Source organism: Tasmannia lanceolata, unplaced genomic scaffold (genome assembly GCF_043159265.1).
Source record: "Tasmannia lanceolata isolate RefF3 unplaced genomic scaffold, GAP_Taslan_0.1 ptg000018l, whole genome shotgun sequence".
In the NCBI taxonomy this organism is placed as follows: domain Eukaryota; kingdom Viridiplantae; phylum Streptophyta; class Magnoliopsida; order Canellales; family Winteraceae; genus Tasmannia; species Tasmannia lanceolata.
Genome location: NW_027518695.1, coordinates 20,186,552 through 20,330,730, shown reverse-complemented (window position 1 = coordinate 20,330,730; position 144,179 = coordinate 20,186,552). Strand labels below are relative to the sequence as shown.

Here is a 144,179-nt window from a genome sequence, read left to right as displayed (position 1 = left end):
ATATATAGAGAGAGAGAGAGAGAGAGAGAGAGAGGGAAGGGTTCCTACGCTCGAGCGCAGATAGCTTATCTGCGCTCGAGTGCTGGAAACAGGGGGGAGGGGGCATTGGGGGGGTGATCCAAACCATTCATTTGGACGGCCCCATCATGGATGGGGGGCTTACCAAAAATCAGATCCATTGGATCACCATAGGGTATCCATTTGTGGGGCCAAAAATGGACAGATACTGTTTGTCAACAAATCTGTCCATTTTTGGCCCCACAAATGGACACCCTAAGGTGATCCAATGGAGCTGATTTTTGGTGGACACCCTATGCATGAAAGGGCCCATCAAATGAATGCTTTGGATCCCATAAAAAATGTGGCCCCACCCTGTTTCTGTGCTCGAGCGCAGAAACCATTTCCTCTTATATATATATATATATATATAGGGAAAAGTGAGCGTACCCGGTCGAGTAGATGAGCTTATCTACTCGGTCGGCTAAAAACAGTGGGGGCCACATTTTTTTGGTGATCCAAACCATTCATTTGAAAGGTCCTTACCTAGATAGGGTGTCAACAAAAAATCAACCCCATAGGATCATCCTAACCCATCCAACAGTGGAGGGAAAAATGGGCAGATTTGTGGACAAACTGTGTTTGTCCATTTTTCCCTCCGCATTTGGATGGGTTTGGATGATCCTATGGATCTGATTTTTTGTGGACACCCTATCTAGGTAAGGGCCTTTCAAATGAATGGTTTGGATCACCCAAACAATGTGCGCCCCCACTGTTTTTAGCTTGACCGAGTAGATAAGCTTATCTACTCGACCGAGTACAGTCACTTTTCCTCTGTATATATATAAGAGAGAGAGGAAACTGTTATATATATATATATATATATATCGGAAACTGTTGGTGAGCTAGCTTGCCCAATCACATGGGGGCACACTTTGTGTGTCTGTCCATTTTTGTCCTCCACAAATGGAGGGGTTAGGATGATCCTATGGAGCTGATTTTTGGTACACCCCCCATCTATGTAAGGGACTTTCAAATGAATGGTTTGGATCATCCTAACAAAGTGGGCCCCCATGTGATTGGGGAAGCTAGCTCACCATAAGTTTGGTGAGCTATATATATATATATATATATATATATATATATATATATAGAGAGAGAGAGAGAGAGAGAGAGAATAGAGTTCCTAAGGTGTCACCTCATATAGCTTATATGAGGTGGCGCTTAAAAACATAAGGGGCCCACTTTGTTTGGATGATCCAAAGCATTCATTTGATAGGCCCTCACATAGATAGGGTGTGCCCAAAAAATCAACTTCATAGGATCATCCTAACCCTTCCATTTGTGAAGGTTGAAATGGATGGGTATAAACCTCCATAAATCTGCCCATTTTTAACCTCCATAAATGGAAGGGTTAGGATGATCCTATGGACCTGATTTTTTGTAGGCACCATATCCATATAAGGGCCTTTCAAATGAGTGGTTTGAATCGCCCCAAAAATGTGGGCCCCTTATGTTTTGTGAGCGCCACCTCATATAAGCTATATGAGGTGACACCTTAGGAACTCTATTCTCATATATATATATATATATATATATATATATATATATATATATATATATATATATATATATATATATATATATATATATATATATGTGTGTGTGTGTGTGTGTGTGTGTGTGTGTGTGGAAAGTAGTTAAAACAGAAGCTCATTAATTCAGTTTTAAAAGGCAATTGACTAAAACGGATCCATACCTCCCCACATATTTTATGCATGCTAGGAGCTTCATATGCAAATGAGCCTATAGCTTCCGACTTATTATGATATAACTAATTTGTGCAACATAAAGTTGTGAACTACAAGTCAAACAAAGCATAAATAAAATATGTACACAACTGATGTTTAGAAGACAAAGTCAAAGAGGTTTGAAATTCCTTTCTTCAAAGAAATGGAACAGTTTGCATATCTGTTCATGAGCAATGAAGAATTCTACCACAAGGAATACAGTTTGTCTTTCATATTGATAAAAGTGACATAGCGACTTGTTTATCGCCATATTATAGTGCATTCATCTAGCCCTCAGAATTGAAAATAACATAAGAAATCATGGATAATAAAGTGAACTCAGAGAGGTAACAAAAGCAGTGACTAAGGTTTCTCATACAAAAAATGGAATCTCTGCTTCAACATTACTCTTCTTCAGAATCTCCCCCACGAACATTAGTCTTCTTCAGCTGGAGTGGATCTTGTCTTCACATCTAGTGGGCAACATTAGATTAGCAAGTGTTGTGTCTAGTGGAAGCAGAGCAGATTATGTTTATGCATGCTGGTGAACCATTTCTTGTGTTTATCCTTATTTTATTGGTGATGCCCTACAGTATTGTTGGTGAGACTGTCGGGAGCCGGGTAGAACTCACCCTTAAAAGCTAGCCGTTAAGGGGAGGATGCCCATTCCCTTACAAGTGCATCCACATCATTTCACTTCAACAGAGACTTTTATCCCTATAGCGTCCTTATGCTTGGTAAATACTTACCAAGCTCACACTTTTAACCATAGTTTCAAAACTCCCTTGTCTCATCGTTGACTCACCTAGTCGACTCCCTTTTGCCTTGGACTCGTTCCGCATTTTGCCTTACAAAATCAATAAAAACTCCTTTGATCCTCTCAAGTTATGACTGCATTAACTGAGTACTCAGCCGCGTCAACTGAGTACTCGACCGCATCGTGCCGAGTTGACTAGGATTTTCTTCGGCCGCATTTTTTACCCGCAGCCGCGTTTTGAAACACTGCTTTTAACTATCAACAATACATTCTCTATGAAGCAAACAACAACAGAAATAATTCTATTTTGTGTGAAGCAAATTTCAGCTAACAAATGACGATCAAGTTCAGACAGTGATCCCTACAAATCTTGTAAATTTTCAGAATCTGAACAAGATTCATCGCAACAAGGAATTAATCAGCTCCTTGACAGAACTACCACTTGCCAAGTTCTGAACCTCCTTCTACAAACCAAACAAAAAAGTACAAAGAAAAAAAAAGGAATAGAGAAAAGATCTCTAATGATACAAAGCCTAATCACAGCAATATTCAGATTAAATAGCTAAAATTACACTACAGCCTAATCACAGCAATATTCAGATTAAATTGCCAAAATTAAACTACATAGTATATACATCAAAGAATTCTTAAAAAATCAGAACCTACAACATTTTTTTACAACTTCGAAGCTTAAAAAATAATTTCCTCAAAAATTTAACCTTTTCTTTCAAATCAACATTCCTAACCTTATAGGCACACATCAAAACCAAATACTTCTCCTAAACAGCTAAAATCGAACTACATACATCAGAAATTCCTTCAAAATCAGAATCCAAACACTTTTTAGTTTTTACCTTCAAACTCTGAACAAAAATTTCTAACAGTTTCTTTCAAATCAGCATTCCTCACCTTATAATCACATAGCAATGAAAAACTACAAAAAAGGAAAAATAAAACATAAAATCAGACTAAAAAAGAACAGAGAGAGAGTACCTGATAAAGTTAGCCATGAGCTTCGAGCTTTGGATCTCTGAGAGGAGGCGAGAGATGAATGGAGGAGTAAGATGAGGAGTAAGAATTTTAAGCTCGGCATTGATGGAAAAGGCGGCCGGAGGAGTAAGAATTCCGGCGAGTTTCCGGCGAGATTTTTCTGAGGGTTTTTGGGAAATGGCAGTTTGAGGACATCAAGAAAATGATTGTTCTTAGGACAAAAGAAGTAATAGATTTCTTTTGGGTGATACCCACCACCCCCCCTCCCCCCCCCCCCCCGCACCCCCCTCTGATGGCTATTTCGCCCTCCCCAGGCCCCCACCCCCTTTAACAGTTTTCGTTAACTTTTATGAAGGGTGGAGAAGCAACCGTCAACTCCAAAAGCCTAAAAGTTAACGATTTCTGTTAAAGGGGGGGGGAATATCCATATAGCGGGGGAAAATATCACTGCCCTTTCTTTCTTTTTTTTCTGCTGTTCTGCTGCTGCTACGTTGAGTCCTTTTTTCTCCCAGATTGGTCTCTAGTGTATTTAAAGGTTATAAATAGGGTACTGATATTCATACCACCATGTTTTCACAATTGCACTAAGTCACTTTGTCTTTTATTGTTTATCCACCTGTCAAAAGTTTAATACAATTCCCAATGGGAAATGATATCACCACCACTACCGTATTTTGATGATGGCAGCCCTCACTTTATTAAAAAGTACGGTACGGCTTCCCTCTATAGATCAAAGGCTTAGGATCAACCGATGTAAATGATTTTTGGGCACACCCTATTTAGGCTGGGCCCCATCTAATGGACGGTTTGGATCATCCTACTTCCTCTATAGATCAAAGGATCAATCTATGTAAATGATTTTTGAGGCACACCCTATTTAGGCTAGGACACATCTAATGGACAGTTTAGATCATCCTATGGTGCGGGCCATACTGTACTTTTTAATAAAGTAGGGAGTGCCATCATCAAAATACGGTAGTGGTGATATAATTTCCCTTCAGAAGCTCTCAGAAGCCATTAAAACAGAAAAGACAAGACGATTTAGTGCAGTTATCAAAACATGGTAGTGCCAGGATCAGTATAGATACAGGCAGCCACACTATTTTGATGATGTAGTGTCGTTATCAAAATATATAGGAAAGAGATGAGGCGAGTGTGTGCGATTTGGCTTTGGAAGCCGATAGGGGTGCAAGGAATTAAAAAGAGGGGGGCATTTTCGTTGTTTTTTAGTTGATTTCAGTTTGTAGATTTTTGTCGTTATTTAGTGGACCGTTTTGGACTAGAGTCACATGGATCGTCTTCTTCTTCGGAAGTTTTTGTTAACCTTATCTGTACACGTGGCATGTGTGACATGTGGCAATACGTGGCATGAGCATGTGAATGACATCTTAAACGTCATTTCTTCATCTTGGTGGGCCCGATCACTTGCTCAATTGAGATCTAGCTCGATCTCGATTGATCATGACCGTTGATGGTCCCCAAATCACTTTCCATAAAAACACCAGGCATTTTTTTAGATTCTTATTTTGAAATCAGCTGTAGGGTTTTTCTAAAATTATAAGCAACTATTTATTGCAAACTTATTAATCGATGGTATATGGACTCCATTGTTTTCATAATGACAACTCTCACTTTATTAAGCCTGTTTTTATTGCCTCTTTTAGTTCTTTGGAAATTGTAACAACTTTTATTAATGCCACTTCTCACTTTCTTAAGCATTTTTTATTGCCTCTAGTAGTTCTTTGGAAATTATAACAACTTTTATTAATGCCACTTCTCTCTCTCTCTCTCATTGTTTAGGAGATTCAAAGGTTTTTTACTTGAAATGCACAAAATTGGACACATCGGCCTTCTGCCTCATCAAATCTTTCTCAAAAAGAGTTTCGAGATCTCTCCCTCTCCTTCTCGACGCAAAAACAGGTATTCGAAGCGAAAACAGGTTATTCGAAGCCAAAAATTACTTGGTCGAAGCTAAAAATGTGCTTCCAGTAACATTCGCCGTTGTGTTTTTCACTTCGACTAACATGTTTTTGGCTGCGATTAAAACTTTTGAATTCTAGTAACATTCGGAACTTTTTTCGTCTTTGACTAATATATTTTTAGCTTCAAGAAATATTTGTTGGCTTCGACTAACTTTTTTTCCGCTTTGACTAACACGTTTTGGCTTCGACTAAAATTTTTTAGCTTCGATAAATATTTTTTGGCTTCGACTGCCACGTGTTTGGCTTCGACTAACTTTTTTTTTGCTTCAATTAACTTTTTCTGGCTTTGAGTAATTTGTTTTTCGGCATCAACTAGTTTTTTTGGCTTAAGTAAATTTTTTTGGCTTCGAGTCAGTTTTTTTGGCTTCAACTATCATTTTTTGGTTCAAATAACTTATATTTTGCTTCGAGTACCTTGTTTTGCCTTCGACTACCAATTTTCACTTCTTATTTCGGCTTTGAGTGACTCACTTTGGATTCAGATAACATGTTTTTGGCTTCGAGTTCGTCTTTTATCATCTACTAATCACTTTTTGGGTTTGAGTAATCGATTTTGGATTCAAGTTACATGTTTTTGGCTTCGAGTTCGTCATTTGGCTTCAACTAATCAGTTTTTGGGTTTGAGTAATCGATTTTGGATTCGAGTTACATTTTTTTAGCTTCAAGAACATTTTTTTTTCTTCGAATAACCCATGTGAGTACCATTTTGGCTTCCACTACCCTTTTGGCTAGTGACAGTTCTTTGGGTAACTGATTTTGGCTACGGCCACCTATTTTGGCTTCGACTAACTTTTTTTGGATTCGAGTAATATAGATTTTTGCTTCGACTCACTATTTTGGATTTGAGTGACATAAGTTGCATTTGATTAAACTATTTTGGCCCTAAGCTAGGAAATTTGGAATTCAACTAATCTATATTGTAATGGATTAAAAACTATTTTCTCTTTCCAGTAAGTAAATTTGCCTTCGAGTAACCTAAGTGTAAATTTGTTACAGGTTTGATCGGTGTGGAAAATGGTAAATTGCTTCTTTTATATTGCACTATGATGGGAATTTGAAGGATAATATTTCGTATAACTTTGTCGGTGGGGAGAGAAAGTTATTAACCGTGAATTGCCCAATTAATTTACAAGAATTTCAATCTCTAATTCACCGTAAGATCAATACAGAGGAAAGTGAGGATTCGTTAGCAATAAAAGGCTGATATGTTGTTGATCAATTTTTATACCATTTTGTATGATGTTGTAGACACCCCATTTTGACCTGACCCCATTATTCCAAAAAAAAAAAAAAAAAAATCAAATAAATCCTGAAATCGATCTCTGAAATCGAATTCAAAATTCCCCAAACTCAATTTTCAAGTCCCTCAAACCGATTCCCGAAATTCTAGAACTTGAGGTCCAATTGCAGAAGAGCCTGAAAATCCGAAAATGCTCGCTTGAAGATCATTTCTGGGAATATTCTGAAAGCCTGAGTGATCCCGAGGCCCCATCGATATCCTCTGTTCAATTACCCCGACCTTCCCTTTTATTTCTGCAAAAATTAAGCAACCTGCAGCGTGCCCCAGAATTTTGGTATTGGCACTCCTCTGTTTGGATCCCCCGGGCTCCAATCTATATCAGCGCAACCCTTTAAACACTAAATGACAAGATGATTTGCAAAGGTATCAGATGGTGCTAATATCATTTTCAAAGATAAAAGGGATAAAAGAAGTGGATTCAAACACCAGGGAGGAGGTGTGCGGATATCAGTGCCCTCTAGAGAAAATGATCAAGGGCTGACAGCAACCAAGAAAAGAAGATGCCACATAGATGGTTAGGATCAGACTTAGGGATTTAACCCTAAGTATAAAGCCAAGAGAGTCTTGCGTGAGAAAGGGGGGAGGGAGGCTCATTGTCGTTTGAAAAAACAGAGAGGGAGAGAAAGAGAGAGCATCACCTCCATCTCCACATCCCCAACCCACCTTCTTCTCCGACAGGCCTCCGGAACCCGACAACCGCCACCACCCACACCACCATTGCTAGCCATCTCCTCCATCATTAAAACCCATTTCAAAAAAAAAAAACCATATCCACCGAACCTACCTTCCTCTCTGGCAAGCTTGCCGGAATCCGGCAAGCCTATTCAACCCCCGCCACTCTGCAAACCCCATCCACCACCTCTGCCTTTTATTTTATTTTATTCAACCCCCACCACTCTGCAAAACGCATCTCCATCTTCCCCGGCCAGCCGTCTCCGACCGACCGCCACCTTCACCCCCACAATCCATTTCCACCATCACGGATTCGGACCACCATCTCTACCCCCCTTCTTCTTCCCTCCACCCAAATCGGCCACCTCCCAAACCCAAAACCCGTTTTCGAAAAACCCCCCACCACCTCTGCGATTTTTCTTCAAAACCCACCTCCATTAAAACCACCCATCATCATCTCTTCCCAACCTCCCAAACCACCACCTCTGCAACTCCTCCACCCCCCCAAAGCCCATTTTCGAGCTCAAACCCTTTTCGAAAAACCCGAAAACCCATTCGGTTTCCACCGAACCCCATCCAAACCCTCTCCACCCTTTCCACCTCCCGAAACCCACTTCGATTTTGATCTTCTCTGCCATTAAAACCCCCTATTCATATCAAACCCATTTGATGCTCCCCCATGTTCTCCGACCATTAAATCTCCTTCACCGCCACGTGCCATCCATCACCCTCCCTTGCCAACACCCACTCCCTCTGCAAATCACCACCATTCGCTCGAACTCCACCACCATCCGACCGTCCCCGGCCACCATTCCTTCCTCTCAACCCCAAACCCACTTGGATTCTCCCTATTGACAGCCGTCGAAACCCCACCTCCTCTGCAGATCAAACCCATTTCCATCGATCATCTCAAACCCCATGAAAACCCTCTTCTCATTTCAACAAAAAGGGGGATCTTCCAATTTCTAGAAAAAGCAGAGAGAGGGCTTGAGCGAGGAGGGTTGGATCCTTTTTATTCATCTTCTCCAGCCTCATTTTCGGTCGGAATCCGGCCGGGTCTGTCATCCCCACTTTCCTTCTACCCCTTTCTTCTGCTGCATCTCCCATTCCTTTATTTCAAAACATTTTCACCATCCACCACTTCTTAAAATCCAGATTCCATCTTAGTTTCGAGCAAAAACCTATTCCATATCCTTCGATCTCATTTCAAAACCCGAACCCCCATTGCCCCATATACCACCCCCTCTGTAATTTCACCCAAGTCACCGTCAGATCCAACAATTTACAGCGATATCCCATGATTTTGTACATTTCCAGTGACCCTCTTCTCTATAATTCTGGCAATCCACATCGGTAACCCCATCGCTCTTGGTATATAATCCGAAAGAAGAAGAGGGGGAGATTGGGGCTGGTACGCCGATGATCTGAGCATTGTTCGAACCTCGCAATCGCCGCCGGTATATCTCGCGCGAACTCCATTCCACTTTAACACCATCGTTTGACCCTATCTTGAGGAGCAGACACAGGTAACATTTCCATTTATTTCTAATGCTGATCGCACTAGATGTTTATCCTTGCTTCGTTTCTTTTGATTGAATGGTGTCTATTGCATGATTTGGTTTCAATAGGAGGATCTATTTGGGCCCTGAGCATTGGGTAATGTTGTGATCGTCGGTCCTCTTTAGTTGTGGCTTTGATATATATATTTGAATGTCCTGAAATTGCAGATAGATTGGGCTATGATTGGGGTTTGCAAATAAACTTCAGTTGTAATACACTTTGATTACAAACTAATTTGGAACTGCTCGGTCCTCACAAGTTGATCTTGGTTTTTTTAATGCACTCTGCAATTCTAACTTGTTTTTGGATACCTCTGTGCTTACAAATTGAATTTAGATGTAATACTCTGTGATTATCCTTGCCACCTGTTAATGATAGCAGGCTTATGATTCCCAATAGATTCGACCATCCAGTTGGCCTATGGGGTATTCTTCCCTTCAGATGCTCTTGACCAATATTGATATATTCACTCAGGGCATCGGTAATTCTTGGTCATTTTGTTTGACTAGCCGGTTGTGTGGTGACACCCTCAGACCATTTTTCTTCTCCATGCTAATTGGGCTTTCTTTGTGTACTTCTAATTGAATCGTAGGAATCTCGGAGCCTGCCCTTCCTTTTTCACTCATTCTTTTGGAGTTTGTGTTGATGCTTGGGTTTCGTTTTCTAGAGTTTCCTTTTGTTTTTGGAGTCTTCGGTGGAGTTCGAGATTGTCATTAGCATTCGATACCTTCGTCGATTTTCGAAAAAAACTTCCCCGGCGGAGGCTATGACGGAATGTATCTTGAGCCAACCCTTTCCCTCCCTGCCTTAGAGTCTTCACAGGGTAAGGGATTTCTTCCTCTATAGAGTCAGTCGTAGAGAGTTTAGGGGTCTGTCCTACCGCCCTAGGGTTTGGGAGTCTGTCCTACCCTTGTAGAGTTTAGGATTCTGTCCTATCCCTTCATAAAGTTTGGGATTCCGTCTTTCCATCTTTCAGAGTCCGTCTTCAGCATAGGAGTCAGTCCTTCAGTCTTTCAGGAGTCTGTCCTATCATCATAGGGGTTAGGATTCTGTCCACCCTCTCATCAAATCGTGTGTTTTTTTATCCACTCCTGCAAGGTATAGGATGCTGTCCAACCCTTGCAGAGTTGTTATTCTGTTTATTCCCCCGCAAAGCATGGGATGCTGTCCAACCTTTGCGGGATATCAGGACTCTGTCGTACCCTTATGATGATAGGGTTCTGTCCTCTTGTGTCAAAAATTCAAAAACATCAAAAACATCTGAAAAACTAAAAATCTCAAAAATCAAGAGTCATTAGGAGTAGTTAGGAAATTCTAGTCCGAACTACGGATGGCTTGATCCCTAGCTGAGGGGTACGTAGGCAGCTCAGGCGTGCAGCTGGCATCCTGAGTCCAGTCACCCTTTCACCCTTTCACCTTTTTTTTTACACCATTTTTACATCACCATTTTACAAATATTTCTCACCTTTTCGTCCGAACTACGTTGGCTTGATCCCTCTCTACAGGGTACGTAGGTAGCTTGGGTCCACCCAAGTTCAGTCAAACATTTCAAAACAAAAGCAAAAATGGGCAAGGATGGTGATTGCCAGGTCACTCGGAGCCCTCTTTTCATTCCATTTCCGGTTTTCATCGTGATTTTCCGGTTTCCATCGATTTTCTGACGTTTTATCAGGTTTTGGGACGGGCGATGACGTAGCGTGGCCCCTTTACAGGGATTGTCCTCGCTGAGCCCAACGATAGGTCATGACGATCACGAGACTTGTCCGATCTTCAGAAGATTAGGATCGCTGGGCTTGATTCCTTTTGAATCGCCCTCTGAGCCTATCGTGTGTTCCATCTTCTTTCCTCTGGCATTATTGGTTCTCACATGCCGTTGATTTTTCAATTTCTTTCTTCTCTTACACCTTTTAGCTTGCTGTGTGCTTATCTTAGATTTATCATGCATTCTAGTTTGTTTGTTCTTCTAGCGTGCGATCGATTGCCATTTTCTTAGTCTTATCTCTTGCATAGGCTCGCATGCTAGTGTGTTTACTTTATTGCTTTGATTGCTTAGCTATAGCGTTTATCCATTCATCTTAGCTTGATTATCTGTCTAAGCTTAGATATTTGCTTTCCTTATCTCATTATATCTATCATTATCTGCTTAGCTGTAGCTATGCATGCGATTGTTTATTGCTTTCTTAGATGTGATGAGTTAGGATTAGATGCGATGAGTTAGGATTTGGATGTTCATTTTCTTTGCCCATCCCCGGGTCATGCATGCTTAGATAGACAGACGTTTTCTCGGGGATGATTGTTCCCATTTCACATGATTTTTGCCCAAAACTCTTCAAAGTTAATAATAAATGGCATAAGAGACCAGGTGCTTGCACTTGGGCGAATTGGGGGCGCCTAACTCCTTCCCCATTCGTCATCAGGCACGGACCTTTTATATCTCTGGTTATTTGTTGCGACAGAGCACAGCATGGGATCCAGGGCCTACTTCCTTGGATGGCGACTCTTTCTTTGTTTAAGGTACGCCTCGAATCCGGGCTAGTCCCCGAATCGAGAGGTATCTCACTTTACATCGCCGCTCATGCTGTGAGGGGCACTCTTTCGAGAGTTCCTTGGCGGAGCTCTCCTTCACGTGGATAATCCTGAGACTCGCGTGGGGACCCGTCCCCCCGCCTCTCTCGGATCGGAGTCCACAGATGTTGCAGACGAAGATGACCTCCAATCAATATTTAGGCTTTTAAATAATAGTAGACGTTTCAATTCTTTAAGCATATACATAAGTAAGTCCAGTAGAGATGAAGGCTCTAATTCCCTGAATGTAAATTCATCTATATTGCCCTTGAACGAAGTTCGTGTAAGTGCACTCTCTTCTCCCCCAAATATGCCTTCTACTTCCATGCCACATCAGATAATGGTTCCGCGACACTAATGAAATGTTGATTTTCTCCCATTTATGAAGTCGACCTAAGGAAGGATCATGAAGAATCATTTTGTGGGAAGCACGTCATGAATGAGGTCGACGTTAACATTAGAGAAGATGATTCAGCCCAACAAATGAACAATGGCCGGTACTGTATTTCTTAGCTGACTGTTTTGCAACTTCTACATTTGAAATTTGAAATATCAGTTAAAGTGCACTAACTTTGAGAAGTCACAACTATGCATGTGTCAATTGGACCTAAATAATGCTACTGAAGATGACTTTTATGTGAGCCATGTCAGAGAAGAGATCGATGGGAATATTATGCAACACCAATCATCCCAACCCATGAACAGTTTCCTGTACTTATTAATAGATTGTTTTGCAACTTCTTCATTTGTAAACTGAAATATTCATTCCATCTTGCTAACTTTCATGACTCTGAACTAAACAGGTATGATATGGACTCAAACAATGACATTGGAGATGATTTTCATACGGTGAAGCTCCATTTTTCTTGTAAGTGCATTCGAGCAGTTATAGAAATTCTGGAAAAGCTTCCTCTTGGATTCGACTACCCCCATTCTGGAAAGCTTCATTTTGAACTAGCAACACAATGAGGCGTTGTGGCTGCAAGAAGTGCGCTGGCTAGGCCCATCAATTGCCATAAACATTTGCCATTTTTTTGTTTTAAATGTTTATGTAAAACCTCTTAAGTTTTTCTGTGTGGATTTTGCTCCAGATTTTACCATTGAAGAGAGTAGTTGATAATGTATAAGTAGTTGTATGCCGCCTTATTTAATGGCTTCCAAATTGCATTTGCAAAAGAAATTTTTTGGTGTTTTTTTGCTTGAAATGCACAAAATTGGACGCCTTCTTTCTTCTCAAATCTTTCTCAAGAAGGGTTTCGAGATCTCTCCCTCTCCTTCTCGATGCAAAAACATGTACTTGAAGCAAAAACAGGTTATTCGAAGTAAAAAAATACTTGGTTGAACCCAAAAATTGCTTGGTCGAAGCTAGAAATGTGTTTCCAGTAATATTCTCAGTTGTGTTTTTCGCTTCGACTAAATTTTTTAGGCTTCGAATAATTTTTTTCTCCTTCTCGACGCAAAAACATGTACTCGAAAACATGGTCGAAGCAAAAAAAATACATGGTTGAAGCCAAAAATTGCTTGGTCGAAGCCAAAAATGTGTTTCCAGTAACATTCGCAGTTGTGTTTTTCGCTTCGACTAAATTTTTTAGGCTCTGAATAACTGTTTTTCTCCTTCTCGACTCAAAAACAGGTACTCGAAGTGAAATAAGGTTTTATTCGAAGGCAAAAACTACTTGGTCGAAGTAAAAAATGGCTTGGTCGAAGCGAAAAATGTGTTTCCAATAACATTCATTGTTGAGTTTTTCGCTTCGACTAAATTGTTTAGGCTTCGAATAACTGTTTTTTCTCCTTCTCGACTCAAAAAAAGTACTTGAAGCGAAAAAGGTTATTCGAAGCCAAAAACTACTTGGTCGAAGCCAAAAATTGCTTGGTCGAAGCACAAAATGTGTATCCAGTAACATTCTCGTTGTTGTGTTTTAGGCTTCGAAATAACTGTTTTTTTGCTTCGACTAACATGTTTTTCCCTGTGACTAAATTTTTTGAATTCCAGTAACATTCGGAACTTCTTTTTTTTTGGCTTCGACCAAGCAATTTTTAGCTTCGACAAATTTTTTTGGCTTCGACTACCAAGTGATTGGCTTCAACTAACTTTTTTTTGGCTTTGACTAAGACTTTTTGGCTTCGATTAAAATTTTTAATTCCAATAACATTCCAGTAACATTTGGAACTCTTTTTGCCTTCGGTCAAGTGGACCTCGTTCAAATATCAGACGGTGGTAAACATCACCTACCTTGGACCGACCACTCTTGCAATCGAAACATGGTAGTTCTACAAATTCTAGCATAAAGATTTTGTCCTCTCTGAAAATAACTAATCATTTGATGTCCATTGGATAGCACAAAAATGATAAACATATGACTTTGCCATAGCATCTCTTTTAGAAGTTTAGAAGTTAAGAGAGGTAGTGGAGTTTTCCATTAGCCACAGTAACACAATAAAAAATTATCAAATGGGGTTTCTCAACATGTCCATAATCCAATTTCTCCTTCTCATCTTCCCATTCTATTTTCTTCCTCTACTCACATGACGATATAAACACTGATAGATCGGTTCTCTTGGCTTTCATGAAAGGCATAGTTGTTGATCCTCAGAATCCCTCACAGCTTTTTCTGTGTGGCTCTTGCATAAATAGAAATGTGGAATGGAATGGAAATTAAAGATACAAGAGACTCATGACATCTAAAAATTAAATGTTGCATAATCATTCTTGGCTGAAAAAAATTACCCGTCTCTCTTTTTATCATTCTTTTTCCTTTTTTTTATCAAATGATTATGAGCCCAAAATTGATTATTGGACTCAAAATTACATTCATTTGAGTCAAATAATTAGTTTTGGACTCAAAATTACATTCCTTAGTTGTTTTCTATCATTAAAAAAAAAAATTAGATAAAGGTTAGCTTTGTCTATAATGTCAGAATGTCTTTCGGAATGGAGAAGATTGTAAACCCTAGAAAAATATTACAAACTCTAGACTGAGAGAGGCAAAAATATGTCCATTCAAAAATCAAAGTTATAGGATTACAAAACAGAAAAGGGGAAATACTTACAAAGATAATGAGATTTTGGATATTTGGAGGAGCAAAAAGAGAATGAGAAAGGGGCGTCTCTAGAGAACTCCTTCTACCGTCTCAGGACAAATGAGCATCTGCTGCAGGAGAAATGAAGATGTTTCGTCGGAGAAGAAGGCTTCTATCGTCGGAAAATGAGGCAGTTTCACACAAAATGTGTCGGAGTAAAACCTAGAAATGAAAGAGTGTAAAACCTGGAAGTAAAAGAGTAAATATGTAAACGGCCGATGTGTCCAATTTTGTGCATTTCAAGCAAAAAACCTTTGAAAACCCTAAAAAATGAGAGAGAGAGAGAGAGAGAGAGAGAGAGAGAGATAGAAGGAGATGATGTTAGAGGGAGTTTTGAATAAAAAAATAGAAATATATAGAGAGAGGGAGAATGAGATTTCAGGCTTACCTTCTTACGTATTGCCGGAGAAGAAGAAGCACTTCGACTAGGTTAAACATAGGCTTCGAACAAAATGGGTAAAGTAAAACTATAAAAGAGGAAGGGAAGAAGAATAAAGGTACTGAGGGGCATTTTGGTCCTAGAATTTTGATTTTTTTAATAAATCAGCAGATTTTTTTTATAAATCAGCATTTATTCATTTTTTTCTCAACAAGCGACATATTCATGTCATTTCTTCAACTCTCGGACACGTAGCAGCAATTTACCCTAGATAAAATGTTAAATAGTAGGAGAAGGGTCGTTACTAGGGCTGCAACAGGGTCGGGTTGGCTCGGGTTTTTCAAAACCCTAGCCCAACCCTAGATCCTAATTTTTTGGCCCTGACCCGCCCTGGCCCTGATCAGGGCCTAAGAATCCTCAACTCAATGCCCGCCCTGCAGGGCTCGGCGTAGCCCTGACCCGCCCTGATTGGCCCTGATTAACCCTAGTGCAAATACCCTCTTTTGGAAAAACAAGGGACTACATCCCACACCATAGGATGATCCAAACCGTCCATTTGATGGTTGTGCCCCAAACAGTAATGGGCATACAATTCTTTTTAAAAAAATACTGGACTACACAGCATATAAAATATCAATTATTCTTAATCCCACCTAAGAGCTGGACAGATACCACGTCCCAAAATCTTATATTATATAATATGGTGTAGTTATATGGTGCATGATCTTATTCTCACTATAATAATTCTCTAAGGAAAAAATTTTGAGGAGCAGTGCTGCAGTAGTACAAGTGGCTATCAATGAGTATTCATTTGAATTAAATACTATCAATGGATCGATGGAACATTTTATGCCCATTTCTTTTAGTGTTATTTTATTCATCTTGCATCCTTCATCTAGTTGTATCTTTGAGCTCATGTACAGTACAGGTTTGGGAGTTTCAATTTGATGTCTTTGTTCTATCATAAAATGCAGTGGCTTTGCAAGGTCAAGCTTTTTTCCCTCAAAGTGATTCATCATGTTTTTCTCATAGCTGTGTTCAATATTCATTTCCCAGATCATCAAATATTCATTTCCAGGTCAGGGGTAAAGTGTACAACAGACTCAGGGCTGGGTCGTGTCAGGGCGGGTCAGGGGCAAAGTGTAAACAAGGCCGGGTCGATCAGGGTGGGCCAGGGGTAAAGTGTAAAAGGGGTCGGGTCGGGTTGGCCCGGGGTATCAACCCTGAGCCCGACCCGATCCTGAGTCAGGGCCTAAAATATGCACCCAAACCCGCCCTCAGGGTCGGATTTTCCAACCCTGACCCTGTTCGGGCTCATCAGGGCGGGTCAAGGTTCACAGGGCCAAAAGGAAATATCATTTCCGTACATTACCAAAAGGAAATATCCGAATAATAGATATTAGGAAATTTGTTGCGGTACGTAAGAAGATATATATATTCGGGAAATGATATAATTAGCCCCTTTTTCTTACTTTGGACAGCCCCCTCTGATATCTGAGAACATGACCAGACAATTTGATGGCCAACAGAGTGGGGCCCGTACCATGTTCATACACTGAACTTTCTACGTAAGAATCAGAGAGTGGGGCCATACCATCTTCCATTGTCGCAAACACTGAACTTTCGGTGTTAGAATCACCATTACCCTGTGACCTTCATCTAACATTTGTAAAATATATGCATGCTCATAGGTTGAAAAATCTATTTAAACCGACTGCATTTACAGCATTTTAAAATGGAGACATAGTGGACCCCACGTGACACAACCGTTCGATCGGGATTGGATGGTGATTAAGCTCCATACGCTAAAAACTCGGTGTAAATGATTACTACCTATATACATCACATAGAAATAGACCTGGCAAACGGGCGGGCCGGGCCGGATTTGACCCGGCCCGTACGGGTCCGGGTCAAACGGGCCGGGTCAAAGTGACCCGGAAAATTCTACGGGTCATTGACATTGGACCCGCACCCGGCCCGTACGGGCCGGGTCGACCCGCGGGTCACCCGGATTTTTGACTTATTTTTTAAAAGTTTTTTTTTTATTTAGGGATTTGCTAGCCACCTTCTCCTGCGCTATTTTTCGGCTTGTAGCCCCTTCTTTGCTGCAAAGATTGGGTGAAGCACGGTCGGGGGGCAAAGGTGGCTCGCAATAAAGAGAATAAAGAGAAGTAATCATTACGGATTTTTGAAAGATTCCTAAGTTTGAAATGAAAAATTACCGCAAAAAGGACAAAAGTTAAAACATTACCTATAAAATATGACAATTACCGAGAAAACTACGGAAAAAAGTAACACAATTACTTTTCTACGGGCACCCGCGGGCACCCGCGGGTCCACCCGACCCGGCCCACTTTTAACGGGCCGGGTGGACCCGCGGGTCAATTTCAAACGGGTCACCAATAGGTGACCCGGACCCGTAAATTTACGTGCGGGCCGGGTGGACCCGCGGGTCCGGGTCACTTTTTGCCAGGTCTACATAGAAAACCAGCTGTATGGGAAAAGGGTCATATAAAAAGATACCACATAACTTTCCTACTTAAAAGGTTCTAACTTACAGCAACGAAAAGGAATCCCTTTCTTTGGTGGACCCATTTGGGACTTTATAAAAGAGAAAACAAAAGGGGGAAAAAATGATACTCCCACACCCTTAATTCAATAAGAACACTCAAAACTCTTTGGGGCCGTTTGGATACGTGGATTTTAGAATCCGGGATTTCTTCAAAATTGTAGCTAAGAGACAAGAGAAGAAGCGGACCAGCAGCCGTTTTTTACTTCTCGCCCTTCTTTCTGTCAGCAAGAGAGTAGTAGATCCTCCCATATTTTCAGGTTTTAGAAATCTCAGGATGCATGAAAGATTTTCAAAACCTGAATTTCTCACTTAAAATCCAAGAAACGCTGTCAGGACAGCATACAGCTCTTTTACACTGTTTTCAAACTAAAAACCTAGATTCTAAAATCCGCGTATCCAAACAGACCCTTAAGGATGCCCATGAAAAAAGTCAACTGCAAGGGCACCGCATTTGGGTGAAGTCACTAACGCGGATCTAGTGAGGCTCTTGTAGCTGGCAATTTGCAATCGTACCCTTCAATTTAGCAATCCCCTTGTAAAGATCAGAGTGTCATTATCAAAACAAGGGAGTGAGGATATTATCAGCTCATTCACATACATATTCTATGGGAAGTGTTGTATTTGTCCCTTTTTCTTACTTGGGGCAGCCCTCTCTAGTGTATTTATGATGTCTATTTTACACTAGAGGGGGGTTTTCCCAAGTAAGAGAAAGGGGCCTGTGAATATAACATTTCCCATATTGTATATATATGTAGTGGTGGGCCCCACCATCATAGTACATGATATTGAATACAGTGATGTCCCCATTAACTGATCGTTTGGCTATACATCTATGATCCATTGTATTGCAAAAAGATACTTTATCTTGATAATCCGTTGATTCCAACTTATTTAAATATCACTAACTTGCAGATAGAGGAAGAAGAAGAAGAACTTAATTAGTTTTCTTTGTTGATAAAACAATTCTCAAAGAAGAAGAAGAAATAACGAAATACACTGTACCCATCTCGGGGCTTCCTTGGATGAGACAATCTCCATGTTCTAAAGTATAAACAAATACAGGGTAAGGAAACCCGAGTCAAGCGCTAATACAAATTTCAAGGATATTGTCTTCTTATTCCTCTTTAAAATATTACATGCTAAATCTTACAAGATTCATGCGCCTATATATGGGCGAGTTTTTATATGGTGTCCGCTCATAGTTCTGCATGTATATATTTTTTAAGTGTTTTTATATGATGGCCGACCGGGCTATTTTGACGGTCAGGCATCGTATAAATTCTCATTTTTAAAAACAAATAGTGGGGCCCATCTTATTCGAAGATTACTTGTCACCGTAACATAAATAGATTATGCCCCAAAAATCATCTGCATTGGAAGATCCTAGGTGCAACTTGGGCAGGTTCAACCCGGGAAAAAGTCAGGTTGGGTTTTCTCAACCTAGGTTGAGTTCGGGCCGGGTTCGGGTTGAGGGCTTGGGCAACCCGACCCGAGTGAACCCGACTTTTTTAATAAATTTTTTAATTTTTTAAGCTAAAAATCTCGGGTTGAAGTTGGGTTGGGTCGAGTTCGGGTTGGCAAAAAGGGTTCCTCGGGTCGGGTCGGGTCGAACCTTGTCGGGTTGGAACTTCGGTCGGGACAGGTTCGGGTTGACCAAATGGTTGCTGAGGTTGGGTTTGGGTTGGCCTCAACCCGACCCGAATTGCACCCCTAATCCTAACACATAGACCTGTAGAGGTTTCTATTTAGTGTTGTCCTTCTACAAATCAGAGGATTATGATCATCCTATGGAGAGGATTATGATCATCCTATGGAGATGATTGGGATGGGATGCAGTGAATAAATGGTTTGGATCTTCGAATAAGGTGCCCCCCACAGCTACATGTAGACCTGGCAAACGGGTAACCCGGGCGGGTACGGGTACAACCCGTGCGGGTACGGGTAAGAAATACCGGCGCGGGTACGGGTACCTTTCATGAACTCGGAACCCACCCGGGCGGGTAACCCGGCAAATTTAAAGAATAAATTATATATATATATATTTACGACAAGAAATTATATGATGAATGGGTGTATGAACACATAAGAGTAGTACGATGGATGTACAAGCCTTGATATTTAATCCAACAGCAACTTCTTAACAAGTCAGCTGCTGTTGGATCAAATATCAAGGATGGGATGATGAGTACATGTTTATACCCCCATTCATCATACAATTTTTCATTTACTTTAACAAATGTTTGTTTTGGTACAACCAAAGATACCAGTCACATGCTCTGATTGCTTTGACTTGTTTTGTTGGCCCACCCACATAGTCTATTTTATAGTGTTTAGTGTTTAGGCCTTAAGAATAAAAAGTTGAAAACCGAATGGCGGGTAACCCGGGGGCACCCGCGGGCACCAACGCCCGACCTAGACCCACCCGCGGGTCACGGGTACAGGTTGGGTGCGGGTATTTTTTTCGCGGGTATTGAAATTGGTACCCGTACCCCTGCGGGCCGGGTGTACCCACGGGTACGGGTCCCATTTTGCCAGGTCTAGGTACATGGATATATCTATCCCAAGGAAAGTCATGGCCGAACCATCTTAATTAGTAGTTTGCCCTAAATGGGATCATTTGGTGGGCCATTGGATGTGAATTATTGGTCATTTCTCTTTAAACTTCGAATTTAGATTAGTAGTTAATTTCAGTTCCTTTCTCGATCAAAAATTTTCAATTTTTTGTCATCTGATCCGTGGTGGATGAAGGGCTTAAAATGGTTGGGGGCCAGCAATTTTGATATTCCTAGGGCTACTAAACGAGGCCTCATTTTTTTATGCATTATTTCCATGGTATTTAGCCATTTAGAAAGACATGATTGAATGTGAAGGTTTCCACCAATTTCCACTGTGGCAAAGTGTCATGGTCTGGTCAAGCAAGAGCAAGATATTGGCTAAGTGGCATCTACGTCAGCAGGAATCAGTTAACGGGAATAGTTAAAGAACAGATTTGTGTGAGCCCGGGCAGCAATTGGGACCATGTTTTAGTGACTAAGTTGGCGCGCACTTACATGGACAGGTTAGAATGGGGTGAGTGCTCAGTGCTCACTTGAATTAATGAAAGAGTTGTTTTCAGTATTTTTTGTGTTGTGAAAGAGACATGGGGATCCTTCTCTTGTCAATATGACTAGCTTTATTCTATTTTAGAGGTTGCAATAGACACACTTAACATCAGGCATGGCACCTGTGTTAGTTTGTCTTGTCTGTGGAGGGTCCAACAAATTCAAATAAAATTCCATGCAAATTGCCTAAATTTAACGAGGGAAATGATATTCACCACCATTTCTTTCCTGGGCCACCCCTTTTGGTGTAACGAGAGTAATCATAAATACACTAAAGAGGGTGGCCCAGTGAAGAAAAAGGGCGAATATATTGTTTAGATTTGAACTGAGATGAATCATACCTTGAGTCGTTGGAGCCCGGTGGACAAACGGATGGATCGAGGATCTCGAGAAGATGAATCGCCAGCTTGAAGAAAGTGAAGTGCTGACAACTTTTGTTCCACTTCCTGTACAATCGTGAGTTCGATGGTGCTCTCTTCCAATCTCTAAAAAATTATACGTTATGAACTGTTGCCGGGGAGTGGGATCTCATGGCTTTTATAGGCTTTCCTAAAACCTAAACCTAGGGTTAGGACTTCCTGGTAAAGTCCCAATTTTTTAGGGGCAAATTGGTCATCCCAACACCAGCCATATATAATTACGAATGTAACCATCATTAATCAGTAATTACAAAAAAAAAAAGCCAAAGTATGCACAACCCTCAAATAGTTTCCCATTCAATTACATATATCTATTAAAACCCCACTTTGAATCGAGTCTAAAAATGTGATTTTTCTGTTTTTTCAATTATCAGTATATTACCAAATTTTCTCAATTCAAAGTGTTCTCAACTTGATAAGCAAAAATGTAATTGTTTTACAAATTCCCGCGACATAATTACTTGAAAAGTAATAATTTTACAAAAATTATGTTGCTAATTTTCTTCAAAAATATTCCGATGAAAATTCCAATTTGTTCTGAGCGATCGTCAAGTATATTTAGGGTAATTATATTCAATTATCATGTTTCTGTTGAGGCCTCTAAACATACTCAAATTAAATTTAATTAAATATAAGGTAATCTGAATCCGGCAACTAATTCCTCAACTTCGATTGGCACATTGTAATGGGTTCCAGCATGGGCATTCGTCACTATGTCTTGTGTGATGCCCTATGTCCCATACCAAGAGTACACCACAACGGCATCTCTAGTTAAATGTGATGTGTACACACCATTGTAATACAATGCACGTAATCCAACGTATTTTGGAAAAATGTACATTGGCCCAATTCTGTCGAATATGACCCCTCGCACATGTGTATATTTTCACATGTGGTGAATGGGTCTTTCATGTGTGAGAAACCAACACACGATCCACCTATTTCCTCAAACACATAGGGCCACCAATCGTCACGAGCCGATCTCTTCAGACAAATCTTAGCGGAACATTTCAAGTACCACGTTCAAGGGCTTAATTCCCTCGGCAAGTCCCATGGTCCTATCATCACTGGCAAGTCCCATGGTCCTATCATCACTGGCAAGTCCCATGGTCCTATCATCACTGCCCAATGTATTCCGTGGTCTTGTCTCGGCACCGATTAGGTCAGACATTTCTGACACCATGTTCACTATAGAAATATAGGACCAAATCGGCTAAGAAGATTTTCCAAGATTCTATCAATTATATGATATACATTTGAGTACAACAAAAAGAAATTAGATTTGTGCCAATGAAAGGGTCTTGCAAGGCGACACAAAATGTCATAAATCCCAACATATATCACTTCCCTTTATTGTGTATATCCCCCCGCCTCCCAAAAGCCTTTCGTGCTTTCAACTATTGAGCACAAGCTATTTGTGTTGCCACAATCAACACAAAAACCATTAATTAGTCCACCACCCACAAAATGCCATGTTTGATCGATCACACTATCAGACTTTATTCTGTCATGCTAAATTGGAATGCATGCAATTGTTGTCCTATCCCCTAATTGGTTGAATACATCATGCAAAGGGCCATCATATACATGACCAAGAGAAGCGTGGCTCGCCCATTATAGATGATATAACCTAAAATCAGTAGCTTTGTACAATATGCCCGTTTGATAATTGAACTTGAATGTTGAAAGCTACTAATTTTTGTATCCATAACTTTGCAAGTCATTGAGCGGACGCGGACAGTGGTACGATTGGCTTGTACAACTTCCTAGTATTGTCATCTCCATAATAGCTTAGCAAATGATGGGTTTAGATTACCCTAATGCCTTTTGGCAATGTAGTGATATCTTTTGGCACCTCTCATAGTCTTGGTTAATTAAGCCATTTTAAGTTTGTTTCATAAGATGGTATATGGTAACAATGTTAGTTTCTATATCTAACAAACAGTCTCCTCAGGTCATGATGTTGGATCTTTTTTTTAGAGTTAAGTAAATAAAAGATTCACAAAAAATGAGTGAATAGAGAGAAGAAAGGAGAGGTTCATGGGCCTATTGTCATCTGATCTTTCAGCTTGAAAAGCTTCTCTGGTTGAAATAACTCGTTGTGTTCTAGTTATTTTACCTTTTTCATTGTGCTTTTGATATACCTAATCATGTCTCAATCCTAAGATTACGCTGCACTTGGTTATATAGAATAACACAATATGTTTATCAACTAAATACCACTAAAGTATAGTATTTAATAAAATAAACAAATCCTAAGAATAAATTGCCACAAAGGCCACAACATCATATAATCTAATTATTACAAGTATTATATAATTGTACACTCTATGTTGTCTATTATCTATTTGGAAAGCTATGAATGTTATTGATGTGTATTAGTAAGTGAGTCGCGTCCTACAACAGTAGGCTCCAAATCATTTCTACCCATGTTTCCAGCTAATGAAAGACCGTGGATATCCTATAGCCTTGTTTGATTTCTCTTCTAGTCCACTTCATGATCAAGATCATAATGTATTTGAGCCCATCTTTAATGAGGTTCATCAAATATATTCAAAGGCAAGATGGAAATAGACATGATGTGATGAATTTATACCCTACGTAGTGACATGAAAGGAATTCAAATACAAGATGTGATAAATGTTACTTTTGGTTATGCCTCATCCTTGATGAAGCCAATCAGTTGTTTTTTTACACTTATAATCGGCTGTTACAACTTAGAAATGCCAACAGCTAATTGAAAAACTGGGAAAAGAAAAACTCTTCTATAAATTGAGCTTTATTTTCCTATTTTAAGCCACCTAACACCATCTCCTCACTTGCGTACCTCTCAAATCTCTACCTCTCCCACTCTTTCTTCCCATTCTTACCACTTTGCTAATTTAATGGTTGCCAAACATAGCCTTAAGATATGAAAAATGAGAAATGATCCAACATAATCGACCCAATCTGGCGTCAGGGCGACTTATAAAGAAATGAACCAATCAGATCAAATAGCCATGAGTTTCTTAATTGTTTAATGGTTGGATTTTCACGTAGATTAGTTATTTAATTAGTGGTGGTGCCCATTTTCACATAGATTAGTTATTTAATTAGTGGTGGTACTCTTTTTAATCACTTAGCACACTACCCACATGCCAGCCAGGTCATTTTTTTTATAATGACATCCAGGTCAGTTGCTACTTGGCAATGTCAACTTAAACTACATGCTAGTGAAAAAATTTCAATAATTTTCTTAAAGCATCAATGGAAATGAAGCTAAAACAAGAGAAGGAAATTTCCCTCTATATTATAATGTTAGGATGGGCCCTATTAGTAGAAAATACAATTAAATCAAGGTGGGGCCCCAGGAGTTGCATCATATTTCATTTTATTGCATGGGAACGGCATCTATATGTAGATGGAAGTTCTTTGTAACTCATGATTTTCATTTGCACCATTTCCATATAAGACGACATTAAAACTAGACCAATACGTTTCCAATTCACATTTACTCAAAATAACACAATTTCTTTCACACTTTTTGCCGTTTCAATTCCATATTACATGAAGCCTTCTTCATAAATTTAATCATCCGTCTCATCTCTCTGATTCTTCTCTTCTACCTATTCGTATCCTCTTTTTTTGAAGATTTCTTGGGATGTTTTCTCATGATTTGAATTTTTTTTGTCTGAAAAGGGGTCAGAATAAAGGGGAAATTAAAGGAGGGCTTGGTACTTTCTCTCGATTGCTCTTTTTTTTTTTGTGTGCTTTGTTATTTTTTTCTTGACGAATATGGGTTTCACACGGTGGGTTTTATTTATTTGTTTTCCTCTTTTGTACTTTGTGGTTGTAGGATTTTGAGAATATGAGATGATGGGGTATGAAAAGCAGCAACCAATTAGCTGTCGACACGTGGTCCTCAAAGGGCCCACCACAAATTCAGCACCTACCTAAGGGTAGTTTGGCAATCTGCCAAGAGCAGGTAAACCTAAACCCACAAATGGGCCGACACTTGTCCTAGGGTAGGTAATTCAACCACCCCAGGGCTCTCTCTATAAAAGGCCCCCTAAGGCTCAAAGAGAAGGGTAATAACTTCTGAACTACCACTTTTAAAGTTCTTGCTCTTCTGCTCATACTGACTTGAGTGTCGAAGGGTCAATCCAGAGCAACGACTCCGGGTTGGTCTTCTGACCTCGTGCGCTCTTGTGCAGGGCTTAGTTCCTTCAGCTCAGCCCCTTGGGCCCGCCAGATCAGCTCTTTCATCACTGCCGTATCTGTTACCAATTTAAGGCATAACATGAGATGCAGCAGGAGGTCAACAATTCATACTGCTCAGGAGGTTATCTATCTTTGTTTTTTGTGATTGGAAGTGGTGTCATTTTCTCTCATGTTCCTTCCCTTAAATTTTGTTAAAATGTTAGACAAACACATTTTATTTCTTTTAAGCCTTATTTTCAAAGTGTGAGGAAAATGATGGAATAGGGGACAATAAGTATCATTTCCCATATCTAATATGACAAAGACGACGCTACTTGAAAATGAGTAGCTGCTCATTTTATTTCATCTAAGTACTGATTGTCTTCACACAAATTCTTTGTTTAGATATTACATTACGATCATCCACACACAAATTCTTTGTTTAGATTTTTTTTTTTTTTTGGGAATTTCCTTTATGAATTGAAACCAAAACGAATTATTACGGGTTCTGTTAGAACTGAGAATATTTTAAACGGGAATCATCTTTTCTTTATGAAATCTAGGGTTTTTCGTTCTTCATTTTACCCTTAATCTTATGTTATTTTTGTTTAATCAGCTACTGGCTGATTGCGCATAATGCTGAAGTTAACTGATTGTCAATTCAATTCATTTTATTTTTAAATTTTAGGATTCATATCAATTCGATGAGCTAACTGTAGGAAGAAGACAATGTTACATTCTTACTGATTTTTTGAATCATTCCATTGTAGAGGAATGTGTCAGAAAGAGGGAGGGTATTCTTCCTCTTTTATTGTACTTCCTGTTTCCCAATTCTATCTTATGTCTCGAGGTTTCAAAATTCTATTGACATTGATTGAAATTGTATTGCATAGTGCTTGTTTCATACCGGTTTGAATGTAAACCCTCCCAATTGTACCTCATATCTTTAACAGATTTGGTGATTATATTCATCATGCAACATTCTTTTGTCGTTGAAAATTTTATTGTTTCCCCTGTAACATTCTTAGTTTTCCACCACATTACTTAAAAATCCTAAAATTGGTCTAGAAGAGTATGCTTTAGCCAGTGTGGACAATTTTTATGAGCTCAAAGTCCTTTTGAGGAATGTTGTTTTGTTTTGTTTTTTTGGAAGACACACTCTTTTCTTCAAGATTTACAATAGAAAAGTTCATTCTTCATGTCTTCCTAATAGAAATACCACATTTTGTTGTAATATATGTAAAATATTTCAAGATCATACTTACATTCAAACTAGTTTGATTGTAAATTAGCAATATATCTCATTATTTACACCATTTATTCTCAAAATTGCCCCAACGCCCTGCCTTCAAGCACATTAGTCTGCAAATTTGTAAATAAAATTTACACCTTTTCTATCATGTTCATCCCATGTGACTCACTTTAACACACACACACACACAAAGAGAGAGAGAGAGAGAGAGAGAGAGAGAGAGAGAGAGAGAGAGAGAATTAAAAATATAAACTTAGTTTATTACCATCCATCCCTAGGCATAACAGATTTTATCTCACATGCAACACACCAAATTCACTAACCCCTCTGAATCAACACCCCCATACCACAATCCACATGGCTTAGCCATCCTCCCATGCAAAGAAAGCAAAGAGAATGTCCTTCTCCTCTTCCCTGCAAATAAATTTCTGCCAAGTGGCATCATGGCTTGGTGGGTCCAAGTGGGTCAATCCTATTTCTAGCATCAAAAACCCCTCCCCACCTCACATCCTAAATAACTTATTAAACATAGAAATTAAACTAGACAGGCAACCTTAATACACTTTACTACCACAAACCATAGATAACCTTCACACCATCTATTCTTCAACCTTCTCAACTGGCACTTCCTTGCTAACTTCTTCTTCCTCAGTTGGTTTCTTTTCTTCTTCTGTTACCTTCTCTACCAGAATTTCCTCCGGCACCTCGCCAGAACCCTTAGTTTCCGGCGTCTCCTCGACAGTTGGCTCAGGGGTCTCCTTTTCTTTCACTTCTTCAGTCTTTTCTACTACTGGTTCTTCTATCTCTGGTTTTACCTCTTCTACCACCTCCTTGTTCTCAGTCTCAACAGGAGCTTCAACTTCTGCCGCAGGGGGCTGTTCCTCAGTGGTCAATTCCTTTGGTGATTCTGTCTCTGTCTCCGCCACGGGTGCCTCCACTTCCTCCTCTACTGATGTTGTCTTCTGAATCTCATTCAATTCTTCGGTAGGGGTCGTCTCGGGTAATGCTGTTGTTGCAGATTGAACCTACAAAACTCCATGGTTGAATCATAATATGGAGAACAACTTCATGAATAAAACCAAGTTTTGCTATACAATTAACTCAATTAATTCAAGATCATTTGTCCCTCATAATGGGTAATTCAACCAAATTGCAACTGGTAAAGCTTGTAGATGAATGCAAAGAGAGCACAATTAAACAAACAGCATGACGATAATTTGATACTAAATCAAACACAAATCACTAGAAACCAAGCTAATTTCTCTTGGGTTTACTTCAGAAGTGGCCATTGGAATGAAAAAACAAGTTTTCTAGACAATTAACTCAATTAATCCAAGACCATTTGTCACTCGTATAGGGTAATTCAACCCAATTGAAACTGGGAAAGCTTGTAGATGAATGCAAAGCAAACACCAACAAAGAAACAGCAAGACGATAATTTGATGCTTAATCAAACACAAATCACAAGAAACCAAACTAATTTGACTTGGGTTTACCTCGGAAGTGGCCATTGGAATGGAAAACCAATTTCTGCTATACAACTAACTCAATGAATCCAAGTTCATTTGTCAATCATATTGGGTAATTCAACCCAATTGAAACGGGGAAAGCTTGTAGATGAATGCAAAGCAAACAGCATCAAACAAGCAACAGGACGATAATTGGATGCATAATCAAAGATAAATCACTAGAAAACAAGCTAATTTGACTTGGGTTTACCTCAGAAGTGGCCCTTGGAATGAAAAACAAGGTTTTGCTAGATAATTTACTCAATTAATCCAAGATCATTTGTTAGTGTTATTGGGTAATTCAACCCAATTGAAACTGGTAAAGCTTGTAGATGAATGCAAAGCAAGCCGAATCAAACAAACAGTGAGGTGATAATTTTATGCTTAATCAAACATAAATCACTAGAAACCAAGCTAATTTGAGTTGGGTTTATCTCAACACTGGCCATTAGAATGAAAAACCAAATTTTACTAGAGAAATAACTCAATTAATCCAAGATCATTTGTGGCTGATATTGGTTAATATTCAACCCAAGTGAATCTAGGAAAGCTTGTAGATGGATGCAAAGCAAACACCATCAAATCTGATGCTCAATCAGATAAAAATACTAGAAAAGCAAGATAAATTGAGACTTGAGAGTTGGGTTTACCCCAACAGTGGCCATTGTAATTAAAAATGAGAAGAAAGAGAGAAAATGAGTCTAGATGAACTTTGTAGTAGTGGATTGAATGATTGATTCTAGGAAAGCTTGTAGATGTATATGAAGCAAACTCGATCAAACAAATAACAAGAAGATAATCTGATGCTTAATCAGACATAAATCACTAGAAACCAAACTAGTATTAGTTGGGTTTACCTCAACAGTGGCCATTGGAATGATAAATTTGAAAGAAAAGGGACAGGAAGACTAGATGAACTGTGTAGTAGTGGATTGAATGAATGAGGCTAAGGTGAATGAGAATGTGGGGAAAGTAGGGAGGTATATATAGAGGGTTTAGAGGTGTTGAAGGGGGAGAAAGGTGTGGTGAGAGGGGAGTAGTGGGCCAGTGGAAGAATCTGGCAATGTGACATTTCATATCACTGGGCCCTCAAAAGCATGTTGGCATGTTGCCCAAAATACTCAAGAATGAATTGGATGGTGTTTTTTTATTGCTCAACTTTGTCTTGGAAAAGCCAAATGGTGGGTGGGCGGGGGGGTGGATTTCACATCAGCCATCACCTCTTTGAGATGTGTAATTCTGTGTTTTGTGCAGTATGGCATGTAGGTGACAAGCAATTATGCTAAAAAGTTCAATGGTTGAAATTTTTTTATTGAGGGCATCTACAAATATTAACCCCAGTGAAATGACCAAAATACCCTCAATTGTCTAGAGCCTAATGACCTTGATAATGGAAAATAAAACATTTCATGAAAATAGTGTAGGGTCTGGATTGATTCTAATTTTGTTTTTATTACCAAAAACCCAATACGACCCGATCCAATGCACCCTTAATTAGAACGTTTATTATGGTTAGACCCTTGATAGAATCATAAATTCTCCATAGAAAATCTACTTCATCCATAGATCGAAATCAACCAATTGGACGGTGAGGATGCACAATTGGATGGACCCTACTTTAATACCCAATTAGCTATGTTCTATGGGTATTTTCGTCATTGGAAAAATATGAATCTAGAATGGGCCCCACTTTTGTTAGAAATTCAGAAGTAATTTCGTCATTTTAGGCAATTGGGGTGCTTTCTGCGGTACTTTTTCTCTTTTTGACCGTACGATATTGATATAAAAACAAACTTCTACAGGAATAGGGCGGTGGGGCTGGGTCCCACCGCCACCAAATGCGATCATAACCGTCCAGAAAGGAAAAGAAGTGCTGACGTGGCGTTCTTTTTTAGTGTTAAATTTCAATTTTCACGTCTCGTCCTGAGAGCCGCCCAAAAAAATAATGCTGGATGGGTCCCACATGGGTGTGCTCGACAGGTAGGATGCACGTGACGCGGGGCCCATTTTTGTGCGTCGGATCTGCCACGTTGGATCCGAATCAGACCCGGAACGTGACGGATAATCCTGCCACGTCAGCCGAGCCGTCTTCACGTCCATCATCGTGAATCCACGAAACCATTAAACCAATCTGCCCGGCCCGATCTTTAATTCGAAGGACAGAAATACCCTTCACCAAAAGAGCAAATGACGAGCATACCCTTCGATTACAGTTTGGACGAATATTATTGGGGAATTTCGCTAGGCAATTTCGCATAAAGTCATCTCACGGCTCACTTTTTGTCATATTATGTCTTTTTCATTTAATTCATCTTAGGTGGCTGTTCACTCTTTCAGCCAAAATACCTAGCAAATCCTATATTATAGATAGCTGCTAGTAGACCTGGCAAAGGGGTGGGCCGGGCCGGGTTTCACCCAACCCGTACGGGTCCGGGTCATACGGGCCGGGTCATTTCCGATATTTTATGTGTCACAATTTGGTGAACCCAGACCCCACCCAACCGTACGGGCCAGGTGGACCCGCGGGTCACCCGGTTTTTTCTTATTTTTTACTATTTTTATTCCCACACTAAAATAGGATGATCCAAACCGTCCATGTGATAGGGCCATAACGTAAATAGGTTGTGCCCAAAAAATCATTTCCATAGATGATCCTAGCCCTCCGATCTACAGAGGTTTCCATAAATAATATGCAGTTCATCCGTAGATAAGAGGGTTAGGATCATCCTGTGGAAATGACTTTTGGTGCACAACCTATTTAAGTTGTGTTCCATCACATGGACAGTTTAGATCATCCTATGATGTGGTTCGTACATTACTTTCTGAAAAATACGGGACCATAAGGGCCCACACCATATAAAATCTAAATCATTTGGCTTCTCATAGGCACCGGCAAGTTCACCCGGTCCGCCCCAGTTTTGATGTGACCCGTACGGGGTCGGGCCAGGTGGACCCGCGGGCCCGGGTCAATTTTTGCCAGGTTTAGCTGCTAGGGAGATCCATAGGCTCAACTCAACTCAGCTAAGCCTTTTTCCTAAACTAGTTGGGGTCGACTACTGAATCTGGCTCTGTTTGGTTGCTGGGTTTTTTTTGTTCCTCGGAGTTTTGTGGGAGAGTAAGTTAAATTTTGGTCCTATCCCATGTTTGGTTGCCTTTTAGCACTAGGTTTATTTTAATCCCACTCTTGTAATGATTACTTGTGGGCTGAATTTTTTAATCCCACTTTTGTAATGATTGCCTTTTCATCCCATCCCATGATAACCCCAGGAGCAAAAATAAACTCAGGAACCAAAAATAAGCTTGAGAAGATTTTTTTTCTACCCAACAGTTCAAGCAACCAAACAAAGGTTTTTTTTTTTCCCACCATAATCCGGTGAAGCAAACATGGGATTTTTATTTTACCAGGATACTTCCAGGACTTTTTTTTTCCCACCTATCTCCCAGGGTTTTTTTTCTCCCACATAACTCCCGGGAACAAAAAAAACCCGGCAACCATACAGATACATGAAGAAGGGAGCTCCACAGGAATTTTAAAAAATAATAAATACAAAATGCATACCTATTAAGCCATCAAATTTCATTATGGAATATTATTGTCTTTAAAAACAATTTTTTTCCATGATTTCAATCCCCGCCCCGCAAGATCCAGACATTCCTAAGAATCCTCGAAAGAGGTTTTTGAAGAGATGATGGGTAGTTTCGTCATTTCAGTATGTGCAATAGAAGGACGGTTTTGTGATTTTGTATTGCCACTGATGAATTGAAAGTGAGCTGGATAACGGCGTGGAAAACATCGTACGTCGCCGTCACTTATTAAATAGGCAGGTGGAAGGCTCAGAACATGGGGCCCAACACTTATTAAATTCTGCCGTTTTATTGACGAATAAGAGACTGACACGCTGGAGGATAATGACGTGGCCTCCTGTCAGCTGTAATTTATGTCCACATCGGTTCCACGTATGCATGCAGTGAGTACACGTACTTCTCACGGAAGGAATCTAAATTGTAAAGTTCAATTGCCGTCGGAGATCCTTTATATTACAGACAGAAGCATGGCAATATGGCATGGGCTAGTCCGGAATGTATTGCCAATTCCGAATCAAGACTTCAAGAATGGGATTGAACAAATAGCCTTTTGTTTTCCTTAAAATGCAAACACTAAAACTACCCCTCCATTGGGGATTTGTTAGTTCCACTCCCGATTTCCCTACCAGCACTCTGTTTGGATGCGCAGAATAGGCTCGGAGAGTAGTATAATAAGCAGTCAATGAAGAGGATCCAAGCAATGGATTTGTCTGGATTTACCATGGAGAACAGTGATAAGTAGTGTTTGGTTGCGTGGCGTAGACTCAGAGAGTGGCGGAATAATTAGGGAGTATCTTTACTAATGTGGAGAGAAGGGAGACGGGGAAAGAGAGAAAAGAGGGGGAAAGCACAATTTCCAAGGTTTCTCAAGCCAAATTCGATCATTTTAATAGAATTTGATTTGAAAGTTACACTGAAGGGACACGAATTCCACTTCAACGGACATGCAATATTTACCCATGATAGATCCCATGACTTGATGGAAAGTTCTATGTGATACTCGCAACCAAACGAGGAATGGCATCCCAAATTCAAACAAAATTCCAATGATTGCCGGGATTTTGGGCAACCAAACAGAGAAGAATATTGATATGGTTATTTTTAAAATTAAAAACCCCACCACTATATCTTGCATATTACCTTAGGTATTAGGGTCTGAGGTCATATTTGAAAAAATCAGTAAAATTCATAATGTATCTTTGAGAGTTAGAAATGCCTTCCGAGATGGTCCCTAGCAAATCCCAAAATTATATATAATCTATATATGAGGAATGATAGATATAAGGGAGCCCTTGCATAAAGAGCCGTGGAAGGGCTCTTGATTTGACCCACTTCATCAAATGTGACTGATTTTACTTCCCGATTTTATTTTAAAATATAATTGAAAATGATGTGGATCCAATCAAGAGCCCTTCTGCGGCTCTTTATGCAAGAGTTCCCTTGTACCTATCATTGCTCCTATGTATAAATGTATAATAACCACATTTCTTTTCACTGTTATTAGTTTTCTTTCCAAGAAATTTTTTTAATGAAAAACTTTTAACGTCCAGAAATTCTGTAACTTCTATTCCCTCTCTTGCATTCATTTCCCGTTTTTTAATGGCATACAACTGAGCATGTGGTGGGGCCCACTATTTCAAACCTAATTCTATGATGGGTGTAGCCCAGCAATTTTTTACCATGCCTAGCATGGGTAGGGCCCACCATTTACAACTCATGTTTTTATGGGGTTGGGACTACTATTTTACTCAAGTTTTGAAGGGGTGAGGTCCACAATCTCTACCAAACTCACGCATAGGGTGGACCCGTGAAAAGGCATTCCATGAAACTGCCTGGGAAATCCCTATATATATAAAGACATTGGTAAAAGGGAAATATTATCAGCACTACTGTATTTTTATGATGGCACTCCTCATTTTATTAAAAGTATGGTATGGCCCGCACCATAGGAGATCCAAACCATCCATTAGATGGGCCACAACCTAAATAGGTTGTGCCCCAAAAGTTATTTCCATAGGTTGATCGTAGCCTTCCGATCTGTAGAGGGACTGTTTGATCCTAACCCTCTACAGATCGGAGGGTTAGGATCAACCTATGGAAATAATTTTTGGGGCACAACTATTTAAGCTGTGGCCCATCTAATGGACGGTTTGGATCATCCTGTGGGGCGGGCCATATCGTACTTATAATAAAGTGAAGAGTGCGATCATCAAAATATAGTAGTGCTATAACATTTCCCTTGGTAAAAATATGAAAAATTAAGGAAAATGTTGGGAAAGTGACCTTATTTCCCAGATTCGGTGGGAAGGCAAAAGGAAACTCAAGGTTTCCCTAATCAAGTGCAGAGCCTGGGGCAAGGCCCCCTCATGCTATATGTGCCTATGCTCCTGTCCCTAATATTATTAGGAGAGAGTAAGAGAGTGTTAGAGTATGAGAAATCTCACCGTTGGAATGCTTGGGTGATATATTTGGTAGTTGGTTAGTTTAGGCAAGTTACTTGATTAGGATTATCTTCCCAAAACCTCTCAAATCTCTTTCTATGTTTATCTTCCCAAATCTAGTATTTTCTATGTTTATCTTCTTGAGTGTTCTATATAAACACTCATTTGGCTTGATTGTAATTTGTAATGTATCCAAGAATACTAGAAATCTCCTAATTTTGTCAGAGAGGAAACGTGAGATATAGGTTTCCTCCCTTGGTAGAGCATATACTATACATGAAGGCTTGGGGCTTGAGTCTGCACAAAGGAGGATAGAGAGAGAGAGAGGAAAGAGAAGAAGGGAGAGAGATGGACAGAGAAAGAGAGAAAGGGAGAAAGAAGTGAGCTTCTCCTTGGGTTTATTTCACTTAGAATTTTCTCAATTTCCTCTTGGGCCTTCTTCTTGGGGATTTTCTCACGGGTTACCCTCGGTATAAGGTCCTGAGTGAGAGGGCAAGGAAAGGGTTGCGGGTTTATGTGTTTTGGATTAATACATTGTAATCCACTAATCCTTGTATATTATTTTTCTAATAGTGAAGATCGTGTTTCTCCCCCGTGGATGTAGGCTAGGCCGAACCACGTAAATTTTGGTGTTCATCTTGTGGCTTGTATTTTTACTTTTCTCTCTCCGTTAATTTGTTCACAATTAGATCGAATTTACCCAACAGATTTTCTCAACAGTAATTGTAACAAATATACTGTGGGCATACTCATGGTCTGCTGCACTTGTTGAAAAACTGTAAAATAATTATTAAAAAAAAAAAACTATGACAAGCCCATCACACTTCTGAAATAAAATCTTGGTAGACCAATCTGATTTGGATTGCTTTGAAAGAGTTAAATAAATCGGTGGCTATTAGATAGGAATGCAATTTGGGTCTGGTTAAGTTGAGCTTTTTCTGAAAAATGAATTAGAATCAGCCCAACCCGACCAAATTTTATGGTATAGGCTCAACCCGAATCCCAAAAAATTTCCATTTGCACCCATACCATTAGAATGGCAGCAACGAGGTCGTGGGGTTAAAAGGAGGGTGAAATGAAATGTAGTAGATAAAGTAAAATTGTTGCAGATGGGCTCTATGTTCCTACTTGATTTGGATGGCATTTGGGTCTCACCCCAACTCACCTACTTAAAACTAATCTAATAAATTATGGGTGCCTATCCCTGTTGTAAATCAAAACCGAATCCCTTGTGTGCAGGCATTACCATTCGAAACTTCCTCTGAAGGGGTGACCTAACTGGGCAAAAGGACCAATCTCAAGAAGAAAGAGCAGCCACCCTGGCTAAAGGTCCAAGACTCGTGTTTGACCCCCTTTAGGATACAATGCATATGTCCCAGAGAAGTTTGTTCTATGATTACATGATTAAAAGGTTTTAGGCACCAATTTTTATCGGATAGATCTTTGTGAATCCATCGAAAAATTATGAATCCATTGGTAGACAGTTCAATAAATGCCTCAACACGTTTTGTATGACTTAGTGTAAATTATAAGTCTTAAAATTAACGAAAAAGAATTCCAAACAGAACCAAGTTCAGAAAATAAAGACAAAAGTGGAATTGACGAATGATTTGATCATTTCCATGGTGTTTTTTGCATTTCACGGGCATTCGAGCTCACTTCCTTGTCTTCCTGTGCATGTATACTGGAATTGACAAATGATTTGATCATTTCCATGGTGTTTTTTGCATTTCACGGGCATTCGAGCTCACTTCCTTGTCTCCTTGTGGATGTATCACAAGTCACAACATAGTGTTTCATCTTTGTTTTCCAAATGAAATCCCGTTTTGCTAGCATCTCTTTTATTAATATTAATAGAGGATTGCTAGGGTCATGCGTCAAGCAAACCTACGCAGGATGCTATTGGCCGCAATCACCAGTGCCAATGCTCTCCATTAATTGCTTTTAATCTAAACCTTCCATACAAATGGCTCACCCTCTACTTGTTACATCTTTAAACCCAATGGTACCATGTATTCTTTACTTCCTCTCACTAGGGCCTTCTTGTTGCCATTGACACTATTGCTGAACCAGAACCTATTGTTTCAGTACTCAAGGTTCTCCGTTGGAAGGTTGCGATGGATGCAGAAATTGTTGCCTTACATCTAAGTGACACTTGATCATTAGTCCATGATGAATAACATACATGTCAATAGATCTAAAGGGGTATTCATGACCAAATTACACTCTAATATAATTGTAGAGCGATTTTTCGGATTCAAACAGACGCCTCGAGCCAGACTACCCCATATAAAATGATTCGCTAGAAGTGTAATGTTCAACCAAATCATTAGCAGTTCTAGGAATAAGAGAGAAAGAGCAAAAACCAAACAATGACATATCTTTTATTTTATCCATTAGATTAGTTAGTCCCCATGGAACGTCGCTAATAGCCCACAAGATTGTTAGAGGATTCATTTTTAACTTCCAATTTGTACGATGAAAATTGTCAATCCTTGATGAAGTTCACCAACCTCAACTTCTGTGGAGGTCTAACTTGGTTGAAAATTACTATGTCTAGCAGTTACTTGAAGATCCAAGTCTTGCCGGTAGCTATAGGGTCATTACAGTATTTAACATTGTCTTTAGTGTTAATCTAGTTTATTATCACCTCAAATCTCTCACTGTTGGGTATCTCCAGTATTCCATCAAGTGTATCCTCTGTTATATCAAGGGAACCATCTCTATCATGGGTTAGCCAAAATTAGTCATATTTTTTCCTGAAATTTGCTATGGGCATGTTTCCATTGGGTCAGACCAATCAACTCGACCTTGTTTTTAAAACATTTTCGGTTTAAAATAAAAAAGGGTTGCAAATACCAAAAGAAAGGGGTGTAATATATCAGCTCTCAATCAGATAATTTTGATTCAACCACACATGGTGACAGGCATAAAAAACTTCCTACTTTAGTGGTTTGTCCCAAATTCTATGATTAAGCTTAAAAGATGGCATGGGGTCTTTGGCTCCATTAGAAGAAGCCAAACAAGATTTCAAATTTAGAAAATGACAGTCATCTTATTAGGATTAAATGGTTTGGATATTTTTTAGTTATCAACTTGGTAAAAATTCTAAGTGTGTTGAATATAAAAACAAGAGGGGTTGAGATCAAAATGAAAAAAAAAATTGGAGATCCATTTCAGATCCGAAACACCAAGGTCTCGGTCACGATCTGTTCGGATTCATTATCGGTTGGATAGAGGGAAGAAACTTCATAGAGAGAGGAGCATCGTCAATCAAAATGAAAGTTGGTTTGTTATTTAGGGTATAATTTTTAAATATCATAAATTTACGCCTCATGAATAGACAAAAGTTAACGAAAAAAATAAATACAAGGTATTTTCATACATTGGCTCCGTTCATTCCGATTTAGGACGCTCCATCAGATTTTGTGGCTGTGTCTAGGTCACGATCCAAAATAATTTCGAACCTTAAGATATGGTTTCAATGGAAAAGGTTCGGGTCAAATTGTTACTCCAAATCCTGCCCATTAATGTTCGAATCCTTTGGATCCATCGGACTGTCTGGGTCCATTGACACCCCTAAAAACCCCCTCTAGAAGGTATTTTGTATGCCTTTTATTCCCAAAATGCCCATTTTATTAAGATTTCCAATATGCAAACTATTAATAGGGCATCTTATGACATGTTATGTAATAAAACATGTCTTCCATTAGTATGCTTTATAAAGAATCCACCATACAATGTACTCATAAGCACTTTTAGCATATGTTCATTCATGGAAATAGACTTCAAATTTTAAGACCTTCCTTCCTTTAACAACTCACTCCCTTCTTTGCTAATGGCACTCCTCTTTTTTTTTTTGCTTTTTTAATTAGCTAAAAAGGCTATTACAATTCCCTAGATATCACCAACATCCAATGGGAAATGATATATTCGCCCCATTTTTTATTTTGTTTTACTTTGGACAATCCCCTCCAGTGTAAAAGTGTAGTCATAAACATGGTTTTAAATTTCAACCGAAATCCGAAATTCTCTAGTGTAAAAGTGCAGTCATAAACATGGTTTTAAATTTCGACCGAAATTTCGGATTTCGGTGGGGTCCGAAACTGAAATTTCGGAACCGTCCCAAATATCGAAGCTTAATACGAAATTTCGGATTTCAGTGGGGTACGAAATAGGTACCGAAACCGAAATTTAAAACCTCGGTCATAAATACATTGAAGAAAACTGTTCCAACTTCCAAGTACAGAAAAAGGGGAAGACCCCATAAAAAAATGTTTAACAAAGTAGGGTGCCACCATATTTAAGGCAAAAATGAGAAAATATACCTACCAGCGCAATTTAGCATAGAGCGATGAGGCTTCATTGCCTCAGTGAGAACTCCATCGGACTAAAACATTCTTTGTCTCCTAGAGTTTAAACAAGTCCTCCCGGCGTATAATAGCAGTTGATGATGATAATGGCAACCCTTCTTAGTGATGAATACTCTCTCAGTTGATGATGATAATGGCAACCCTTCTTAGTGATGAATACTCTCTCATAGTTATTGTATCTTTTTGGGAAATGATATCAACACTCCAATTGTTTTGATCTCACGCTCCACTAGCTTGTCTTTTAGTATCTAAAATGCTGTCAAACAGGTCATTACAATTCCCAAAAAGCTCTCACAAAGTCACAAGCCAACGAAAGACTAAAAGACAAGCAAGGAGATCGTGGATATCAAAACATTGAAGTGTTCTTATCATTTCCCATCCTTTTTTGTCTTTTCCTAAAAAACCATATTACCGACCAAAAGAAAGGGAAATAATAAATTCGCCCCCTTTCTTTACATGGGACACCCAACTCCTGTGGCAATCAGGCTTATAGATACACCAAAAGGAACAGCAGGGCCCACATAAATGGATCATCTGAACCATTTATCTCCGACATTGACAAAAATGTGAATGGTCTGGATCATTCACATTCACTCATGTGGCCAGATAGAGAGAGCGTGCATCCCTGTGTTCACAAGATCTCTGCTACAAATCCCACCCGTGCCTGTTTTAGGAAGATCTCAGCCACATATCATCATTACATAAGATCTATTGATTTAACGGCCTATGGTCAAACTTGGGCACGGAAGGAGTATAAGGAAAGTTTTCACAGTGGAGTAGTGTTCACTCCCAGCGTATTCTAGCAAGAGCGAGATATTAGTAGTGTTCTCAAAAGCAGAGATTAGAGTGTTCGCCCACAGCTTATTCTAGCAAGAGTGAGATATTAGTAGTGTTCTTGTTAACTTACCAACTTCTCCAAAAGCTTTCCCACAGCCAAACATGTTAGGCCGACCATTGCATTTGAATTTTTGCTATCAGGAGGTTTGAACTCGTGGCTCTGATACCATGTTAACTTACCAACTTCTCCAAAAACTTAAGCTGCTGGAGAAAGGCGTTATTTATCTTTTATACTATAACAATTCCCTCCCGGCGTATGTTTCAAGAGCGAGAGATCATAGTGTTCACTCAGCAGCACATTTCAGCAAGAGCGAGAGATTGTAGCGCTCACAGCATTTTAACAGAGCGAGAGATTACAGTGTTCACTTACAGGGTATTTTAGCAAGCGTGAGAGATAGTAGTGCACTAGTGCTTACTCCCACCATAATTTTGCAAGAGAGGAACATAATAGTCAAGGTTTTAAATTTCGGTTTCGATACCGGTTTCGGACCCCACCAAAAATGAAATTTCGGCCGAAATCCGGGGAAACAAGAAAAAACAGTATTTTATTTGATATAAAATTTCGGTTGAAATTTCAGTAAAATATTAAAATAATTTTTAAAAAAACAGGTTTTTTGGGTGAAATTTCAGGGAAATTCCGAAATTTTGGAATTTCGGCTGAAATAAAATACCATTTCAGGTAAGTGTGATTTCGGTTTCGGTCTCCACCGAAATCGGAAATTTAAAAGTTAAAACCATGATTAATAGTAGTGTTCACTCAGAGCGTACTTTAGCAAGAGCGAGAGATAGTAGTACTCACTCACAGCGTAATTTAGCAAGAGAGGAAGATAATAGTGCTCACTCAAAAGCGTACTTTAGCAAAAGCGACAGATTGTAGACTTGTAGTGCCAACTCACAGCGCATTTTAGCAATAGCGAGAGATTATAATGCCCACTCACAGCGTATTTTAGCAATATCTATCGCAAAAGTCCAAAAATAGTCGGTGGATCTCCATGGTCCCATGCTTCGTTCAGAGAGAGAGAGAGAGAGACCTACTTTTCATTCTGTTTTTTTTTTTTTCTGCTTGTAAGAATCGATGACGGAATCTCACAGTAACACTTCACTCGATTCATCAGACATCAAAGACAAATCAGATCTCGTGAAGTAGAAATTCACCTTTCCACATTCTCATTACACGCCCCTTACTTTTCACCATTCTACAATTTCCACCTTCATATACCCTAATCTCTCCGATCCTCTTCAGAATCCTGTGAAATATTGAGTTTTTCTTCATTTATGTGAAATTCTGATGCAACTAGTTGCGTGAGAATTTTTAAGAATCTTCTTAGGGCTTCGTATAGCTTAATCGATCCGATCTGGTCAAATATCGGGATTTTCTCATCGGACGCTGAGTTTCTCTGTGTTTTTGTGAAATTCTGATGAAACTAGATGCGTGAGAGGTTACACGAATCTTTTTAGGTTTTTCTCGAGGCGATTCGAGAGATGAATAAAGATCGGCCACCGGAGCCTTTAGATTTCTTCATCTGGACTGTCGAGGTATGGCTATTTGAATTTTTTTTTGTCTTATTTGATTTGTTTCGATTTTCTGGTATTTATTTCAGCAGATCTGTTTTGAAGTTTAAATAACAGTAATAAAATCAGCTGATATTGATGTAATTTGAGGAAAGTTAGTTTAGGTTAGTGTGATCTGAAATTACAGAATCTTATATAATTTCATGCTTTGATTTACAGTATAAAATGCGGATATTCTGTTGTGAGTTTTGATTTTTCTTAATTGTTTATGAGGAAAATTAGTTTAGGTTAGTGTGATCTGAAAATACCGAATCACTTGTAATTTAATGCTTTGATTTACACTTTAAAATGCGGATATTCGGATGTGAGTTTGATTTTTCTTATTTGTTTATGAGGAAAATTAGTTTAGGTTAGTGTGATCTGAAATTACCGAATCTCTTATAATGTAATGCTATGATTTATACTTTAAAATGCGGATATTCTGATGTGAGTTTTGATTTTTCTTAATTGTTTATGAGGGGAATTAGTTTAGGTTAGTGTGATCTGAAAATACTGAATCACGTATAATTTAATGCTTTGACTTAAACTGTAAAATTGCGGAGATTCGGATGCGAGTTTTGATTTTCTTTGTTGTGTATGAATCCGTTTGGAAGAAACAACGTACAGTTATTTTGACAATAGATCCCTAGAACGGAAAATTCATGTAGATTTGCATGTTGTGGAAGTCATCAATGTTCTTAGGTTATATGTGTTTTCAAGTGTTATATGCTGGGGTAGTGTGGACCCCGATCCGAGGACGGTGAGGGAACGAGTCCCTAACACCCACTCTGGATCATCCACGTGTGAAGGAGAGCTCTACCAAGGAACTCTCGAAACGGATGCCACTCTCATAGCATAGCACGAGTGGCGATATAAAAAGAAAGAGATATGTCTTGATCCGGAGCCAGGGCTCGAAACCGAGACATACCTAAAATAAACTCAGAGTCGCAATCCATGGATATGCCATGGAACCCTAAAATCAAATCCTCTGTGTAATGGATAACCAGAAATATATATGGGTTCGTGCCTGGTTACGAATGGAGAAGGTCTGAAGAGCACCCCCAATTCGTCCAAGTGCAAGCACTTGGTCTCTTTATGCCATTTTCATTAACTCCAAAGAAGTTTGGGTAAAAATCATGTGAAATAGGAACAATCCTCGGGAGTCGTCTACCTAAGCATGCATTTCCTGAGGATAAAGATAATAAACACAAATAAAATAAAATGAAAGATGTGTCACCCAAGCATAGCTAGGTTATGAGTGACATGCCTAATGGGTGTCTAAGTTCTGATGTGCAAACACATGCAAGCTATAGTTAAAGGTATAGGATCAGTACAAGAAAGTAAGAAAACACATCAAAAAATATAATAACCACATAACAAATCCTAAGACTCTAAATGATTAGCCCGAGTCTTCAGATGATCTGGTATTCATCCAAAGAAGCCTACGTATCCCCGCCTCCGCAAGAATCAGAGCCACGTAGTTCTTCGCGCCTATTCTAAACTATGATGCCTAAGACACCTAGACCTCTATCCTAGAATCGATCTAAAAGACCGGACCAGTTATTAAAGTTTCTTGTACGATTATTTAAATTCCAATGAATGGTGGATTTTAGGACACCCTATTTGCCCTAGCTAAATGCAGATTAGCCCTAAGCTAATGCAGGTGGTTCCTACAACCTATGTGTAACTAGGCTGGGTTTCCTAAGGAAAACAAAGGGTTGACTAACGTATCCTACTCTAGTCATCACTCGGCGATGTGGATCGCCGACTGACCGGACGGAGGCGCTCCTATAACTCTAGGACAGACCCATAACTCTAAAACAAGCGCACAACAAACGAATAAACAAACAACCTATCAAAAGAAACTCGTAACTCTAAAACTCTCTATCTAGGAGAAACTCCTAAATCTAGAGGAAGATCTTTTGAAAACAAGGTTTTAAAGGTTACTTATTCAAAAAGGTTTAAAATGTTATTTAAAAAAGTTTGACTGGACTTTGGATATAAATCCCAAGCTGCACTACGTACCTCGTGGGAGAGGATCAAGCCAACGTAGTTCGAAATGAATTCTCCTAATTACTATATCTAAAACACTCAACACTTTAGGCTTTTTTAAAGTTTTTCAAATGTTTTTGATGTTTTAAATTTCTAATATTTTTGAGTTTTAAAATATTTAATGTTTTTTGGATTTTAAAACTTTTTCCAATGTTTTGATTTTCGAATTTCTGATGTTTTTGGATTTTAAAATATTCCAATGCTTTTGGATTCTTAAATGTTTTCACCCTTCAAGGAGACACGCAAACATAACCACAAACTAGGGCAAAGCCCTAAATCAAAAGGAGAAACCCCGAACAAACAACAAGCGTCTCAAAGAGACGAACCACAACACGTAAAAAAACGCCCCAAGAATAGAGAAAATGAATCTAAGATCTCAAACAAGTAAAGCTCTAATAAGACTGAGTTAGTCTCTAATCAAAGTGGAATAATGACAACTCTAAAGGAGAAACTCCTAACTAATAACACTAAAGAGGGATGCAAATGAGTCAGGGACTCTTTAATAACCCCACGAAAAGATGAATGAGTCAAAGACTCTCCGATGATACTGCTAAGCAAGATAACCGAGTCAAAGACTCCCTACCAAGGACAAATGAGTCAGAGACTCTCTAATAACCACCTAAAGACAACTGAGTCAAAGACTCTCTAACAACACTACCTGAAGGACGAGGGAGTCAACGACTTTCTAACAATGCTATCCAAAGGACGAGTGAGTCAACGACTCTCTAATAAAAACCACTAACGAAGACAAATGAGCCAAAGGCTCTCTAATACTACAACTTAAAGGAGGAATGAGTCAAAGACTCTCTAAAAGGAGTTGCTCTAATATAAGGCTGGGTAAGCCTTCTAAAAATGGAAATCCTCTAAATGAGACAAGGTTTGTCTCCAAATAGGGGCTCTATAAATGAGGCAAGGCATGCCTCCTATGGGTATACTCCCTACGAAACTAAAACGACCTCCCTAAGGGTAGGTCCAAAATGAGGCTTGTCTCCAAAAGAGAACCACCTCAATGAGACAGAGTGTGTCTCCTAGCACGGAACTCGCTAATAAGACCACAATGGTCTCCTAAATGAGGAAGAGAAACTACCACTTAAAGGTTTCTAAAAGACTAGAGAAGTTTCTAAATAAAGAGGGGAACACTACTTGGACTACGCAAGTCTCCTGAGGCTGGGCTTGCTCTATAGAGACACAAATTGTCTCTCTAAAGGGGAGGCTCTGACTATCGTCATCATTGCCCTTGCAATGAGGGGACCTAACGTCTAAAGGTCTCTAAAAGACAAGACAAATCTACTATATAAAGGAAGGGAGAGCTACCTGGACTGAGCAAGTCCCCTAAAGATGATGGGCTTGGGCTAGCGCCTTCATCGCCCATGCAATTGATTGCAAGCCACTAGTTCTTAAGTGAGCTAGGAGTAGTTCAAGACTATAAACACAACAACAAATAATGAAATCCCACTTTGATACTTCCCTTCAAGAGATGAAATTAAGGTAAACAATTCAGCTTTTAACAAGGAGCACCTCTACTGCACAATGAACGATATTTCCAATAGAGTGTTTCCAAAACAGGATCCCTTCCAATCTTTCAAAGGAAAAATAATTTACTAGCAATAAAAAACAAAAAAAAAACTCAACACTCAATGCCAATATCCATCCAACATTACTGATAAAATCATGATTTCCAAATGACAGTGAGTCACAATCCCATAAAAGAAATGTAGGCTAAAAGTCACCATAACAGAAAAATATAATGCGGACTAAAATGTGGACAAGAAGGATTTCCCAAATGAAAAAAAAAACATTTTGAAAATGAATTTATATGTCCCTGAATTTAACACAGAACAAGAAGTATCCTATTGTCTCACATATTTGACCTACACAGTTCATTCACATCAACATATAACTATAACTTCGCACAAGAATAGATATCATGTATTCCCATGCTCGAGAGATATTATACCCATAAACCTAGCTGTACATGAATTTTCTTTTGAGAAATAAATGCTTAAAAACTGAGACTACATGGAGAACAACATGAAAACTCAATTTATTGAACCAACAACCAACAAATCTAACAAGAATCAAATTAAAGCTTATGGATCTATCAGTTTTCACATCAAGATCTAAACATTGACCAAGCACAATACATTTTAGAAGGGATTACTAGAGGAAATTATAAAGAGATCAGATCAATTTTACCTTAGCACTTTACCTTTTCTTTAAGAAGATTACGCTGAGAGGCACATGCATGGTATGTGTCTTCCCACTACTGGTAACACCATAGGCAAAAACTGTCCCATTGACACCTTCCATTGCAGCCTTGACAACAGGTCGAGCAGCCACATCATATACCACCTTAGAAGTTGTGGCTGGTCCAAAAACTCTATCAAATGCATATCCCGTAGCCGGATTATACTCGCTCTTGACAAGTTTTTCCCCATCCGGATACCACGCGATCTCATCTCCTCTCTGGAATTCCCGCTCACTCAGCGGCCTAAACCAAACAGTGACAAAAATGCTATCTCCAGCACTCGGCCGATCAATCACCTCTCCGACCATCATTTCTGGCAAACTCCGGCCACCGGAAACCCTCGCCACCGGATACGAACCTAAATCACTCCAACCACGGCTCGGCGTGATAGATCTGGCAGTAAATCCAGATCCGTAAAATGAAGAAGAAACAGAGGAAACAAGAACGAGGAATAATCCTTGATGAAGAAGAAGAAGATGATGAATAAGAAGTCGAAGGTTTTCGAAATCCGAACAGAGAACTACTCCTCCCTCTTGAAGAAGAAGCCGCCATGGATCTGAAAGGAAATCAAGGTTTCAATGGAGTGGAGCGGCTCTAATGGAGATAAGGGATTGAAAGTAATGGTGATAATGGCGGCAAAAGATGGTGGCCGGCCGGAGTTGAGACGGATCACCGGAGAAGATAATCGGCTTCTTTACACTTCTCTCCCTCTCTCTCTCTCTCTCTCTCTCTCTCTCTCTCTCTCTCTCTGTTTCTGTTTCCACGAGAATGAGCTCCTCTCTCTTTTTTCTTTCGATTTTTTTTTATATATCCAAATGTAGGTTGGGATATTGGCACACCACAGATTGATGGGCGCACAAAATTGATAAGCGCAGAAACCAGCTGCGACATAAACGGGCTATTTCAACCCCCTTTTATATACAAATGATATATATACCTCCTTTTTCCCGCGGACAACCCTCTTTTCAGATGAATCACCCCCCTTTTGGTCTGTACTGCGCACATTCCCTCGGCTCGTTCACTGAGCAAACGCGCTCGGATCTCGACGAAATTTTATGGAGACCTATGGGAGACCTTAAGCTACCCTAGGGTTCAATTTGGGGTCCTAATTCACGGATTTGACGAGGTTTTGCTCGGGCAACGCGAACTTGGGTCTGGTCAAAATGGGGTGTCTACAGGTAGCCATCAATGTTCTGAGCTTATATGTTCTTAGTCATCAATGTTCTATATTATCTTGAATTCCAGCATATTTGGATGTCTACCCAAAACAACGACACCCTGTCATAGGTAGTCCAAGAATAACAACTCGCTAGAATTTTAGAAACAGAAATTCCATTGATTTAATCCGTCTTAAACCTGATTTGAATTTCCCCTAATCTAGAAACAGAAATTGTAACATTCCTAAACCTATTTAAACCTCTTATAATTCAGAAGGCTTTCTTCCTAAACCTGTTGATTCTTATTAGAAGAAATTTGATATTATTTATCTCACAAGTGATGTTCTTCATTGGTCAGATGTCTCATGAACTCCTCAAAGCTAACTACATCCTACTCCAACAGGGATTACAACCGTGTGAGCTATTTGATAATTGATGAAATAACAATAAATAAAAAAACATGCCCTCTCTACTATCATTTACAGATAGTAAAATCATGAGTGCACTAATTAGATTTGAAATAGTTTATAGGGAAAACTAACCTCTCAAATGCATCAAACAAAAATATTAATATAATTGAGATCTTACTCTCATGGGCATTTAAGAGATAGAAAACCGTTGATAACAAGATATCTCAGCAATGCCCCTCCAGGACATGAAAAATTAGATTGTCTGAAGATTAGGAAGTGAAAAAAAATCAAAGAACCTTATAAAACAAAGATAAAACGAGGAGATTGAAAAGTGCTTGAAAAACTAAATTATCTGATGTCGAGGAAGTAAATAATCACAAAACCTTATAAGATGAAAATAAACGAGGGGATTGAAACAGAAACGTCTTAAAATCAGGGTGGATGTGTTGGATTGTTGAAATAAAAACCCTTAACCTTCAATTTTCTTGTCCAAACACCTTCAGCTTGTGTTTTAAATCATTTTCACAATCTGTTCAGTTGAAAATATAGCTCCGGCTACCATACGATCTTGAACATCTCCTAAATTAGGCTCGGGTACATCGGCCATGGGGATGGGGATGGGGCAACAATAGCATGCCAGAGACGGTCGATGGACAAAGCAGGGGTGGTATTATCTTCCACAGTGTAGAGAAGCAGAAAACCCGCACGATCTTGGATTTTTGGAGAGAAAAATGTAGCCGCACTTGAACTCCATGTCGATGAAGGAGGCATTTGAGTTGACCCACCAAACCTACTTGGCCTCCGGGAGAGCGATCATCGTGGCTTGGACAGCAAGGGTTTTTGCCCAAAAATTCTTCATCTTGTGATGAAACAGGTGTTGTTTTAGAAGACGAAGAAGAGAACCAGAGAATAACAGAAAAAAGTAGCAAGAGAGAGAGAGAGAGAGAGAGAGAGAGAGTGAAGATAGGGATGATACGTTACGCAACTCGACTTTTCCCTTCCTATATTTTATTAAAATATTACAATAAAAACGAAAAAGATACGGGTAAATAATGCGGGTCGGGTTTTTCCCCTTTAAACCTGACCCGACCCGAGAATCAACCGGGTTTTTATAATCTAAACCCAACCCAGCCCAAAACCCAACCATTTTGACCCCGACCATGGCTTTTTTGGGTCGGGTTGATGCGGGTAGCGTAAAACCCGACCCAAGTTGCAACTGTAGTCACCAGCATACATTGTCACTACTGATATAGTATGCTAATAACTCAGTGTAACATCAACCTTGTGTTCGCATGGGATGTGCAAAACAGTTTTTTTTTTTCTTACAAAGAGACCTTTGATATGAGTGCTAATATAAACATAGTTTTGTATATGACATTTAAGAAAAAAGGCTTCACACTTCCCTTTGGACATGTTTTCAGGATGTCGGATTGTGGCTGGAAGAGATAAATCTTGGTAGCTACCGCCAGATTTTCGAAGAAAATGGTGTCAATGGAGAGTACTTGGAGAGCCTATCCATGTTCACCACTGAACAGATTTTGCGGTTTATTAGGCGTTGCCACATGAAATGGGGAGACTTCATTACACTATGCAAGGAGCTCAGACGCATCAAAGGTTTTCTTTTTTTCTCAGCCCTACATACACATTATGCATGTATATATCTGTGTGTGCACGCTCTCTTGTGCCGCCAATTGTTCTCCGTTTCACCTAGGATATTTATATCTTATAGAGTATATACACAGAACAATCCTAAGTGGCATATGGTTCATAGACGTGCATCTTTCTTGTGATTTCACAAAAGAACGATCAAGCTTCACTAGGATTAGTAGCAGTCCAAATGATATAATTTTTTGAAAAGTTTACAAGTGAAGCATCAAGACACGTGTATATAATTTTTTGAAAAGTTTACAAGTAAAGCATCCATGAGATAGATCACGTGTATCGAAAACCATCCGATGCAATATGAAATGAGCAAGGGCTCTTCCACTGATAAATTAGCCTCCTTTTCTTAGTATTTCTGTCTCAATGGTAGTATGATACTAAAAAGGATAAAGCCATCCATCCTTTTGTAAAAACCATGGAGACAACAACTCTTCCTTGCCATTTGTAGAGAAACATGAGAATGTACTTTTCCTTTGTATCATTAAAACTTTATATTGTTGTCTGTGCTGTGAGGATTGTTTTAAAATTTGACTGAGTTCTCAGAAAAGTTGCTGGATCGACTTCCTTCTTCCAAGAGCTGGCTCGAGTTCAAGGTTTGAGTTTTTTTCTAGAACTTGTAGCATGTTGATTAGAACTACACATCAGAGTCTTTCGATAGCCAATTGAATAGTTGAAAAATTGATCCAGTACTTAAATGCCATATTCAAGCATTCAACGAGATAGAACAAATAGGGTATGATTAAGCTTAGCAAACTTGAAAAACTCAATTTATTACTCTGACCAACTTACTCGACCTTGATTCAATCCCTCATAAAGTTTGTCTTGTTTTGAGTTCTTAAAAACATTGGTCATGAGATATCTGTATGTGGGAAGGAGAAGCAAAACCAAAAACCACTAAATTCAGTACATTCGGCACATACCCATGACACCACGACTTACTACTCTAATCAGCAATAAAGACCAAGGCCCTGTTCGTTTGGGATTATGATAACCAATGGTGACTTGGTGAGCCCTCAAACTGATTATTGGACTCAAAATGAATGTAATTTCAGTCCAAAAATCGGGATGGGGGCTCACCATCGGTTGTCATAATCCCAAACAAACAGGGCCTAAAAGGCGATTCTGTCAATGTTAAATGGATTCTTCTGCATGGGCTAGGATTCACTGTGACACTTCTATATCTCTTTTGTTTATATTTTTCTAAATACCACCATAACAAATTTAAAATTATCTCGTGTTTTGAATTTTATCTATTTTAATAGTAAGTTTTTATATATATATATAAAACATTATAGTTACTTAGCCGACTAAAATTCCCAATATATATATATATATATATAGAGAGAGAGAGAGAGAGAGAGAGAGAGAAAACTGTTGGTGAGCTTAAGCGCACCAAACCTATGGTGCGCTTAAGCTCCCCAATCACATGGGGGCCCACTTTGTTAGGTGATCCAAAGCATTCATTTTAAAGGCCTTATGATAGATAGGGGGTGTACCAAAAATCAGCTCCATAGGATCATCCTAACCCCTTCATTTGTGGAGGACAAAAATGGGCAGATTTGTGTCTGTCCATTTTTGTCCTCCACAAATGGAGGGGTTAGGATGATCCTATGGAGCTGATTTTTGGTACACCCCCTATCCATGTAAGGGACTTTAAAATGAATGCTTTGGATCACCTAACAAAGTGGGCCCCCATGTGATTGGGGCGCTTAAGCTCACCATAAGTTTGGTGAGCTTAAGCGCACCAACAGTTTCCTCATATATATATATATATATATATATATATATATATATTTAAATGGTAACAAGTTTCATTAAAGAAAAGGGGAAGACTGAGGAAGTCCACCCAGAAGGTACAAAAAAAAAAGCAAAAAATCAAAACAAAACACCCCTCAAAGCCAGAAAGGCCTCTCACGGGGGCAAGAGATCAAACAACTCTAAATTCTGCTTATGAACTCCATCCCTAGCAAGCTTGTCAGCAATCCCATTTTTAAATCTCCGCACATGAACAAAAATGATGGGAGAGCCTGCTGATTTGTCTTTTATCTCGTCAAAGAAATGAGCAAATATCCAAGATGCGACCAAGGAACCTTTGAGCCACCTAATGACATTAAGAGAGTCTCCTTCTACAATAGTTTGGTTCATTCTTTCCTTGTTCAAAAGCATAAGGCCCCGATGCAGCGCCCTCACCTCAGCTTCACTAGCATCAGCTGATCCAATAGGACCAAAGAAGGCCCATAAAACCTCCCCTGATGAATCCCTCAATACACCCCCAATTCCAGTGGGCCCTGGATTGCCAAAGCTAGAACCATCGAAATTTAACTTCAGAAGTCCAGCGGGAGGAGGTTGCCAATGTTGTACAACCAAAGGGCGGATGTCCTTGCTATTACAAATCACTCTCCACCCCTCCCACAACTCAAAAGCCAAGACAAAACGGAATAGAGTGAGTGAATTTTCCGGAGCAATAGTTAGCACTAATACTTTAATGAATAGACAATAGGGAGATTTGGCTACTACTTCAAAAACTCCGTCATTTCTTTCTTTCCATAATACCCACATGGTAGCGAACAAAGATAACGACCACATCACCCTTCCCTTTTTCCTCCATGGAACCAACGACCAACCTTCGAATAAATCTTGAAGGCTAGAAGGGGAGACCCAATCAATACCAAACCTGGACAATATACCACCTCATACCTCCCTGGCGAATCTGCAATGAATAAATATATGGTCAACAGATATTAAAAATTATGTTAATTGACTGACACTGGTTTTATCTACAGTTGCTTGCTTGAAAGGAGAGCAAGAAGTCCGTCGACCATGGTGGGCCCCTCCATGCCTATCGGCAGTCTTTGTGAAGGTGGCAAAGCGCAACAGGCAATCACGAGTTGTTTCGCTGAAGCTGGAACCGTGATGCCACCCTGTGTGACACTGCGTATGTATGTATGTATGCTTTCATACAATTTTCTATTTTCTTGTTACACCTTTTGAAAAATATATAGCCTGAAACAAGCTGCTTCCTATTTTCCAAATCTTTATGTTTATTTATTGTTTCTGTTATTCAGAGTTGTTTATGTTTGCTTCTTTAGGGATATTATTACTGTGAGGTTGAAATTAAGGGTAATAGTGATGTTATAGTCTTATCCTTTGATTTTGAAGAATTGCCGCTAAAACATTTAAGGCCATGTTTGCCAATCATGAATTTCTTTTCCAGTGACTATTAGTTTTCTCAATCGTGAGTAGGAGAAGGAGAGGAAAGGTTGAAAACAAGGAAAAAGAAAACTCTACTCAAAATATGATTGATTTTTCCCTGGTTTTTAAGCTTTTCTCACCCCTACTCACTCATGCCCTCTCAAGACTCTCCTTCTCCCACCCTCCTTACGCCTCTCTCACTACATTATAAACTAATATTCCCTGGAAAAAAATGGTTCCAAACATGTCCTTATTTGCGATGCTCGGATTTTTAATATTTTTGTAGAAATGACTTTGAAATCTCCTCCTGCACTTTCAGACAATATTTGAAATGTGGGATTTGCTAGGGAAGAAGGCATTTCGCGGGCGGGCTGTTGCATGAGTGAGCAGCCAGGCTCAGATTGTCTTTTTCATTCAATTCATCTGAGATGGCTGCACTCTCATGCCACCCGTGAAATGTCTTCTACGATGGTCCCTAGCAAATCCCTTGAAATGTTTTAGGATGCCATTTTGATTAGTTGGAATTTATCAGCTGTAATTATTCCTAATAAGCTTAACATTTTCTAAAAATTCTAAACTAGTAATAGTGAAAATTCAGGGATAATTGGATGATCCTAATTGTTTTTTTTATTTTTTTTTGAAAATGTTGGATGATCTTGTTCAGAGTAATTGTTGGGTTCTTGAATGTGTTATTACATCGATTCTTATGAGGAATGCTTCAGATCTCACCAGTGATTGATCCATGACCGTCCATTTGATATATCTTGCTCTGGATTTCTTAAATCACTGCAACCTTTCGATAATGTGTGCTGTTTGCTGTCGAACATGAACTATTGCCTGTATGTAGTTTTTAATTGACAGAAAACACACATCATTGAATGTTAGGATTTTCATTTATTTTTTGTCATAGGAGAACCAATTCAAGGCCTATCCTATGAAGTGATCGGTTGGGTTCAATCAAAGATGGGACTCACATTGGTTGAGTCAATCATCGAGTTGACTCTGTTTTACCTTGCTCAAATTCCCATCTCTACCAAGTCAATCAAAAACTCATTTGGCTCACTAGAGTTAATGAAAAATTGAGTGCATCATTCTTTGAATCTATCGAGTTCTTTTTTACTTTGGCCGTTGGAGTCTGAGTTATTGACCCTTCTCTTTAAAAATCCTTTCCCGGTAAAATAAAATTCCCATGTTTGGTTGACCGGACTATGGTGAGGAAATGCTTGAACTGTTGGGAAGAAATAAAATAAAATTCCCATGTTTGGTTGACCGGACTATGGTGGGAAAATGCTTGAACTGTTGGGAAGAAAAAAAATTCTTCTGCAAGCTTATATTTGGTTCTTGGGAGTATTTTTTTTTTTTCCAGGGTAGAGTTTCGTGTGGGGTTGTTTTGGTTCTTGGGGTTATTTTGGGCCCAGCAACCAAACGTGGGTTTCCTGCGGAAATTCCACAAAAGTCCCAAGAACCAAAAAAGTTCCGGCAACCAAACGGACCGTACCGTTCTCCACCAAGGTTTCAGACAGAGAGGAAATAAGATCTTTATCTCTTTGAAACTATAAATTAATTACTTTTTTCCCTTTCTTTTTCGTTGGATCTCTACCATGGGAATGTAGTTTAGATCTCGGACAAGGTTTCAGTTAAAAAAAAAAAAAATCTTTATCTGATCTACCCGATATGGTGATTGAAATATTTAATTACACTGAACATCGAGATAAGCTCCTAAGTTTTCCCAACAACCCTGCAGCATAGATAAACAAGTAGCGGTCTTGAGATCAACAAAAGAGAATCCTGTTCTGTTTCCTCTAAAGTAATCCAACGGTTGTTACAATGTGGTGAGTCTTACATTTCGATTGGCCTGAATATCACCTATCATCTGATCATAACATCCAATAATGCATATTTTTTAGTCATTGAGGTTCACATTCAATGAGATAAAGTAGACATTATGGGAAGTTATGATTATTGGGCCATAGGAGATCCAAAGCAAGGCCATCAAATGGATGATTCTTTAACCAAAAAAAAAAAATGGATGGTCCAGATCAATTAAAGATGGGCCCAACATGCTTTATTGGGCTGAAACATTCCATGCTGAGAATGGTAAAAAGGAGAATGTTATTCAGCCACAGAAGATTTTGATTTTGATTTGGATTTCTCACATTTGCTGCCCTTTTTGGCATTTTAATTTGGATCCGATCAGATTCTTGGATTCCTAATTCAGCAGCTGACAGTGAAAAAAATCAGATTTCTAAGTTTGCTGTGGAAATTAGAAATTGGAAATCCACGGATCTGAGAGTTTCCTTCACTTTCTTTGCTCCTCAACCTCTCCCCTCCACTAGGAAGTACCCCCTTCCCTCTCTGTCTCCCTCTACATGAGCTGCCGGATCTATTCAACTTGTATTCAAAACTCAATTCCAATTCCAAATACAAAACGCCTTATCCCTGATTAGATTAGATGGTTGGTTTCCTTTATGTAAATTTGATATTTCAATATTTGCAATAAAATTATTTCAAAAAAATGTCATAATGGTGGAGCCCATCTTGGATTGCCCATGGCCCAAAGCTAGATTTTTTTATAATGTAGATCGTTGTGGTCCGATTTATATTTCTATCATCCGCTTACTGCATATATTTTGAGGGTTAGGGCCCACTTTGTTCAATGATCAAAGCCATTCATCTGTTAGGCAATGTCATCCACTCCGATCGGATGATTTTAACCCTTCGATTTTGTGGGATGGTCGAGAAAATGGATAGTAGACACTGTACTCATCTGGTGGGGTCCACAAACAGATCTCTGCCATCGGATCAAATGGATTGCAGATGGACGGTTGAAAACAAAGTTGACAAACAGATCTCACAATCAACGGAGCTAGGATCATACCAATTTGCAAAATATCGGGCAATGGGGCCCATCTGCAGTGGGTCCAACTTGATAACCACCTCCAATAGAACTGCTGCTTAATTCACACAAATTAGTACCAGGGGCACTTCAGGAAAACACCTAAAACAACCAGGACCTCAGGTTCACCCCATGTGGGTCCCACCATGAGATCTCACAATGCCACGTGGCACAACTAGGGCCTCTTAGCCTCACCCAAAGAAACCAGATTAGATATCCAGATTTCTGACGTGGACCAATAGGATGATGCTGACCTGGCATTATCCTCATCCACTACAATCTCCCCTTGTTCTATAAAAACTCCCTTCTCAACAACAATCACCATAGACTGCACAGGAAACCAAAACTTAGAACACACCCTGATCAACTCCATGGCCGCGTCGGCGATCCAACGGTCAGCATTCGCCGGCCAAACGGTGGTGAAGCCGCAAAACGAGCTCGTCAAGAAGGTCGGCACTTTCAACGGCCGGATCTCGATGCGCCGCACCATCAAGAGCGCTCCCCAGAGTATTTGGTAAATGAACTAAACTCAAATTGCACACAAATAGATGATCCCTACAAACAGTTTGTTCCCCATCTCGCTGTATGTAACACGCACTGAGAATTGGTGTGTAGATCACCTCTACCATCCAAGGCCGTCAGGCTGATCAAATGCTTACCCATATCGTAAGCATTTGATCGTGTTACGTGCACTAGGTAGAATGAATTAGCTTATAATTACTGCTATTTTCTCTCTAGGAGTCTTATGTATAAGGGTTTATCTAGATTGAGTTTTAGAAGAAGTGGTCAATTGGGTTTCTATAAATGAGAAATTATATGGTGTAAGGTGAAGAAACTTGCTCTAGAAAGTGTGCATGTACATAAAGGAGGACAGATAGTTCCTCGAAGTGGGTCAAGGGGCTGATCTTCCCTTTAAGAAGATCAATATGTTACAAACTGATTTGGGTTCGTTACAGATCGAGCTTAATATGGTTTATAAACAAGGTTTTGGTGTATAGTTTATGCATAGATCATCATTTATCTGGATTCTTACTATGAGCTGTTATAATTCGAGAATTAGCAGTTCTTACCGGAATCTGACACACATGACCGGAATGGCTGAATCCAATATACAGGTATGGCCCCGACCGACCGAAGTACTTGGGTCCATTCTCCGAGCAAACTCCCTCATACTTGACCGGAGAATTCCCTGGTGACTACGGTTGGGACACCGCTGGGCTCTCAGCAGACCCTGAGACCTTCGCTAAGAACCGAGAGCTCGAAGTGATCCATTGCCGATGGGCCATGCTCGGCGCATTGGGTTGTGTCTTCCCCGAAATTCTTTCCAAAAACGGCGTCAAATTCGGAGAGGCTGTTTGGTTCAAAGCGGGCTCACAAATCTTCTCGGAGGGCGGTCTCGACTACTTGGGAAACCCCAACCTAATCCATGCCCAGAGCATCCTTGCCATATGGGCCTGCCAAGTAGTCCTCATGGGCTTTATCGAGGGCTACCGGGTCGGTGGGGGCCCACTCGGCGAAGGATTGGATGCCATTTATCCAGGTGGGGCATTTGACCCGCTTGGATTGGCCGATGACCCAGAAGCATTTGCGGAATTGAAGGTGAAGGAGATCAAGAACGGTCGTCTGGCAATGTTCTCTATGTTTGGATTCTTTGTTCAGGCTATCGTGACCGGAAAAGGCCCAATTGAGAACCTCTCGGACCACCTTGCGGATCCTGTGGCTAACAATGCATGGGCTTATGCTACTAACTTTGTCCCCGGAAAGTGATCTGAATTTGTATTTTTCCGGCTGTATTACTATGTAAGGCTTTGGTTTGTTGTAGCTTCAAATAGAATGTAGTTTTCCATAAATATGCAGAACTTCTTATGTATTGAATATCTCCTTAAAAATAAGTTTTTCCTGCAAAAACATATACATCGTGTGAATACATAACTAACATCAAAGCATAATAGGTTTTACTACTGGATTACACTAGTTATAATCTGTTTGCATAATGAAATTAGCATATTAGCACCTTTAGCTAGGTTTAGGCTCTCTTTGTTTTGGATTTTGAGAACTGATTTTGAGTCCAAAACTGATTATTGTGGATTCAAAATTAAACACAATTTTGAGTCCTTGACTCCAAAATCAAAACCCAAAATCGAAAACGAACAGGGCTCCTTAGAAACTTTGAACTCGACTCGGACTAGCTTCTCATCTTAGTTATCAATTCCGTTATGTTCCGAACAGATTTCTCATAACATTTCATTCCAGAGTGGAAACTTAAATAACAATCAAAATGAAACATTCCAGCTAGAATTCCGAAAATTCTGGCTTGGTCAGGATGGAGTCTGTGTTCAGGAAATTCTAGCAAAAACACTGCATTTTGGTTAGTTTTGCATGGAAAATCTATTTTTTAAAAACAGAAACCACTATTACATCATTTTTCTAATTTTTTTCAGTTTTCCCCCTAAAATAAATGAGAGGGTTAAGGCCCATCAAAAACCTCTCTTTTGCATACACATGAGATTTCCTTAGTTCCTAAAACTATGCAATTTTTACGTTAAAAAATACCCCTATTGACGTAGGACGGATACCAACACACCGTACTATCTTCGAGATAAAGATCAGTCTAAATAAGGAATAAGTAATGAAAGTAGGGTAAAATATGGATGCTGTATAAAATTTCTGGAAATAGCTTTGAAGTGTAAGTGTAAAAGATGCATTCTCAAGCGAAGGATATATGATTATGGCAAGTTTCTGGGGTGGTGAATTTGACCAAGGGTTACCTGTTTTAAAGATAGTTGCAGAAAAATTATTTAATAACAGAGAGAAATTTTGTAACAGAAACTTTATTCAATGGGAAAAAGGTAGGCCGATAGGGTTTGGACAGATCTATATTATAGGAAAATTGGGCTTATTTTAGGTAATCAAGTCTACAAATCTCGGGACTATTAGGACAGATATTGGGTAGACAGATGCAAGAAATAGGGACTCTTGTAGGTTTGTGTGGTACTGTAACAATCAATATGGTAACTAGGGACTGCTGTAGGTATGTGTGGTACTGTAACAATCAATACGGTAATAACTATCAACATGGTAACTGTTGGAAATGAATATCTTCCCTTCTCTGTGTGAATCAGGAAGCCCACACATTTGTTTGTGCAAATAAAAGTAAAATCTGCAATTTCAAAAGTGCCAAGAAAGAAAAAAGAAACCACAAAGCACATAACAATGGTTCCACCAAACACACCCGAAGAACACCACCTTTTTTTTATTGAAATGGTGGGAATTTATTAAAAAAGTGTGGCCACGACCGAGAAAGTTGAGGACAGAAAGAGAACAAGCACAAGAGCAGAACAGTAATAAAACATCAATAGTCAAGGGAGCAAGTGATAAAAAATATGTAGAGTTGGTCTAGACATACCGCCCTGAGCTACCCGGTCCTCCTCTCCATTAGCCGACCTCCGAACATGATGGAAACGAACTGGGCGACCCTCCAAACAGTCGGAGATCTCGTCAAAGAACTGGAGAGTCTCCAGGAATGAAGGGACCTCCCATCCAGTCACTTGATAACATTGAGGGAATCTTTGGAAAATCCCTTAAGATAAAGGGAAAAACTACAGGGCAAATCCAAGAGGAATCCACTAAAATGAAATGAGGTTTTACAATGTCTTTCTTCTCTAGTTTTGCCCAAAACTTGAGTTTACAAAAAGAATGGGAGAACAACAATAACTTGGAGAAAATACAGGGTTCCCTGACAAGCACCAACAAGAGAACTCTTTCCCACTGCTAAAAGGCCCCAAAATATCTTCAACAACCAGAAAGCACACACCGCAGTTTCAATTTTATGATTGAGCGTAGAACGTGAGAGACAGCAAATACGGCCACTGGAATGACCCAAATGCCAAGAACAAACCCCACTAGCAGTTCTTCTCCTCTTCTTCTCCAAGAGAACCTTAAAAAACCCTAGGATTTGGCTCCCAACTAAGAACCCTTTTCACATGAAAAAACACCCCCGTCAATTTTCTCTAAACCTTCATTTTTCCTCTCTAAACCATTTCTTTTTCTTTTTCTCCACCGCCCCTTTCACTTGTACAAGACGTGTGAAAGAGGGGTTTTACCTCATGGGGCTGGACCCCATGGTATTCCTCAACAAACTCCCCCTTCTATACTCACGAGCACCGAGTTACTAAAAGAGCTTACATCAAAGTTAAGTGAGCACCTCAATGCATGACCTTCAACAATTGCCAACTGCACATTTCTTGGTGGCTAATGATTGGTTAGGAATTAGGATTGAACGATTGGTCCAACTTGGGGGCAATGGGATGTCAACAATGGGGCCACCAAATGAAAATTCCAGATCCCTTTCGATTTCGCCACCCCATCAATTTCTGTGAAAACCTACCCCAAAGAAAATTCCAATCTTAAACATGAATCTTTCCAAGATCATCATGTGGAAAGAAGGTATTTGGTTGTAAGGTGGTGGCAACATTTTAGAGCTTGTCTTCTATCCAACCTTACTATGTGTGGGTGATTGAGGTATAGATAGCCTTTGGGAAGGGTGATTCTTGTAAGTAATCAAGAATTGACCTGATCAATTCTTTCACCAATAGTCCCTACAAGAGCACAATCCTCCAATAAAATGATGGAAACGATTCCGATCCCGAACAATTATCTGCCTATCATAAATCACAGAAACAAGCTTAATGGCGGAATGGCAATCATCACACATCCGTAGATTCTTCACAATTCTAATGGGGGATCGAGGAGCGGTGCTTAGAAGCCCAAAAGCAACCGCCAATTTTTCACTGTGATGAGCCAATGCATGCTCTTTTGCCTGGTCATCCACATCTTGTAGAACCAAGGATGTCATTGGTTTGTAGCCGGCAAGAATTAATCGATCATTCATCTCGGCCAACATTTCATAGATATCTTCAGACCTCGAGTGCGACCTATCACCTGCAATGAACTCATGCACCGTGTTGTCAACTTCGATTGAGCTGCACCCGGGGACCCTTGAGATAATCATTCCTTTCATCATCTTTCTAATATTAGCAACCTTGTCCCACTTTTTCGCTTGGGCATATATGTTTGATAAGAGCACATAATGCCCATCCACATGCGGCTCCAACTCAAGAAGATTCACTATAGCTTCTTCTGCTAAATCTACATTTCTATGGATTCTACAAGCACTGAGAAACGCTCTCCAGATAATAGCATCTGGCACAAACGGCATGGTTCTAATAAGCTGCCTGGCCTCTTTAAGGAGCCCTGCTCGACCGAAAAGATCAATCATGCATCCATAATGCTCAATTTTAGGACTAACACCATACTTGTCTCTCATGGAGTGAAAAAATACCCGGCCCCTATTCACAAAACCAACATGATTACATGCACATAGCACCCCCACAAAAGTAATATCATTTGGTTTAACTCCTTTTGATATCATCTCGGAGAAAAGATTAAGAGCAACCTCCCCAAACCCATGGTTTGCAAGTCCTATAATCATGGCACTCCAAGTGAGGACATCCCTCACATGCATCTTGTTAAAGACTTTAAGTGAATTCTCAATATCCCCACACTTGGCATACATGTCTACAAGAGATGTCCCTAGCTTTACATCTACCTCAATTCCAATTCTTTCTATGTACTCATGAACCATCTTGCCCATGCCTAAGGCACCCACGTCGCTGCAAGAAGCCAAGATGCTAACCATCGTGACTCCATCGGGCACCACTTCTGCTAATTGCATCTCATGAAATAGCCTCAAGGCCTCGCTAGATTGTCTGTTTTTGGCATATCCCGCAATCATCGAGCTCCACGAAACCAAATCTCTCTCATTACTTCTATCAAACAATTGTCTTGCAGCGCTTACATTACCGCTAGTTGCATACCCATGAATCAAAGTATTCCAAGACACCAAATCTCTGTCAGGCATTTTATCAAACAATTGGCGTGCAGATTCAATGTCACCAATTCTAACATACTCTGCCAACAAAACATTATACGAAACTAAATCTCGTTCACGCATTTGATCAAGCACATTCTGTGCAATCTCTAGATTACCTAATTTAGCATACATTTCAACAATAGCCGTTTGCACAAACAAATCCGACCCAAACCCAAGTTTCAAAACATGGGTATGAATCTTTCTACCATTAAGATCATCAACCGATCTTCCACAAGCTTGAAGAACTAGAGAAAGGCTGAAACTATCGAGGGTCACGCCTTCATAGAGCCACATTTGGTGAAAAAGGTACACAGATTCTGTTGGGTTTTGGGCATTCAAATAAGCCCGAATCATGGTGTTCCAAATGAATGTATCTGGGTTTTGGATTTGGTTAAAAATAGAGCGAGCGTAAGGTAAGGTTTCGGGCGAAGAACCCTTAAAGCAACGGCGCAAGAACTTGGCGAGAATGAAGTTGTTGTGATGGAGAGAGGTTTTGATGATGAGAGCATGGATTTGGAGGAGATGGTGAGGGTTGGAAGAGTTTTGGAGAAGAGACATAGTCTTTTGCTCGATGGTTTTGGTTCGAGGAAGGAGTAGAGGAGGATGGAATCGCATGGTAAAAACATCTCCCTTCTCTAATAATTTCAAAAGTTCAAATGGCCAGGCTTTTAAGTAACGTCTATATTATGATTTTTCCGCGCTATTTGCTGAAAAGAAGAATGTAGAGCCCCATAGAAAGGGACATAAATACAAAGAGGTGTATTTAGGTACATAACCGAAGTGCTTGAGAAAGAGACATAGATACTATTTTTCTCACAAGCTTGTGAGTGCTAAGAAGGAACCATCAAATTTTTGTTGTTTGCCAGTAATTTGGATTGATGTTCTATATTCGTAGTGACACCATCTACCACTGCTCTACGAGATTGACAACCAAACACTACTTACCACTACTCTACTAGGTAACCACATGCAACCAAAGCAGACCCATATGAAGTCCGCATTGATACATGAGAGGGAATTCGAGGAGGAAGTGAAGACCATAGTTTTATCAAGAAATAGAGAAAATGTAACTCGCTCGGATGGCATCACTATGACTTTCTACCAAGCAAAATGACATTACACTAGTGATTCAATGTTAGCTATACATTATTTTTTTTTGTTCACTGATGTATTAACAAAGCTGAAATGACATTTGTGGCTCTCATTTCTAAGAAGACAAGGGCAAAAGAAATTAAGGATTTTCACCCCAGTAGCTTGGTGGGAAATATGTACAATAATCACAAAACCCCTAGCGATTAGATTGAGAAAGATCATATGAGATATTATCCTTCCTTTCTGAGGTGCCTTTACGGAGGACGCCGGATCTTGGAATTTGTGCTTATCACAAATGATTGCTTAGACTCATGAAAGGAGGGTTAAGTGGGGTTGATCTTCAAAATCAAGTTGGAAAGTAGTACTGTTATGGTCTTGAGTGGAGGCCTGCCTAGGTATGGGACTAGGTGGGACCCAACCTAGTATGGGATAGGTTTAAAGGGCCCAGCCTAACGCATTCCATCAGCTCTGGAGCTTTTGGCGTATTGGTCAGGGAAAAGAAGAATCCATTTCTTCTTCATAAAGTTCCCCTCAAAAGATTTCTCTTTGGAAAAGAAGAAAAGTGTGCGGGTATCAAATTCCTTGAAAATGAATATGTACCATTACTAATGGAAATCATATTATTGTCTAAGAGGTCCCAATTCATTAGCATCCCACTTGTGTAAGTGGTGAGAGGAAGTGGACCCACCCAGTTTCCATCATCATCTATCTTTGACTAATGTTATTGATATTCATTCACCCACAAAAACTTCCATTGTGGGTGATTTACCAATTTTGTAGTTTCAGTTAGGTAAGAGGGTTAAGAGCCTTAGAGCATTCTAGCAGACCTAAACCTATTAACATAAAGTCAAGAGCCATCACGCAGGCCAAACACATGATAATTGGGAAGTAATATATTCAACCTCTTTTCTTCCCCGAGCCAGCCCCCTCTAGTATATTTATGACAACCTTTTACACTAAATGGGGTGTCCCAAGGAAGAAAAATGGGTGAATATATCATTTCCCTAAAAAATCAATAACAAAAAGCATGCATTAAAAGTTTAAAACCCCTTTATTTAGTTGGGCCAAAATGCCCTCTCTCTCTCTCTCTCTCTCCCTCTCTCTCTCTCTGAAACACCCTCCTACCGTGGCGTTCCAATGACCAGGATTCTTGGACCGCACCTCCAGAAAGCCCAACAAGCCCAGGCCCACGACCACCTCCTCATCAGCAACAACAGGTCTTCCATGGTGGACACAGACCACCACCCATGAACCCATATCGCCCGAAATGGTAAATCCCCTCTTCCTCTCCAAAAACCCATTTCTCATTCACCTCCACAATCATTCCCCTCTATTGGGTTTTCACCAAATCTTTAGATTCCTCTCACAATCTCACATTTCATCTCAATTTATACCCTCCCCTTCTCAACAACCCATCAAAAATACTAGTCTAGCTCAAAGGGTCTGTGATATCCTAGGCCACATCGGATGGCAACAAAGCTCTGAGCTTAAGAGCTTGAGCCCAAACCTAACCCCCCATCACATAGCACAAATCTTACAACTCCACAAAGATACTAGATCAGTTCTTGATTTCTTTTACTGGGTTTCTTCTCAGAGGCATTTTTACAAACACATTGATTGTTTTTTCATATTGTTGAATAGGCTTGTATCCGCCCGTATGTTTGTGCCCGCTGATCGGGTGAGGATTTTATTGATTAAGTCTTGTAGAAATGAAGAAGAGATGCTGAGGGTAATAGCCTTTTTGAATGAAATCAGTGTAAATGGATTTGGGTTCAGTTTGTTTAGCTATAATAGACTTCTAATTGCGTTGGGTAAGTTAGATATGGTCAATGTTGCGCAAAATGTGTATAAACAGATGTTGGGTGGTGGCATAGAGCCAAATCTTTTGACTTTTAATACTGTGATTAATATACTATGCAAGAAGGGAAAGATTCAAGAGGCTGAGATGATTTTCAGTCGAATTTTCCAATTCGAGTTGAGTCCCGATGTTTTTACCTATACGTCTTTGATTCTTGGGCATTGTAGGAACCATAATTTAGAGTTAGCATTCTCAGTTTTTGATCGAATGATTAAGGACGGTTGTGTTCCAAATTCGGTGACATATTCGACTCTGATAAATGGACTTTGTAATGAGGGGAGGATTGATGAGGCATTGGATTTGCTTGAAGAAATGGTCGAGAGAGGCATTGAACCTACGATTTATACATATACCGTTCCAGTGGCTTCGCTTTGTGGTATTGGCCGTGTCAACGAGGCTTGTGATTTGGTAGCTGATATGAGAAAGAGGGGGTGCCGACCAAATGTTCATACGTATACAGCATTGATCAGTGGGTTGTCTAGAGTGGACAATCTTGAATTGGCAATTGGATTATTTCACAAGATGTTGCAAGAAGGTTTGATTCCCAATACAGTAACATACAATGCTTTAATAAATGGGTTTTGCACTGAAGGAAAAATCGAGTCCGCTTTCAAGGTTTTTGATGGGATGGAGAGGCGTGGTTGCTCACCGAATGCTCAAACTTACAGCGAGATGATAAAGGGCTTTTGTCTACTGGGCAAGATTGACAAGGCAATGGTTCTTTTCAATAGAATGTTGAAGTTAGGCCCTTCTCCAAATCAGGTAACATACAACACCCTGATTAATGGGTATTGTAAATGTGGCAATCTAAACAATGCTACCAGATTAAAAGATGCCATGAAAGTGAATGGATGTGAACCGGATGAATGGACGTATTCTGAACTAGTTTCTGGATTTTGCAAAGGGGGTATGCTCAATTCAGCTTCTAAAGTATTTAATGAAATGGTAGGACATGGTTTGAGTCCTAATCAGGTCACTTATACTTCATTAATTGATGGCCATTGTAAGAACGGGAAACTAGATGCTGCACTGTCCTTACTGGAGAGGATGGTGGAGAATGGTTGCGAGCCGAATGTCCAGACATACAATGCCCTTATCAATGGGTTTTCCAAAGAAAATAGGTTGTCTGAAGCAGAGAAACTCTGTGATAAGATGGCAGAGCAAGGGATGTTGCCAAATGTTGTGACATACACAACATTGATTGATGGGTTGTGTAGGAATGGGGCGACATCCCTTGCATATAAAGTTTTTGACAAAATGGTGAAGCAAGATTGCCAGCCAAACCTCCACACTTACAGTTCACTTGTGTATGGGTTGTGTCAAGAAGGCAAAGCTGGGGAGGCTGAAACTTTACTTGGAGAAATGGAGGAAAAAGGTTTGGTTCCTGATCAGGTAACATATACCTCGATAATCGATGGTTATGTTACATTAGGTAGGCTAGACCATGCCTTCTTAATGTTGAGGCAGATGATGAGTTCTGGTTGCAAACCCAACTACCGAACTTATGGTGTGTTGATGAAAGGGTTGCAAAAACAATGCAGTTCAGATGAGAAGGATATCGACTTTGATACAATTTCGATTCTCTTACTTACGTTATCGGAGAATGAATGTGAGCCAACCCCTGATACCTATGGTACTCTAGCGGTTGGTTTGTGTCGCGAAGGCAAACCATATGAGGCAGATCGGTTGGTTAGGATTATGACAGAAAAATCCATGTGCCCAAGTGAAGAAATATATAATTCTTTGTTAATTGCATTTTGTAGACAGTTAAAAATTGACTGTGCTCTAGAAATCTTAAATACAATGGATGTTGGGGAGTTTGAACCTGACTTAGTTGCTTATAAGGCATTGGTGTGTGCTCTCTGCAAAGATAGAAGGATAGTAGAAGGTCAGGGATTGTTTGAGAGGATGCTTGAGCGACGTTGGAACCCTGATGAGATTGTGTGGACGGTGCTCATCGATGGATTATTGAAAGAAGGATGTTCAGAGTTATGCATGAATTTTCTTCACATTATGGAAGCTAGGGATTGTAATATCAACTTTCAGACTTATGTAATTTTGGCGAGAGAGCTGTCCAAGGAAGATAAAACTATAGATACAGAGTGGATTGCTGATAAGTTGAGAGTCTGAGTGTCATGTTACTGGTTATTAACTTGCAGAAAATTCCACTCTTTTAGAAATGAACGATGGCCACTGTTAATGAGCACCATTTATTCATTGATGTCAGCTGCATCGTGTAAATCAGCTTTACCTGCGAGCAGTTTGCAATCCACCATCTAATAAATGCTGAGCAGGGTATGCCTCTTTGCTTATTTATTTATTAATTTTCTCTTGTTTCTTTCAAAAAAAAAATCCCCTTTTGTCATTTTCGTAACTGTGTTCTGATGTCCTGCTGATTTTGCAAATCATTCTTTTTTTTTTCTGAAACAGATCAGTTAAAAAGTTGATAAGAAAAATTCAATCTAATATTTCTTCTGCATTTTACTGGTATGGCTTAAAAATGGAAATGGGTGCAAGCTTTCTGGCATGTAAATTGAAGACTACACACATTTTCAGGTAGCATTAAAATGCTTACAATCAGTAAAACATTTGCTAAATATGGATTTTTAAGATGCAAAGCTCACTGCTGTGCATATACAATTCCTCTACCTTTATATGGAACCAAAGGCCTTCATGCAAAGAATTGAACTACATTATTTTATGTTTCACATGAAAATACTGGGTTTGGATTGCAATTAGATGTTTGCCCATGACTTAACTTGTCTGTTAGGTGGGGACTGCTTTTGGGTTGTTTTCCATACTGAATTGAACTACATTATTTTATTTTTCCCATGAAAAGTACTGGGTTTAGATTGCAATTCCTTGGTAATGACACTCAGAAAAGTCTCAGTTCATGAGACACAACAGTATCTGTTTATAATTTTACTGGATGAAACATGAAGTTTATCTCTTGTACCATTCTACTGGCGGTCATGGGTTCGAGTCACGGAAACAGCCTCTCTGCAAAGCAGGGGTAAGGCTGCGTACATCTAGCCCTCCCCAGACCCCGCAATTTCAGGAACCTCGTGCACTGGTCCGCCCTTTTTTTTATATCTTGTACCATTCTACTAGCCTCAGACTCCCAATTGGGTTGGATATACTTAAAATGAATAGTAACTGATAAGAATGAACTTAACTAGACATGCATGATGCATACAAGTTTATACACTAACACAATAATATAATTTGTCCTTTTCCTTTTTATTGGTACCAGCAAATTTATTAGAAAAAAAAAATACAAATACATATTGTTAACTTACCAACTTCTCCAATTGCTTAAGCTGGTGGAGAAAGGCGTTATTTATCTTTTATACTTTAACACTCCCCTGCACGTGTGGCCCACTTGGCAAACACGTGGCACATGTGGTCCCACTTTGTGCCGACCATCACATGTGGATTTTGCTATCCAGGAGGTTTGAACTCGAGACCTTTGGCTTTGATACCATGTTAACTTACCAACTTCTCCAATAGCTTAAGCTGGTGGAGAAAGGCATTATTTATCTTTTATACTTAACACATATTATGTTGCATTTGGGAAAAACAATTGGATCCAAAAGCAACCAGTTGGCTAAGAATGGACATCCTAGCAAGTGAATAGATTCGGCTATGAGTTCTCCTCTTGAAGAACATATTGAATGACATCTGAAGAGTGCAACATATTTCTAAACATTCTCAAATAGGTGGCAGACCTAAAAGGATTATTCTCGTCCTTGCTAGCCCATCTAATAACATTAAGGGAGTCTCCTCAACCACAGGCTCCCTCCTCCCCTAACCATTCCCCTTCCCCTTGGAAAGAAAGAAAGAAAGAAAGAAAGAAGAGTGATTCACCATAGATATACTTATCTAACATACTAAGAGAAGTTAGGTTTGAGGAGAGGCTTGGGTGCGTGGCGGTTGGTTGTTTTGTTCGAGAGGAGTTGTTATCAAGGGTTAGGTTTTTGGTGGAGAGTATAAGGTTTTGCGAAGATGTTTGGTTAGGTTCATTGAGTCATGCATTTTTTTTTGAAATGGTAATGAAATCACCATTGAAGGGCAAAAGAAGATTACGGAGGGGCAGAGATTGCAACACATAAAGCAAGCCTCTATGTACACCATCTTTGGCTAATGAATCCACTAACCACCCTTGAGCGTCTCTAAGGCTATGTGGAAAGGAAATGTCCTTTGTTCTACAAACATCGATAACTGCACAGATGTAGGGGAAGGACTTGAGGACATTGCTTTTAGGCATATCTCTAGAAGCACAAATGACTTAGCGGATCCACTAGCAAATGGGGTTTAAAAAGGCTGGCTATTGTTGTTGAGCAATCTCTTCCTGGTGACATGTTGTAATTGCTTTCTGTAATTTATAAATTTGCTACTTATTCAATAAATAAATAAATAAATCGATAACCTTATCACTGGTATGAGACAGTCACCACGTTTTTGGGGCACGATTAAGTGTCTAAGTGATGACTAGTTGATGGGTCTCCCTTGACCAACTAGCACCCATCGAGGTCTTCAAAAAGATATGTAACTGGTGACAAGAGAATGTGCCTCGGCTTCTTGTGGGTCCTAATGCCAATTGGACTGAAAAATACCCCAACAATCTCCTCTGTGTCGTTACGAAAACATCACCCACCAATGTTGACCCAATTTTCTGAAGGACAGCCCATCAACATTTAGTTTAATGACTGAGGTGGCAGAGGTCTCCACTCAGAAACTTTCTTCACTCTTGGGCCTCATTCCACTATAATCTCTTTCTTATTTCTAAATATATCTTGAACCACTTGACAAGGTGTTTAACCTTTTTGCTTCGTTCCTTCACATAGTGATCTCATTGATGCTTCTGAATCATCTTACCGACCTCTATCAGGATCTTTCCGTCAATTACCCCTCTCTCCTCCGCTCTCTTCATAATCTTATTGATGGCCTCCCCCACTTCATGAAACCAACTGCAGTGATGGTTTTAAATTTCCACCAAAACCGACACGAAATGTTTCCGTGTCTATCTCTACCAAAACCAAACTGACTGAAATGCATAAACCAAAATCGTAAGTGTAATAGGGATATACTATATTAGTATGCATTACATAATTATATTTATATGAATTTCATGCAAAATGTGGTGCATGTAATATGCATAAATATTTATATGAATTACACGTGAAATTTGGTATGTAGTAAATTATTAGACATGCATGTCACTAGGTGTTCGATGTTTTTAAAATGTTATGGATGGTTGTCTTTCTTATGTGATGGTTTTTAAGTCTGTATTTGTACTTATTCTAGCATTTCCTGAAGTTTCATCTTTAGATTCTATCATTTGTATATGTTTCCTCGATTTTACAGAATTTCTACCGAAACCAAAACAGTTTTGTTTCCATGGCGACCAAATCCAAAGCCGAAACCAAAATTTAAAACCTTGACTACAGTACCATTCACAAGGATAGAAAATCCTACACAACCCACTATCCACTTCCTCCATTGATCACCAAAGCTTGTTCTAACCATGATGTGGTTACAAAATTCCAGTCGACATGATCATAAGTTTTCTTCGTATTGAACTACCAAATGATTCTTGCTTTACCTTAAAGTCATTCGTTTTTGCTGAGAACCCATCCAAAATTTGGCACCCTCCACAAAGCCCCCAGATACGTGGAAGTCACTCATTTATGGCATGCTTGCCCAAGCTCCATATGTTAGTTTGTGAAGGAAGGGTTTTATTGCCGAACGTTATGAAGAGGGGGGAGAGGTGGGGGTCTCCTTTGTTGCCATATAAAAGTTAATGAGTTTGTTTGTCTAGAGCTTTTTGGTTTTCTTGAAGAGGTCTTCATTTCCCCTCTTGTTGAGGATCATAAGGTATGGGGGTCGGATCCTGTAGATGTCTTTTCAATTAGATTTTTTCTTTAGGGCGGGCTTATTGAGGATGGAAAGCCTACTTTTTGGTAGTAACATTTGGAATGCTCTTATTCCTTCTAGTTGCAAGGCTTTTGTTGGAGGGAAGTTTTAAAAAAGACACTACTACTGACATATTGAAAAGGAAGAAAGATGCATGATGTGGAATAAAGTGAGGGTTTTGTAACCATCTCATTTCATTGCACAAGCCCATTATGACCTGCTTACCCAAACTCTATTGGTTAGCTCGTGAGGGAAGGGTGTTATTGCCGAATATTATGAGCATGTCTTTTTTTTAGTAAAGGGAAGGGCCACTTTAATGTTTAGTGGTAGAGCATGTCTTTTTTTAGTTTTAGAGGTATTTTCATCATTTTATAAAGTTTTAAGTGGGTTTTACGGATTTCACAATCCTTGAGGTGTCCAAGTTAGCTTTTACTTTTACTTTTACTTGAGGTTTTATGATGTCATCCTAAGTCAGGTTGGGTCTTTAGACCAATGGCTGGAATTGAATTAGTGTCTTAGAGTTATATGCTAATATGTGTGCGCGCGCCCGTGCGTTCGTGTGCGTGCGTTTGCGTGTGCATGTGCTTGTGCGTGTGTGTGCTTGTGTGCGTGTGTGCATGCGCCTTTTTTTCTGGGATATAGTTAGTTTTTATTGGAAGTTTTATGGTTGTACAACTTGGAAGCTCTACTTCTTCTAATCATCTTCTCCCTTGAACTCTTATCTATTTTCTGCCGTTTATTTCAATTTCTGTCAACCTTGTAGTTTTGCAATTTGGCTGCCTCACTTTCTTCCAAAAATCTTGAGAGCTTCTTGCCATGGATTTGATGACCATTGTGAATATATTGTAAGCATATGTCCTCAACATCTCGTCGATTACTTTCAATTCACAAATAAGATACTCTAGTCCTTTAACTTTGGAACACGAAAGATATTAACCAATTAGGATCCACTCTTAGGAGCCAGTGACAAAAAACTAATATTAAACCAACAAAAATCGAAAGCTTCTTGCAGAATGTTCAGCCAGATTATGCCTCCAAACATTTCTTTCCTACAATACAAGTACATAAAATGTTTCTTTCATTCTTCCAGATGCATTATACTATTATAATTGCACAGCCTTGACTCTTTCTATGTAAAAGGGTAATATTAATGAACATGAGGGAGTATGGAAGTTTTTTCTTGGTCCGCTATTTACCTGTAATGACTGTGATTATCTTCTTCTTTCAAAACCCTAAGATTTAGGCCATTGGATCAATAGATCTATTTTTGAGGGTGGGGATCAACGATCCATCGTTGATCAACCCTTGATCTTAGTTTTTAATCACTCTTTTCCCTTTGATTTGCTTTGATCCATAGATCTTAGAATCTATGGCTATTGAAAGTTATAACTAAATTCCCTAAATGAGAGAAGAAAATAAGTCTTGTTGTAAAAATAATTTCCGGGGAAAATATCACTTAAAACATGGAAAAAAAAAGAGTATGGGAAGAAACCCACGTTTTTCCTTGTATGGGAAAATGTGCTTACACTTTTAAATGAAGAGTGGGCCCACTTCCAAATTTCTCAAATCCTAAAAGTATGTTATAATTGCTGATTTCTTTGGGATATGATATAGAAATCTAGGTTTAAGGAGATACTATTGAGAATATCCTTTGACCAATCAAAAAGGAGAGATTGAGAGAAAATAAAAGGTTTCCTAATATTTGGGCAGTTACACGATCCCCACTAGGGAAAGAATCATGCGCACAACTCACCTTTCTCCCCTCTCCCCTCTTTTGGTTGTTTTCCTTTTCTTTAAAATTTAAACCCCATAAAAATTGCCTATCATGCCTTATAGATAAGACCAAGGAGTTGGGTTTTTGGTAACTTACTATAGCCCTCTTATGACTCATCTTAAGTTACCAATCATAAAACAAGGAAAATAGAATAGAATAATATATATATATATATATATATATATATATATATATATATATATATATATATATATATGAGGAAAGTGTTGGTGAGCTTAAGCGCCCAATCACATTGGGGCCTACTTTGTTAGGATGATCCAAAGCATTCATTTGAAAGGCCCTTACATAGATGGGGTGTGTACCAAAAATCAGCTCCATAGGATCATCCTAACCCATCCATTTGTGGAGGTCAAAATGGACAGACATTATTTTTCCACAAATCTGCCCATTTTTGTCCTCCACAAATGGAGGGGTTAGGATGATCTTATGGAGCTGAGTTTTGGTACACACCCTATCTATGATAGGGCCTTGCAAATGAATGGTTTGGATCACCACAGAAAATGTGGGACCCATGTGATTGGGGCGCTTAAGCTCACCGTAAGTTTGGTGAGCTTAAGCTCACCAACACTTTCCTCTCTCTCTCTCTCTCTCTCTCTCTCTCTCTATATATATATATATATATATATATATATATATATATATATATATATATATATATATATAGTGACGTGCACCTCTCCCATTCTCGCCCAAAAATTTAACGAGGGAGAGAGACAGACTCAAGTTCCAAAAAAAAAAAAAAACAATAACAGAAGAAAGAAGAAGAAGAAGAGCTTTATACTTGATTCTCCTTATACCCTAGATCCATCAAGTAAGTACCCCAAAACCTTTTTCTCTTTAAATCCCTATCAAAAGAATAAGAGGGATGTTCTTGTGACCTCCTTCTTAATGAAAATCTGGAAAATATTTCAAGATCTTTAACATCTGCATATTATAAGTATAAGTTGGGATAGATCTAAGGCCCTTAATCCTCGATCACCATAAGAATAAGAGAACTGAACAGACCTTAGACCTTTAATGGCTTGGTATTATAAGTATAAATATGTGATCAGATTCAAGGTTATATGTATTTAAATGATGGTGTATATAATAACGGTGTAGTATAGGTCTGTGCTGTTGTAGGTAAAGCTGTGTTTAATCTGATTTATGAGGGTTGATGACTGCATAAGTATATGCTTGTACTGTGGATTCATAGTTAACAGCATGACTGGAGGGTTCGAAAATGCGATTCATAACCTGAGTTTAATTATTTATGCTTGTAGGAATGTACCCTCGAGTCTAAATCTGGAAAGGACACTGTACATATGTATGCGTATAAATGTTCTTTTTGAATGGTAATGCGTATAAACTAATGTATACCTAAAAAATTATGTATAATAACTAAATAGACATGGTACAGTTTTGATGTATAAATTAGTGTATAAACTAATGTTAAGAACTGGGTAGACATGGTACTTAAATATGTAGTATGTGATTTTCTCGATCTAGTGCATATATATTCTATGTATAATCCTCCTCAAATCCTTAAAAACGTCACTTGTATCAACTAAATACTTGAATAACAGTTGACCCTAACAAATACTAATCATAGGTTCCTCTGGTATTTGATTTTATACTCCGATCAACAGTTGGGTGTATCTTTAATAGAAATCAAAATTTTCATCTGTAGACTAATAAGTAAATACCGAATGCTTTTCTGAGAATTAATGAAATATGTCCACTTTAAAAAAAAGAAAGAGTAAATCCGTATATTAGATAAATTACAACTGTTGATCATATCTAAATAGATGTAAGTGTTTTCGTATGTAAGCTAAGACAGGAATTGGCTGTCTTTGTTGGACATACGGACCCTTTGAGTGAAACTTTGAATATGCCAGTGAGATCTTAGTATCTGTATCTCATCCTTGCCAGGTTATCAATCTGCCCACCTCCTCTAGGGGGCTCGTCAATTTCTTATCCACAAATCTAACTTGAAGGCAGGTGACAGCTAGACCTTGTTTTGTAATGGTTTCAATATAACTTGTTTCATGCAAAATAATCTTACGTATATAATTTTCTTAGTAATAACTGTATAGCTCACTATACTTGTTTACTTGAAATGAAATTAATAATAAACTGTTTCTAACCTTTATGTGAAAGAATGCAGGAAAACAAGGCAAAGGTAACGTACTTTAAAATCCTTATTTGCATATCATACATGGGAGAGAGTGAAGGGGAAATTAAGAGTGTGGTGGTATCATCCTGGGACCTAAGGTTCAAAGGCCAACGCGAGAAGCGTGTACAGCCTTTTGTTAGCAAACTATCCAAATGGATAGTATCCTCGAAACGGCTTGGCATTAAATGCGAGACCGAAATCCGGGTCCATAACGCCACTACCTTTAGACAGGGGTAGTTGGTAGTCGTGCGACAAGGACACCGGTAAAAAGAAAAGGTCAGAAGAAAACTGACAGAAAAGAAAATGGGGAAAAAGCCGGATGTACTTGAGGAATGTGCTGTCTCATTTTACATACTCGTTGCATACATAGTATAAACTTGAATCATTGTCACTCATTTTTATTTATATTGCCATGGATAGTGTAATTCCTTTCCAGTCTTTATTATTGTTTCTAGATATTGCTAAGGATTTGGATTGAAAGTTTCTCGAGAAATCTATGAAGATCGAATTGGGTCTCAACAGGAAAATCGATATTTTACTACCAATCATAAGTTTCATGTTGGACGCAGTACTCATACTGGAAATTACGATCAAGGATTACTCTACCGCGAGCAAACATATTAATGACGAGGAACGCATTTTTGCTTTGCTATGCTACTAATACTTGTATTTGCTCTGCTCGTGTGATCTTCAACCAGTTATGTGCTTCAATATAATTACCTGGAGTAAACGCTATAGCTTGTTTCCAATATTCAGCAGCTTGATCGGACCAAGCCTCCGCAATTTCAGAATCTCCCTGTCGAATGGTGTATGCACTTTTTATATTGTCTCTCTTATTCTGCTCGGTCTCTGGAGGACCCTGCTCTAACGTTGTTTTCTCCAGCACAGGAGTTGCGGCATTAGATGGTAGAGCGTTTGCAAACGAAGAAACCGTGGGATAAGGGATTGTGTGATCGGCGAGTTCGTGTCGTGAATTATTATGCTATGACGTCTTGCGTCATTTTATGTTCTTATTCTTTTTCGGGACTTTCTTTAGTTTGAACTTTAGTTGTTAAAACTTTACTTTTCATTTGGAGTATAAGTATTGTAGGGACCTCTTGTTATGGTAGACTTATTTAATTTGGAATAAGATTTTGGTTGTGGATCTTGGTTATCTTATTCATCCTCTTTAAAAAAAAAAAATTACATGATATTTGTATTGTTCTTTTGCTCGTAGCGACTTGACGGAATCGGGTCGTTACATTACCTGACCCGAAAGCCAGATCCTTTTGAAGCATTGTCACTTTGAAATCTTTGATGAATGAGTGGAGGGTTTTCTCCTTATCTTCTCCTTTTGAAGCCATCTCTTCTCCTTGTGGAATAATGCTTTGTAATATCTGATAATTTGTTCTTCAATTCTTCCTTAGTCCTCCAGTAACTCTTCAGTCTTCATCATCAGTCTTCACCGCCATTTTGTGTAACAAAGACATTTTACGATCCCTTTCTTTCAGTCGTAAGGCTTTCGACCTTTTCCTCAACCGTATCTCTTTGCATAGAAGAAGCCTTTCATTTTCTTGGTTCAAATTCTCTCTTTGGGTTTCACACTGTGTCCCCTCTTCCCTCTTCTAAATACTTAAAATATTTTTTAACTCCCTCTGGATTTCTGCCTTCCTTGCATCAGCAAACCTAAAGTTATCATTTTTCCATTCCTTAATTTTCTTCTTCGCAATCTACAGTTTTTTTGCGAATCTGAATCCTTCTCAACCCTTTTGCCTCTGCCTCTTCCCACCAAGACTTTAGTTTCTCCACAAAACCTGGAAAAACTCTCAGCCATACGTTTTCGAGCCCAGAAGGATGAGGTTATATTCTTTGAGCATTCTGGAGTAGATTCAATGGTGCATGATCTGATACGGGGTTGGGTAGAAACCTTTTGAGTCAATCCATTAAACTTTGCTTCCCAGTCAGTGGAAATCAAGAATATATCCAATCTAGCCATTATCCTTTCACACCTTATATTTGTGCAGGTCAATACAGTGGCTAAATTGACTATATTCAGTTTCTTGATAACCTTGCTGAATTTTCTCATGCTAGTAGTGTTTTTTCTTCTTCTCATTGGTGAACCTGATCATATTGAAATCCCCTCCCATACAACATGGTCCACTGCTCCATTTCTCAACCCTTATCATCTTCTCCCATAAGTCATTCCTCAGCATTGGATTATTAGGCCCATAAACCGCTGATGCTGTCCATTTCAGTCCACTATCTCTGCACGAGACCTCAACCGAGACATCTTTTTCTTACGTTGCTTCTTCTAGGTTATATGAATGCCATTATCCCAAATTATGAATAGCCCCCTGACCTTCCTCTTGCTGACCTTAAAACCCTTCAACATTTCCATTTTCCCATAACTGAGACTATTCTCCTATTTACAGTTTACAACTTTGTTTTCTGAATCGTCATGATACAAGCCTTTTCTGCTGCCTACTATATCCCTGATCGCATTCTTGTTCTTCACAACCCCCAGCCCCCTTATACTCCAACTAATTATATTCATTATAAAACCAAATTTTCTCAACCCCCCCGCCTCATGGTTTTAAGTTTCGGCTGAAATCCAAAATTTCGGATTTCAGTTGAAACCGAAACCGAAATTTTACGTAATCCGAAATTTTGGGTTTTCCAACTCAACTAAGCCTTTGTCCTAAACTAGTTGGGGTCGGCTAGTGAATCCTTTAGAAAAATTTCATGAAGAAATTCCAGGCTTACAAATTTCAAAATTTTGGCCGAAATTTCAGTAATTTCGGCCGAAATTTCAGATATAATAAAATATTACTGTTTTTTTTATCTCTTACCGGATTTCAGCCAAATTTTTGGTTTCGGCCAAGGCCAATGACTTCATCATTGTCCTCCTCTTCGACTGTACTGCCTTGTTCATCCCCCATCATCGTCTGATCCATTCTCTGAGTAGTTTGTGCTTGAGGCCATGTCTGGTTCAAAGGCATCTTGCTCATCATCGGAGGATTTCCCCTTATCTTTCTCTTTCTGGGAGCCAACCATTCACCATTTGCTTACTACCCTCCTCTCTTTCATCCACTCTGCTGCTTCTAATCAGAATCTCTCCGTTTCTTCATCATGTAGCTTTGAAGTCCGAGGACCGAAGAGAATCTGATTTGGGCGGCATACCTTGCATCAAGTTGGATGCGTGTGAGTAGTGTTTTTTGTTTTTTTTTTTTTTTTGGAAAAAAGTAATTTGATTCCAAAATAGAGGGTACCACGTGTGAGTATATATTATATAAAATCCTTTAGAAATGCATTAGGAATAATTTTCTCATAAGATTATATATATGTAATTTACTTATTAAAAACTAATTTTTCTTTCTGTAATTGATTACTTCTCCTTCAAACAGATCAAACTTGATCAGCCAATTCCATGAAAAGAAAAAAGGCAACCACTTCCATCCATTTACCAAAGCAGTAACGGTTTCTACATTGCATGATCAAACTTCGGTCACTTCATACCATGACACTTCAAGAGGAGCATATCTCATAACTTTTTTCTGAAACTGACAGAATATTAAGGGACTTATGGTAAAATTTCATGCATATAACTAAATTACTGTCAGGTTCCATTTTTTTTTTAATATTTCATGCGTATTTGCATTCTCATTTAATGTGTAAATTTCCATGGGTGGATCTGAAATTTGACCTTTAATATTGATTTCTCCGAGTATCATCTATTTTCTTGCTTAGCAGATTATTTTTATATCAGTCCCTGTATGTTTATGCAACTCCCACACTATATCTTGCAGGACTGACGAAGTTATGTATCAGTAAAACTTTGAATCTTCCTGCCAAGCATAGCTATGCAGGTACTTTTTATTACATTGAACCATTTTTTGCTGTATACTCAATTCGAGTACTATTCTTTTTATTTTATTTTTATCACAAATCATGTCCAATAAAATTATTTCCATGTATAGACTGAATCATTTCTTGGTTAATTTTATGATTCTAAATCCAAGTTTGAATCTTTAACCATGACACAATTTTGTGTTTTTTAAAGAGAACTTCAGATCGGAGTGCTAGTTTGCAGTGATTCTTTTACTAATTTTGTAAATTTCTTTGTTGGTAACCTAGTACTTTGATAAAAGAGATAAGACAACAGAATTGATTAACAAGACAGGAACAGTGACAGGAAAGAATCCCAGGATTCATCCAATTCGATTGCCCCTCAGAACAAACCTACAATGAAGCACGAGCTATCAAACTTGTTAGTGTTCTTCCCCTAGCTCTTATTCTTTGATGTACTATCTAAAACCAAAGAAGGTCCACCTTGTTCATCTTGTTATCCTCACTGTTGAGCGGCCGTAGCTCACAGTTTGTATCAGCAAAACAATCCTAACTCACCCATGATGGCTGTTTCAGTTCTTGATTCAGTTTGAACTGCATCGCCAAGGTCTTCAATTGCTTCAAGCGTGTTTCCTTCTTGAATCTCTCAAAAAGAGCAAGAGCTGTGCTTTTTGCCCTGGAAAGGCCTCCCTTCAACCTGAGAAGAATTGAAGCAAAGCACTACTTTGAAGGAGTGAAACCTTATTTTCTCCCCTTCTGGAAACATGGCACTGGAGAAAGAAGCCATATTGGTGGGACTACTGGTCCCCATGTATATTTCATGGTATGAATACAATAGTCACTTTTCTAAAAAAAAGTAGGAGAATCCATATTGGTGAATTCATAAAAGTGGGAGGCAAGGAGTGAAGAGCTGCGCACGCATAGCTTAAATATTGCACTGGTCAGATGATCTGACCATCTGATTCGATGAATTTTCTCTGCCAATTTAGGATTTCTGCTCATTATTATCATCGTTCAATCGCAAACCAACCACTGAGTGGTTAGGATCTTTCAATTGGTGTTGTCTTTGTACTTGGCCTTTCAACGATTAGGATCCGTTTGGTTGCCACCATAATCGTGTTTCCCTAGGAAAGGAGTGGAAAATGAAGTCATTTTTCCTTTCCTAGAGATGTTTGGTTGCTATAGTTGTTCCAATGACAGTGGTTGTCAGTGAGGAATTTTCTGAGTGATAGCCATTTCAGTTTCCTCCCAATTCAAGAGGAAAAGGAAAGCAAACTGGATTTTTAAATTTAGGCCATGTTTGGCTGCCATGAAATATTTTTCTATGGAATTTTAGCTTATTAAGTGGTGAGAGAAGCCAGGGAGGGTGGTGGGAGTAGGAGACTAGAGTGGGCAGTAGTGAGGAGAGGGTGAGAAAAGGCTGAAAAACAAGGAAATGAAAAAATCTAATCAAAATACAATTTATTTTTTCCTTTCCTTGCTTTGCTTTGCATGTCTTACCCCTCCTCAATCATACTTTCTCAAGTTTCTTCATCTCCCACCCTCAATAGCCCTCTCACACCACTAGATAAACTAATATTCCATGGAAAAAAAAATCATGGTTTTCAAATGTGGTATAAGGCTCGGTTTCACCCATGACCATTCTAGTCTCTCCTTCTCCCACTCTCCCTGGCCTTGTCTCACCATTTAATAAACTAAAATTCTGTGGAAAAAGTTTTCATGGCAGCCAAACATTGCCTCTCTGCTTCTTTCTACGTAAAATTGATGTAAAACAATTTTTACCCTCATTTTAAAGTTGAAGAATAGGCGTACAATTTGTTCTACACCCATTTTATGTGGAAAGAAAAAAAGCCTTAACGAAAACAAATAATTTCTAATTTTGAAAGGTGGAAGAAAATCAAGAAATCAACTGCATTAAATAAGATTGATTATTAATTCATAAGGTAAATGGACAATAATTCTCCCTTTTCTCTTCTGCTATATCCTATTAGATTTGGTAAATGGTAGGTGTCAATTTTCTATTTATTTTGTTTTTGTTTTACAGATTGGGAAATGATATTTTCACTCCTGTTCTTGGCCATTGGCAGAAAAAAAAAAGGACTTTGTACCATTTCTCTGTTGTTTTTCTCCACTTCCAAGAAAAAGAAAACAAAAGGAGTAGGAAAGCTAAGAATGGGGTCAAAATTTGGAGAATGAGGATAGTGAAGGGAAATGATATCAGCATTCCCATATTTTGATAATAGCACCCCTCACTTTGAAACACTTTTCTAATTAAATGCTGACTGCTTTTGAGGAATTGTAACAGCATTTAGAAAGGTGTAAATTGAAGAAAGTAGTGTCATTATCAAATAAATATGGGAGTGCGAATATCATATCCCAACAAATCTCTCTCTTTCTCTCAGTAGATATGGTAGTGCCGATATCATTTCCCAACAAATCTCTCTCTCTCTCACAGCTTTTAGAAAAGTGTAAATTGAAGAAAGTAGTGTCATTATCAAATAAATATGGGAGTGCCGATATTATTTCCCAACAAATCTCTCTCTCTCTCACTCACTCACACACACACACACACACACACTTCACCAAACGCGTGGTTCATTCCCCCTTATGCTTGTCTCTAGTCCCATTTCTATGCTTCACTCCTAAGGAGATAAAACAGATTAGAGAAAATGTCTAAAAAAATGAGAGAAAATGTCAATTCTCCAAAGCCCACCAAAGCCCACATCTTCATCAACGCAAAAGGCCATAGAAACAAGTGGAAAACGCTATATATCACCCTACGAATTATTCGCCTACTAACACCCTTACAAACACTAAACACCATACTTTCTTGGACTTTTCCTCCTACCCCTTTCTTAAAGGCCCTGCTCCTCACATCCACCAACTCAACTCTTTACTTCTTGGACTTTGCTTATATTCTACTGATTCTCTTCCCTCTTAGATCATCAACTATCAATCAAGAAAGGACATCATTATATATAAATCAAAGCAATACGACAATATAAGAGACCCATTTCCTATATATTCACATACCACACTCTAAGAATCCTTCAAACACTTGCAATCAATCTCACTTGCACTGGAGTTTCTCCTCTACCAAATGGGCAAGCAAGGTGATGACCCCACAACAATCCATTCCTCCATTGCTCTCTTGCAAGAGAGATTCAGACAGTTGCAGAGAGTCAAGGAAATGAGAGAAGGGAGAGAGCTTCCGAGACTGTTGGTTGAGGCCGAACGGGTGGGTCCCACTACCGACTGCGAGCCGTTCACACCTTTCTACCATCCTGACTTGATCCTTCCTTCTAGGCCTCCTCAAAGCTCTCTTTGTCTTCAACCCAACTCGCACAGCAAGAGAGCTGAATTCCAGGCAATGGAGTCTCCGCTCTTGGAAACCTTATGGCCTGATAGACCTGTCATGAGCTCCTCAAAGAATAACTCTTCGAAGAATAACTTCGATGTCGATACTTCTCTTCATTTGTAGACAGCTTAGATGTTTGTTAAGCCTTTCGGTTTTTCCTTTTAGTTTTTGTTCTCTTTTTGTGTAGTAAGAATGAGAAGAGATGAGGTTATTGTATTTGTAGTATTTCATAATGCATATGTGGGTCAAAACTTGGGAGAGGTTAGACCACGATATGCAAGGAGTTGAAAGAGAATATAATAGTAAGAACCATCCAAACTCAGATGTATCTGACTCTGTGCATACACAAATAACAGAGGTTAGACAGAAAGGAATAACCCAATTGTTAAAACAGTCCACTGATAAGCTTTTGGCTATATGCTTATGTTTTCAATCAATCTGGTTCACCTAGCTATGGCCCAATCTAATCATACGGAAACTAAGAGTGGGTTTCTGGCTCATAACAGAATCAAGAGTCTAAGGATTGTGTGCTATTAGTGTTGGATCGTGTGACCATCAGCCATCGATTGGAAATCCATGATGATGTGATTGTGGCCATCGGGAAAGATCATCACGTTATAATCCCCAGACATGTATTGCACACACCCACATGTATTGATTTCCAAATTATATTAGAATTATTATTTCGTATGAAAATCAATTTTCAAATGAGTGCCTATCAATACTATGGCATGTGCATTGGGAACATTGGGGGAGGATGAGTCTGCCACATCGGTTGATGAATCAACTTGGTGTTGGTGACTCAACGGGTAGTTGACAATATCTCACCTAGTGTTGAGGTAGTTGTCTTTAGGTGGGTTCACGTGATTGAGGGAGACGTGGTCTATGTTAGAGATGAAAAGTCTCTCCACGCTTGGAATTTGTTAAGAGTAAACCGTAGGTAAGAGTAATTTTGCCTTTTCATCTTATTAGGTTAGCATGTGTATATATACTAACCACTCAAAACCCTAATAATCTTTTTTTCTCTCTCCTCCCTCTCAATCATGCATCCCTCTTTCTCTCTAGAGCAAAATGTTATCATAGCCCTATGGTTCTCGATCCCTTTGCTTCCTTCGCTTTGTTTTTTTTTCTTGAGATCTGCAACACACAAATAGGAGAGAGAGAGAGAGAGAGAGAGAGAGAGAGAGAGAGAGAGAGAGAGAGAGAGGCAACACACTTCTCGACACCGGCATCAACCCTTCAGCTTCCTTTGTTCACTTGGGTCTTTCTTAGGGTGATCGGCATCTTTGGGTGCACTTTGACATTGTGGTGATATTTCCATCAATGGCCAGAGGACTTGAAGTCGTCGTAAATGTATCGTCCTCGGCTTTATGTGATTTCTTTTTTTCTTTTTTCTTTTTGGTTTTTTTTGTAAAGATCGATTTCTCCTCTTTCATGAATATGGTGCAACTTAATTGTGTCTTTGTAGAAATTATAACTATTCTGGTATGGAATCTATGATTTTGTGTGATTGGTGATTCATAAAGCCAGTTATTATCCCATCAACAATCATGCGCTGATTTTATTGAGGGTTGTGGTGTACTTTTTTGTAGTGATATTTTTCTGTGATGAAAAGAATGGGTTTTTTCTCATTGTTTCTCTTGTAAAGATAAGTGGAAGGCTTTCGTTAAGAGAGACAATAAAAGAGTCACTATTTGTGGGTCGGGTAAATTTTGTTGTAATCTTGATATTATTATTTTTTATCATATATGAAAGATAATATATAGTGTGGGACATATATATCATTTTCAAATTACATATATCTTGCATTTGTGTGTGCACAGTGGAAGCAACAAGAAGCAAAGTAGAAGCTTACTGAACTCTCAGACAATGTGTATATCAATAACACCACCATCTCTTGCCAACATTTGACCCCGAAGAGTCTGGAGGTTGGGATCTAAAATTCTACCTCCATGTATAGCATCGACATCATTTGACATAGGGTGATACAAATTCTTGAAATAGGGTGATACAAATTCAATTCCTCCCGCATAGGAGATTGTTGGGGTTCCACACAAAAGCAAATAGTCCCAAATCGGAAAAGTGATGGGGATGGAGCTGGGTTATAAGCGAATGGGCACCCTCCCTCTAACGGCTAGCTTTTAGGGGTGAGTTCTACCCGGTTAGATTCCCTATAGAGATATTTTTAGCATTAGAGAATCAACTTTGTACTCTTTCCCAAACAACCTTGGTACTCTCCATAAACATAGAATTAGCACTAATATGTGCTACCATATATACTATTTCACAACCATGCCATAACCACATAATTTTCTTGTCCCTCAGGAGGAAGATTTGCTAAAATATACTCTAAGTTTTGCACCAAGCAAAACTTTCATACTTTCATAGCGTGTTTCTACAAAAAGTAATTTTTTTCATTAAGTTTATTTGAAGTACCTTGTAGACTAACTTCAACGTTAGTAATTGTCACAATTTGGGTCACTCTCAAAAGACAAACCTCTTTCTTTCTTACAAAAGAAACTCTCTTTCTTTTCACTATAGAAGCTCTATCTCTCCTCCCACCAACCTCTTTTTACAAGAGAAACTATTCTTTCTTTTCACAAGAGAAACTCCATCTCTCATAAGAGAAAATCTTCTTTCTTAGGATGGGATTTTACTCGCGTGGAAACGAGATAGCAAAACCCAACATAACCCTCTCATCCAGAGCCTTCGACAGTCAAAACATAGCCTCTCATGGTTGTATCCACACCTTCACCTCATGAAGGACCTCCTCTTCACCACAGCTTGATGCTCGTGACTTTTATCAAACCTTTACTCTAAACAGCTCCAATGACAAGTGAAGTGTTAGTACAGGTGCCCTAAGATATGAAATATCATCCAACAAGATATGGAAGATATTATTTTAATATTTAAAAAATAAAATTAAAAAACAAGTCAACTTGTATTAGGAAACAAATTTCCTTGGAGATATGGAATGGAGATGTTATAGGAGATCTTTAGAATTGGATTAGAAAAACAAATTGCAAGGATCCTATATGTATTAGGAAACCTAGTTACATTTGGAAACTAATTTTCTAAAAGATAGCAAAGAGGTGTAATTGGAGATATTATTGGGATTTTATCTAAATCCCAAGAGCTTCTCACACGCCCAACTTGGGCTTGCAAAAACGTCCAACAATTGTTGGACTTTGTATTTTAAAAGTTTAAAAGGTTGCATACAACTTTTTGATAAAAAATTTGTTGAGATCTTTTAGGATTTCAAAAAGGCAAAACAAATACAAAACTTCAAAAAATATATAAGAAGAGTCGGACGTTTGTTTTTGTAAGAAGTATTGTTTTTGGAAACTCTCTCATAAGTGAAAAACCTCTCTCTCTCTCTCTTTCTCCCTCTCCATTACTTCTAGTTGATCACCATTAAAGCTCCATCCTCAACTATTGGATTTCCCATCCAAAGAACTGATTTGGATCAGTTTATAAAAGTAGAACAAAGGTTGTTCTATTTCTTGTGCAAAATCAACAGATCCCATTGGATCAACTAGCGGCGTTTGCGAAGAAGAGTTCGTTCGTGACGATTCGGGAAGTAGATCAAGCAGACGATCTTCTTCGTGGTAACTTCTTCAAATGTATGATTTTATCTATTTATTTTATCTCCAAACTATAATCTAGTTCCTAGAAATCCTTGGCTAAGGGCAAAATTGAAGTATAATTTTTATACTATGTGATTTTATTACGCTGCGCATAGCGATTTTGTCCGGGGGTTATATGACCCTTTCTAACATGAAAGTAACTCATCTTTTCTACAATATATAGTCCCATGCATTAAGTGTTTTGTGCCAAGGCGGTGGAGTTTTGGAGAGTGTGACAGTAGTGGTAACAGGTGGTGGAACTGAGGTTTGAGCATTTCACACATGGCATTACCTTTGGACTATGTGTTTGATAGCTTTCCCAAGTATTATCCTTTGAAGGAACAACAGTGGGATTATCCTCTTTGCAGTGCTGAAATTTTTCTTTTTCTTAAAGACTTCCATGGGAGAGTGAAAAAGAAGGATCCCATTTTGGCCTTTGGCAATTGGAAAGTGGGAGTAGAGTGCCACTAGTTACCAAATATAATTAGGCTTTTAAATTGTAATGGCGAGGCAAAACAAGGAAAGCTTATCTTTATGTTTTGAAAAACCAAAGTATAGATCCTCTCTTCAACCCGAAAAGAGTGTGGCAGGCTGGCAGCAAAAGAAGAGGGCTTTTTCGTGTTGCGTGGGAGTTTTTTTTTTTTTTTTTTGAAGGGTTAAACTCCCACTCAACATGTGGGAGTTGAGAGAAGGGAAAGAAAAAGGGGGGATTGTTTTTTCTCGTATTTTCTAAGGTTTCTCTTTCTACACGATCTTGGTTCAGAGGGCAAGAGAAAGGGTTGCGCGGGGGTTTTTGGGTTGGAGGTTAATCTCGTAGTAATCCTTATATATATATATATATATATATATATATATATGAGAAAATGGTTCCTACACATGTGTGTAGATAAGTTATCTACACACTAGCTTAAAATACAGTGGGTGCCACATTATTTGGGTGATCCAAACCATTCATTTTTAAGGCCCTCACATAGATAGGGTGTCCACAAAAAATCAGATCCATAGGATCATCCTAACCATTCGAATTGTGGAGGCAAAAAATGGACTAACTTGTGAACATCCCTTTTACCTCCACAAATCGTAGGTTTGGGATGATCCTATGGATCTGATTTTTTGTAGACACCCTATCTATGTGAGGGCCTTTAAAATGGATGGCTTGGATCACCCAAACAATGTGGGCCCCCATTGTATTTTAAGCTAGTGTGTAGAGAACTCTCTACACATATGTGTAGGAACCGTTTTCTCTATATATATATGAGGAATATGTTCGTGCGCTTGAGCGTTGGAACCAAATGGTGCGCTTGAGTGCACCATTCACATGGGTCCCACAATTTCTGTGAGGATCCAAACCATTCATTTGCAAGGCCCTATCATAGATAGAGTATGTACCAAAAATCAACTCCATTGAATCATCCTAACCCCTTCAAAAGTGGAGGGCAAAAATGGGCAGATTTGTGGTCTGTCCATTTTGACCTCCACAAATGGATGGGTTAGGATGATCCTATGGAGCTGATTTTTTGTACACACCTTATCTATGTAAGGCCCTTTCTAGTGAATGCTTTGGATCATCCTAACAATGTGGGCCTCATTGGTTTGAGAGCTCAAGCTCACCATAAGGTTCCAACGCTCAAGCTCACAATCATTTTCCTTTATATATATATATATATATATATATATATATATATATATATATATATAATAGAGTTCCTAAGGTGTCACCTCATATAGCTTATATGAGGTGGCGCTTAAAAACATAAGGGGCCCACTTTGTTTGGATGATCTAAAGCATTCATTTGATAGGCCCTCACATAGATAGGGTGTGCCCAAAAAATCAACTTCATAGGATCATCCTAACCCTTCCATTTGTGGATGTTGAAATGGATGGGTATAAACCTCCATAAATCTGCCCATTTTTAACCTTCATAAATGGAAGGGTTAGGATGATCCTATAGACCTGATTTTTATAGCACCATATCCATCTAAGGGCCTTTCAAATGAGTGGTTTCGATCACCCCAAAAATGTGGCCCCCTAACGTTTTGTGAGCGCCACCTCATATAAGCTATATGAGGTGACACCTTAGGAACTATATATATATATATATATATATATATATATATATATATATATATATATATATATATAGAGAGAGAGAGAGAGAGAGAGAGAGAGAGAGAAAGAAAAGTGTAGCTACACATACGTGTAGCTAACTTAGCTACACCAACGGCTTAAAATACAGTGGGCCCCACATTGTTTGGGTGATGCAAACCATTCATTTGATGGGCCCTCATATAGATAGGGTGTGCCCAAAAAATTAGCTTTATAGGATCATCCCATCCCTACGATTTGTGGAGGCAAAAATAGACGCGTAAAAACCTTCACAAATCTGTCCATTTTTGCCTCCACAGTTTGAAGGGTGGGGATGATCCTATAGGGCTGATTTTTTGGGCACGCCCTATCAATGTGAGGGTCTATCAAATGAATGGTTTGGATCACCCAAACAATGTGGGCCCATTGTATTTTAAGCCGTTGGTGTAGCTTCACTTAACTCATATATATATATATATATATATATATATATATATATATATAGGAGGAAAGTGTTGGTGAGCTTAAGCGCCCCAATCACATGGGTCCCACATTTTCTGTGGTGATCCAAACCATTCATTTGTAAGGCCCTATTATAGATAGGGTGTGTACCAAAAATTAGCTCCATATGATCATCCTAACCCCTCCATTTGTGGAGGACAAAAATGAGCAGATTTGTGGACAAATAATGTCTGTCCATTTTGACCTCCACAAATGGATGGGTTAGCATGATCCTATGGAGCTGATTTTTGGTACACACCCCATCTATGTAAGGGCCTTTCAAATGAATGCTTTGGATCATCCTGACAAAGTAGGCCCCAATGTGATTGGGCGCTTAAGCTCACCATAAGTTTGATGAGCTTAAGCTCACCAACACTTTCCTCTCTCTCTCTCTCTCTCTCTCTCTCTATATATATATATATATATATATATATATATATATATATATATATATATATATATATAGAGGAAAATGATTGTGAGCTTGAAGCTCATATAGCTTATATGAGCTTGAGGGCCCAAACACATGTGGGCCCACATTATTAGGATGATCCGAAGCATTCATTTGAAAGGCCCTTACATAGATAGGGTGTGTACAAAAAATCAGCTCCATAGGATCATCCTAACCCATCCAAAAGTGGAGGGCAAAATAGACAGACACCGTTTGCCACAAATCTGCCCATTTTTGCCCTCCGCTTTTGGAGGGGTTAAGATGATCCAATGGAGCTGATTTTTGGTACACACCCTATCTATGATGGGGCCTTGCAAATGAATGGTTTGGATCACCACAAAAAATGTGGGACCCATGTGTTTGGGCCCTCAAGCTCATATAACCTATATGAGCTTCAAGCTCACAATCATTTTCCTCATATATATATATATATATATATATATATAGAGAGAGAGAGAGAGAGAGCGAGAGAGAGAGAGAGAATAGTGTTCATGCGCAGCTGCTCGGATAGCTTATCTGAGCAGCTGCTTCAAAAACTCATGTGGCCCACATTTTTGAGGTGATCCTAAGCATTCATTTGAAAGGCCCTTCCATGGATAGGGTATGTACCAAAAATCAGCCATATAGGATCATCCTAACCCAATCAAAGGTGGAGGGGAAAATGGATAGACATTGTTTCTGACCATTTTTCCCCTCCACAAATGGTAGGGTTAGGATGATCCTAAAGGGCTCATTTTTAGCACACACCCTATCCATGGAAGGGCCTTCCAAATGAATGCTTTGGATCACCCCAAAAATGTGGGGCCACATGAGTTTTTGAAGCAGCTGCTCAGATAAGCTATCTGAGCAGCTGCGCACGAACACTTTTCTTTTATATATATATATATATATATATATATATATAGAGAGAGAGAGAGAGAGAGAAAACAGTTCTACACATATGTGTAAAGAGTTCTCTACACACTAGCTTAAAATATAGTGGGGGCCCACATTGTTTGGGTGATCCAAACCATCCATTTTAAAGGCCCTCACATAGATAGGGTGTCTACAAAAAATCAAATCCAGAGGATTATCCCAACCCTACGATTTGTGGAGGTAAAATGGATGTCTTTAAACCTTCACAAATTAGTCCATTTTTTGCCTCCACAGTTCGAATGGTTAGGATGATCCTACGGATCTGATTTTTTGTGGACACCTTATCTATGAGAGGGCCTTAAAAATGAATGGTTTGGATCACCCAAATAATGTGGCCCCCACTGTATTTTAAGCTAGTGTGTAGATAACTTATCTACACATGTGTGTAGGAACCGTTTTCTCTCATATATATATATATATATATATATATATGAGAAAACGGTTCCTACACATATGTGTAGATAAGTTATCTACACACTAGCTTAAAATACAGTGGGGGCCACATTATTTGGGTGATCCAAACCATTCATTTTTAAGGCCCTCACATACATAGGGTGTCCACAAAAAATCAGATCCATAGGATCATCCTAACCATTCAAACTGTGGAGGCAAAAAATGGACTAATTTGTGAAGGTTTAAAGACATCCATTTTACCTCCACAAATCGTAGGGTTGGGATGATCCTATGGATCTGATTGTTTGTAGACACCCTATCTATGTGAGGGCCTTTAAAATGGATGGCTTGGATCACCCAAACAATGTGGGCCCACACTGTATTTTAAGCTAGTGTGTAGAGAACTCTCTACACATATGTGTAGGAACCGTTTTCTCTATATATATATATATATATATATATATATATATGAGGAAAATGATTGTGAGCTTGAAGCTCATATAGCTTATATGAGCTTGAGGGCCAAATACATGTGGGCCCACGTTGTTATGATGATCCAAAGCATTCATTTGACAGGCCCTTACATAGATAGGGTGTGTACAAAAAATCAGCTCCATTGGATCATCCTAACCCATCCAAAAGTGGATGGCAAAATGGACAAACACCGTTTGCCACAAATCTGCCCATTTTTGCCCTCCGCTTTTCGAGGGGTTAGGATGATACAATGGAGCTGACTTTTGGTACACACCCTATCTATGATGGGGCCTTGCAAATGAATGGTTTGGATCACCACAAAAAATGTGGGACCCATGTGTTTGGGCCCTCAAGCTCATATAAGTTATATGAGCTTCAAGCTCACAATCATTTTCCTCTATATATATATATATATATATATATATATATATATATATATATATATAATCAGATCCGTAGGATCATCCTAACTCTTCGAACTGTGGAGGCAAAAAATGGACTAATTTGTGAAAGTTTAAAGACATCCATTTTACCTCCACAAATCGTAGGGTTGGGATGATCCTATGGATCTGATTTTTTGTAGACACCCTATCTATGTGAGGGCCTTTAAAATGGATGGCTTGGATCACCCAAACAATGTGGGCCCCACTGTATTTTAAGCTAGTGTGTAGAGAACTCTCTACACATATGTGTAGGAACTGTTTTTTCTCTCTCTCTCTCTCTCTCTCTATATATATATATATATATATATATATAAAACTTATCTACACATGTGTGTAGGAACCGTTCTCTCATATATATATAAGGAAAGTGAAGCTACACCGCCGGTGTAGCTAACTTAGCTACACCGCCTGCTTAAAATACAATGGGCCCACATTGTTTTGGTGATCCAAACCATTCATTTGATTGGCCCTCACATAGAAAGGGTGTCCACCAAAAATCAGCTCCATAGGATCATCCCAACCCTTCAAACTGTGGAGGCAAAAATGGACAAATTTGTGAAGGTTTTTACACGTTCATTTTTGCCTCCACAAATCGTAGGGTTGGGATGATCCTATGGAGCTGATTTTTGGTGGACACCCTATCTATGTGAGGGCCAATCAAATGAATTCTTTGGATCACCAAAACAATGTGGGCCCATTGTATTTTAAGTCGGCGGTGTAGCTTCAGTCTCCTCTCTCTCTCTCTCTCTCTCTCTCTCTCTATATATATATATATATATATATATATATATATATATATATATATATATATGAGAGAGTATTTCCTACACACTTGTGTAGGTAAGTTACCTATACACTATCTTAAAATACAGTGGGGGCCCACATTATTTGGGTGATCCAAACCATTCATTTGAATGGTCCTCACATAGATAGAGTGTCCACAAAAAATCAGATCCATAGGATCATCCTAACCATTCAAACTATGGAGGCAAAAAATGGGCTAATTTGTGAAGGTTTATACACGTCCATTTTACCTCCACAAATCGTAGGGTTGGGATGATCCTATGGATCTGATTTTTTGTAGACGCCCTATCTAAGTGAGGACCATTCAAATGAATTGTTTGGATCACCCAAACAATGTGGGCCCCCACTGTATTTTAACGTAGTGTGTAGGTAACTTACCTACACAAGTGTGTAGGAAATGTTTTCTCTCTCTCTCTCTCTCTCTCTCTCACTCTCTCTCTCTCTCTATATATATATATATGTATATATATATATATATGAGGAAAGTGTTGGTGAGCTTAAGCGCCCCAATCACATGGGTCCCACATTTTCTGTGGTGATCCAAACAATTCATTTGCAAGGCTCTATCATAGATAGGGTGTGTACAAAAAATCAGCTCCATAGGATCATCCTAACCCCTCCATTTGTGGAGGACAAAAATGGGCAGATTTGTGGACAAATAATGTCTGTCCATTTTGACTTTCACAAATGGATGGGTTAGGATGATCCTATGGAGCTGATTTTTGGTACACACCCCATCTATGTAAGGGCCTTTCAAATGAATGCTTTGGATCATCCTAACAAAGTAGGTCCCAATGTGATTGGGCGCTGAGCTTAAGCTCACCAAACACTATATATATATATATATATATATATGAGGAAAGTGTCTCTAGTCTCTCCCCTAGATAAGCTTATCTACTCCTCCCTTTAAAAAAACACAGTGGGCCCACGTTGTTTGGATGATCCAAAGCATTCATTTGATAGGTCCTAACATAGATAGGGTGTGCCCAAAAAATCAGCACCAAAGGGTCATCCTAGAACTTCGTTTTGTGGTGCCTTGTGGTACCCAGAATGGACACATATAAACGTCCACGTTTATATGCGTCCATTTTGGACACGGTGTGCCCAGCAAAACGAAGTTTTAGGATGACCCTTTGGTGCTGATTTTTTGGGCACACCCTATCTATGTTAGGACCTATCAAATGAATGCTTTAGATCATCCAAACAGCGTGGGCCCACTGTGTTTTTTTAAAGGGAGGAGTAGATAAGCTTATCTAGGGGAGAGACTAGAGACACTTTCTTCTATATATATATATATATATATGAGAAAACAGTTCCTACACATATGTGTAGAGAGTTCTCTACACACTAGCTTAAAATACAGTGGGGGCCCACATTTTTTGGGTGATCCAAGCCATCCATTTTAAAGGCCCTCACATAGATAGGCTGTCTACAAAAAATCAGATCCATAAGATCATCCCAACCCTACGATTTGTGGAGGTAAAATGGATGTCTTTAAACCTTCACAAATTAGTTCCTAAGGTTAGGAACTAATCTACACTTATCTACACATGTGTGTAGGAACCGTTCTCTCTCTCTCTCTCTCTCTCTCTCTCTATATATATATATATATATATATATATATATGAGAATAGAGTTCCTAAGGTGTCACCTCATATAGCTTATATGAGGTGGCGCTCACAAAACATAAGGGGCCCACATTTTTGGGGTGATCAAAACCACTCATTTGAAAGGCCCTTAGATGGATATGGTGCCTACAAAAAATCAAGTCCATAGGATCATCTTAACCCTTCCATTTATGGAGGTTAAAAATGGGCATATTTATGGAGGTTTATACCCATCCATTTCAACCTCCACAAATGGAAGGGTTAGGATAATCCTATGAAGTTGATTTTTTGGGCACACCCTATCTATGTGAGGGCCTATCATATGAATGCTTTGGATCATCCAAACAAAGTGGGCCCCTTATGTTTTTAAGCGCCACCTCATATAAGCTATATGAGGTGACACCTTAGGAACTCTATTCTCTCTCTATATATATATATATATATATATGAGCAAAGTGTTCCTGCGCAGCTGCTCAGTTAGCTTAACTGAGCAGCTGCCCCAAAAAACTCATGTGGCCCCATATTTTTTGGGTGATTCAAAGCATTCATTTGATGGGCCCTTCCATGGATTGGGTGTGTACCAAAAATCAGCTCCATTGGATCACCAATGGGTGTCCATTTGTGGGGCAAAAAATGGACAGATACTGTTTGTCCACAAATCTGTCCATTTTTTGCCCCACAAATGGACACCCTAAGGTGATCCAATGGAGCTGATTTTTTGTGGACACCCTACCCATGAAAGGGCCCATCAAATGAATGCTTTGGATCCCACTCAAAATGTGGCCACATGAGTTTTTGGGGCAACTGCTCAGTTAAGCTAACTGAGCAGCTGCGCAGGAACACTGCCCTATATATATATGAGAATAGAGTTCCTAAGGTGTCACCTCATATAGATTATATGAGGTGGCGCTCACAAAACATAAGGGGCCCACATTTTTGGGGTAATCGAAACCACTCATTTGAAAGGCCCTTAGATGGATATGGTGCCTACAAAAAATCAGGTCCATAGGATCATCCTAACCCTTCCATTTATTGGGCACACTCTATCTATGTGAGAGCCTATCAAATGAATGTTTTGGATCATCCAAACAAAGTAGGCCCCTTATGTTTTTTTGCCTTCACAGTTTGAAGGGTTGGGATGATCCTACCTAGCTGATTTTTTGGGCACACCCTATCAATGTGAGGGCCTATCAAATGAATGTTTTGGATCACCAAAACAATGTGCGCCCATTGTATTTTAAGCCGGCGGTGTAGCTAAGTTAGCTACACCGGCAGTGTAGCTTCACTTTCCTCATATATATATATATATGAGAAAAGAGAAGGTACTCCCTGGAGTAGATAACTTATCTACTCCCTACCTTAAAATAACAGTTGGGGCTACATTGTTTGGGTGATCCAAAGCATTCATTTGATGGGCCCTCACATAGATAGGGTGTGCCCAAAAAATCAGCTCGATAGGATCATCCTAACCTTATGAACTATGGAGGCAAAAATGGACGTGTATAAACCTGCACAAATCTGTCCATTTTTTGCCCCCACAGTTCATAGGGTTAGGATGATCTTATTGAGTTGATTTTTTGGGCACACCCTATCTATGTGAGGGCGCATCAAATGAATGCTTTGGATCATCCAAACAATGTGGCCCCAACTGTTATTTTAAGGTAGGGAGTAGATCAGTTATCTACTCCAGGGAGTACCTTCTCTTCTCTCTCTCTCTCTCTCTCTCTCTCTCTCTCTCTCTCTCTCTCTCTCTCTCTCTCTCTCTCTATATATATATATATATATATATATATATATATATATATATATAATTTTTTTTCTTTCTCAAAGTGAAGATTTTGTTCCCGCCCGTGGATATAAGCATATTAGCTAAACTATGTAAAACTGCAGTTTACATTTTGTGGTTTCTATTTATTTTTACTTTTCATTTATTTGTGCACAACCGAATCAATTTACCCCACTGATTTTCTCAGCAAGTAGTATCAGAGCTGTGGTTGGAGTGAGCATCATTGGGTTGAGATTAGAGCGATCTCGGGTGTCGTCTTTGTTAGATTACGATTAGTGTGATTGTCATAGGTATAGAGAGATCGTCAAAGAAATTCTTGTTTGAGGTGGAGCTCCGCATCGAGGGTGATATGAGATAACTGTAAAATCAAGTTTTACCTAGTTCAACATTAATATATTTGACGGAAAGGACAATTTCACCCTATGGTAGATGAAAGTGACAGACATCCTCATTCAATAAATGCGTTGAAGAAAAAATATGAGAAGCCATAGAAAATGACAAATGTCGAGAGAGGGAAGGGAAGATAATGTCTCTTTCGTGCTTCTTCCTAAAAGACACTTATCAGGCCCCACTTCTGTTTCACTTCATTTGATCTTCGTCTGATCTGATGTTTATTTGAGACAGGAAGATGACCATGTGGTCCCCTCATGATGTTCTACAAGATCAACAGTCTTGATTTCACTTCACCCTATGCCTCCTTGTAGGACCCGTAAATTGCCTTTCACCATTGATTGTAAAAGCCATTTAACATATTGCCAATGGGCCCACCCACCCACTCTTAATATGATCCAAAGCATTCATCCAGGATCCCACTAAAGATCCTGCCTTCAAAAATTCACACCAATTAGACAATCCTAATTAACATTCATGATCGAAATCCAACGTCCAATTTTAGTCGGTATCTCAACAATGAACGGTCAAGATCATCGTGACAGATCATTTGCATGCGGGCCCCATCACTTAGCCCAAAGGTCAAACAAGAGGAACTGCCGTTGCCAAAGTCGTCGGAGTGTCGGAGATTGGGACGGCCAAGTCATTACGCGGTAATAAAAGACAGAAATAAATATGACCGGTCAACTTTTGTCAGCCACCGGTAAATCCGGTCACATCGCCCTTATCTTCCATGATAAAAAACAGGACAATAATTGTTTCGCCCCACTGTAGGATAATGCGCCCCACTGCTAACGTGATTTGACGTCAAAAAGCGTTAAAGTCTGCCCACTATTCCCGTTAACAGGGGGCGCATTATCCTACAGTGGGGCAAAAATATCATGTCCCTAAAAACGGGAAGTGGAAATTGGGAACTGATGATATATTCTCCCCCCATTCTTCCCTAAGCCACCCCTATCGGCCCTTCTTTTTTACACTAGTAGGAATGTCCAGGGAAAAATAGGGGCGGGGGAAGGGGGAATATATCATTTCCCGTTGAAATTGTAGCTGTTCTTTTGTTCAGGAGATGATAAATTCGCACCCCCTGTTGGATTATTCGCACCCACTTTAACGCTTTTTTGCCGTGGAAAAGAACGGTAACGTGAATAGACTTTTTTAACGCTTTTTGACGTCAATTCTCACGTTCAAGCGGTGCGAACAATCCTACAGGGGGTGCGAATTTACCATATCCCCTTTTGTTTTTGTTTGTCTCTTTCTTTCCAGTTGTCTTCGTTGGACTGAGGTTTTTCAGACCATTTCTGTCTCCGCTCTGAAAGAAAGAAGAAAAATCTCCCTTTTCCTTCTCTTTCCTCTACAGTTTGGATTCGATCTGGAGCTTTTTTCCTGGAATTTATTTTCCTAGGAAAGATTTTTCTCTAGGTAATTCTCATTCCTCTTCTAATTGGTTTTTTTTTGTTGGAATTTCAGGTTTCTAGGGTTTCAAATCTGATGAATCATTTGTTTTCTGGTTTTCTAGGGCTTTGGTTAGGGTTTTGAAGGTATTTTCTGGAGTTTGCTTAGCCTGGTGAGTTATGGGCTTCTTGATGTTTCTTTTTGTGTGGAGATTTTTGTGTTGTAGGGTTTGCTTGATGTTGAATAGTTGAATTTTTTGGTTGTTTTGGTTTTCTAGGGTTTTAAACGTTGGTGTTTAGGGTTTTGGTTTCTATCGAATAGTAGGATATTGGGAAATTAGGGTTTTGAGGGGATTCTTGTGGAGTTTTCATTGACTGTTGAGATCACAAGAATTTTATAATCCAGGATTGTAAAATCCTGTATTTTACAAGCTAAAACTTGGATTTTGTAAGCTGAAACCTGGATTTTATAAGTTAAAACCTAGATTGTGGATTTTCAGGATTGTAAAATCCAGGAGTTTACCAAGCTTATAAAATCCAAGTTTTAGCTTGCAAAATCCTGGTGTTTACCTTCCTGGATTATAAAATCCATGTATCTAAACGGCCCATTTATGGGTTGAGAAGAAGTTGTTTATGTGAAAATTTGGATTTTCCATGGTTTGGTTTCCACAGGACGGTGGGTTTTCCATGGAAGTTAGATTTTCCAGGGATTTGTTTTGAGCCGTAGTTGGAAAGTTTGTTTTCCCCTTTTTGGTATAGGTTTTAAGTTTACTGAAGTTGGCTCTCATAGAATCATGGGTTTGTTTATTTTTTCTATTAGTTTGTGAATGGAGGATGGACTTTGCTGTTTTGCGTTCCTTATTAATAGTGATTGTCGCGATTTCAGTGATGCACTGAAGAACTAGATGGAAATCTTGTTCCTCTTGTGGAAATTTAAGTTTTCTATGGATTCATAGCTTTTAGTCATTGATTTGTTTATGGATTTGTTAGTGTTGGAATGGAGAGTGTAGTCTGTTGTAATTGTGTTCCCATGTGTTGATTTCAAGTAGTCGCCACAATTTCAACCTTGCGATGAAGCTCTAGCTTTAAATGCTGTTACTTTTATGGAAATTTAGGTTTTGTAGGTTTCCTTTCTATGGATTTGTAGTTTAGTGATTGTTTCTTTTGAGTTTTATTGATGTTGAAATGGCTTGTAATCCATTGTCTTTTCCTTCCCAAGTTCTGATATCTCAGTGTTTGTCTTGATCTCAATCCCGTTGTGAAGTTCTTGCTTGAATTGTTGTTATTTTTTGTGTGAATTTATAATTTTATAGGGTATGTTTTGTATTAACTCATATGTTGATTGTTGGTTTCTTTGTCTGTAGAAATGAATTTTTGTTGTTTTTGCATCGCCAAGTTCTGATTTTTCAACTAATTGTTCCAATTATGATCTTGTGATGACCTTCTGTTGGATGTTTTGTCTTGAAACCATAGTGAAGCTATTTTTATGGTAGTAAATTAGTAATTTATTGTAGGTTCTCTCTGAGTCAAAATCATGTGTAAAGATTGTAATGAGTTTGTTTTTGTTTTGTTTGTTGAAAAATTAGTTTTTTCATGGTTATCATGTTTTCAAATTTAAGGGTGTTTCTACTTTAAACTTTTGTATTTCAAGCTTACAATCTTCTTACTTCAAATTGGACAATATTTTCATTAAGGACTGGCGATTTATATCATGTGATGGTCATATTACTAAATTACTAATCAAATGGCATCTTGCCTCTGGAAAATTGCCATATTCTGTGGTCGACATCCTTTGGAACTGGTTCATGGTCATCTCTGAGAGGAGACACAGAATGCGTATTCAATCAATGTGGTCTCCGCCACCTGAAGGATGGTTTAAATTAGATTTTGATAGTAGCTCACGTGGTAACCCTGGTAAGGCGGGAGTAGGCGGGCTCATACGGGATCACCAGGGGAATGCGACGCAAATGAGGCTGAGGTCACAGCTCTCCTCCACGGTTTGAAATGGTACGTAAAGCATAACCTTGCTCCATTAATCATTGAAGGCGACTCTGCGAACACTATCACTTGGGCCCTGAACAAGAATGTCGGACCGTGGAGGTTGGCCAACAAAATCGATGAAATCCGGGATCTGGTCAACCTGCTTCGACCATTGATCGTTCACATGAAGCGATCTGCCAATGACCGTGCGGATATATTAGCAAAGGAGGGCGTTGATCGTGCTACTCTCTGTGTTGTAGAGAATTCCCCTGAATAGGGCTTTTTCTGCTTCTTCTTGCATGTACTGACATATTCATTTGGGGACGTCTCGTCCCCTTGTATCGACTATGTTTTTCGTGCAATAAAATCGTTAATTCTCAAAAAAAATAAAATTGTGATGGTCATATTATGATGCAGAATTTTGTATTTTATCTCACCTGACTATTTGATTTGATTCATGAACTAATTCTCTTTTATCTTCGAACTTTCTATTCTGCATTTGACTTGGGATGACTCAAAGTCCATCTTGAATCATCTGTATATTTTTATGATAAGAAATATGGACTGGGAAAACTTAGTTATTCATGAATGATCTAATTAAAGAGTAGTATGAGCTTTTTAGTGAAATAGCTTATTCTTTGATTGCAGGATACAGGGTTTAATTATTTCTCATGGGGACCTCTTCTGGTGCAAACTTCCACCAACAACAACCTCCGAAAATGCTACCTCCACGTCAGCAACCAAGACCTGGAGGACTACAGACTTCTTTATCCTTAGTTTCCTCAGACGCTTGTGAGTCCCCTGATATTCAGGAGCCAGGCTCGAATTCGGAGCAAGTTCGTGAGTCCCCATCAGAGAGTGCTAGCTCTCATGAAACCTGGCCCACTGCTGAAATTCACATGCCAAAGAATGTGGATAAAGAGAAAGAAGAACGCAATTTCCCTGAGGGTTTAGTTATTCACCGTGTTTCTAGTACAGATAAGATATCTCTGCCGAATGTAGCTAGAGAAAGGGTCGAAATAATTTCCGAACGTATGCATGCCCAGCCGGAAGAGCTTCTAGAGGAGCTTAAAAGCGAGCTTCGGGTAATTCTTGAAGGGACAGGTGGTTCGCAGAATAAAGAAGAGTTTTTACTCCTGCAGAGGCTTGTTCAGAGTAGGACTGATTTGTCAGCTAAGACGTTAATTAGAGCTCATCGAGTACAGCTGGAAATTCTTGTTGCGATAAATACTGGAATTCAAGCGTTTCTACATCCAAATATCAGTCTCTCTCAGACTTTCCTCATTGAGGTATTTGCGTACAAGAGGTGCAGAAACATAGCATGCCAAAACCCTCTACCTGCCGATGATTGTACCTGTGAAATATGCACTAATAGAAATGGCTTTTGCAATCTTTGCATGTGTGTGATTTGTAATAAATTTGATTTTGAGGTGAACACGTGCCGTTGGATTGGATGCGATTTGTGCTCTCATTGGACCCACACAGATTGTGCAATTCGTGTTGGACGAATTGGAATGGGCCAATGTTCTAAGAGCGGAGTGGGGCCTGCTGAAATGCTTTTTAGGTGCCAAGCTTGCAATAGGACCTCTGAGTTGTTGGGGTGGGTTAAAGATGTGTTTCAACACTGTGCACCAGGCTGGGACCCGGAGGCCCTGATGAGGGAACTTGACTTTGTTAGTAGAATTTTTCGCGGAAGTGAGGACCCTAGAGGAAGAAAACTGCATTGGAAGTGTGAGGATCTCATCAAAAAGATGAAGAATGGAGTTGCGGAGTCTACAGCTTGCAAAGTGATGTTGCTGTTCTTCCAAGGTACTGGTGCACATAATCATTATGCCTCTTCCTAGTAATACCTCTTTCCTCTGCTAAAAGTCACATCTTATTCTGAATGAACTTGCATAAAGTAATTAAAAAACCAAAACCTTTGGTTGCTTTAGGTATATCAAATGACATTTGTTTTTGCTATTAGATGGTGCCAAATTGATGCACATCTCTTTTCCTCGATTCACATTCGGATGCGTTCTTCCACAATCCTTGTTTGTATGCTTCCTTTTCCATCAACTGCTAGGGTTGAGCAGTGTGAAACAACTAATTGCTCCAAAAGCTTAAGCTGTTGGAGATGGTATTATTTAATCTTTTATACTTTAAAAATTATGTTGACACTGGTTCCTCTTATACTTCATTATCATTTAGAGGAACCATAGGCTCTCTTTTATATTTATGAAATTCGCCATCCCTTTTGAGCAGTTAGATGGTGGTAATGCGAATCTGCTAACATGGCCTGTTCTAAGTTGTTTGTAATGCCAATATCTTGGCTAATTTATATGGTATTTATTTTGATGCTTTCTGTGGTACCAGCATATGGTTGATCAATACAATAAAATCGGGATTTTGTTCTAAAAACAATAAAATCCGGATTTAGTCACAGGATTATTGCTATAAATGAGTACTAAAGTTAGGCATATGATATAGGTCTTTTACTTCCATATGAGTGTGATTGTCAATATATTTTCCTTGCCAAGAATAAAAACCATGATGTTTCATTCTCATCCTAGTATTCAGTATGAATTCAGTGTCGTTGTGCGAGTTCCACTGAAGTATTTCATATACCATGGTTGGTTTTATAAAAGTTCTTTTTATTCAAAGTATGTCTCTTTCCCATTTATGTTTATTTTGTCATCAAAAAGTAGACAATTGGTTAGTTATCAGAACTACTGATAAAAAGGTCTATCCTTTTTTGTTTTGAGTGTCCAAAAGTATTTAGTCTCACTAAATTGTGATTGAAATTGACTCGGTTTTGATGAGGGCCTGAGCCCAAGTTGACCAGAATCTCAATCAAATCAATTCAATTTTTCTTTTTCAGTTTTGTTCTATGTAATAATTTACACTCAACTCAACTCAACTAAGCCTCCCACCCCACCACACACACATACACGCACACCTCCCTCTTTGCTTATATGCCCTTTCCTTCTTGTGAATGACCAATTTAGCAGAACTTCTCCTTGTTAAAAAATATCCTTGCGGTATTGGGTTGGTTTGTCCTGATTTATGGTAATTCCCAATGTTCTAAAAAGAATTTTGATATTATTTTTGCATGGTTGTATTCCAACTTCAATATCAAGTGGGCTAGTCACCTTAGATTTTGTTTGTTTTACTTGGGTCGTCACGTCCTCACATAACTTCTACTCTTGATTGTCTCACTTTTTTTCCGTTAATGGGAAATTCCCCATCTCACATAGAAAAAGATTCTTTTTACTTGTTCCTTTTTTATACAGTGCCCTTTTCCTTGTCTTGCAGAGCTCGAAAATGACCTTTCAAAAAACCTTGAAACTGAAGAAGGGGGGCGGTTGATAGCTCCACAGGAGGCATGCAACAAAATTGCAGAGGTGGCTCAGGAGGCTCTAAGAAAGATGGAGATGGTGGCAGAGGAGAAGATGCATATGTTCAAGAAAGCCCGTTTAGCAGTCGAGGCCTGTGATCGGGAGCTAGAGGACAAGTCCAGAGAGGTAGCAGAGCTACAAATGGAAAAGCAGCACAAAAAGCAGCAAATCGACGAGTTGGAGAGGATCGTGAGGCTTAAGCAGGCGGAGGCTGACATGTTCCAGCTCAAGGCCAGCGAGGCAAGACGAGAGGCTGAGAGGCTTCAAAGGATTGCCCTAGCCAAGTCGGAGAAGGCAGAGGAGGAATATGCTAGTAGGTATCTTAAGCTTAGGTTAAACGAGGCCGAGGCAGAGAAGCAATATTTATTTGAGAAGATAAAGCTTGAGGAGAGCTCACGTACCTCCTCACAGATGAGTGGTGGGAGTGACCTTCACAGATGCTAATGTTGTGCAAGATCCAGGACTTACTGAAGAATGTTTATAATGTGCCTCCGAAGTCGGAAGGGCCGTCTAATGACCACCACCCTCTTGGTTCACTGCCTTGAAGAATGGTGGTATGTGGCTCCTACTTTGTACTGTATGATTTAGGTGTGTAGCCTATTGCTCTACTAAGTAAATGAATGCTATTGTTCTATGATGTGGTCTTTGAACGGTCATCCATGTGCTTACCTATTCCAAGGAAGGTTTGGTTATCTTTCAGTTAAAACCTCTCTACATGCTTTCTAACTTTTCATGCTCATGAGTGCATGCATTTGCTGATTGCTACACACAGGCATATACATGAAAAACTGATGTATCCACCTTCATTTACATGCTTATATGCATTTGTTGTTTTTATATTGATGCATGCATCACACATCCACTTGCACTTACTCTCTCACAACTGAAACAAAATGAAAGCCTAAACCCAACTTGGACATTTCCAGCTGTACATTGCAACAGCATAAGGCTTACAAAGAAGAACCTGAGGACAGCGGCACCAACCCAAGCTGAATTATCCTTAGCCAAAGAGATCTCAGGAATGGTCCCATTTGAGCTATGAGAAGCCTTCGGACATTCCCGCATATTACTTCCTGCTCGAAAGGTTGCTGCCGTTGGCCAAAGTAGGCTGAGGAGCTGGCAAAGATGCAACGAGAGTAACTGTGAGTGTGACAAAAGGAGTCATGGGTGCGACAAGAGGAGGTGCCTTGGGACAACAAGAGCAGCCTAGTTGTGGCAAGAGAAGGATTGGGTGCGACAAATAGGAGTGCAACTCGGGTCGGGTTCAACCTGGAAAAAAAAGTCGGGTTGGGTTTAGTTTCTTTCGGGTTTGGGTTGAGTTTGACTAACCTGGGTTGATTTTGGGTCGAGGTCGGTTTGTGGGATTGAGCAAACAGACCCGAGTGGAACCGATCATTTTTTTATTATTTTATATATCATTTTAGTTTGTACATTTAAAGCTTTAAAACTCAGGTTGGGTCAGGTTGGAACTCGGGTTGGGTTCAGGTTGAAGAAAAATGGTTCCTTAGGTTGGGTCAGCTTGAACCTTATCAGGTTGGAACTCAGGTCGGGGTCGGGTTGAGTAAATGGTTCCTCGGGTTGGGTTTGGGTTGGACCCAAACCGACCCGAGTTGAACCCCCCTAGCAACTAGAAGAGCCATGGTTGTGGCCATGGTTTGAAATTCCGGTTTCGCCCCCCTCCTAAACCGAAATTTCGGTTGAAATCGCTTACCGCACTTGTAAATTTTGTATTTTTTAGTATTAAATTTCGGTAATTTGGGGCGAAATTTCGGTACTTTCGGTCGAAATTTAACATAGCAAAACACTCAGCGCTCTCTCTACATGCTGTCTCTCTACTCTCTAGTCTCTACATGTGGCTTATCATTATAGCAAAAAAGAATCACGTGTTAGTCTGCGAGTGTGACACAAAGAGCCAACACTCACTCTCTCTCTCTCTCTCTCTCTCTAATGCTAACATGTGACACAAGAAGCCAAAACTCTCTCTCTCTCTCTCTCTCACTCAACAAATAAAAATCATCTCCATAGGATGATCCTATCCGTCCGATCAAACCTCTAAAGATCGGACGACTAAGATCATCCTATGGAAATGATTTTTGAGGCAAAGCCTATTTACATTGTGGCCCATCAAATGGACGGTTTGGATCATCCGTAAAATTCACTCCTTTAACGTTTACCTTTGCCTTTAATCTTAAAGGAAATTCACCTGCTTATTTAATTTTTCCCCAATTTTCTCACAGAATCCCTGAAATATCGGGATTTCGGTTCAGATTCGAAAATTTCGTCATATTTCCTTCGAATTAAGTAATATATCTTCAATCGATTTCCCATTAATTTCGGACGAAATTATAAAATACCGAAATTTCCGAAATTTTGGCGAAATAATATACCGTTTCGGGTATATGTGATTTCGGTGTACGAAATCCGAAATTTCGGTCCGTGGCAAGAGGAGAAGCCTTTGGTGCGACAAGAGAAACCATGGGTGTGGAAAGAGGAGCCTTGTGTGCGACAAGAGGAGCCATGTTCATTGATTCCGTGGCACCTACTTTAAAGAGTGCAAGCCGAGTGTGTATTTTTCTTTTGGTAGGTAAGATGGGATTGAACCTCCGACCTCCGGGTTACAGAACGTAGCCTTGATCATTGAGCTAGAGGCTCAACCCCGTTCGAGCAGATCGTTGGAGCAATTACTGTTGCGTTGTTGACGGAGACATTCCATCCCCCCTTGTTGGAGATCATCATGATCAACTTGTGTGGGTGACCTGAACAGACTAGTGACCTTGTAGGGAAGTCTATAGCTTTTTTGGGATTGAATGTCTGAGCAGAAATTCATGGAGATTGTCTGGGGAGAAATTTCAGATTCCGACAGTGCCCTGTCTTATGGCACTCAAAATGAGATCTTTCCTTCTTTAATTGGTACTACAACATTGGGAATATCTTAAGCTTAAGCTTAAGCTATTAGAGTTGGTGTTATTTAATCATTTATACTTCAACACTCCTCTCATGCGTTGCCCCACTTTTGGTTTGGCCATGGATTTTTAATATCAAGTTGTGTTTTGATCCTAAGACGTGCTGCGCTGCGGCGTAGCTCTAATACCATGTGAAACAACCAATTACTCCAAAAGCTTAAGCTATTAGAGTTGTTATTATTTGATTATTTATACTAAAACAATCTTCGAAAAATGGGCAAGGGACAAAATTTCTCCATGTGGAAAACTGCACCGTCCTGTCGGCTAAAGTTCAACTTTGATGGAAGTTCCGAGGGCAACCTCGGAAGTGGGTATTGGGGGGAGTTTTACGTGATGAAATGGATTCATGCTTTTGTTTTTCTCCGCGTTTGACTGCCTGTGTGGTTCTAATGAAGCAGTGGTGAAGGCCCTTAAATAGGTGGGGCATTTTTTGATTGATCTAGGTTGATGGGCATCATCTTGAATTGGCTATGGAGTCTAATTGGACTAGAGCTATCCTTTCAATGCGTGCTATATACTCTTTTTGGAGTTTGGACCATTTGTATCTATATGCATCAAGATCCCGATTCATGGATCTCTTGGTTCGAGAAATAAGAGGATCGAACCATTTCTTGACTCTTTTTCAAATTCGATAAATGTATGTTTTGCCTTGCAAATCAAAACACTTTTGACTTTACCAAGTTATGACCTCATCAATAGAGTACTCCATCGCGTCAGCTGGATACTCAGTCACGCCGTGTTGTGTCAGTTAAGATTTGCTTAGGCGGGGTTTTGTAGGGATGCAACTCTGGCTGGGCTAGGTTGATTTGAGCCCAAACCTAACCCAACCCGAGGTAGCACCATCTCAACCCTAATCCGACCCACCTGAGCCTCAAGTTGAGAAGGGTCAACCCTAACCCGTCCCACCTTTAAATCTCGCAACCATAACCCAACCCGTCTGACTCAATTTTTCAAATCGGATCAGGTTGGGTTCGAGTTGGCCCAGGACTAAAGCTAAAAAATACAAAAGAAAAAATGGATATAAGGTTTAGGATCATGTTGGTTCGGGTTCAAGTCGCAATAAAATCACGATAAAATTAGAGGGGTACGGGTGGGCCTGACCCAAGTTGTATCTCTAGCGTTTTGGCCAGCATCCTCAATTTGGAACATTGATATTTATGTCTCAAAATTTTATTTTATGTACATTCCTAATGACTCTTTCTATTACAATTTTGGCCCGAAGGGCTCCCATATGCCATCACTTGGAAGGATCTTAAGGAAGCAGCTGCAGCACACCCAATACAGATGCTTTTGTTACGTGATTTTCATGTAGTTTTTGTGTTTCGGTATTAACTCTTGTACTGTGACTAAGATTGGGATTTTATTTAAGGTCTTGGTTGTAGACTGTATCTTGTACTTGTATTCTTCACATATAGCAAAATTCTTAGATGCCTTTTTCTCTGGACATAATCACAAAACCTGATGATCAGTGCAAATCTCTTACCCATTTAATTTCTCAATATGTTTTGTGTTTTCAATAAACCTTAGATCGATATTTTAAGATCTTCTATTTTTCAAGTATTCTAGACAAAGATATGGGCTAATAAATCTGAGAAATCGACTGATAAATATAAAAAATATGGTACCTTATAATTTTGATTAACACCGATCGATCACCGGAGATTATCCGTGACAACTTCGTAAATTTGAACTTTTATTACCCCATGCAACCAATAAATTCACAATATATCGGCGATATCTCAGGTTTATAGAAGGTTTATGCCATGTATTACCCGAAAATTTTTTGGTTAATAACTGTATCGGGCAAAATAAACCAAGATATCGGCGGATGGAGGATGAGCAGTGGCATTATGGTTGGCCCCACAGGTTGAATTTCGAACATGTTCATCATATTATAGAATATAGAGTGTGGAATAGTGTATACACCATGATTATATTAAATCATTAATTATTTTCTCTAGAAAGATTCAAAGATGCTTTTGTTGAATGAGGGTCTCAACTTCCAACATCCATTCAATTTCAACAACTTTAGAGCATTGCTACTTACTACTAACTCTAAAGAATACTTAAAAAAAAACCCTCATGGGTTTGCCACTACCTACCCATTACACAATAAAGAGGAAGAAGGTTAAAAAATTTAAGAAATGTAGATTGTTCTTTCTTGGGTGAGGTTTTGAAATCCTATATTCAATCCATTTTAGGTAAATTTGGATAAATGGGTTTAAATAATGTGGTGATGAAAAGTGGGAGATTTGGTGACGATGACCCTAAATCTATTAGAATCATATTGTATATTAAACTACTAATAAACTAGTTAAACTCTTAGGGTTTCACTGCATCTTTCATTAAAAAACATATGAATATTATTATATAGAGAGTTCATAGAGAGCACTTGTCTCCACCACACTCCCATGATATTCTCCATTGATGAATGTCTCCACCCTAGAAGACCTTTATTTGTCTTCTTCATATAAACTTTTACATCTTTCCAAGATATCTTTCAAATATATTCAAATGGTGTAAAATTTCCTTGGAAGAAGAGAGAGAATTGATATGTTAAGGAAAGTCCTTACTGAGTTTTTCCACAGTTAGATCAAGATCTGAAAGCAATGAGACAGGGTGCGGATAGGGGAATGATATCTGCAGCCTCTTGCACAGCATTTTCACACCCTTGTGTTTGTCTTTCCTTGATAGTGACTAGATTTCTACTCCTATTTGACTTATCACGAAATTAAAGTCAGTTATAAGAATGGACAAACAAAAGGGGTGGAAATATCATTTCCCACCTAATTAAGATCCTGATTGAAAACTATTTGGGTGATATTTTATGTTATTTTATTGAAGACTTGTAGTTTGTTTAGTTATGGTGCCACTCCATCCGTGTAATTTGTTGATATCTTATGCTATTTCATTTGAATATTGCATGTTGTATTACAAAATTCTTTCCTTGATTTCATTCGCCCCCGCCCCTTTGCTTCCTCGGGGCACCACCTCTAGTGTATTTAACTATTTATGACTATTCTGTTTTATACATCATATTCCTAAATTTTTAATTAACTATAATGATAAATTGGACCTCCATGGTCTGGCGCATGTCAGACTAGCCACCTCGTGAATGGAGACAACAGCGGTTGTCTTCATTCATGAGGTGGCTGGTCTGACATGCGAAAGACCAACCGCGAAATGCCTTTTCCGATGGACCCTAAGCAAATCCCTATTAACAAATAGGCCAATATATCATCAACATTTCAAAATTGGGATTTGCTAGGGTCCCATCCCAAAAGGAATTTCACAGAACGACTGTTGCATGAGAGACCACCCACATAGGCTCACTTTCAAACAGATTATGTCTTTATTCATGAGGTGGCAGCTCTCTCATGCAACAGACATTCCGCGAAATGCCTTTTGGTATGGACCCTAGCAAATCTCTTCGATAATATTTTCAAATATTCTCAATTTATGGGCACATGACCCCTTCAATGTTGATATATGGATATATCAATATTTAAAACCATGGTTGGCTCCGATCAAAAGACATAACGAAAATAAATAGTTAGGTTCTCTTGATCTTGGGATGTTTTTCGTTAGAGCCTATCGAATATCCATGCCAAGCCAAATAGATGAAAGATAGATCTCATATAAGAAAAGACATACAAAGGGTGTGAAATTTCTAGAAAGGGGGGTGGCAGTATCATTTCCCTATGTAGAATCATACTTTTTAAAAAGTTAGTTGAGAAGTTTTGGCCAGTTCCACCCATATGATGTTTAGTGTCATGAGAGAGCCTTAATGACAGAGAGAGATGACATGAGCCAAAATCCATTCTGATCGAACAATCCTCACCGTTAAATCCTAGAGTACTTGAAAATGAACCGCTAAGATGAAAAGACAACTTCGAATGTTCGATGGGTGCAATTTTTAAGTCATGTCGTTACTTTAAAGTGGGTCCCACAAATATGCTAGGTCATATCATGTCAACGTCATATGAGTCATTGTCTTTAAAGCACAGGGATATTTTCGGAATTTCATTTATGCTCGAACTATTGGATCGTGTAAATACGGCTACGTTTCCGTCGAGTTTCATCGCAACAAACAAGAGTTTTGTCCGTTCCGTAAAGATCTTAACGGAAAATTTTCCAGGGCCCACATTATGAATTTTAACTTTAGGTGGTGGAAAAAGATAAACGATTAGTGGGCCCATCCTTTGGGCACGAAGGCCGAGGACAGCCAATAGTGAAAAAAGGAGAGTGGCGATTTTAAAAAGGGATTTTTCCTCGTTAGTCCCTCCGTGGCAAAATAATTGCTTATTAGTCCATAAGAATAGCATGTTAGCTGAGCAGTCTTACTTTTAGAAAATATTTGCTAAAAGGTACCTAAAAGTCAAGAACTTCATTTTTCAACCAAGTAGAAAAAAAAAATTATTTTTCACCGTTAAAAATTTTAAAATGACAAATTTACCCCAACCTATTTAATCAGTTTTAGCGTTTTTTGATTTCCTTTCCAATATTTTTGAAAAAAAACTAGAAAATAAGGAACAATATTATCTCTTCTAACATTCTTGTAAAAAAATCTTCAACAAAAAAATTATTTTAGAAATTAAATAAATTGAAAATTCCTCTAAAATAAATTAAACAGTTTGAGGTTATCTTTTCTTCATCGATAAATAAAGCAAGAGATTTTAGAAATATTTTTCATTTCTAACTTTTCTAAGAAATTCCTACCTTGGTTGGATTGCAAGAAAATATCTCTGATGGAAAATTATTTCTATGGAACTTTTTTTCGATTGAGAAATTATGTCTGATTAATTTAGAGGGATAACATCATAAACCGAAGGTCCCTAATTGAAAAATTAAATAGGGTTGGTTTACCTTATCTTTTTTTATGTGTAAGAAATAAGAAATTTTAGATTTTTTTCCTTTCCGAACTTTTTCAATAAAATTCCTACAATCCAACAGGGCCTAAATATAAGGCATTTTGTAATACGGTAGGGTTTTAGTTTTGTTTTGGGAATAAGAACTAGGGAGAATGTCAAAGGGAAAGTCAATATTAGAAAAGATAATATTGTTGCTTATTTCCTAGTTTTTTTTCAAAAATATTGGAAGGGAAATCAAAAAACGCTAAAACGGATTAAATGGGGGGTAAATTTGCCATTTTAAAATTTTGTTCTCGGAGAAAAATGAAGTTCGTGAGTTTTAGGAACCATTTAGCAAATATTTTCTAAAAAAGTAGGACTATTCAGCTAATATGCTTTTCTTAGGGAGTAATAAGCAATTATTCTGCAAGGTAGGGACTAATCACCAAAAATCCCATTTAAAAATTATTTCAAAATGGGATTTGTTATGGACCATCGCAAAAGGCATTTCTCGGATGGGTAATTAGAAGTATGTGGGCCATTCAAAATATCGCCACCCTTAAATCCAATCTCGATAGTCTCATCACCCTCTTTATTTTATCTTCGGATTCCTTAACCTTCACCTCTGCCAGCCATCGTGCATTTCAGATTCTCTCTCCCGTGTAAAATCTAACTTGCACGGACATGGACCAGTGGACCTTTGTTTGTCTTTTCCCACAACTCTTTTCTCCTTTATTTCCAGTTGGGCATGTTTGTCAACGTAGAAAAAAAAAACTCCTAAAAATATTTTGTATCTAATTTTCCAAGGTTTGGTAAACCACTTTTTTAGGTAAACGTTTTTTCAGATAAAATATTATTATAAAAAAACTTTGAAAAAAACAACCTATGTTTAGTTGTGAGTTGTGAGTTGTGAGTTGTGAGTTGTGAGTTGTGACTTGTAACCATTTTTGGGAAAGAAAAATATTTAAATATCTACCAAAATTTGGAAACCATGAATTATTTTTCCATGGAAAATTAGTTTGTTATTGCACGGCTTAGGAGAACCTAAGAAGAGGCAAAAGCATGGGAAAAATTATATTTTGATTAGGGCACGTTTGGCTGACCGGATTTTTTTTTTCCATGTTAAATCCACATCTCTGAGTGGAGATAGAGGATGAAGTGGCTAAAAATCAAGAAAAGTAGTGTCTGGTGATGAGAAGTTGCTAAAAATTTGGAAAAAGTCGATCTGGTTTTTAGTAGAGTTTTTTGTTTCTAGATTTTTAGCAACTTCTGATCACCAAGGACACTAGTTTCCTGGATTTTGTCTCCTGATTTTTTGCAAGTTCACCTCGTCTACGGTCTGAGACGCTGATTTATCATGAAAAAAAAATTCTAGGCAGCCATCTTTTCCTTGTTTTTCAGCTTTTTCTAACCCTCTCCTCGCTCATGTCCTCTCTAGTCTGCCTTCCCACCTTCCCTTGCCCTCTCTCACCACTTGGTAAAACTAAATTCCATGGAAATAATTTTCACAATTAAATAATCAAGCGCTTGGAAATGTTTAAAAATGAGAGCTTCTCACATTATGTCATCTATAAAATGCATTACAAAAATATAAGTTTTTACATGCGTACGTTTACCAATGCTGTATATAATCATCAGGAAGAAAAAAATAAAAAGAATATTGTCTTTTCTTTCTCAATATAGCGAAAAATCATCAAATTTTTTGAAATATGAGATAACTGATGAGTTTTTATTTGGTGTTAAGGTATTGTTGCTATATATGGGTACAACTCTTTCTAGGTTGGGTCGAAATGAGGCCAACCCTAGCCCAACCCGAGATGGCATTCCCTTAACCCTAACCCTGACCAACCCGAATCTCAGATCAAGGATGGTCAACCTTAACCCAATCCACCTCGAAATTCCTCAAGGCTAATCCGACCCATCTAATCTGTTTTTTCAAATTGGGTGAGACAGTTTAGGTTCAAGTTGCCCTAGGGCAAAACAGGAAAAATACAAATAATACATAATACTATGATTTTGAAAATCATGATAAGATTAGAGGATGGAAGCCGGGTTTGCTAGAGAACAGGCCTCAACCCTAACCCAACCCGAAATTAAATCATGTTTGCCTTTTCCCAACCCTAACCCAATCCAACCCAACCTAAACTGAAATCAGGTTGAGCCGAACCAAAGTTGCACCCGTAGTTGTTGCGCGTAATACTAGAACTAACCAAGGTTAGAAAAAAAAAGAAGGGAAATTATATGTTCACCCATTTTTTACTAGGGACAGGTAAAAGAGTAGTCGATACACTGGGGGGGGGGGGGGGGGGGGCTGTCAAAAGTTAAAAAATGGGGCAAATATATCAATTCCAAAAAAAATAAATACAAAATAACTAAAATGAAAAATACACAATAAACATCGTATCCCTAAAAAGAAGTTTAGGTCTTATTTGAAAGATATAGGGAACAATGATCTGATAGTTAATCTTAGATAGGGACTTTCTCTCGACTTTAAATTTCTACAAATAAAATCTGATATTCGCACACCATTGCTTTGATATCGGCACATCTCATTTTTATAAAGCTTCGGTGATTGGTTGGTTATGATAGTTTGTCGGGAATTGTAAATTTGAGTCAGAGTTTTGGGAGTAGGTTGATGGGAATTTTAACAGCCAACGAGAAAGTGAGAAATTTTGAGATGCTACCATCATCAAAACAGGGGAGTGCAAATATCATAACTCTAGTTATATTATTAATAATTTTAGTACCCTAAGTATCAGTTATTATAAATAATTAAAGAGGAGGATTGTTGCACCAAACAACTACTTTTCTTACCGACTGATACCTGAGAAATTATATGGTGGACGATTGTTGCACCAAACAACTAATTTAAATATAATTTCAACTAAATGCTGATGTTTGCGCTCGGCTACCCCATTTTGTTGGGGCTTAGGCGTTGAGTAATACAATCTAGAAAGGATTTAAAAATCCACATGCGATGGTCGGCTAAAAGTGGGACCACATGTGCCACGTGTTTGTCAAGTGAGCTACACGTGCGGGGGGGGGGTGTTAAAGTATAAAAGATAAATAACGCCTTTCTCCAACAGCTTAAGCTTTTGGAGAAGTTGGATAGTTAACATGGATCATCTAATCATATCAATGGCCGAGATGGGCGATGATCCTAGATATCCAAGATGTAGTTGGGAAGAGACTTCCATTGTTCTTCTTTAGGCCTGATAATATTGGCACTACCGTATTTTAATAATTGCACAAACTCAGCTTTGCTTTTCTACTTTAATCGGATGGCAGAACTTTTTGGGGACTGTAATGACGTTGGACAGTTGGACGGCTGTTCATATAATAAAGACAAGATGCATTGGTGAATTTATCAAAATATGGTAGTGCCAATATCAGTAGCTTCTTTAGGAATGAGTAGGTTTAGACCCTTCCCGTCTAAAGGCTGAGAAGAGAGTTCTCCGATTAAATGCCGATCGTTTGGCTTTGTCATTGAACAATAATAATGTTTAGATGCTCTCTCTTTTCCATTGAACAATGAACTGAAAAAACTGCAACTGTTCCTCTTTACAAGTTACAACTTTACTCTCTCTCTCTCTCTCTTCTTTTTTCCATTGAACAATGAACTGAAAAAACTGCTACTGTTCCTCTTTACAACTTTACTCTCTCTCTCATATTTCGGTCACCTTTAAACGCCAAAGATAAGTCCCTATCAACTCCACAAAGCAAAAGAGAAAAAGAAAAAATCCCTCTGTTTTATTTTTTATTTTTATTTTTATTGTTTTCTAATACTTAACCCTCCTTGTCAGATGATGAGATAATGATTTATCTAACCTCGACAAAAAAAAACTTCACATGCAATGGGAAACAGAATATAAAGAGAAGAGAGAGAGGGGGAATGAAAAGAACAAAAGAAAGAACAGAGGAAACGGTTCAAGAAGTACAAGAAGTCCTTTCCACCCAATCTGATAGATGATTCCGATCCATATTGCAGAAAAACAAACTGGGTTTTTTGTAATTTTTCTTTTGGGTATTTTTTGAAGTGTGATTTTAGTAAGTATTTCAGTCATTACAGAGTTAGAAGAAAGCAAGAACCCTAAAAAGACCTGTTTTTTTTCTCATCTCTGTTCATTAATTTAAGTTCAGCTTGCAAAAAAAGCCAACTGGGTTTCATCCAATTTCTTTTTTAGTTTAAATTCTCTAGTGGGTTTCTTGAAAGGTCTAATGTTGATGAGTTTTTCAGCCATTTATGGGATTTTTCTCAAGCTTCCAAGGCTCTTTTTGAAAACATGTAGGTGGGTTTTGGTTAGAACAGCTTTGAATTGTAAGGTCTCTGGTTTTAGGGCAAATGCGAAGGCGAATAAGGCGAAAGTGCCATTGGAGGGATCTTATGGGAGCAAAAAGTGGGGAAATATGCTTTTGTTTTTGTGGATTTTGAGTGGTGTTATTGGTTCTATCTGGGTTTTCAGTGACTTGAAAGATGGCGTCTTTTCAAGGAGGAAGGAAAGGATTGCAAACATTTGTGAAGAGAAAGGTCTGATTTTTTCAGAGCAGTTCAATGTTAGTAAGGATCAAGTTAAGGCCTTGGCCACTTTGCTCTTGACATCAGATCAGGTACTTCTATGTTTGTTCTTCTGCCTATTCTTTAAGTTTTTGCTATTTTTTGTTCTAGATTTTCTTTATGTATGGATTTTTGTTCTTCAATGTATGCCTTGAAGGTTTGTTTGGATAAGTTCTGAGCATGAATAGTTTATTTGCTTTTAGCTTATAGTTGTGAAAATTGTGAAAATCATCATTACCGACCATTTAGTTGTTATCTTTTATTAACTACTTTGAGATTTAGAGTTTTTTTGTTTTGTGGTTTACATAAAACTGATTAGATAGCTACTGGAAAGAGTTTGAGATTATCTGCAATTTCTAGATTAAAAAGAGAGAGAGAGATAGATAGATAGCATAAAGATATGTGTTTTGTTTTTATCTAATAGATAGATAGCTTTTGTTGTGGTTATCTGATACCAACCAAATCACTTGATGGTGTAGATAAAAGGAAAAGTGGACTTGTAAACTCATTAGAGAAAGTTCAGTTTACGTTTTTGCTTGGTGTTCATTCGTTGGTTTTTGTTTTGCAAAGTAATCTCTCTCTCTCTCTCTCTCTCTCTCTCTCTCTCTCTCTCTCTCTCTCCATTATCTCTCTTGTACTTTTCACTATTTTTTTTCTTCTTAAAATACCAAAGAGAAGTTCACAAAAATTTCATGTTTCAGCAAAAAAGTTCATAAAAACAAAAGGGTGATAGAGTAAAAGATGGTGAATTTTATTTTTAACTTTCGGGATTGCAGAGGGCCTACCATGAACTAGTGAACAGAGGTGGTTATGGATGGATGATACCTTTTCTGTTTCTTGGAAGACTGGTTTTGGGTTATGGATTTGGCTTTTGCATTCGAGAGGATAGACATGAAAAATTGGTTAAAAAAAGTGTCTAGATTGTGATTTCCAGAAATCATTATAGTTAGGTTGTATTTGTTTGACAATTCAATTTGAAATTGAAAAAAACGGGATTTGGGATTTCATTACAAGTTTTCAGGGTTACATGCTTGTGCTGAATGATTCAAGAGGAAAATCAACCTCTGTGCATTTATTCATTGTGATCAATTTTTTTTCCTGAATGGTTCAAGAGGAAAATCAACCTATGTGCATTTATTCATTGTCATCATTTTGTATGTGGTTGGTGAGGAAAATTTGAACCTATTTTCTGCTCTTAGCCCTTCAATTGGAATGAGCGATCAGTCAATTCAGAGTCGGTTTGGATGCTTTAACACTTTTTTTTCATTACAAAACATTGCCGAGTTCTAGGCCAACTTTATTTTGCACAACTGCAACCAATGTACAAACAGGGAAGCTAACATTACTTGATTTTGCCAAGTATGAATGCTGACTTATCAACAATGGTTTTAGCTAGATACAAAAGTCGAGCAAGAAAAAGCCAAAAATGCATTGATTAAATCAATATTAGTTTAGGAGGTGTCACTGATTATTAATCTATTTTGGAACAATATTTTATTTGTTTACTCAGCATATTTTTGTTCAAAAGCTTTATTTATCTTTTATTGCATGCCCGTAACATGTTTTGTTCTTCCAAGTAGCCACAGGTTTGAGTGATTGTCTATCTGGCCTTCGTTTATTGTATCTGAACTATTATGAAATGAAGCAACATCTATGAGTTTGTGGAAGAAAGTATGTATCATTCCTTTCCATGGTTCAACAGCTGAGAAAAAAGAGTGTTTTTGTTTTGAGAAATAGGATTTATCTGATCTTCATCAAATAAAAAAAACCACGATATGTCAAAATCTTGGGCTTTATGTGATCCAAGTGAATCCCTTGGATTATTCACTCCCTTATTAAGTGAGCATTTCATTGATGCTTTCTTCTGACTATTCTTTTTAAAGTACCATTCTTTTTTTTTTTGTTTGTTTTTAAATCTCTTTAAAGTATTAGGATACACGAAGGGAAATTCTTTCTAAAAGGGAAATAATAGTGGTGATTTGGTTGCTCATGGTTGGATGCTAAAATTGAGGTTTGTGATAATGTCCAATGTTCAAGATGAATTCATTCCCAAGAGTCTCACTGACTAGTTCAGAATGATTAAGACTTGATAGTTATTAGAATTCAAGATACGTGGCTGGGAGAGGCTTCTTGTTGCCAATTTAGGGAGTGACTTGGAGCATTTAGATTTGTTACTGACATGAGAGGACAAATACAGATGTACAACAACTATGGAGTTCCTAAAGGACAATATAATCATTTCTATTATCATACTCTTAAAAATGCTTTGAGCAGTTGAATGTTTGACAATTTTCTTGCACAAAAGATATGGAGCATGAGTCATTGATATGCTCAATAGATTTGCAGGCTGTTGAGCAGGATTTCATTCCTCTTTTTATATGGATAGGCATCGAAGATTGTAGATGAATCTCCTGTAATGTGCTCAATCTTGTCATAGTGAGAATACATGGCAATTACTCGACTTTAGAACTTGACTTCCAGTAGCCAGTGGTGTCTCTCTTATTGCTTCCTTGAAGGTTTCGAGGCATGATCCGTAGAGAAAACAATGTCCCAAATTGATTAGTCATCGGGATATGTTTTCAAATTAGCTTCAACATATACACAGCGCAAGGGGAGCAGAGTATGCAGTGAGAGATGATGTTGGTAATTGATATAGAAGAATGAAACACTTGAGGGTATTGATCATAATGTCTTTAAGCGGAATGGAGTAGAGGTGGGTGGAAAGGGAATTTTTTAAATGGAGCAAGGAGGGCAACTTTCTTACATGAAATGGGATTGGTTTTCATACTCTTGTCTTTGTTATAGTGCTTTATGAGGCCTGGAAAACCATAAGGTAGAAAACTTACTCAGTCGTAGAAGAATTTATCTTGAGCAATTATTGCAAGTATTGTCTTGCAAGAATTGAATAACAATGCTGACTAATTCTGAGTTCCCAAATTGCGGAACCTCTGCATTGTTTGTGTAATCCCAAGTTGAAAGGGAATTTTTCTTTCAATTCCCAAGGAATTGGTTTGGTTCTATGGATAAAAACTCCATTGATAAAAATTATCTCTCCAAGACACAATCCCTTGTAAAACTGAGTTATGGTTATGCTCAGCACCTTACCCATTCTAATTTATTTTGGTATTATGTGGGAACATAATCATGTGAAAGTCTAGCAAGTATTTCTTAATGACTAAAAGCTCCTTATGTGGGAACATATAGCACAGGAAAATATTTTGAAGTAACTAAAAACTCCTCTAAAAACAATCAAAATATCCAAGTTCCCTAAGAAAATACCTTCCACAAAAAATGTTTGGGCATGTTCTTTAGAATACATTTTCTATACGCACACACACATGTGCACACATGGATATTGTATTTTTTAAATAAGTTCGTTCAGGCAGATTAGGAAGTGTCTGAAAGTTGTTTTTTACTTATTCATTTGATTTTTCAATTTTCTATCAAAGAACAAATTGTTCTTGACTTATTCAAGTGATTTTTCTATTTTTCTATCAAAGACCAAGATTTGATTTTTGCTTTATTCACCAATTCATTTCAGGTAAGTTATCTTTTCTTTTTTAATTTTTTCGGATGAATGATGGTCAATAGAAGTATAAAGATGGTTGAATTTTTATAGCATTGGTTTTGTCCTTTTTTTTTTTGAATGATGGGGAATTATATTAATAAAAATGAGGGGACAAAGGAATCCTGCAACTGAGCTGGTCAATATAAGGGGAAAAAGATAAAAAAGAAAAAAGGAGTATGCACACACACACACACACACAAATGTTTTTTCTTTGCTGTGATCAGCATTAGATTTGATTCCATGAAACATGCTCAGCATGATTTTACAGCTTTTCATAGTTTACAACAATTAAGGAAACATGCGAGAAATTGTTGACAATATTAAATATTATGCTTCATCAGAGTACATTTTAAAATTTAATGCGGTGTATTTCTGAAAGCGCATCATTTCCAGGAAACATTAAACACTGAATAGTGCAATTGTGTTTTTTTTTTTTTTTTTGAATATTAATTTTTTTTAGAGAGCTACTAATTAATAGAAGTGCATGCTTCCCATTTTGATGTTACTATTGCTACCATTACTAATCCGAGCAATCCTTTTACTCACAGAAAACATTATCAGAATGCTTGGTGAAATCAACTGTCAGAAAACCTCTAAGTGATAGTGTTTCCCATGCTCTGAAAGTACTGTGTCCAGAGAGGGAGGAGTTTCAAAAGCAACATGCATTGGTGACTGGAAACAAGCAACATGCATTGGTGACTGGAAACATTGAGACTCAGGACCTGTGTCCAACTTCAGATTACTACTATCATCAGAAGCTTGACCGATTGTCTGTTGAGGATGCAATTTTCTTCTCCCCAGATACCATGCCTTGCATTTCGCATGACAAAATTTTGTCTGGAAAGGTAAAAACTTCTCCGTGCGCTTTCTGTCATGCCATCTTTGTTTTTCGATACTTTTTATTGAATGGAATGTCCTACTCTGGAATGCTCCAATTTTAAAAATTAGATGTCACTTTAGTTGCCACAAGAAGTACACTGTCGTTTGTCCACATAGGAACGCACTAGATAATAAAGTCCTGTTAGACTCGAGGCAGACCTTCCACAATTAAAAATAACATATTTTAGCATGCACGTGGACAAATGATCAAACTCATGCATATGCAGCCAATTCTTAAACTAATCAAATGAATGTGCACTTCTTATTTATGCACTTATGCTACGGATGCAAGCATGATTGGAAAAACCCTCACCCAATCACTAGGGATGCATGCCTAAAAGGAATACCATTTGTGTGTAATAGATTCACCCATGTGTATTAGAAGAGGTACCATTAAAAAAAAGTGTGTATTAATAGAGGACAAGCATGGTATTTGGTCATTTTGAATTTTAGCTAATACAGTACAAACTTCTTATATACAGGCTCGTGATATCTCAAGGGCTTTTGGTAACTGTGAACAAGAATATCATGAAAGGTTTCCCATGCTTTTACTTAAGATATGTTGGTGGGTCTTAGTTGGGATGGTGGTGAACTGTAAAGTCTCTGGTTTTTGTGCCAAATCAAAGCCGCCGCACATTCAGCAGCAGCAACAGGCTCAGCAGCATCAAGGACAGCAGTCACAGAGCTCTAAAAGTGGTGGGAAATGGAGGAGAAAGCTTCTAATTCTGTGGGTCTTGCTTGGGGTATTTGGGTCTATGTGGATATTTTGGAGCATGAATAAGAATATTATTTTGAGGAGGATGGAGACGCTTGCCAACATGTGCGATGAGAGGGCTAGAATGTTGCAGGATCAGTTCAACGTGAGCATGAATCATGTGCATGCTTTGGCTATTCTAGTCTCAGCTTTCCACCACGGCAAGAATCCTTCTGCTATTGATCAGGTGTAATTTTCTGCTCTTCTGCTAACATTTTTTTTTTCTTTTTATAATTCATGTTTTTTTCCTGACATCTATGTTTTAGTTCTTGGACATATACTTTATGGATGTTTGGATTTATGCAAAATTCTGTTCTCTGGCTGGTGGCTCTCTTTTTACTAAAATATGTAGGTTCTAACTGGTGAATCTCTCTCTCTCTCTCTCTGGTTTGAACTCTATTTGTTTGTTAAGTCGTGCCATTTATGGGAAGTTGGGGAAAAACAACTTTCAGCTAGTTATTTCAAATTTCAAACTTATACCCATCCTTCTTAGTGGTAGATCGTTATTTTCCTCTTATTGTCTGTCCTTGTAGTTCTTACTTTTGTCTACTACAGAAATGATACATGCTATGTTAAATTTTATAGCCTATGCTATATGGAATCAGAGTATCAGATTCAGACACAAGGTAGCATATAATTATCAGTAGCATATAATTAGTGTAGATATGCATTGTGTCGCCCAAGGACTGGAAACAAGAAATGTCGACATATTCCATTGAAAGGACAAATTAATTCATGGGAAATCTTTAGGTGCCTTCAGAGAGACCAATAATTGGTTCTTCTTAATCTAAAACCTAGACCTGGCACAACTGTATGAGATGAGGACTTCATCTGTGAGACCATTGTGGATCAATCATATAGCCCTAAAGTCATATATCCCAAGTCCCAACAATTGTGGATCAATCAACCATTGCTCCAGATTTAATAGGTAAAAATTCGTTGGTTGGATTAACAGTTTCTGATCACAGTATTATTTAAGAAATAACCTGGTATTATGCAGAAGATATGTGTTAATGGAATAACAATAAAAATGAATACACCAAAGACTGTCACATGCGAAAGAGCGTTACAAAATCATCATACAATTAGCTGAAAATACATGCCACAAATCCTCCTATCTCATAATATGAGGGGGACATATAACTGATGCTGACTGTAATAAATTCTTTTGTTCACAGAACACATTTGCAGAATATACAGAGAGAACAGCATTTGAAAGGCCACTGACTAGTGGGGTTGCCTATGCTTTGAAAGTATTGCACTCGGAGAGGGAGCAGTTTGAGAAGCAGCATGGTTGGACGATTAAAAAAATGGAGACAGAGGACCAATCACCAGTTCAAGATGAGTACATTCCTGATAAGCTCGACCCGTCCCCTGCTCAAGATGAATATGCACCTGTGATATTCTCCCAAGAGACGGTCTCTCATATTGTGTCCATTGATATGATGTCGGGAAAGGTGAATCTATGTTCCTCCTACTCATTCTCTTACCTCTTAGAATATCTTATCGGAATTCTCAATCTTTAAATATACATTGCTTTGTGAACTTCTAATGCAGATTTATAATGAAATGCTGTTCCACATGCTAATTGTATCTGCTTTTGGGATCCCAAGAGCCTTTTGTGTAGAGGACTCATGTATGCCATTTGATATTTGATGAGTCAGATGGCATCAAAGAGGTTTGTGTGGGGTCTAAAGCTATTATAAGTAACATTTTGATTCCCAACAAGAATTTGGGGTAATTTGAAGTCGTGCTCAGGCAACCATAAATTCTCATGCAAAAATCATCAAATTTACATGCCTTTTCCAGAGCATCTTTGATGAGTCAAAATAGTTTAGGAGCTCTTTCCAGATGTGAGAACCATTCCAAGTGGAATTTTGTAAAAGTGCCACTACGACCATTTGGGAGGAGGTACATGGAGATAGTAGCTAGCATCCCAAGGGCCGATTACATGTAAACAAGGGCAGAGTTTTCACGAAAATATAGAACACATCCAATACTAGAAGATTAAAAGCAGCTTAGTTTAGGAACCTAAGCATCCAAGAATCCCGGAACTCCAAACTGGCGATCACAAATGTGTATCTTCTCACAGACATGCACACACAGACATAGCAACACACCTAAGGCACCTACTTACGCCTTTGTATTTCTTTAATTTTATTTCCGTACTTCACACTATTGTTGGAGCTAATTTCTCTTTTATTATCATGCATAGGAGGACCGGGATAACATCTTGCGGGCAAGGGCATCCGGAAAGGGAGTTTTAACTTCGCCTTTCAAGCTTTTGAAATCCAATCACCTTGGTGTGGTACTGACATTCGCCGTCTACAATACCTATCTTCCACCAAATGCTACACGTGAGGAGCGTATTGAAGCAACTCAGGGGTATGTTTTCTATTGGGCATGTTACTGGCTATAGCTTTGAGGTTAATGATTTCGTAGTTGCGAATGATACCTCAAGTTACATCCTTTTTAGTAGATTCAAGTTCAACAACAACAACAACAATAATAATAATAACTATTTTCTCATACAGGTACCTGGGTGCATCTTTTGATGTGCCATCATTAGTAGAGAAGCTTCTGCACCAGCTTGCCAGCAAACAAACCATTGTGGTGAATGTATATGATACAACTAATATTTCTGCACCCATCAACATGTATGGTCCTAATGTAACTGATACCGGTCTGTGGCATCTTAGCAACCTCGATTTTGGGGATCCATTTCGGAAGCATGAGATGCATTGCAGGTAACTGTATTAATTTGTAGCGACTTGATCCAACTTTTTTCAATTTTTATTTAGAGGGACCTTCAATCAATGATGATATTCCTCTAAATTAACCATAATCATATTATTCCCCTCTAAATGATGAAAAGACAAAAAATTTCCCAAAGAAAAAAATATTCCATCAGAAATGTTTTTCTTTCAATCCAAACAGGGCCTAAGGGAGTGTGCTCTTTTCCTGATTTATATTTGTTTATTCTGTTGCAGATTTAAACAAAAGCCACCCCTACCATGGTCAGCAATAACAACATCATTAGGGGTTCTAGTGATTGCATTTCTTGTTGGGCATATATTTCATGCGGCTTTAAACCGGATTGCGAAAGTGGAGGATGACTATCGTGAAATGAGAGAGCTGAAAGTCCGAGCAGAAGCTGCTGATGTAGCAAAGTCCCAGGTGCTTTGTATTTCTGAATATTACTCAACTGAAGCTATGTCACAAATATCGTTCTCGAGAATTTCTCGGCAAGGGAAAATCTCGGGTTATATATATATATACACAGAGAGAGAGAGAGAGAGAGAGAGAGAGAGAGAGAGAGAGAGAGAGAGAGAGAGAGAGAGAGAGAGAGAGAAGGGTTCCTGTGCTTGAGCGCAGATAACTATCTGCTCTCGAGTGCAGGAAACAAGGGTGGGGCCACATTGTTGGGGTGATCCTAAGCATTCATTTGAAAGGCCCCATCATTGATGGGGTGTGTAACAAAAATCAGCTTCATTGGACCATCATAAGGTGTCCATTTGTGGGGGTGAAAATGGACAGATACTGTTTGTCCACTAATTTGCCCATTTTTTCACGCCACAAATGGACACCCTAAGATGATCCAATGGAGCTGATTTTTGGTGGACACCCTATCCCTGAACGGGCCTTCCAAATGAATGCTTTGGATCCCCCCAACAATGTGTGCCCACGTTTCTGCACTTGAGCGCAGAAACCCTTTACTCATATATATATATATATATATATATATATATATATATATATATTATTTTTTCAGGTTTATATCGAGAAAAAATGATAAAGTAAAATAATTTAAAAATATATAAAATAATATATAAATTAAGAAAAAAAATAAAAAAATAAAAATCGTAAAAAAATCATGATATTATCCCGATAATCCCGATAAATGAAAATATCGCTTTATTTTTTAAAGGGAAAATTATTAAAAAAATGCAAAGTTTTAGTGAAATTGTGAATCAAGGGTCGACATTTCAAATTCATGAAAAATGGGCTGTCAGGTACGGTCATAGAGTGGAATGGACGAAACTACCCTTTTATATTATTAAGATAAGCCGTCACTTTTGCCCTTTCCTCTTACCCCTCTTCAAACCCTTCTTTTACTTTCTCCCTCTGTTGATGAAGTAGTGTGTCCCCACGCCTCTTGAATCATGTTAGTTCACGTTTCCCACCTTTAGACCCTCTCTCTCTCTCTCTCTCTCTCTCTCTCTCTCTCTCTCCACAACAGGAACAGTTGATGGGCCCCCAAAATTCTCCTCCTTGGTGCCCAAATCCAACCCTGGGATGACAGTGTACCGTCCAGACCATAGTATGATCCAAGCGGTCCATTTGATAGGCCACACCGTAAATAGGTTGTGTTCCAAAAAACCATTTCCATATGATGATCCTAGCCCTCAGATATAAAGAGAAATTGCTTATTATGGAAACCTCTATAGATTGGAGGGTTGTGATCATCCTATGCAAATGATTTTTGGGGCACAAGCCATTTACGTTATGGCCCATCAAATGGACGGCTCGGATCATCCTATAGTCTGGACGGTACACTTCATTTTCAAAAATATGGGTGGGGCCTAAATTGGGCCTTAATGTTACTGAATGAACCACACCATTGGATGATCCAAACCATGGACGGCTTGGATCATCCTATGTTGTGGACGGTATGCTTCAATTTGAAAAATATCGGTGGGGCCTACGATTGGGCCCTAATGTTACTGTACGACCAACTCTATAGGATTATCCAAACCATGGACGGCTTGGATCATCCTATGTTGTGGACGGGCCTTAATGTTACTGTACGACCAACTCCATAGGATGATCCAAACCATTCATTTGATGGGCCACAATGTAAATAGGTTGTGCCCAAAAAATCATTTCCATAGGATGATCACAACCCTACAATCTGTAGAGGTTGCATAAGATGTAGTTTCTATTTAGATCGGAGGGCTAGGATCAGCTTATGGAAATGATATTTTGGGACGCAACCTATTTATGTTTATGGCCCATCAAATGGACGGTTTGGATTATCCTATGGTGTGGTATGGGCGGGGCCTACGTTGTTCAAAGATGGGCCCACCATTTACAATGTTACAACCACTTTAGAATGTTAGAACCATTATTGAACCTCTCGGAACCACTAAATTGTGGTTCCGAGGCCTACGTAATGGTTCCAAGATGTTTAAAACACCAATGATACACTCATGATCAATTTTACAACCAATACAATACTATTATAATGTAGGAACCACTACTTACACTCTTGAAACCATACTTTACACTCATGGAACCACTATTTAACCCGTCAGAACCAGTAAATTGTGGTTCTGAGGCATACATAATGGTTCCAAGATGTTTAAGACAGCAATGATACACTCATGATCACTATTACAATGTAGGAACCACCACATTCACTCTTGGAACCATATGTACACTCTTGGAACCACTATGTAACCTCTCGGAACCACTGCCTACGTAATGGTTCCAAGATATTTAAAACACCCATGATACATTCATGATCAATTTTACAACCAATACAATACTATTACAATGTAGGCACCACTTCTTGCACTCTTGAAACCATACTTTACAGTTTACACTCATGGAACCACTATTTAACCCATCGGAACCAGTAAATTATGGTTCCGAGGCATACATAATGGTTCCAAGATGTTTAAGACAGCAGTGATATACTCATGATCACTATTACAATGTAGGAACCACCACATTCACTCTTGGAACCATAATTTACACTCTTGGAACCACTATGTAACCTCTCGGAACCACTAAATTGTGGTTCCGAGGCCTACGTAATGGCTCCAAGATGTTTAAAATGCCAATGATACAATAATGACCACTTTGACAACCAATAAAATAGTATTACAATGTAACAACCACTTTGGAACCATAATTTACAGTCTTGGAACCGCTATGTAACCTCTCGGAACCACTAAATTGTGGTTCCGTGGCTTACATAATGGTTCCAATATGTTTAAAATACCAATGATACAGTCATGATCACTTGTACAACCACTAAAATACTATTGCAATGTACCAACTACTATTTGGACTCTTGAAACCATAATTTATACTCTTGGAACCACTATGTAACTTCTCGGAACCACTAAATTTTGGTTCCGAGGCCTACATAATGGTTCTAATATGTGTAAACAGTCATGATCACTTTTACAACCAATAAAATAGTATTAAAATGTACCAACCACTACTTGAACTCTTCGAACCATAATTTACAGTCTTGGAACCACTATGTAACCTCTTGGAACCACTAAATTGTGGTTCCGAGGCTTACGTAATGGTTCCAATATGTTTAAAACACCAACGCCCTGATCACTTTTACAATTACTAAAATACTATTACAATGTACCAACCACTACTTGGACTCTTGGAACCATAATTTACACTTTTGGAACCATTATGTAACCTCTCGGAACCACTAAATTGTGGTTCCGAGGCCTACGTAATGGTTCCAATATGTTTAAAACACCAATGATACAGTCATCACCACTTTGATAACCAATAAAGTAGTATTATAATGTCCCAACCACTTTGGAACCATAATTTACAATCTTAGAACCACTATGTATTCTCTCGGAACCACTAAATTGTGGTTTCGAGGCCTACATAATGGTTCCAATATGTTTAAAACACCAATGATACAATCATGATCACTTTTACAACAACTAAAATACTATTACAATGTACCAACCACTACTTGGACTCTTGGAACCATAATTTACACTCTTGGAACCACAATGTAACATCTCGGAAGCACTAAATTGTGGTTCTCAGGCCTACGTAATGGTTCCAAGATGTTTAAAGCACCAATGATACAATCATGATCACTTTGACAACCAATAAAGTAGTATGACAATGTACCAATCACTTTAGAACCATAATTTACAGTCTTGGAACCACTATTTAACCTCCTCGGAACCATTAGATTGTGGTTCCGAGGCCTATGTAATGGTTCCAAGAGTCCAAGTATACATACGATGTCCATTCAGGCTTCTCTCTATACAGAGAGAGAGAGAGAGAGAGAGAGAGAGAGAGAGATAAACATGGTAATAACCAAATAAAGAGGCTGGTAGAGACTATGAAAATAAACCAAAGCACAAATAACATGAAAACATGAAAAGGAGATGTAAACCCTATTCAAGTAGAGGAGCATGGACCTACTTGGAGCTATGTTTATCACCCAAGTTCAAATTTGTGACAAGTATTGGTGTTTTTTTTCCAAAATACAATGGGATTGGAACTTGCAAAGGATGGCAATGGCTGCAATGACTGTTTTTCACGTTGGATGGGTTGGGGAAGAAGAAAGAAAAAGGTGAAGTGGGTATGTGAAAATAGCTTAGGGATTAGAGCCTAAAAAGATGGTGGGAAAAAGCAAGGGGGGTATATTTGTCCTAAAAGCCATATTCTCTCACCTGACAGCCCCTTTTTTATAAAATTGAAATGTCTACCCTTTATTCACAATATAACTAAAACTTTGCATTTTTTAATAATTTTCCCTTTTTTAAATTCTTGGGATTATATCGGGATTTTGTCGTTGTATCAAAATATCGCAATAAAATCGCTATATTTTGAAAATATCAGAGATTGTTGTGTTTTTCAAAAACAATCAGAGATAGTTGTGACATAGAACTGAAGTTTCTTAGCTTTTAATACTAAAAGTTATTTCTGGCAGCCATAATGGTACTGGAAATTGATGTGCCTCACACTTTTTTTTTTTCATTTATATTTTTGAAGAAATATGTTATGTATAATGTGGAGTGCTGTTTCTTTCCTCAGATGCTCCTGTTGGTTCCTGTTGCAATTGTATGGAACTGACATGTTTCGTGTTGTCTTTTGTAGTTTCTAGCAACCGTTTCCCATGAGATCAGAACTCCAATGAATGGCGTTTTAGGTGCGGAAGATCATTTTAAACTTAGTGAAATTGCGAGTTTTTATATGGTGTGTGGCATAGTCCAGTATATTTCATAAAGTATTGTACGGCCCACTTCATAGGATGATCCAAACCGTTCATTTGTTGGGCCTCAACATAAATATGTTGTGCCAGTAAATCATCTCCATAGGATGACATTAACACTCTGATCTAATGTGCAGTCCCTCTACAGATCGGAGGGTTAGGATCATCCTATGGACATGATTTTTTGGGCACAACATATTTATGTTGAGGCCCAACAAATGAACGGTTTGGATCATCCTATGAAGTGGGCTGTAATTATTTTTTGAAAAACACTGGACCATACGACCACACCTTATAAAATCTCGTGAAATTGCACTGTTTCTTGATTGTTGTAAAACGTTGTCTTTGTGGTTTTCCTCATCTAAGCAGGAAATTATGTCAAATAGATAGGGAAATTATGCCACTTCTGTTCAACTTTCAGGTATGTTGCAGATGCTGATGGACACAGATCTTGATGCAACCCAGCAAGATTTTGCAAGGACAGCGCAGGCTAGTGGGAAGACTCTAATAGCACTAATAAATGAGGTTCTTGATCAGGCTAAAATAGAATCCGGTAGGCTTGAACTTGAGGCTGTTCCTTTTGATCTGCGATCTATTTTGGATAATGTATTATCGCTTTTCTCTGACAAGTCACAAGAGAAAGGCATAGAGGTAAAGATATAAAATCCAGCATAAAATCTTTCTCTTTTATTTGGTTGTTTCATCATCTCTTATCTTGCTGTCATGTCTCTTTTATTTGTTTGTTTTGTCATCTTCTCATCTTGCCTTCATTTTTCTCATCACTGACATGAATTTGGTTCTCTGTTTTCCGTGCAAGTACAGTTGGCAGTGTATATCTCTGATCAGGTTCCAGAAATTCTCACTGGAGACCCAGGGCGATTCGGGCAGATCATTACAAATCTTGTTGGAAATTCAATTAAGGTTAGTTGTACTTTTTGCTGCCCATTTATTTAGTATCCTTAACTTTTCAATAATGACCAAGACATCACCAATTTTACTAGTCACAGTACCAATGTTCTCATGGATTGTTCCTGAGATGATCAAAAGACTTATTTGAAGAAAAGACTTCCTAAGTGCTTCAATCATAACAACCATGTTGTAGACTCACGGTGAACAAATGTTGTAAATGGGGTTGAATCCACCTCAAGGAAGAGCATGGTCTCCTGAGAGGGCCATTTTCTGGAATAAATGAATCATTTAGGGGCCGTTTGGATAGGTGGATTTTAGAATCCGGGATTTCTTCAAAATTGTAGCTAAGAGACAAGAGAAGAAGCGGACCAGCCATCGTTTTTTACTCGTTTTTGACTTCTCGCCCTTCTTTCCGTCAGCAAGAGAGTAGCAGATCCTCCCATATTTCCAGGTTGTAGAAATCTCAGGATGTAGGAGAGATTTTTAAAACGTGAATTTCTCACTTAAAATCCAAAAAACGCTATCAGGACAACATACAACAGCTTGATCAGTAACCCTCTTTTAACCCTCTTTTACACTGTTTTCAAACTAAAAACCTGGATTCTAAAATCCGCGTATCCAAACGGCCCCTTAGGATCTGTTTGGATTGCAAGAATTTTGTGGAAAAGTTTGTAAAGCAAGAATATTTCTAAAATTTCCTACTTTTTTTATACACTAAAAACAACAACTTGAGCAAACCCTCTTCAACTTTTACTTAGGGGGACCTTCATTTTATGATAATATCCCTCTAAATTAACTACAATCATATCATTCCCCTCTAAATTTCAGAAGGAAAATTTTTTTTCTAGAAAAAAATTCCATCAGAAATATTTTTCTCGCAATCCAAACAGGGCCTTGGCCATATTCAGAGAAGTATAAGCATTTGGTTGTTCCAGAAAGTCAGAGTTACCAATCCCTATCCTTAGAATTCTGTTTTATTTTTATGTACAGTGATCCTGAATCTGGTCCTTGTTTCTAAGACCAACTTGTCTTGTAATTTCATGTGCTGAATTTTTCCAACATGTTTATTTTTCTGATCGTTTTCTTTTCCAACATGTTTCTATCTTAATATATCTCTTTCTTGCCTCCCAATTCTTGCTGAATAAATTTTTACGTGGATAAAATATGAAGTTCACAGAAGAAGGGCATATACTTGTCTCGATTTATCTGGCAGACGAAGTGAAGAACTCATGTGAAGTCAGTGACAAAGTGATGAAACAACATTCTGAATTAGTTATAAACGGGATTAACACATCCCATAATACATTGAGTGGGTTTCGTGTAGTTGACAGACAGAAGAGCTGGGATAGTTTTAAGATGTTGAACAGTGTAGATTCATCCGACGCAACTGATACAATCAACTTATTAGTGACAGTTGAGGACACGGGTGTTGGGATACCTCGAGAAGCTCAGAGCCGCATTTTCATGCCTTTCATGCAAGCTGATAGTTCTACTTCACGGACCTATGGTGGGACCGGCATAGGCTTAAGCATTAGCAAATGTTTGGTCGATCTTATGGGTGGGGAGATTGGTTTTGTGAGTGAACCTGGGACTGGTAGTACGTTTGCATTTACCGCTGTTTTCATGAAAGGGACAACGAATTCACTAGATATGAAGCGACACCAGTCCGACCAAGTGGTCTCAGAGTTCAGAGGAATGAAAGCATTAGTGGTTGATGGGAGAAGAGTCCGTGCTGAGATCACAAAGTACCATCTTCAGAGACTAGGAGTGCATGTGGACATTGCTCTCAGTCAGAAATATGCGTTTTCTTGTATATACAGTGCATGCGACTTGAGGTAAATTTTGTTTCGGATAGTAGCTTTCTTCAAAATTTGACCCTAACAAAAATTTTATTTGTATGGAGATGTCCAGATATGTGTTGTCTACAAGTCTCGGAGTTTGTGGCTTTAGGTTACCAGTTTACTAACCTTAAGCCACAGGCTCCAAGACTCCTCTACAACTGCGTATATGGGCATAATTATACAGTTATTTGGAGATATTGAAAAATATAACAAAGTATACACATTAGTTCTTATAGCTGCTTTAGTAAAAACATATCGATATCTGTGGAAATACATTAAAATTATGTAAACTATTAAATATATAATTAATGCAAGAAAAAATAAAATATTGAATAGTATATAATAAATTCAATAATTTTTTTTCTCAATAACCACATCAGTACAAGTTTTGAAAACATGGCATTTCTTTTTGAAAAGGAGTATCCTTGTTACATAGCAAAGCTCTTGAAGTACTAGAGCTTGAGTTGGGTATTTTTTTTATTTTTTTTCTAGTTGGATATTCTAAGCTTATGCATCACCCATATGCTTTAGTTTATATTTATTGAACACCTTTGATTTTTTCTTGCTTACTATGGCTAATGTATTGTTTGGTGTCCTATTCCCAGTCCAACTGAACATTTAGACATGGTGCTTGTTGACAAGGAAGCTTGGGGTAAAGGGACAGGGCTTGATTTCCCCCGTCTTCTCAAAGAGCGTCAAAATGGAAGACCAAATCCCCTGGAAAATCTCCCAAAGATGTTCCTCTTGGCAACCTCCATCAGCTCTACTGAGCTTGACACATTCAAGTCAGTTGGATTTGTAGATAATGTGATAATGAAGCCCCTCCGGTTAAGTATGATGGCCGCATGCCTCCAACGAGCCCTTGGCATAGAGAACAAGAAGCCCCAAGATAGAGGGCACCTTTCAACCCTTAAGGGTCTACTTAGTGGGAAGCAAATCCTGGTTGTCGATGACAATGTCGTCAACCGCCGGGTTGCAGCTGGTGCCCTAAAAAAATATGGAGCTGTTGTTACATGTACAGACAGTGGCAAGGCTGCTCTGAGAATGCTCCAGCCACCACACAAATTCGATGCTTGTTTCATGGATGTTCAGATGCCAGAGATGGATGGGTATGCGACTGAATCCTATTCCATTTTTCAAGTTTCGAAGTATTCTATAGATGTCATATGTGAATGACTTTCTCCATTATCTTTGTTTCTGTTTTGAGATTTCTATCTTTTTGTGGATCCCAAAATTTCAACCAAACTTATTTTGAAACTTGATGTTTTGAAGGGAGGGTATACTTCCATCTTTTCCTTTAAATATTTGGTTTGAAAGTCCTATGCCTATTAGCGATCAATGATCTACCTTTTCAACTCACTATGTTTTTAAAGGAAAGAAATATTGGTGGGTCTGTTAACCTTTTCCTTTTGCAATGTCTTTTTTGAACAGTCTTTGGATGTGCTTGTTACTCCTTACTCCCAATGTCACAAATATCTCCGATATTCTCAAAATATCACATTTTTATCGTGACACTTTGATAAAATGACAAAACCCCGAAATAATCCCGAGATTTAAAAAAAAAACATTGATATTTTCATTTTATCATGAAATATTGCGATAATATACTGATATTTTTAGGGCGATGATATTTTCACCCCCCCTCCCGACCCTGGAGTACGCATTCGCCCCCCTTTTAACGTGATTATGTGTACTGCACACAGAGAGAGAGAGAGAGAGAGAGAGAGAGAGAGAGAGAGAGAGAGAGAGAGAGAGAGAGAGAGAGAGAGAGGGGGGGTGAAAATATCATCGCCCTATTTTTATTTATATATATTTTTCTTAAATTTTATATTTATATATATGTTTTAAATAATTTTATTTTTATCACTTCCTCCCAATAGAAACCTGTAAAAAATAATTTTTTTAATATATCCAGATTTTCCCTTTCCGAGAAATTCCTGAGAATGATATTTGTGACATAGCTTACTCCCTTTCACTCTCTGTTAATATGTTTCATACTGTCGTTAACCTCCACAATCTTTGCAGGTTTGAAGCTACACGACAAATCCGCTGTATAGAAAATGAGGTTAATGAGCTAATTAAGTGCAGGGAAGAATTGAAAGAAATGTATGGGAATGTTATGTATTGGCACATCCCAATACTAGCCATGACGGCTGATGTGATTCAGGCGACACATGAGGAGTGTGTGAGATGTGGAATGGATGGTTATGTGTCGAAGCCATTTGAAGAAGAGCAGCTCTACACTTCTGTAGCACGTTTCTTTGAGTCCGATGCAGCGAAATGACTATGTAGCATCTCTTCATTGAATTTAGAGCCAAGCAGTGACTCTGGTTTGTGATGGAGCAAGTGGAAAAATGGCCTGTGAGCTGAGTGCAACTCTCCGCTTCGAGGTTGTGTTACATTCAATCTCGACGAGATTCTTACAAGCTTCCTAATATGGTAATTTTCTTTACACTTTTTTTCCTTTTGTCCAACTTGACTCATTTGAGTGGGATTGAGCCTCTAGCTCAATTGGTCAAGTCTTTGTTCTTCCACCCTGAGGTCGGAGGTTCAATCTCAGTTTACCTACCAAAAAAAAAAAAGGAAAAAAAAAAACTTGACTCATTTGAGAGTCCATTCAAGTTCTCTGTGTAACTTGCTTTTAGAAAGGGGGGCTGGTATTGCCCATAGTTACCGGAGACCTCCTACTAGGATAGGAAGCTCGCTTCCCCAAAAACTGGCTTCGGAAGATATGTTCCTCTCGCTTCCCAAATTTAGGGGAAGCACGCTTCCCATATGCTTCCCACATATTTCCTCTTTATTAAGAGTATGCTTCCTATTTATGTGATTATTTCGTTCTAATGAATATTTTTTCCTTTCGATAATGCGGAAGGAGCATATTTTACAAAATGCATTTATAACTTGAAAACTGATCTTAAGTTTCAAATAGAACTTTTTCCAAAAACTTAGCATTAAATATACATGAATAAAACATGTGAAACTGTAAATTTCTAAAACTTATAATCCTTTCCTATATTAACCATTCCTCCCTAACATACTACAATCATAGCTATGTACTTCTTGTTTGCATCCAGTGAAGCTTCTTACATGCATCATGTTGACTTTCAATGATGCTTCGCACACATTTTCTCTTTGCTTTCTTTAAAGCTTTTCACTTCCCTGCTTTTCTCTTTCTAAACCCCTCGCTTTTTGTTTTCGCTTCCTGCATCGCTTCTTGCACTCGCTTCCCACTTTGGCAACTATGGTATTGCCACCCCTAGAGTTGGTCATTTCCATCTATCAGCTTGTCCTATTTGGTCTATCTGTACTCTTTTAAGTATATGAAAAACTGACATGGGTGGAAGGGCCTACTTTAAGAGTGGTTATTATATAGCCCTTTAAAAGAGTTCCAAAAATCAATAAAACAACCCTGATCAATTAATTTAATAAATGGTCCAATTTTCATGAAGTTGGCAGTTATTCACACGTTTGTTGTTTTCATAAAAGAATTTGTGCAGAACCCGAAAATTAAAATTTCAAATTCTTCAGAAGTTTTGATTTTTGATTCTTTGATAATTTCTGTTGCCTTATGAGCCATGGCACTTTGGGTCTCTGAAGAAAACATGGTACACAGACTGGCTAGGGAAGAAATGGAGGGAAGCATTATCTGCAATGAATTTTGATTATTTGTATATTATTTAGCCGTGACTTGCGAACTGCCACTTAAATTTTACTTGTGACTTGTGAACTGGCGCTAAACTTTGACTTCTCCTTTTTTTCCTTTTTCCCTTTTTGGTCCTACTTATTAGGATTAATAAATCTCAAAAAATGTGATTGACTCAATTGAGTACTCGCCAAAGTTCAAAGTTGACTTGGACTTGTACAGTCATCGAGTCTGAAACTACTTTCGAGTTAATAAGCCTTGCTATTATCAGTAAAACGTGGTTCTTAAAACTTGTAATAGGCATGATGACATGTATATTTCCACATTAAATCTGGTCACCACTTCTACATTTGACACCACTTAACAGATCAACTGTGCTTCTTTTGTTCATCTATAATTAGAGAAAAATGGTCACCAGTTGCATCAGATATGCTCACATCTATTTATTTATGATCTCCAGGGATACTGGGTATCGGACTCTTGATATTGGATTCAATGATCATCATGTGAAATGTTTGGCGGCTTGGGAGCGTGATCAACAGGTAGTGTCTGAGCTGCGTTATCTTCGCTGTTGTATAATTACTGTATAGAATTTTAAAAAATATATAATTTATTCAATAATAAGTGCCTACATGAATTCAGTTTGATTCTTGTTCATGTTGTTGGTTATGATGAATCTGCTTGAAGATATTCAGATTCTATTTTGTTGTTATGGCTCCATTTCTTTCTATGTAAAATGGGTGTAATACAAATTTTAGAAAAATGGGTGTCAAATATGTTTTATGCCCATTTTACGTGGAAAGAAACAGATCCTACATGAAAATCATTGGGCGTGGAAAGTTTCCGAATCCCTGGGCTGAAAAGGTAGGTTGCTACAATCAAGGTTTTAAATTTCGGTTTTGGTACTGATTTTGGACCCCACCGAAATCCGAAATTTCGAGTTGAAATTTGGTATTTCAGTTCGAAATTCAGGACAGAACTTCCGAAATTTGGTAAAGGCCGAGATTTGAAATTTCGGTTTTGGTTTGGATTTCGGTCGAAATTTAAAACCATGGCTACAATAACCACAAAGCTATAAATAACCAATCAATTTAGTGTTTATAAAGTGAGGTGTGCCATTGTCAAAATAAAACAGGTGAACTAAACTTCCGGTGAGGACTATAGTTAGCAAAACTGTTTTAAACTGAAAAAAAAAAACGCGTTTTATTGATGTGCCGTTTAAAAACTTTTACAATGAATAAAACTCTGTTTTTTTAAGCATATTTTTTTTTGCCAAATCTCCAATTTTACCTCACCATATTTTGTAAATGACAAAATTCTAAACTCATTTTCTTGTGTTTCTGTTTTTTTTACTACGTTTTTATTGTTTTGAACCAGTACCTTTACTGCCTTATTAAACTCGAATTGTTGCCTTGGTTTTGCTGAATCACGTTTTGCAAACTATGGTGAGGATTTCTCAAGAGTTAATGTCGTAGCATGTTCCAACATTTTTCCACCACCATTGAAGTCTTAATGAAATATTTGTTAAATCTAGAAGACACTTCAAACCATCTGAGAATTCTTTTTAAGTTTCTCACCACCTAGATTTTCTTATAAAGTAAATTAAGGAGCAAAGTGAAAGTGTGATATGGGTTGTGCATTTCTACTTGGTTTAAGAACTTCATTTATATGCTGGAGATTAAAAGGCTTAAAACTTCCACTACCAAAATGAATAGAATGGCATAGGGCTGGCAGTTTTACCCGTTGAAATGGGGATCCGCTCCGCCCCATACGGGGCGGGGATTCCCCGACTTGGAGCGGGGACGGTGTGGGTGGGGATAGGATTAGGTATTCTCCGCAATCCCCAAAGCGGGGATGGGGAATGCAACATCCGTCCCCGCCCCGCCCTGCCCTGCCCCCGTCGCCAGCCCTAGAATGGCATCTACTAGGCACTGAGTTTTTATTCAACTCGCTACTTTAAAACTCCTTCCAAGCGAACAAATTTCAAAAAAAAAAAAAAAAAAAAAAAGGTACCATGCATCACAATCCATTGGTACCTCTATACATTTTGTTTTTGATCGGTTGGTACCTCTATACTTGATTATAAAAAAATTAATTGATTGTACATCTATGCTTGCCAACCTATCTGTCCACGTGACAATAACATGGGGCTTTCTTTCACAAAGTTGGATGAAGTAAGGAAGTTGCTACCCACCTTATAAAATACTAGTAAAAAACCTGTGCGATGCACGGGCCGACACAGAACGGTACGGACCACGTGATAGGTTGATCCAAACCGTCCATGTGATGGAACACAACATAGGTTGTGCCCCAAAAATCATTTCCATAGGCCGATCCTAGCCCCCCAATCTATAGATGTTTCCATAATTCCTCTTATCTTAAATCGGATGGTCAAGATCACCCTATAGTTTTTTAATTAAAAAACCATAAAGGAGGGGGGTAAGATCGAAATTATACGGCTCTAATGGGTGCCTTTGTTAAAAGTATAAATGAGAGGTAGGATTGAAATTATATGATCTAATGGGTGCCTTTGTTAAAAGCATAAAGGAGGGGGGGGGTCGGATTGCAATTATATGAGTTGAATGGGGGCATTTGTTCAAAAAAGTCAAGAAATGTGAATTTTTCAAAAAAATCGAAAAAACTCTCTCTTTTCATCCCGGCTTATTATAGTAGATATGAGAGATTTTTCTCCGTGGCAAAAGAACAGTGTCCATATTACCTAAATAAAATATTGTATATGTGTTCTTGGGATTTGCTAGCGTCCATCACAAAAGGCATTTCGCGGATGGGCTGTTGCGTGTGAGAGTAGCCACACAGGCTCACTTTTCAGCAGATTTTGTCTTCATTCACGAGGTGGTTGCCCTCACATGCAACATGCCATCCGTGAAATGCACCTCTTTATTCCCACTATGATATATATATATATATATATATATATATATATATATATATATAGTAAGAGATAAGTTGTTGGAGTGGGTCCAATAATGCATATAGTCATGTGACTCTGGCCCAATAAAATAGTTGACCTCAAAAAATAATTGCACCTCTATATATATATATATATATATATATATATATATATATAAATATATAGTAAGAGATAAGTTGTTGGAGTGGGTCCAATAATGCATATAGTCATGTGACTCTGGCCCAATAAAATAGTTGACCTCAAAAAATAATTGCACCTCTTGATTCTCAGTATAGATAAAAGAATGGTTGAAGCCCTTACAAGTTACAACAACAAACCACCATACACTTTTTGTTTCTTTGCTTCCATCAATGGAATTCCTTTTCCTCTCCTTTCCTCTTATCTTCGCCTTCCTACTCTTCTTCTTCATGTTGATGAAGGTAGGAAACAGATCAAAAACCCAAAACCCAGTTCCAAAATTGCCTCCAGGGCCAAGGAATCTCCCCATCATAGGTAGCCTTCATCACTTGCTAGCCTCACTTCCCCACCACTCCCTTCTAAGCTTAGCCAAAAAACATGGACCCCTTATGCACCTCAAGCTTGGCCAAGTCTCCACCATTGTAATCTCCTCACCTGAAGTTGCTAGAGAGATCATGAAGACCCAAGATCTGAACTTCTCAAACAGACCTCCTTTGTTCCTTGCACAAGTCTCCTTATACAATCAAAGAGATATTGTCTTCGCTCCTTACGGCGACTACTGGAGACAACTTCGAAAGATTTGCATTCTTGAGCTCTTAAGTGCGAAGCGTGTCCGATCTTTCCACCATGTGAGGGAGGAGGAGGTAATGTTAGGTTTTTCAAACATAGAATTAATTTGAAAATGTGAATATATAAATATGTTCTGATTTTAAAGATACTTGATATTTCATGAAAGGGTGTTTTTGATTATTCAAATAACACTTATTTTAAATGAAAGAGTATTTTCCAAATACTGTTTTGCACAACATATTTGGGAATCAATTTTTTTCACTGTTGTTGCTGATTTGGAAATCTAAGGATATGATCCAACTCCAAATCTCAACCCAAAAAGAGTTGCCAAATGTGATAAATCCAAATCCTAATCCAAATGCCCGTTTGGATGCCAAGAAGAATTTGATTTGGAATTCTCACATTTGCGGCCCTTTTTGCATTGACATATGGATCCAGATCAAATCCTTGAATTTCCAATTCAGCGACTGACAGTGAAAAAAATCGGATTTCTAAATAAGCTGTGGAAATAAGTAATTGGAAATCCACAGATCTAGCAGTTTCCTTCACCCTCTTGGCTCCTCAGCCTCTCCCCTGCAGTAGGTAGGAAGTACCCCCTTCCCTCTCTCCCTCAACATGAGATGGCAGATCTATTCATTTTGTACTCAAAACTCAATTCCAAATCCAAATACAAAATATGAGGTATCCAAACGGGCTCTAATTGTCCTGCCTTGCCTAATTCCTATTTCGATATTTAATTCTACCTTCTCTTTGTGTTTTCTACTCTCTTCATTTGCATCTCCACAATTTGATCATTCATCATACTAATTTGTTCCAGCAGATATCAAATGTCATTCAATCAATTTCATCCGCAAATGAATCTACAGTTAACCTCTCGAAGATGCTTCTCTCCTTCAGCAAAAATATAACTTCAAGGACTGCCTTTGGCAACAAGGGTGTAGACCACGAAAGATTCATATCGGCAGTGAAGGAATCACTGGAATTCTCAGGGGGTTTTAATGTTGCTGATTTTTTCCCGTCTTTGAAATTTATCAGTGTGATTACAGGAACAAAGTATAGACTAGAGAGGCTTCATCGGAAGTTCGATGCGGTCCTAAATGATATCATAAAACAACACAAAGAAAGTAAGATGAGGAAGACTAAGCAGGATGATCATGAAGCTGAGGATTTGGTAGATGTTCTTCTTAGACTTCAAGAGGATGGAGAGCTCGAATTTTCTCTCGAAATGGACAGCATAAAAGCTGTCATCCTGGTATGTATTTTTTTCAAGGCAAATTGTGTGGTGTACTTGTAGGGGTGGAACCTGAGTCGGGTTCAACCCCAGGAAAAAGTCGGGTCAGGTCGGGTTGGGTATCTTTCGGGTCGGGTTCGGGTTTGGGTTGAGTTTTCCTTAACCCAGGTTGAGTTCGGGTCGCGTTCGGGTTGAGGGCTCGGAAAACCTGACCCGAATGGAACTCGACATCTTTTAATCATTTTTTTAGTTTTTAGTTTGTTAGTTTGTTTGTGTGTGTGTTTTTTTTTATGACATTGGGTACCCCCACGCCAAATTTTAGTTTTTAGTTTGTACATTTAAAGCTTAAAAACTTGGGTCGGTTCGGGTCGTGTCTGATTCAGGCTGGAAAAAAGGGTTTCTCGGGTTGGGTTGAACCTCATCAGGTTGGAACTCAGGTCGGGTCAGGTTTGGGTTGAGTAAAGGGTTCCTCGGTATGGGTCCGGCCTGATGCCAACCTGACCCGAGTTGCACCCCAGTACATGCCTACTTTTTTTTTTCAATTTGCCGTACGTATGGTCCAAGCTGCATTCGGGGCTTACTCTTCTTCTTAGGCTATGTTTGTTTTGGATTGAGTATCAATTGTGAGTCCAAACTGATTATTGTAATCAAATTTACTTTTAATTTTGGAACCAATAATCAGTTTTGGACTCACCAAGTGTTCATCTGTTGACCCTTCACCATGGATAGGCCAATAATTCTAAAACTTATAAAATGAGTCTACTCGAAAGTGAGTCTGAGTCGAAAGTGGGTTGACTCTAGTCAACTCTCAAACAAGTGATTATTATGGCCTCTAAAAAACTAGAGCACATTTTCCTACTAATTTACAGAGACAGTACACACATATCTAGATTTTCTTACAGTATTTTGCTGAGTAGAAGATACAAATCCTAGAGGTTAGGAACATTTTAGACTGAATAGATCATAGGTTAAAAATTTCTTGGTTTTTTTATTAGCAAAGATCATCTCCAACTATAGCCAGCTCTCCAATCTTAGCAAGGTACCAAATCAGTCAGTCACCAAGATGTTGGAAACTATCCAATCTCGCATGTTTGCAACAACAGCAACTACTCAAGGGTTTGGCACTAAACAATCACTTATGATCAGTCTCAATCCTCTCTTACTAATCTGGTAAATCTGGTCAAGCTTTATGTATGTGCAAAAACTCTATAACGGAAAACAAGATTTGGGCATCTCTCAATCAAGGAGAGTTGCCAAAATACATAGTTCTTTCTAGTTATCAGAGCACCATCATTTCCAACAAACCACTTTTTCATCTTTCATCTTCACAACTGCTCACAACAATGTTGAAAAGCAAATCAAAGCAAAAGAAGAAATAAGAAGATAACACAAATCCGGAGTTAAAAACTTTTCTCTTTGAATATTTTATTTCAAAACATTACGAGTTTCACTCTCCAATAATACTTTTTTGCACTTCTCTCTATTTATAAACTAAAACATAGAAACAAAATCCCTAACCAACTAGAACTCAAACTTCAATAAACCAAGTACGTTTCCGGTACTTTCTAAACCTAAAAACAATAAGAGGGTTGCTAGCAAAATGGGAATCCTGTTTGGGAAAAAAGACTGCCCTCTATCATGACACATCGCAAGAAAACAAAAGGGAGTGCATGTATCCCCAGAAATTAAGGATCAAAGACTTGATCTGGGTGAAGAAAGAAGCTTGAAAATCAAGCTCAAGATCTTCCTCCCTTGGGTGAAATTTTCAAAGAAATCCCTCTTTTGGAAAAGCCTTCCCTCCGAAATGAAATTTTGGATCTAAATTCCCTTCAATTCAAATTTTCAAAATCAAGGGTCTATTTACAATTTGGTGGGAAATGAGATCTTCATGTCGTCAGGGATAAAGATAACATAATTTTCCGATCTCTTCAACTGAGATACAAACATGAAGAGGGAAACATGAAAGGCGTCCTTGAGTAAATCTTGCTCTTCACTGGACCGGGAAACATTACCTACGTGTGTAATAGGCAATTTTGCATTGTATATAGTTACCACCATCAAGCTGCCTTTCTACTTAGTTTTTTTTCACAAATTTTTGCTCATCCCCGGTCATGTGATTCGAGCATCCCGAATCAACTATCTAATTCAAGAATAGTCTATTCTGCCACCTTTCTTTGTGTCCACTAAACTGGAGACATCCACAACCTCTGTATCCATAAGAACAGCTTCACAAGCATCAACTTGTTCTTCTTCGATGGAGAGAAAATAACTCCACTCCTCATCACTTTCATTCGTTTGGGGATCTTCATATGATGCAGTGTTACATTCTTCGTTCTTTTTCTTTGGTGCACGACAATTTCTGGCAAAGTGGCCCAGCTTACCACAATTATAGCACGTCTATATTCGTTATGAGTTTCAAATTGTTTCTTAGAACCACAATTGCTTGAGGCTCCCTCTTGATCAGAACTTCCTTGATTTTGATTTGATGCGGCCTTTAGGTTACTTTTCTGATTCTTTCTTGAATTATAATTCTAAGACTTGCTTCTTTGGCTAGTGAAGGGAACCTCCTCAAGCTCTTTGATTGTAGATCCAGCCTTCTGTTTGGCTAGACTCTCTCGATTCGCTAAGAGACTCTCCAGTTCAAGTAGCTTAATTTGGTTTAGATGGCCACCATTGGATTGTAGTGATGAAACAGCTGAATTCGATTTCAATCCTAGAATTATTATCCTCCGCATTCGTGTCTCCATAATGCTAGACTCTTCGTCAATTTGTGATATTTCATGGCAGATCTTCTTTACCTTCATCAAATACTTGGGGATAGTAATGTTTCCTTAAGATATGAAGCCTATCTTGTTTTCGAGCATCTGCAATCTTGCATCTTTTATTTTTTAAAACAACGTGGCAAACACATTCCATGGTTTCTTTGGAGTCTTGGCCTCTCGACTATGATTCTGAATGTTAGTCTTCAACACGAGCATGGCTTTACCGTCTTTGATCTTCCACTTCCTCCAAATAATCGGCCTCAATACTTCCCAAGCTGCGCAGAACGCTTTTGAATGAATGTATGCATCCAAAACACTAGCCTGTGTCGAAAAACTAAATTTTAGTTGCAATCTCTTAAAAAGGTGCTTTCTTTATTGATGAATACTTTCAACAGGAGATGCAATCGGTTAACCTTTCAAATATATTTGACATTATTCTTCAAGTTCCCCCAGGTCTAGGATCCAACCACTGAACTTTCATCACATGTTCTCAACCATGACCATTCAACTAGTGATTTCCATTTCCCTCTCAAACAGCTGGTCAGTTCATCGACTTGACTTCAAACGTTCCTTCCTACGCGACACATTTGGTAAAGAGGTCTATATGACTAGGTCCTCTAGATTTGTCAACTTCTGACCTGCGTTATTCATTCAATTGTTTATCGCATTATGTAAACCTTGTCTGACCTATAACAGGCTCCATGGACATGATTCAGGAGATTCATTACTCACATTGAATATTTTTGTTTCGAGGGCTCCTCACCTCTCTATTCTTATACATTAAAGATGGTCTTCATATTTTTGTTCTCATTTATGCGGATGACATCCTACTAACGGGGCAATCATACGCAAGTCATAGAAACCTTACTAGACACTTTTCGGCAAGCTTTCACCATTAAATCAAATCAGCAATGTTGGGGAATCTTAGGTATAGAATCATAATTGTTTGGAGAATACATATCTGTTAACACCTCTATTAATAAAGCATTGGTTGAAAAAAGGATAAAAATTTAAAAAAAAACATTGGCCGATTGTTTTAAATGGGTGCATTTTAACTATTTATTCTCTTTACAGGACATGTTCGCTGGGGGAACAGAAACCTCATCAACTGTCATAGAATGGGCTATGGTAGAGCTAATGAGAAACCCTAGTGTAATGGAGAAAGCACAGGCAGAGGTAAGAAACTTTCTCAAAGGAAAGAAGAAAATAACAGAGAGTGAAATTGATGAATTGAGCTACTTAAAACTAGTTATCAAGGAGACAATGAGATTGTGGCCTCCTCTTCCAATGCTAGTTCCTAGAGAATCAATTGAGAGATGTGAAATCAATGGATACGAGATACCCAAGAAGACAAGGGTTCTTGTGAATGCGTGGGCGATAGGAAGAGATCCAAGACATTGGGAGAACCCTGAAGAGTTTTACCCAGAGAGGTTTTCTCATAGTTCTATTGATTTCAAGGGTCAGCACTTTGAACTTATCCCATTTGGGGCAGGAAGGAGAGGTTGCCCTGGTATGTTGTTTGGACTAGCTACCACTGAGTTAGCCCTTGCCAACCTTCTCTATTACTATGATTGGAAACTTCCTAATGGGATGAAAGGTGAGGATTTGGACATGAGAGAGGCCTTTGGCTTAACTCTAGCGAGAAAGTCTAGCCTAAACTTAATTGCAACCCCTCATTTCCCCATCATTTGTGATTCATGAGTTGTTTATCTGAATAGAAAGCATGTTATATTGTAACAAAAAAATCAGAACAAGTACTATGAATTCATGTGCTAAGGACATTAAATGATTCTTATGTTCATTTTCAGACTATAGAAGTATGGACAACGCACGTTTCATATGATAAAACGTGGACGTTTATATGTGTCCATTCTGGGCACCACAAGGCACTACAAAACGAAGGGCTAGGATGACCCTTTGGTGCTGATTTTTTGGGCACACCCTATCTATGTTAAGACCTATCAAATGAATGCTTTGGATCATCCAAACAGCGTGGGCCCACTGTATTTTTTTAAAGGGAGGAGTAGATAAGCTTATCTAGGGGACCGAGTAGAAACACTTTCCTCATATATATATATATATATATATATATATGGGTTCACACTTTCTAGTCCGTCGACCAGAAATAGGGTGAGCCCATAGTGTTTGGGCTATGACATAGATAGGATGTGCCCAAAAAATAATCTCCATAGGATCATCCTAATTACCCTTCGATTTGTGGAGGTTTAAAATGGACAAATTTGTAGAGGTTTAAACCCGTCCATTTTAACCTCCAAAAATCGAAGGGTTACGATGAGATGATTTTTTGGGCGCACCCTATCTATCTCTGGGCCCATCAAATGAATGTTTTGCATCACCCAAATAACGTGGAACGACCCTATTTCTAGACGACGGGACCAGAAACATTTTTTCCTGTATACATATATATTATGTTATATACAAAGAAAACGGTGCCCGACCAGGCACGTACAAGGGTGGGGCATCCATCCTTGATATTTGATCCAACATCGGCTCACTTTTTCAACTTTTTAAGAGGTTGCTGTTAGATCAAATATCAAGGGTGTGGTACCCCGCCCTTGTACGTGCCCGATCGGGCACCATATAGTTTCTCACATAGAGAAATTATATGATGTAAGGCCTTACAAAAGAAAGGCCTTAGTACGGTGGAGGTACCACGCTTGATATTTGATCCAACGGCTGCTGTTGGATCAAATATCAAGGGTGGTACCTCCACCTTATATTTGTAAGGCCATACACCATATATATAAAATCTTACATATTTTAACTAACTTTGGAGTCCTTTTTTGGAAGAATTCAAGGACATCACTCTCGAATATTTAGTAATTATACTCCGTCTTTCAAGAGGAATACTATATGAAATTGATTTGATTCCCAATTTTAAGCTACCAAACCAATGTCATTATTAAATTATTCTGAAATAACATGGACATTAATGGGCAAGTTATGAACCCATGTGCAGTGTTCCCCAAGAAAAGATGAAACATGACACACACACAGAGATATATATATATATATATATATATATATAGAGAGAGAGAGAGAGAGAGAGAGAGAGAGAGAGAGAGAGAGAGAGAGAGAGAGAGGAAAGTCTTCCTAAGCTATAGCAAGTCTTCCTAAGCTATAGCTTAGATAAGCTTAGCTTAATTGAAAGATGTACAGTCAATTAAACTATAATTAAGTACAAATTTCTAATCCCAACTTTGAATGACATGCTTGGCCAAGGAAATAAGATGGAAATGTGGTTAATCTAATTTAAGAACATTTAATATTTTAACTTGGAAATCTTTTGCCTTGAAACCATTTACTAAGTTCTACTTGCATTGGAAGTACATTTTCACTCTAAGTCAAGGAGGAAGGGAGTCAAAAAGGGCCAAAGATTCCTTTGACACTCCCAAACGCAAGCCAAACCACAGGAAAAACACACAAGATTTACGTGGTTCACCACATGATGTGTGTGGCTACGTCCACGGGAGAAGACTTCAAAAGATTTCACTATGTGGAAAATAAGTGGGTTACAAGAAGCACTCACCGGATTACAAAAGCCCAAAGCTTTCTTCGGATTACAAGAAAATAATCTCTATGCCCTCTAGGATCCAAGCGCCTTCACTCCCTAGATGGCCTCTCTTCTTTCACCTTGTTCAACTCTCCTTCACAACCTCATAAGAGTACCAAAAAGCCCTAGCTTTTCCTCTTATTTTTCCTTGTTCAAAGAGTGACGAAAACCCACTTTTTCCAAGCCGTGAAATCTTGTCACCGTGGAGGGCTGATTTGAGCCCCAATTCCGCAACAAGTGGTATCAGAGCCAGGTTCTACAATGGCGGTGACTATTTCTAGCACAAAGTTCGAAGTTGAAAGATTTGACGGA

The 144,179-nt window shown here is 38.6% G+C and overlaps 7 protein-coding genes and 2 pseudogenes across 15 annotated transcripts in view; 6 read left to right on the top strand and 3 right to left on the bottom strand.

The window, feature by feature from the left end:
• LOC143849622 (glycerophosphodiester phosphodiesterase GDPDL4-like) overlaps positions 1–3,806 on the bottom strand; it is a 15,205-nt gene extending 11,399 nt beyond the window's left edge. Inside the window, exon 1 of the mRNA XM_077358706.1 lies at positions 3,538–3,806. Within this exon, the coding sequence (XP_077214821.1) occupies positions 3,538–3,637 (100 nt within the window). The 5' untranslated portion in view covers positions 3,638–3,806. The remainder of the gene's footprint in view (positions 1–3,537) is intronic.
• Positions 3,807–26,835: 23,029 nt separating this feature from the next.
• On the bottom strand, positions 26,836–29,118 carry LOC143849676 (uncharacterized). Its single transcript, XM_077358804.1, has 2 exons — positions 28,962–29,118; positions 26,836–27,621 (listed from the first exon to the last, which is right to left on the bottom strand). Exons 1-2 carry the CDS (start codon positions 28,974–28,976, stop codon positions 27,196–27,198), a joined length of 441 nt encoding a protein of 146 aa, XP_077214919.1. The 5' UTR covers positions 28,977–29,118; the 3' UTR covers positions 26,836–27,195.
• Positions 29,119–40,314: 11,196 nt separating this feature from the next.
• Positions 40,315–51,563, top strand: LOC143851273 (uncharacterized). The gene is made up of 3 exons (XM_077360627.1): positions 40,315–40,876; positions 48,180–48,372; positions 51,204–51,563. The coding sequence occupies exons 1-3, from the start codon at positions 40,823–40,825 to the stop codon at positions 51,332–51,334; spliced, it is 378 nt and encodes a 125-aa protein (XP_077216742.1). The 5' UTR covers positions 40,315–40,822; the 3' UTR covers positions 51,335–51,563.
• A 3,255-nt stretch (positions 51,564–54,818) lies between these two features.
• On the top strand, positions 54,819–56,418 carry LOC143851592 (chlorophyll a-b binding protein 5, chloroplastic). Its single transcript, XM_077361061.1, has 2 exons — positions 54,819–55,022; positions 55,624–56,418. The coding sequence occupies exons 1-2, from the start codon at positions 54,880–54,882 to the stop codon at positions 56,273–56,275; spliced, it is 795 nt and encodes a 264-aa protein (XP_077217176.1). The 5' UTR covers positions 54,819–54,879; the 3' UTR covers positions 56,276–56,418.
• Positions 56,419–58,117: 1,699 nt separating this feature from the next.
• On the bottom strand, positions 58,118–61,226 carry LOC143851591 (pentatricopeptide repeat-containing protein At5g66520 pseudogene; annotated as a pseudogene).
• A 1,408-nt stretch (positions 61,227–62,634) lies between these two features.
• On the top strand, positions 62,635–78,067 carry LOC143849797 (uncharacterized). 7 transcript variants are annotated; one of them, XM_077358999.1, is made up of 7 exons: positions 62,635–62,802; positions 63,174–65,685; positions 73,013–73,077; positions 76,640–76,820; positions 77,042–77,101; positions 77,370–77,502; positions 77,658–78,066. In XM_077358999.1, the coding sequence occupies exons 1-2, from the start codon at positions 62,780–62,782 to the stop codon at positions 65,518–65,520; spliced, it is 2,370 nt and encodes a 789-aa protein (XP_077215114.1). In that variant the 5' UTR covers positions 62,635–62,779; the 3' UTR covers positions 65,521–65,685; positions 73,013–73,077; positions 76,640–76,820; positions 77,042–77,101; positions 77,370–77,502; positions 77,658–78,066. The 7 variants fall into 7 exon arrangements, with proteins under 7 accessions (XP_077215114.1, XP_077215111.1, XP_077215108.1 ...); XM_077358996.1 differs by having other exon boundaries at positions 62,660–65,685; positions 77,422–77,502; positions 77,658–78,067; XM_077358993.1 differs by having other exon boundaries at positions 62,660–65,685; positions 77,658–78,067.
• A 17,108-nt stretch (positions 78,068–95,175) lies between these two features.
• Positions 95,176–101,369, top strand: LOC143849839 (OBERON-like protein; annotated as a pseudogene). The gene is made up of 4 exons (XR_013235883.1): positions 95,176–95,334; positions 95,432–95,479; positions 97,935–99,095; positions 100,581–101,369. The product of XR_013235883.1 is annotated as an OBERON-like protein (transcript).
• Positions 101,370–112,173: 10,804 nt separating this feature from the next.
• LOC143850731 (histidine kinase 3-like) lies at positions 112,174–133,268 on the top strand. 2 transcript variants are annotated; one of them, XM_077359965.1, is made up of 15 exons: positions 112,176–112,523; positions 112,814–113,084; positions 117,148–117,444; positions 117,961–118,419; positions 119,411–119,689; positions 120,448–120,617; positions 120,767–120,979; positions 121,223–121,409; positions 126,114–126,165; positions 126,650–126,879; positions 127,051–127,149; positions 128,308–128,972; positions 129,584–130,087; positions 131,004–131,417; positions 133,082–133,268. In XM_077359965.1, the coding sequence occupies exons 2-14, from the start codon at positions 112,884–112,886 to the stop codon at positions 131,260–131,262; spliced, it is 3,615 nt and encodes a 1,204-aa protein (XP_077216080.1). In that variant the 5' UTR covers positions 112,176–112,523; positions 112,814–112,883; the 3' UTR covers positions 131,263–131,417; positions 133,082–133,268. The 2 variants fall into 2 exon arrangements, with proteins under 2 accessions (XP_077216079.1, XP_077216080.1); XM_077359964.1 differs by having other exon boundaries at positions 112,174–113,084.
• A 2,551-nt stretch (positions 133,269–135,819) lies between these two features.
• On the top strand, positions 135,820–142,100 carry LOC143850732 (desmethyl-deoxy-podophyllotoxin synthase-like). The gene is made up of 3 exons (XM_077359966.1): positions 135,820–136,374; positions 137,121–137,552; positions 141,368–142,100. The coding sequence occupies exons 1-3, from the start codon at positions 135,904–135,906 to the stop codon at positions 141,992–141,994; spliced, it is 1,530 nt and encodes a 509-aa protein (XP_077216081.1). The 5' UTR covers positions 135,820–135,903; the 3' UTR covers positions 141,995–142,100.
• Positions 142,101–144,179: the final 2,079 nt, after the last annotated feature.

What these genes read in the sequence shown, in the direction of transcription:
- LOC143849797 (XM_077358996.1), top strand. Translation starts at nt 62,800, where the DNA reads ATGGTAAATCCCCTCTTCCTCTCCAAAAACCCATTTCTCATTCACCTC.
- LOC143851273 (XM_077360627.1), top strand. Translation starts at nt 40,823, where the DNA reads ATGAATAAAGATCGGCCACCGGAGCCTTTAGATTTCTTCATCTGGACT. An exon ending in TCTTCATCTGGACTGTCGAG is followed by an intron (nt 40,877 to 48,179) that starts GTATGGCTATTT and finishes ACATGTTTTCAG; the next exon opens with GATGTCGGATTGTGGCTGGA. An exon ending in GGAGCTCAGACGCATCAAAG is followed by an intron (nt 48,373 to 51,203) that starts GTTTTCTTTTTT and finishes TTTTATCTACAG; the next exon opens with TTGCTTGCTTGAAAGGAGAG.
- LOC143851592 (XM_077361061.1), top strand. Translation starts at nt 54,880, where the DNA reads ATGGCCGCGTCGGCGATCCAACGGTCAGCATTCGCCGGCCAAACGGTG. An exon ending in AGCGCTCCCCAGAGTATTTG is followed by an intron (nt 55,023 to 55,623) that starts GTAAATGAACTA and finishes TCCAATATACAG; the next exon opens with GTATGGCCCCGACCGACCGA.
- LOC143850731 (XM_077359964.1), top strand. Translation starts at nt 112,695, where the DNA reads ATGTTGATGAGTTTTTCAGCCATTTATGGGATTTTTCTCAAGCTTCCA. An exon ending in TGCTCTTGACATCAGATCAG is followed by an intron (nt 113,085 to 117,147) that starts GTACTTCTATGT and finishes TTTTACTCACAG; the next exon opens with AAAACATTATCAGAATGCTT. An exon ending in TACAGTGCATGCGACTTGAG is followed by an intron (nt 128,973 to 129,583) that starts GTAAATTTTGTT and finishes TCCTATTCCCAG; the next exon opens with TCCAACTGAACATTTAGACA.
- LOC143850732 (XM_077359966.1), top strand. Translation starts at nt 135,904, where the DNA reads ATGGAATTCCTTTTCCTCTCCTTTCCTCTTATCTTCGCCTTCCTACTC. An exon ending in ACCATGTGAGGGAGGAGGAG is followed by an intron (nt 136,375 to 137,120) that starts GTAATGTTAGGT and finishes TTGTTCCAGCAG; the next exon opens with ATATCAAATGTCATTCAATC. An exon ending in GCATAAAAGCTGTCATCCTG is followed by an intron (nt 137,553 to 141,367) that starts GTATGTATTTTT and finishes TTCTCTTTACAG; the next exon opens with GACATGTTCGCTGGGGGAAC.